Source organism: Cyprinodon tularosa, unplaced genomic scaffold, assembly GCF_016077235.1.
Source record: "Cyprinodon tularosa strain WSP-4 unplaced genomic scaffold, ASM1607723v1 ctg817, whole genome shotgun sequence".
Classification (NCBI taxonomy): domain Eukaryota; kingdom Metazoa; phylum Chordata; class Actinopteri; order Cyprinodontiformes; family Cyprinodontidae; genus Cyprinodon; species Cyprinodon tularosa.
The window spans coordinates 158,148-302,326 of NW_024039582.1; positions in this window are offsets into that span (position 1 = coordinate 158,148).

The following is a 144,179-nucleotide window of genomic DNA, read 5'->3' on the forward strand; positions in this document are numbered from 1 at the left end:
AAGACCAGTAATAAAGTAGAGGAGCTTAGATTTGCAAGGAAATAATATTTAAATGTGAAATCATTTTGGCTTAAAAATGTATATAAATGTACTCTTTATCAGACCATATTGTCCCAAAATTTAGCAAATTTCTATTTAAAAAAAAATCTGTCTTAAAATCTGTTTTTTTGTTCTTTATCTTCTGCAGGCCAGTTAGTTCTACGTCAGCCTAAAATTCGGCCAATCATATATCAACGGCCATCTGTCAATCAAATGTTTTCGGTCATAGCATCTTGATTCATGTGTCGCAGCTAATATACGCAACGGTTGAAATCAGAATCCTTTCCTTTCCCATTGAGTTGCGTCCCAGTGTTCACGGGGATGGACGTCTGTGTCTTCGGCAGGCGTAGAGCTAACAGAACTGGCAGCGTTGCGAGGCAAGGGCTCAAACATGTACGGCTGGAAGCCTTCTACACCAAACCAAGCTTCTGCCGCCCTGGCGTCCTCTTCCACAACATCTTCGTCCCCGCTTTCCTCCTCTAAATAAAAAATGGATGACGGAGGAGACTCATCCACGACCTCCGACACTAAACTCTCCTCCTCTTGCATGTTTCCGCTGTCCATAGCGTTCCTTGACAGCGTCGTTTCTAAGTCACCAATTTAGTGCTACTTGGTCCCAATGGAATTTCCCATTGGGAACCTGCTAGCACTAAGTTGCTAACTGGTTAGCAACATGCTTCCGACAAACCGGCCACAACCAAACTTGCTTTCAAATCTTCCGCCACAATAATACCGCCCCCTTGATAATCGACCAATCACATTCACTTTATTCACTGGTGTAAAATTGGGATCCACTCGGGAGAATTCGGAAGTGAAACGGTTGGAACAGCCACTTCACTACGACTTTAAATAATTTTTTTTCTCTATTTCAGTAAGTCCAGCTTTACTCCTTCCAGATGTCTCTATGACTGATCCGTTCCTTTTCTATCACTTTACGAGAAAAGTCATCCTGTTTTTCTTTTATCGATGGATTTGCATGCTGTACTTTATGAAAAGTAAACATTATTTTAGAAACAACCCCTCATCCTATGGAGTAAATATTGCTCCATTATTGTTACAAGCAAAAAAATGTTTTGTTATTTAAAATTTGAGGAAAATGTAATCCAGAAAAAAATCTTTTAATCAATAACAGGTTTTTAGAGTAACTTTGATGTTTTCTAAGATAATCCTCTCAGATCTTTGCTTCGGGTCGAAGACTGGCTGCTTCAAGTGGTTTCTACTTCTGTTTGTTTTCTTTAGATGAGTTTACAAAAACCTTGATTCTGTAAAAAAAAAAATCTCCCCCAGGATTCAGCCTCACCCTGAAGACACAGAAACATTTAGTCCTGTTTATGGTTTTTCAAAGAAAGGATCTCCCTCAAATCCTGCAATGTTCTGCAGGCGACCTGAGCAGGATGAACATGTCTTGCCTGGAGCAACGCTGCTGAGCATTTGAAAGCATTAGAGTCAATTTTCATCTTAACTGCATAAAAAAACCTCTTAAACATGGAGTGATTACAGCTACACAGGTGTTCTCTCGCAGCGTGATGAAAGCCCTTTTTAAGACCAAAGACATGTGCCGACTGGATTTGACTGACATCTTCATGGTTCTGGTGATTCACAATCACCAGACAGAAATCACTGCAGGCATTTTTGACAGGCTAAGAAAAAACAAAACAAAGGCAGAAATTTCTTTAGCTGCTTCGACTTATTTACAGCATCTAATACAGTACAGTATAGCTTGATGGCATCGTTCACTTGAGTTTTCTGTTCTTCTCATACTCCATCATCCTGACACTGGCAAGGCTCAGAGAATTCAACCCAGAATTCAGGAAAACATATCAGGCTAGGTCAAGGGAAAGTTGCTTTATTGAAAAGCTCTGGATGTGCAGTAGAGACTGACATTTTTTCGGGATTCCCGTGGGATGGGAGTCAGTATTAGTAACGATCACGTGATCGGGACGGTACAGGATTAAACATTAACGGGAGCAGACGGGAGCGGGAGCAAACCAATAGTAACTAAAAAAAACTAGGATCGATGCCAGAAAATAAGATAAAATAGAAAGAAAAAAATCCAGTACTGGCGCCGCCATTTTGTAGTTTTTTTCCTTGAAGCCTACACTATAATGCGAGTCAAAAAAAACTACACGACCCAAAACCAACAGTGAGAAGATGTTTCCCATCAAGACAGCTTTTTCAATTCAAAATGATTTGAAAACAACAACATTTTGTTCTTGTTGCGTCCTTAGGCAAGAAACTTCACCTGCATTGCGTACTGATTAGGGGTGTAAATCGCATACATCATGGCAATTCGATTCAGTATCAATTTCCTGACACAATGATTCGATTATTTTCGATACTCAAGAATACACCACCATACGATTCGATTGATTGCTTAATTTTTTTTTATTTTTTACCTTACAGGCCTGTCAATGTTTCAAATCTGAAATAAATCAATGAAAGCTGTCATATCATTATGCATTTTATTTGACAAACAAAGTTGTAATCCACCTATCTCTATGAAAACCTCATTTACTGAAAAATAATAATGCCTCTGCATTTTGGATTCTGAAAGGCCTTGCATCACAAAATACTGAAATGAACGCATGAGTGCACTAGAAGATTAAGTAACAAAAATAGGCCTATACTACATTCACTATAGAATAACAATACTCAACAAAATCAGCGCAATGAGTGCAAAAGTGCACTAATGGTAACAAGCGTGTGTGCAAGCGGAAAGAGGGCAGTGGCTAAAGGTAGCGAGGAAAGCGAGGGAAAAAAAACACGAATCGATACTCTTACTAGCGGTGTAAATAATAATGGTTTTGTATCGAAGCATCGATCCAACAGCTGATGATCCGATGCATCATGTTTTTTTTTTCCTCTGGTCTATTTTTATCCATTTGCTCCTGGGCGTAATTCTCCTCCCGTGCTGCGGTGGCGCTAAACCTATTTTGCCCTCCTACCTCGCTTCCTGGTTATACTCTTACATCAGTGTGTTGCAGTGAGCTTGACGCAGACATTTTTGATTTATGCTCAATATTGAAGCGTGGTCTGTGCTACACGCTGTGGGTCTAGATACGGCCGAGGCCGCGAGGAAGTGGGGGTGAGTTTAGTCTGACGACGGAGGGACATGAGGGCCAAAAAGAGCGGAGATCCAGGTGGAAAAAGGGTCCCAGCGTTCTCGCGCACCTCGCTCTTCTAGCGGGTCAAACTTCATGAGTTATTTTCCACAATTTCGGTCATGAAAACAAAACAAGCCGGCCTCATGTCTGCGGTCAGCTATAATTTGGGATTGGAGCAGCGGAGCGTCTGTGGAGGGGGCGGGACGTCTGGAGCCAAGGTATTGCATTGCACTCATCGCACTGATTTTCTGCAGGATTTTTTGATACAACTTTTCTACTTCTGTTATTTGCTGTTGTTTCTAAAAAAAAAATGCATAACGATATTACAGCTTTCATTGATTTATTTCAAACTTGAAACTTTGTAAGGTGTACAAAAAAAATTTAAAATTAACCGATTAATCGAATCGAATCGTGGTGTATTCTTGAGTATCGAAAATAATCGAATCGTTGGGTCAGGAAATCGATACTGAATCGAATCGCTATGATGGATGTGATTTACACCCCTAACTCTTACGCACGTATCAATACATCGGATCCTCGGCTGTTGGATCAATGCATCGATACAAAACAGTTACTATTAAGCCCCTGGTACTGATGGTGGTCAGAGGGCCCGGTGGCGCCAGTGTACGGCAGCCTGGCTTCTGTCATTGAGCCCCAGAGCAGCTGTGGCTGTAATGTAGTTCACCACCATCAGTGTGTGAGTGAATGGGTGAATAACTGAATGTAGTGTAAATCACTTTGGTCAAGTCTCCTGACTTGAAAAAGCATTATATAAGAGCAGGCCATCTTACCTTTACCATCTGTAGCAAGAAAGGCAGCGATGCATCACATCACACCCGTCCTTTCAGGTGTTTCTTTTCTTTTTAAAGAGGCTGTAGCTTTTAGAGTTTGCAAGCAAAACCTGCATAATCATTGTTCCACCAATGTCCAAAATTAATATCATGGCTTGTAGCATTACAGGTTACACAGTGTCTGCAACCTGTCATGCATCCTGTGCACAAATATATGATGAAGAGGGGTCAGTATCTGACACAACAGGCTGGTCCCCTTCAATTCCTTTTCAAACATCAATCTGTACTAAAATATTCTGTCATGATTTGTGGAAAATATGATCTAAAGAGAAGCTTCATCCCCTGGTCAGCCCTTGTAATTCAGTAAAACAGTGGAGTCAGGGTAAAAAAAAATATACAAGATGAGGTCACTGTCATGATCTTGGCACCATAGGCTGGGTTTTAGACAGACAGACAGACAGACAAACAGACAGACAGACAGACAGACAGACAGACAGACTGACTGTCATGATCTGGCCTGTTTGCTCTCCCTTAATTAGTCATTCCTTTCACCTGTCGTTTTCCCTCCCTGCCTCAATTATAATTTATTCCCCTCACCTGTTTCCTCTGGTTTATATTCAGTTCAGCCTGAGCATTCAGTTCCAGATCATTACTTGTCTTTCTGTCAGTCTGTCTGTTCAGTTTTTGTTCTCGGTTCATGTCCTGGATCCTAGCAGCCAGTGGAAAGAGGGTTTTGTGTTTGTCTCGTCTCCTGATCGTCCACTGTTCCTCCCCTGTTGAGTCCTCTGGGTTTTTGGCTCATTATGTGGGGAGGTTCAGTTTTTATCCAGTAAGCCTGGCTCCAGGGAGGAGACCAGTTTAAAGTCCTGCTCAAGTTCCGGTTCCACGTCCTGTCTCGGCTACCCTCTTCCACTGAGCCTGTCTGTCTGCACCTGATCCTGTCTTCTCCTGTGCGTGACCACCTGGTCATGCTTCTGGTCCCAGTCAGACTCTGAACCCTCCTGGGAGTCTGTGGATGCCTGGAAGTCTGGATCCTGCCTCCTGTTTCTGTTCCTGCCTGATCTGAGTCCCTGACCAGGATCGGCTTCCTGCAACTCCTCCGGAGCTGCAGCACTGGCGACACTCTGGGTGACGCGAGCCGCGTCAGCTGACAGCCCATCGGCTGGACCGCACCCCTCTGGGGGCATAAACTGAACTCCTAAACCAGTTAAGTGACCAACACAGATAATCTTCAGTCAGATGATCGTGGTCACTTACCTGTGTTTCTCCCACTACAGAGTGTCAGAGATTGGGCGGTGCCCCGCCTCCATGCTGCAGCGTCCGCGAGCCTCAGCTCCACTTCAGCTTTTATTTTATTTTAATTAAACCTTTTGAACTTTCCTACTGACTGTCTCTCCTTGAATACTGGGTCCATCTGTCCGCGTTTCATGACACAGACAGACAGACATTTTGTTTACACAAGTGTGAAACAAAAAGATGTTTCGTTTGGAAACGGCTCACTCTTTTTTAAAGTATAAATAATAATCAAAAAGACTGTTTGCAGATAAGAGTCAACAAAACAGCCAAATGAGTCGGAGCATTTTTAATTATTTGGAAAAGTTCAACTCGGCCAGTTCAACTCCTCCTAAAGCAGTGCGTCTTTTAGCAGTTTGTTATTCTGACTGTAGGGCTGCAACTAACGATTATTTTAAAAATCGATGAATCGGCCGATTATTTTTTCGATTAATCGATGAATCGGACAAAAAATATTTTTTATATTAACCTCTTTATTCCAAAATAAACATTTTAGACAGAACAAACAAGCACACAAGTACAGGTTGCTCATTAACTGTACTGGTGCAATATGAAAAATAAATGTTTGTGTTAAAACTACGCAAACTTACATGAGAAATGTAGATGTACATCCACAAAATATAGGGTACTTTGTTTCATAAAGCGCAAAAAAAGACATTTTTGTTTTTAAAGCTACAGTGTGTAATTTTCAGCGACATCTAGCGGTCAGACTGCAGACTGCAGCAACATGAACGTCTCCCCCCCACCGCTTCTCCCCCCCAACAGTACGGCGAGCGTTACGGGACAAAATGTCTTCCACGACGTCCGCATCACCTACCTTCTCAAGTGATGAGGTTTGTTTACATAGATAATTTTACAGATAGTATTTCATTAGTCTGTGTAGGGTATAGATTTCATGTAGACTTAAGATAATAAATATACCCGTTATTTTTTCTACGTCGTTGTGACGTTTTGGTGAGCTGCTTTGCATGGTGATATAAACAGACGAAGTAATTGTAGTCATTAGTTTAACAGCGAGATTGTGTTCGCTGGAAGAATATATATTCCCCGTTTACAGAGTCCAAGTCTTGTTTGTGGCACGGGGGTTACAAGGCAAGGAAGAGGGAAAGGAAGAGGGCAGAGAGGCCGGGGTGAGCGTGCAGCTAGGGCCAGGCGAGAGAGGGGAGCCAGCGGGGTGAGAGCAGAGGAGGAAAGGCTTGAAGATCTCCAAAGGAGCCGGAGAGAAGTAACCGAGGTATATATCCAGAAAATTATTTTACAGAAAATTACTGAATCATTACCTGTGAAACGTCAGGGACGTTGCTGAATAAGTATACTGGAGAGTAACAGCATCATCACGCAGCATGTTATTGTTTTAGACAGGTCTGAGCATCCTGTACTCCAAAAACTGCAGTGATATTAGACAATTGTGTGTGTAGGATTAATTACCTGTCCAAGAGAAAACTGGCAACTTGAGCGTCACTTTGAAAACCTTTTTCCTCCATCAGTGACTTCCATCGTGTAAATGCCGTGCCAATGTTGATCCGTGTTTTTTGTTGTTTCTTGTCACTCTTGCGTTTATTCTCGTCGTGTTTCCGCTTCTTAGATGACGGGGGTTCGGTGTCCGCCGCTTTTCGTTGTGATACAGAGTAGGCATGATCCTCCATTCGTCTGATGTTTGGCCACACAGTGCCAAACAGTTTGCAAAGTCACTCACGCCTGCCGCCTTGTTTACCTTTCTTGTTACCGAGGCGCAGTATACCTGCTTCTTCTTCTTCTTTGGTTTCAGGCAGACTAAACGCTTCTCAGGCATAATACTGCCATCTACTGTTCAGTACCGTCTCAGTTCATCTCTCTCAACTTGCCGTAGTTATTTTCGAGCGTCATGGGAGATCTCGCAATCGCTAGTTTGTTGCCTCTGCGCTGCCGTAGCGCAAAGATGTCAGCCTCCATGGCTGCGAGACCCGCTCCTATGTAATTATAAATAACGAATTCTAAGGCAACGCAAATGTTATGGTTAAAAGGCTGAGCTCATAGGTGATGATAAATAACATAGTTATGTATAATATATTAAATTTCTGAATTTATATGCCTGTAATTATTACACACTGTAGCTTTAAAAGCCCCTAAGGGGTTCAAACAATAGGCCCCCCCATTTCAACAAATGAGTTTATTTTTTAGACTAGAAGAGTTCTGCCTTTTAAGAGAGGAAAGTACAGCAGTTAAAGTTGCTACTTGAGAAAATACTGAACCATAGAGATAAAAATAGCCCTGTGATTCAAATTATAAATTGTATTTGGAATAAAAATGAGAGAACTAGGGGTGCTAAAAAACACATCCTCCAAAGACAGATATTTACATGGGAATGTGGCAGATAATTAATTGACACATTACTGATCTTGCTGGATTTTATTCTGCTTTACTTCCATAAATTGCAGGATCTTCTTTACTTTATCTTTGCCAGAAGATTTAAACTTTAAAAGCCTTGCCCTCATAATTTGCAAGTTAATTTATTTATAAAGTAAATGTAAAAACTGCTTAAGCTAATTCAAATGAAATTAAAAGTAAAATAAGTATCCAACCTTATCACTGTCTGTAACCTACTAACAAGGTAAGGAAAGCATCAGATGAGCTACCTGAGAAACTAACGTTACGTTTCCCCTTTAAAACCAAACAAACATGGTGCTCCCGTGCCATGTTCATTTGTTTTGACAAAAGTTGCATGTTATCACTTTTTTCACTTTACAAAGCGCAGGCTATTTTAATTATTGTGATCAATTTGCGCCGTCAATCCCGGCGCATGCGCGCTTCATTTGCAGTCTGGACGCTGAGGGTAAACATCCTGCAGCTCTGACTGCTGCACTGAGAGGGAGTCCTGCGGGAGCGGGGGGAGGCGCCCCACGGCAGAGTAGGAACGATCCATGCTTTCACGTAAGGGTCTCCAAAAGCCGCCAGTGACACCGTAAAAAGTCGCCAGATTTGTCGGTAGTCGCTTTTTTGAAAAATAGCCGCTGGAGGGGTCTGAAAAGTCGCTGAGTTGGCAACACTGCACCTGCGGCGCTGGCTCGCTCTGCCGTACCTGCGGATGACGCATTAATCGCGCGACACAACTAATCGATGATGAAATTCGTTGCCAACGTCAATTTTATCGATTCGTTGTTGCAGCCCTATCTGACTGCTTTCATTTCCAAAAGTAAAACATTAACTCCTCTAAGCATCACAGTGATCACAGAAAATAACCAAACGATGCCGACCTCCTGAGGCACCAAAGTGAGCTGAATCTCTGACATGAAGCATGGGGCCTGGGCGTCAGGCTGAGTCACTTTGGCTAATGCTGGGATAGATGGACACAGGCTTCTTCTTCTTGGCAGCGGGCCCTCAGAGCAGTCACAGATATGATATACAGCAGCTCTTAATACACTCACTGGCTCTCAAATATGTAATGGAGCAAATTAATGCAGTGGTTTCAGACAGAGACACCCAGAATTGAAAACCAATTTAATCAACCTTTGTCTAGCGTTATCATTTTTCTCCCTTCTCCTTCCATCAGCTGCCTCCTTTCTGCTCCCACGGCTCTTGGGGAAAAAAACGATGATGAGAGTAGGAGTCTGTGAGTGTGGACAGGACTCGCAGAGCCGGGAAGAAGACTCAATCCTCTGTGTTCGCTGCCTGGAATTCATTGCGGCTTCATTCGTTATATTCCTGCTGCATTATGGTAATGCGATGCAGCTCTCGTCTTTGGCACCAAATCGCAGCAAAAGCAGACCCGATTTTCCACAACTTGTCATGTATCATTATCGATTGGAAAGTGTTGAGTTCAAGGCTGAATCCGGATTGGATTTTCTGTTTTCACCCCACCCCAAAAAAAAAAGAAAAAAAAAAGCCTGATTTAGCTCTTAATATCCAACCCTTGGAACAGATTAATGTCAGTGAAGGATGAGGAGAAATCCTCCATGAAGCGAAGGGCTTCTTGTAATCAGGATCTTATGAGGGAGAAAGACTTGAGTGCTCAATCAGAGGATTAAAGGAAGCCCTTTTTCTCCCCTCCTAGTGACCCAATGCAGATCAGCTGAACGTCTGATAGAGGCAGGAACGACACACTGCTTCTCATTCAGCAAGTATTCATAAGAATGTCTTTCAGCTTGGTCACGTACATCCCACGCTCATCACATGCAGACCCCAGCTGCAGCGTTCACCCTTCATTCATTCCGCTTCCTCTTATTTCTAACCTTTCACACTCATAGGAAACACTTCACAGTCGACCTTCTCAATCTGGCTGTCGTTGCGTGGAGCAGGTTAACACCACGCTGCTCAGTGACCCCTGTTAATGTCGCTGCCTTTTTACTTTTTACCTCGTCTGTGCAACGCCTGAGTGACCCCCCCCCCCCCCCCCCCTTAAAATAATAAAAAAACTTTTTGTAGCAAAATAACAATTTTGTGTCGCCAACATTTTCTAGGTGATTAAAACTTTAGGGGTCGCCAGCCTAGCTAAAGATACGTCATAACACTTTAGATCGGTGGAGTTTTCTACAGGGGGGGCTATAAATTCAAAATGTACACAAAAAAAAATCAAAAGTATACTAAGATTTACACCAGTATATTTATAAGAATGCCAACAACAAAAAACATTATAAAACACTTTATAAAAACAAAACATTATTTCATGTCCAGGTTTCCTTTTTCTCCATAAATCTTGTCCTTCTGAGGCTGTGAAGGTAAATCTGTGTTTTGGTCCAATATTGTGTCACAAACCTAAAAAAAATAATGTATCATTTTAATAATGGAGAAGGTTTTAGTCAGCTTTATATTTTTTAAATATAGAAAAACTATTTATTTTCCGAGAATGTGTTTAGTTAAGAGCAACTATGCAAATAAAAAAACATCTAGAAAAAGTAGACTAGATTCTATTCGTCAGGGCTCCAGTCTGTGTGTTTGTTTTTTTTGTGTTTGTCTGCCTTCGACCAACAGGAGGCGCCTGGTTCTGGTTCGCCTCCTCACACACCTGCTGATGGTTTCCTCGTTAACGGAGCGTTCTTAAGCTGCTGACTGCCACTACCTCGACGCCAGAGTGTTTGCCAGTTTCGGGTACTTTAGCCAAGCTGAGTTTTTGCTAAGTAAGACTGAGTTCTTGTCAACCTGAGTTTAAACTTTGTTTTTTTGTCTTTGCCTCTCAGCAGGAAGTCATCCTGCAAACTGGATCTTTCGGACCTTCACTCCCTGGAAGGATCAACTGAGCCTCAAACTGAGCTGGGGATTCAACCTGGAGGTTTGGATCCATTTTCCCAGAGAGGACGTTGAGTTTACACACTGAGCAAGGGAGTCATCTCCACTATGACCTGTTCAAGTACCGCAGGAAATCTGAGTGGCAGTAAGTTTCTCAGTTCACCTACAACCGACCGTGTTCCGGCTAAACCCTGTTCCGCCCTCCACCGAATCCGACTAAACACTGGAATACATCACACAAAGTTTCTACAACTTTTCTGGAAACGTGAGTCAACAACCAGATCCTCTTCTCCAAATCAATGAAATTAAATCAATGAAATTTCCCACTGAGCCTGAACTAATCGCTGTGTCTTCCCCTCACCTTCCAGTTCCAGCTGATCAGAGTTCAGAGCAACACTGCACCCTGCTTTATCTCTTCAATAAAACCTGTTAAAACTTTTCCTCTGGTCTCACTGAATTGGTTTCTCTGCTTTAGATAAAACCTTGACACTATTATTTTCCATGTGAATCCCAGATTGTTCATTCTTCTTTGCCTTTTCTAAAAAGCGCTTTAAATCAGTGCTAGCTGTCTTTAACCATGCTGGCTCAGATCCTGACGTTTGAAGAAGGAGGCAGAGAAAGCAGGATAAAGCCTTAGCCTTGCCGCATGCAGTTAGCCGAGTGAGATTCAAACCCTTTCATCCGATTGTTCGAATCCTAACCAGGACGGGATCGCGAGAGCCTCATCGCCCCTCGTTACGCCTTTATACTCGGGATGCAGGAGGAGGCTGAAATTTGCCCCGATCCAAAACGTTCAAGCAAGAATGAAAAATCTGCACAAAAAGAGCAAAAACTTAAGTTTATGTCCAACCGAACCTGGAACCAAAGTGTAAAAAGATACTTTTAATGCAAGATAAAATGTGTTTTATAGTTAGATGTATTTATAGTTTGTTTTTTGACTTGTGGAAAATCAGAAGAGTTTGCCAAATGTTTTCTTCTTACTTTGAAGCCATAAGGCTGCAGATTTTTTGACAATGCATTTTTCATTCCCTGTCAAAGACAAATATCTGGGTGGATTTAAAATATATACATCTAAATCTCCAGAAGGTATGAATCTATTTTTTGTCTTTAATTTCACTTTAACTTGTGCCAATCTTTCCACTCTTTGAAGTTCCGTTTTTTTTCACCACATCTTGAAATAGAAAAGCATCAAAACACATTAGTGGAAGAACCAAAGTGCCTACATTAATCTGCGGTGACCTCCATCGTCATCATCAGCCTGCCGTCTTCACTTTAAAGCTTTTTCCTTCTTTCCAACAAAAGAAACCAATTATAAATCCAGAAAGAATGGGACTGAACGGAGGGGAACGAAATGACAAATGATCAGAGGGAGAGAAACAGAGGAAGGCAGACAGAAAACAAAGCGAAGGAAGCATTAAGGAGGAAAAGAGGAGGAAGAGAAAAAAAAGGGATTTCCCAAATGGAAACATGGAGGTTCAGCGGATGCAGGAGCTTCTCGTCCTGCTTTAAAACACAAACTGGTGCCGTCGGTAACGATGAATTATTAGGGCTTAGTCTGACATTTTAGGGCATTAAAAGGGATGAAACTCCTGCTATACCTCATATCCTGCTCACATTTACAATGGCATTTCCAAAGTAGTGAACTTCTAACGGCCGCAGATGCATCTTAAATATCCCATCCTAAATCTTTTTAATGAAGTCAACAGTTTAAATTATTATATAAAAGAACAGGAATGTTTTAATTATGTGTGAAAGTTGGAACTTTTTTTTCCATCAGGCAAAGGAACTACAGTCTATTAAAGCCTTTGTGACTTTTTACAGCCATTAAATCTCCTGTCCGACGGACTTCCTCCCTTTATAATCGTTTTATTAAGGTCTCTTTTTAGGGTAGTTTTGTTTTACGTAAAGATCATCAGAGATGTTTTCCTAATTTCTTTATTAAATCCATGTTTAATCCAGCATCAAAGCAAACAGCCTGTTTGAGTAAACCTCATAAAGATCCTGTCTGGCACTCGGCTGTTCCTGTACGAGTTTATTTTCCAACAGGAAAATCATTCTTATCCAAATAAATCACTCGTTACAGACTAGATTTTCCTAAAGCCCATGCGAATAGATATACACACATATTTAGACATCCATGCTGCCTAAATGAAAGCTTCATTGTAGCTCCACAGTTCTCAGTGTATACTTTGAAAATGGCTCAGAGTCAAGTCAATAGTTTATTTTTATTCACCAATTCAAAGCACATGTCATTCAGCCCCTTTGGTTAGACGTTTTCTACCATCCAGGTAAACCCTTTCATCTTCCCTCCACATTAAAATAACTTCTTGTTCCATTTGGTTGCAGCAGGAAACTTCCCTTACATCCTGCAACATTTAGATTTGTCCTTCATCCAACACACCTAAACCAAATGGCTCAAATAGTGTCATGTTTGGCTTAAGGTTCCTAACCCACATGCAGAACACACTGAGGCTGGAGAAAAGTTCAAAGGTTTATTGAAATAGTTCTGTACAAAGAATAAACAGATCCAGGGGTTAATCAGATCCAGGACTGGTCACTGCAGAGGGGGACAGAGGAGTTAGTGGATGTCCAGGTAATTTGCAGGATGTGAGTGAGCAGGACAGTACCTGTTCAGGAGTTTGAGCTGAGCGGCAGAGGGGGGGAACCTAGAGGGTCCAGAGGCTGTCGGCAGGCTGAGGGCTTGGCGGAGGCAGAGCTTGGTTTGAGTGCTGGCAGATCACAGATCTGAGTTTCCCTTCCAGATTCTTCAGAGAGCGGGCAGGCAGGTCTTTGACAGGAATAATTCTCCAGGGTTCTTCAGAGATCAGACAGGCAGGTAACCTACAGAGAAACTCTTCAAAGTTTCTGGTTTCAGGCAGGTTCAATCTAGGAAGCAGAGAGGAGAAAACAGGTCAGGTTCAGGTTTTCAGGGATTCAGAGATTCAGACAGGCAGGTTGGCTCAGGCTTGCTAACCGTAACTGGCAAAAACTCTGGCACTGGAGAGACGTCCTCTGCCTCCTTAAATACTGATCTCCTGATGAGCAGACGAGTGACAGGTGGTGCAATCAGCTCCGGCTCCAGGAGATCTAGTACGCCCTCTGGTGGAGAAAGTGTACAGACCTCCAGATCCCAACAAGTAGTATACAGTCTGTGTCTGAATGTCCGCCCTAACCCCTTATGCTGCATTCACACCGGATGCAGCAGGTGAGGCAGAAACAGCGAGTTTACATGCAAAGTCAATGGTTGACGCGCGTCAAGGCGCAGCAAAAGGTCCCGCTGCGCGTTTTGAGCAGCAGGCGCAGCGCGTCGGGAGCGTTAAAGCATCTGAGCACGTGACGCACCGCAAACGCCCTGCTACTCGAGACGGAAAAATTGAACTTTTGCTGCTCGATGCGCTGCGTCAACCAATCAGAGAAGCTGATCTGGGAGCTGGCAGCGAGACAGACACATCGCTGATGATACAGAGCGCTGTGATTGCTCCTCTGAAACAGTTTATTGACGCATAAATTAACTTAAAATGCAGAAATCTGCTGGCAGAATATGTTTGCTTTTATTATCCTGCTGCCTGCAGTTTGGATTATTTTGATGAAAAACACCTACTAGCCGCCGCGGTGAACCGCGAGGAGGCGACCCGGCCAGAGGCTGCTGTTGAATGGGATTCCTACTGACAGCGCACCGCCGGTATGTGGGGGTCTGAGCGGCTCCGACAGAAATAATACTGGAAGGCAGGATTGTAATGAACTGACTGCACTGATTACGTTTTCAGGTGTATTTTCTCACTTAAAAACATATTAAAACTACTTTATTCCCACTGATCACAGCAAATATAGCTGCAAGGCAAAGAAAGGATAGTGAAGCTCCGCCCAACGCGCGTCAGACACACTTTTGCACCGCGCAGCCAGAGCAGCAAAGCTGCTTCAGCCGCGCGTCAGAACTAACTGGTACAAGCAGCAAAAATGAAGCAGCAGACGCGATTTTGCTGCTCCTGCTGCGTCCGGTGTAACGTAGCATTAATCTCCATCACTATTTAGGGCGGGGACTATATAGTAGACTCTATAGTGAACTCAGTTAACTGAACGTTTGGAGAGATGATCACTACTTTTCACTCCCCGTTGGTCACGTAACTCCGACTCCCCGCACGGTGCCTGCGGCATCTTTGTTATTAATGATCGCTGCAATAAATCCCTTGATGCTTTGCGAGGAGAGTTCTTGCAAAGCATTCTGGGATATATCTGCTCATCTAGTGCAGGGTTTCTTAACCCTGGTCTTCAGGACTCGCTGTCCTTCATGTTGTAGATGTGTCTCTACTCAGCAAACCTGATTGAAATGACTGCATTTCCTCAGCAGCCATCAAATACTGCAAAAGCCTGGTAATCACCTTTCATACAGGTCAGCTGTGAGGAGGAACCTAAACCATGTAGGACAGTCGGCCCTGAAGACCAAACCATGATCTAGTCAGCCGTACATGTTTGAGGCCTTGCCTCGCAACGCTGCCAGTTCTGTTAGCTCTACGCCTGCCGAAGACACAGACGTCCATCCCCGTGAACACTGGGACGCAACTCAATGGGAAAGGAAAGGATTCTGGTTTCAACCGTTGCGTATATTAGCTGCGTCATTGACAGATGAGCGTTGATATATGATTGGCCGAATTTAGGTGTTCAGGCTGACGTAGAACTAACTGGCCATCAGAAGATAACGAGAATTTTAAGGATATTTCTAAAAATATTGATTTTCTAAATTTTGTGACGATATGATCTGATAAAGAGTAAATTTATATACATGTTTAAGCCAGAATGATTTGACATTTAAATATGATTTCCCTACGACTTAAAGGTTGGTTGTTCTTTCTTAACATAGATGGCTTCCTTCACGCCCCTCTCAAACCACCTGTCTTCTCAGCGTATTCTCATTATCAGTTGGTATGAAATCGTACAAAAAGTTATGCACCGTAATTTCGTACGTTTTAGACGTTTTTTTCGTGGTATTTTTACGTCTTGCCTCGAGACAAGATATCCTTGCGCATGCGCATCTTACGCACCATTCAATAACATAGAATTTAACATACAATTAACCCTAACCGTAAGATACAAAACAGCAAGCAACGTAGTTAGAGACATGAAGAGGTAATTATTGCGCTGTTTTTCCCAGTTTTACGTCCTTCCGCGGATCTGCTTTTTTCGTCTGTCTGGTTGCGCATGCGCACTGATCTGTTTTTTCGAGGAAAAACGTCCAAAACGTACGAAATACTGTGCATAACTTTTCGTACGATTTCATACGAACTGATAATGAGAATATGTTGGTCTTCTTTGTCCAAAATGTGAACATTCTGGTCCTCCAAAGAATATCCTTTGTCCATAAGATGTAGATGTACTGCTGAGTCTTGTCCAGAGGAGGGCGCTCTTCTGTGTTGGGCCATGCGTCTGAGGAGAGTTTGCCTGTTTTTTCCAATATAAAGATCAGAGCATTTCCTGCGATGATAGCGGGAAGGAATCGACTCAATCGCGGAATTGTAGGTTTTTAAAAGCTGAAAACTGATGGGAAGCAAAACGTTTTCAAACTTGGAAACAAAGTCCTGTGAGTTTTATTTGAATAACTGTGACCTGGATGACTCAGAATCTTCAACCATCAAAATGATTTTTTGAATGTTTAAAAGGTAATAAAGTCTTGTCCTGGATTCTAATAACACTATTGGCTTGAAATTTAGATTTCCAAAGTCTTTCAATCGGTGCCCTATAAAGGGTTAAGGCTACTAGAACATTGGACGCCTCTGAAAAGGGCAGCATCATCATCCAGATGCTGCAATAAGGGGTTATGATTTTCTCTTCAGGGGGTGTGAAGAGCAGCCACCTCCTGGGGTGAGAAGCGGAAGCAGCTATCAGGTTCCTCTTGCATGACTTTCCGTCATTTCTTCACCTCTCCGTCTCCCTGCATAAGCTCTGACTCATGTATCACATCGCTTCATATTAATTGGGGTCACTGACGAATTGAACAGAGCTCATACGGACTAATTTAGACGTCTATTCCGCCTGACAGGCAGGGGGATAGGGTTTTTTTGCTCTATTAATCCTCGTTAGGTTCTGCGTCTCGCCCGTCAGGATTAGGCCTTCCTTTTTAAAGACTACGAGAAAGAAAATTAGTGGTTTCTGACAGGCTAATGTTATTTTTCATTCAAACGGCACTTTAGCTTCTCCTGCTGCTCCTGTTCATGGGTTCCCTCCTTCTCTCTACCTCATTACCCATTAATGCACCCAACACCCCCCTTTTCTTTGAGCTCGCTCGCTCTCCGCCGAGTCGCCATGCTGTAAAAAAGGTTTGTTTGGTGGAGCATTGCAGGCCGTGTGCTCTGGTGGAGGCTAAAGTTTCTCTTATCCTGCCCGAGCAGCATAGCGAGCGGGGAGGTTGGACCCATCGTAGGCCGACCTTGGAAGAAGGAACAGGCTTGAACGGGGGAGCGGGGCGAACAAAAGGCAGAAGGGGAGACAGATAGATTCTAGCAGGGGGATTAATCTATTGTCGACATAATTACAGAAGCAAGCAAATCAATTCCATTGGTCTGATTGGGCACTTGCTTATTTGTTTGTTTTTATGCCTAATTTCCCAAATGGTTTATTTCCAGCCCTGGCACATGTTTTAATACGGTCAAAGTCCTGTTTCCTCTCAGCAAAGTCACCCTCCCAGATAAACAATTTTACATCATTACAGAAGCTCTGAGTAGTCTCTGTTTTTATAACAAAACATAGTTTTCTTAGACACTATATCAAAATGTCCTATATATTTCAAAGTATTGATGAAGTAAATAATATAATGGCGGATGAAGAACTCAGCAGTAGTACTTGACCAAAAGTATTGATACTCAAAGTCAAATCTTGCTCTCTTTCTGCTTTTTCTCATAGTAGCTTCATCTGGTCTGTTCCTGTTTGGCTGTGACTCCATCCTGGAGAGAAATATCAGCTGTGCTTCTGCCATCAACACCTTTGTTTCTAGATGTTGGAGCTTGGCCTGTTTTCCAGTGTAGTCCTGTTTCTCTGACTGTGACTAACTGGATGTGCTCTCTTCATCCTCTGACATGGGAGCTGGCTCGGAGCTCGTCTGCCTGGCTGTGTGTTTCCTGGACGGGGCCGCCTGTGGAGCTGGTTGACAGTTGCCTTTTGTATCTATGCTTCTTTTCCTATGTCTGCTTCTGTCTCCTTGAACCCCAGTGGGCCTCAGCAGATGGCCGCTCACACTGAGCCTGGTTCTGCTGGAGGTTTCTTCCTGTTCAAAGGGAGTTTTTCCTCTCCACTGTCGCTACAAGCATGCTTAGTGTGAGGGATTGCTGAAGAGTCAATGAGTCGATGCAATCACCTGGTTTTCCTTAGGTTGATGAAGGTTCTCAGTCATCCAGGTCATAGTCATTCCGTAAAAGTTCAAAAAAATATCCACTGGACTTGGTTTCCGAGATCTGAAGACGTTTCGCCACCTCTCCAGGAAGCTTTCTCAATTAATTTCCCTGTAATATCTTACAGGCTAACAATGGAACCAAACGACCCATTCATTGGTTACCATTTGCATGTTTCTAGGCGATACAAGGCCTTGTCTATATAAAGACTCAAACTCACTGCTGATCCAGACATTTGAATTGAGAAAGCTTCCTGGAGAGGTGGAGAAACGTCTTCAGATCTTGGAAACCAAGTCCAGTGGATTTTTTTTTTTTTACTTTTGCGGAATGGTTTTCCTTAGACACAAAAATAGACTAAAACTGTGATTTTTTTTCCCCCATTCTGACATTACCCAGCAGCCCTTGAAGCTACTCCAGCCTCCCAGGACATTACAATGACCGCCTGAGTGAACTGTGGAAAAAGGAGACGTATAGTTTGGACTGACTGACACGAAGCTGCTGACTATAAATGGTTAATCATGACCTATTATGTCGGCCTGCAGCTCAGAATTCATGTTTATCTGAATAAACACTTATTAAACAAAAATATATCATATTGAATATGATTTATTTTCATCACCAGTTATCTTAATGAAAAAGCTTTCTCAAGCAGTTTGTGATGAATTTTAGAAACAGGGGAAGACTACCTGGTCTAACGTAACACCTAGCCTCAGAAATCTGTTTATTTATTTACTTATTAAGTAGCACAGACATATCATTCTTATCTTATTTTATTCTTACCCTTATCTTTTTCCTTATCTTATTTTATTCTTACCCTTATCTTTTTCCTTATCTTATTTTATTCTTACCCTTATCTTTTTCCTTATCTTATTTTATTCTTACCCTTATCTTTTTCCTTATCTTATTTTATTCTTACCCTTATCTTTTTCCTTATCTTATTTTATTCTTACCCTTATCTTTTTCCTTATCTTATTTTATTCTTACCCTTATCTTTTTCCTTATCTTATTTTATTCTTACCCTTATCTTTTTCCTTATCTTATTTTATTCTTACCCTTATCTTTTTCCTTATCTTATTTTATTCTTACCCTTATCTTTTTACTTATCTTATTTTATTCTTACCCTTATCTTTTTCATTATCTTATTTTATTCTTACCCTTATCTTTTTCCTTATCTTATTTTATTCTTACCCTTATCTTTTCCTTATCTTATTTTATTCTTACCCTTATCTTTTTCCTTATCTTATTTTATTCTTACCCGTATCTTTTTCCTTATCTTATTTTATTCATACCCTTATCTTTTTCCTTATCTTATTTTATTCTTAGCCTTATGTTTTTCCTTATCTTATTTTATTCTTAGCCTTATGTTTTTCCTTATCTTATTTTATTCTTACCCTTATCTTTTTACTTATCTTATTTTATTCTTAGCCTTATCTTTTTCCTTATCTTATTTTATTCTTACCCTTATCTTTTTACTTATCTTATTTTATTCTTACCCTTATCTTTTTCCTTATCTTATTTTATTCTTACCCTTATCTTTTTACTTATCTTATTTTATTCTTACCCTTATCTTTTTACTTATCTTATTTTAGGTTACAATCTTATTTTTTTGTCTTCTGTAAAAGGTTGCGCTGCCAGATAAAAATTCCCGCAAGGGATTAATAAAGTAATTCTTATTTTGATTCAGGAAGCCCTTTGGCTGAATTCAATTGAGCCATTTTAATCTAGATTAATCTAGATTAACTCCAAGATTTTACTGAGATTAATCTATATTTAAAAAATGTATCTATGCCAGTTAGACCGATAGCGTCCCTACCGAAGGTGAAATCAAACCTTCCCTTGCTGAGAAATAAAAGTATTCAGCCGGCATTCTCCGTATAGCTGACCGTTAATACATGCATGTGTGTTTATGCTGCGGTAGAGAAACAGGCAACTGCTTCCTTCCTGTGTGTTTTGGACAGGCGGCGTTTCTAATTTGATGAGAAAAATATACCAGTCGACGTTGGCGGGTAATGAGCACATTTAATGTTCCTGCAGCACAACGCCGCCTTTGTTTGGAATCATTAACAACATTTATCATAGTCAATCTAATGTTTAGACAGTCTGGTGCAGGTTTGGACATAATCTAAATTCCTTTACCGTTCCATCATTATCGTCATCATCATCATCATCATCATCAGTGCTCTTTAGCTTTTTTCCTCCAGCTTCGTTTATGTTGCTGCAATGGAAGCACCTGCCAGCTATTCAACGAGCCTCTTAAGGCGGCAGGGAATCCAAGCGGAGAATGAGTCATGCTAGCCGAGCCGGCGGTGTGATCATGTGTCCGGATGAGACGGAGAAACAAGAGCTTGGTGATTTACGCCCGCGTTCACTGTCTCCCGGTCTCAGATCTATGTGGGCTGTTGTCAACTCTCTCAACATTTATGAGTGCACTTAAAATGTATATCTGCTGCCATATGTATCAGGGCGTGTTTGTGTGTGTGTGCAAAGCCCGGGTCCTACAGCTGCAGGCCAATGGCTTCCAGATGTCCATCTGTCTTAAGGTAGCCCCACGCTGACAGGTGAAATCTCCACTGTCTGCCATAGATGGCCGCCATTTTTCATCTTCACTGCCTGCCTGACAATTAGCTCTGACCACACACACACACACACACACACACACACACACGCACACACGCACACACACCCACAGTGGCTGCATGCAGGACTGTAAAACTGCTCACAAACATTCCCAGTCCCACATTTACAGACACTCATCCATCCTTTCTTCAAGCCAACCACCTGATGGAGTTTCACTTCACCATGTGGGACCCCCCCCATCCGCCTCCTCCAGCCGCCCCACCCACCACCTTTATGTGAGAATAAGTGAGCGCCTATGGAGACCAATTCATCAAACACATTTTAGTGCTTCTGCAAAGACTGAAAGAAGAAGGGAAGCCCTTCTTTTAGAGTGGAAATAAAGACCAAAGCCAAAGTGCTAAACTTGAGTGACGGCCTCTCTGCCCGGCATTGTTTGAAATTTTATCAGCCTCCTGGGCCGCTGGAATAAAGGGAACCTCACCGGCTTTTAAAAAGTCTAATTATTTCTTCTTTTTTAAATCAAGCTCGCTGCAGTTTGGATGTGATTCCCTTACTTTTTTTTTTTTTAAGGAAGCTAAAAATCATATGTTATTCCATTATTGTTGCAGGTAAAGAAATGGAAATTTAAAAAAACTTCTTGATTAAAAATATATATTTTTAAAGGTGTCAGATTTTTTTATGATTTTGTTATTCTATATGTTACTTTGTAAATTTCTCTGCTCATATCTTATGTTTTCATATTTCTCCTTTTAAAATTAAACATTACAAATTGCTCTTCACTTCTCGGGATATGGAGGAAATTTTGTTCCATTATTTAAACTTTGAAAAAAGGTTTTGAGAGTAACTTTGCTTTTTTCCCCAGATTTTGTTTTTATAACTTTGAAAGATTTCTTATTTGATTTTATGTTTTTTTCCCCCCAAAATGTTTCTTTTTCAGATTATTTCAGATTACAAAGTACATTGTTTTGAAGCTGCATTTTACTGATCACATTATTTTTCTCTTCAAGCCCAATCCACACACTCTGACCAATACAAATGTAGCTGCTAACGTCCAGCAGACCAATAGAAAATCTCACTCCAGAGGAAAACCCACATTTAGAAGTGAAAGGAATCTGTGAAACGCAAATTAAAAAGGAGGAATTTAAAAAAAATGTAATGTGAAAATAAAAATGGGAAAAATTGAAAATAGTTTTTAAAGCTCATTTCTGGTTTACACTTTTTTTCTTTCAAATGTTCACTTACAAAACATGCTCTGCTCCAAAAATAATGTAACAAATTGTTTGCAACAAATTGTTGGGCTTATGAAAAAAGACCATTTCTAATCAATTGTAAAAAAAAAAAAAAAAAATGAATTCTGAAAAAAAAAAAAAACATTTTGTAAAAGAATTGTTTAAAGTAAAAAAAAAAAAAAAATATATATATATATATATATATATATATATATATATATATATATATATATATATATATATATATATATATATATATATATATATATATATAATATGAAAAAAGAAAAACATCTTAGAGAATTTGGTAAAATGTCAACTTAATCACACCCCTTGATACAACAATAATGTATTCAAATGCACTGCATATGGAGCTGGCTTTATTTTAGAGTAATGACAAAACATAATATATGATGCAAAATAAGGAAAAACAAACATACAGTATCTGATAAAATAGCAACATTTTCTGGATTTTCGTTAATTTTATTTGGTAAAATTTCCATTTAAAAAAAAAACTCTAGATGCAACAATTATGTATCCAATTGCACTTCATGTGTCGGGCTGGAGTAGTGAGAAAAGACCATTTTTAATAAATCATAAAAAAATATATATATTTTTAAGTAAAATACAAAATCTATATAACATGAAAAAAAGAAAAACATCTGAGAAAAAAGAAAAATTTACATAATTTTTCTGGATTAAATTTCAATTTATAAAACACGCTCTTTGATAAAACAATAATGTATTCAAATGCACTTCATACAGGGTGGTCTTGCTTTTGATAAGACAAGTTTTAATCAGTTTTTAAGTACAATTCTAAAAAAATATATAATATGAAAAAAGAAAAACATCTTAGAGAATTTGGTAAAATGTCAATTTAATCACACCCCTTGATACAACAATAATGTATTCAAATGCACTCCATATGGAGCGGGCTTTATTTTAGAGTAATGAGAAAAGATAATATGAAAAATAAAGAAAAACAAACGTACAGTATCTGATAAACTAGCAAAATTCACTTTTTTTAATAGTTGTTTTGATTTTCGTTAATAGTGTTTGGTAAAATTTCCATAAAAATAAAAAAAAACACTAGATGCAACAATTATGTATCCAATTGCACTTCATATGTGTCGGGCTTTGTGTTGGAGTAGGGAGAAAAGACCCTTTTTAATAAATCATAAAAAATATATATTTTTTAAGTAAAATAAAAAATATTTATAACATGAAAAAAAAGAAAAACATCTGAGAAAAAAGAAAAATTTACTTAATTTTTCTGGATTTTCTCAAATTTTTCTGAATTAAATTTCAATTTAAAAAACACGCCCTTTGATACAACAATAATGTATTCAAATGCACTCCATACAGGGTGGGCTTGCTTTTGAAAAGACAAGTTTTAATCAGTCATAAAAAAAAAACCATCTGAGAAAACAGCAAAACTATATTTATTTTTTTAAAGAAATTTTCTAGATTTTCTTAAATTTTTTGGATCAAATTCTATTTATAAAACATCTTCTTTGCTCGGACCATTTATAGAAAAAATTCCCTCCATAGAACCAAAGCTGTGAAGCTGAGACTGTAAAGTGGCGTTTAATAGAAAGAAGCTGAGGCTGGCGGTGATGACAGATGGTTTTGGTGAGAGACAGAACAGCCCACAACTGGCATAAAGAGGAGGAGATCTGACCGCGTGGAGGAAAGGAAAGTAAGCGTGCGGTTGACAGGTTATATATTAGCCCCTCTCATATCTGACGCACACACAAACACAGGTGGCCCCAGATTCAGACCCAGGGAGACGGGGGCCGACTGTGTGTGCGCTGCACCGATGTGTGTCCCTCCGTGGCAGATGCTGCCCAGCCGTAGCCAAATGTTGGAGACAACAGCTAATTGCTCAATCAGCCGATCTAATCTGGCCAATCTCTTTTCCAGTTTTGTCTCTCGCTCGCCCACCCGCCTCTCTGCCCGCACACATTTCCTGACCTAACTGCTCTGCAGCTGCCAGCTACCAAACTGCAGGGAGAAAGGACAGAGCTGGGATTTAGATCCAGGAAAATCCAACTGTGCGAAAGAAAATAAAAATCTCCATTTCCAACAATTTGCAGTTTTTTATGCGTTATTATCTGCAGCGTTCTGGTGAATTTAAGAGGACTCATTTCTGGCTTCTAAAACACGCTGACACGTCCATCCATCAGGCTTTATTACTCATCCTAATGGTTTATGGTCTCAAAGGAGAGCTAGTTTGGAGGCTGTTTACTTTTTTCGTCTCCAAATACAATAAATTAGCAACAAACATCTAGAAATGAGTCCAATAGATCATTTACATCAGGATCACTAAGATGCAGTAAAACGACCTCCTGTGCTGCATGTTAGTGTTTTGATATTAAAGGAAAACTCCTCTTCTGTCCGTGTTTATTGAAAGCAAACAGAGATTCTTTCTGCAGCAATACACTGCTCTGACTTAAATAATTCTATTCAGTTTATTTCTATAGCTCCAATTCACATCATGTCATCTCAGGTCACTTTCCAGTTCAACCAGATCATCCAGTCAGATTGATTCAAAGTTTTCTATCTAAGGAAAACCAGCTGATTGCATCGACTCATTGACTCTTCAGCAATCCCTCACACTAAGCATGCTTGTAGCGACAGTGGAGAGGAAAAACTCCCTTTGAACAGGAAGAAACCTCCAGCAGAACCAGGCTCAGTGTGAGCGGCCATCTGCTGAGGCCCACTGGGGTTCAAGGAGACAGAAGCAGACATAGAAAAAGAAGCATAGATACTAAAGGCAACTGTCAACCAGCTCCACAGGCGGCCCCGTCCAGGAAACACACAGCCAGGCAGACGAGCTCCGAGCCAGCTCCCATGTCAGAGGATGAAGAGAGCACATCCAGTTAGTCACAGTCAGAGAAACAGGACTACACTGGAAAACAGGCCAAGCTCCAACATCTAGAAACAAAGGTGTTGATGGCAGCAGCACAGCTGATATTTCTCTCCAGGATGGAGTCACAGCCAAACAGGAACAGACCAGATGAAGCTACTATGAGAAAAAGCAGAGAGAGCAGAACGTTAGAGATTGAACTAACAGATTCTGCAGAGTGGGAGAATAGAGATAGAATGAAGCAGAATGATGAAAAAGGGGTCCCTATGTCCTCCAGCAGTCTAAGCCTATAGCAGCAGAACTATAGAGATAGCTCAGGATAACCTGAGCCACTCTAACTAGAAGCTTTATCAAAATGGAAAGTTTTAAGCCTAGCCTTAAAAGTAGACAGGGTGTCTGCCTCACGGACTAAAACTGGTAGTTGGTTCAAATAAAATTAAAACACAATCCTTTTAAAGTTTTCAGACGTTTTATTTATCAAAGTAGAAAGGCCTCAGAAAAGGTTGGAAATGGGGATCTTTGAATTTCGAGGAAAGATCTCTAACCACCAGCTTGACCTTCTACTCCTCCATTCTATAAATAATTTTCTATATTTTGACTCCTAGAGATAAATGTGTTGTAATATTATGAAAGAAAATTTTCCAAAAAAACAAAATTTGTAGAAAAAGCATTTCAAATGTGGAACTTTTGAAAACTAGACTCTGACAATATTTTTATAGTTGGCTATTTTTTTCTTTACGTTTTATTTTTCAAATTTTTATCCCACAGGTAACTTTTATAGATATTTTTTAAAAATGTTATTTAAATGAATGTAATGTAAATCCCTTTATTCAGGGGTAGATTTAGGAAATTTGGGGCCCTAGGCAGAGCCAGGCAGGGGCCCCTCTGAATGGAGAAGACAACACATCAAACAGCCCCATTCTACAGATAGAGAAATGTTAATAGAACAGACATCCGTTATCTGTTCTAGGTTTTGTCCCTCTCTTCTTATCCCTTTTCTTGCCATTTTCCTTCCATCCATCCTCTCTGGCATCAGGGTCCCTCTGGGGGCCAGTTTCTATCTCCATCAGCCTGTGGGCAGGAGGCGGGGTCCATCACAGGGAAACACAGAGACGTAGAACCCAACCAAACCTAAGGAGTTTTTCATTTCCCCCTCTCCCACCTCACATACACCACTAAGTCTGTCTGCTTGTGGAGGTTCGGGTTAACCTTCCCATTTCTGCGGCCAAACAAAAAGTCTTTGTATTATAAAACAGAATAAAATCGGGTTTTGACATCTAACACACCTGCTACGATAAAGCCTGTGAGAACCCTGGGGGTATCAGTGACGCGCAGGGTGGCTATTAATTACCCTGTTGCTGTTCGCGGGGGTTAACATCCATACCGAATGGAGGTTGTAGGTGACCCCTCACATGTCGCCGTATCACCCCCGCAGACCTCTCCTGTGTCCTGGGTTAGAAGCAGTCACGCGTATTAACCCAGAGGTCGGCAGATGGAAAGTCACGCAGAGACTGCGGAGAACAAATGAGTTTAAGATACACTTTCTACTGAAGCGGAGCTCAGTTTCAGTCCAGCAATGATGGCAGAAGATTGAAGTCCAGGAATGGAAGCAGAGAATGACTTCCTCCTCTGGGTGTTAATGATAGAACCGGCTGCTACCACTCTGGGCTACAATAAATATCAATGAAAACTTAAGCACAGGTGTCTAAATTTCAAAATATAAGTCAATAAAAGTGAATAACTTTAAAATTTATTTTTGTTCTCTGTTGTCAGCTCATACAAACATGTGATATGCAAGTAACAAATACTAGTTACAGCTCTGTAACGATACAATTCAAATGCAAATCACAAATTTATAAATAATGAAAAAAATTAAGAAACAAGAGAATCATACATTTATGAGTTAAAAGGGAAAATCTACAAGTAAAACATGTTTGAAAACTAGTTACAATTTGGTAGAATTATAGGTATATAGGTGAAGTATAAATCACAAATTTCCAAGTTGAAATCCAATAATTTATAGATATTAAGTACGAATTACAAATTCAGAAGTATAAATTTTCCAGAACGGATATACAACCCATGCGTTTGAAGTGTGTCCCGCGCGCTAGATGCTCAGACCCGCTGCGCTTGCTGCTCAAAACGCAATGCAGGACTATTTTCTTCGCCTTGATGCACATCAACCATTGATTGGTGTGAAGGTAGCACAATGTTAGCCCTGGCCGCTGCAGACGGGCTAACGTGAGCCCTGGCTGCTGCAGAGGGGCTAATGTTAACCGTGGCTGCTGCAGATGGGCTAACGTTAGCCCTGGCTGCTGCAGACGGGCTAACGTGAGCCCTGGCTGCTGCAGACGGGCTAACGTGAGCCCTGGCTGCTGCAGACGGGCTCACGTTAGCCCTGGTCGCTGCAGAGGGGCTAACGTTGGCCCTGGCTGCTGCAGACAGGCTAACGTTAGCCCTGGCCACTGCAGACAGGCTAACGTGAGCCCTGGCTGCTACAGACGGGCTAACGTTAGCCCCTCTGCAGCGACACGGGCTCACGTTAGCCCTGGTCGCTGCAGAGGGGCTAACGTTGGCCCTGGCTGCTGCAGACAGGCTAACGTTAGCCCTGGCCACTGCAGACAGGCTAACGTGAGCCCTGGCTGCTGCAGACAGGCTAACGTTAGCCCTGGCCACTGCAGACAGGCTAACGTGAGCCCTGGCTGCTACAGACGGGCTAACGTTAGCCCTGGTCGCTGCAGAGGGGCTAACGTTGGCCGTGGCCGCTGCAGACGGGCTAACGTGAGCCCTGGCTGCTGCAGACGGGCTAACGTTAGCCCTGGTCGCTGCAGATGGGCTAACGTTAGCCCTGGCTGCTGCAGACGGGCTAACGTGAGCCCTGGCTGCTGCAGACGGGCTAACGTTAGCCCTGGTCGCTGCAGATGGGCTAACGTTAGCCCTGGCTGCTGCAGACGGGCTAACGTTGGCCCTGGTCGCTGCAGAGGGGCTAACGTTGGCCGTGGCCGCTGCAGACGGGCTAACGTTGGCCGTGGTCGCTGCAGACGGGCTAACGTTGGCCGTGGCTGCTGCAGACGGGCTAACGTTGGCCCTGGCTGCTGCAGACGGGCTAACGTTGGCCCTGGCTGATGAAGACGGGCTAACGTTAGCCCTGGCTGCTGAAGACGAGCTAACGTTAGTTCTGGCTACTGCAGATGGGCTAACGTTAGCCGTGGCCGCTGCAGATTGACTAACGTTAGCCCTGGCTCCTGCAGACGGGCTAACGTTAGCCCTGGCTGCAGATAGCCTTGGCGCTCCGCTGGTTACCACAGTCCTCTTAATGTCTGAACTTTTTTAAAAATTCTGCACTAAATCAAATGATCAAATAAACCTCAAATGATCTTAAAATGTACTTTTATTGAACAACGGCAACATAAAAGGGAACTTTTAACTTAATACTCTGAGCTCTGTGAGCGCTAACCTGGAAGCTGCTGCTGACAAGTCTGCTCTGATGCATGCTGGGTAAAGAGGGAGGAGCCAGAACAACATCAGTCGGTCTCAGTCTGTGAGTTGGATCAGTGCTGGTGCTAGTGACGTTTCATGCGAAACGGCCTTAGAAACAACATTTCAGAAAAGGTATAGTTTTAGATTCAGGTTGATTACTGCCACCAGCTGGTACGGAGTGTAACAGCAAGACCTAGGTAGTAGATCCGTACTGGCAATCTGAAGTTGTGGTGTAGTTGTACTTGTAACTTCAAATTAATTCAAAAAAATTCAAACCATTCACACTTTCTGACATTTACAAATGTAGATACATATGCAGCCTATTTAATGACAGCTAGCTGTATCTATAGCAGAGCTGGTGTTTCTGGGAGACGTTTAGCTTGAAAATACAGTATTAACTGTGTGTGTGTGTGGTGGGGGGGGGGCTGTGATCAGCAGATGAGTGTTTCCAAATGTCGTTCTGTCAAAGAGGCGGAGGGGCGGCATACAAATGACACATGTTCAATGGTGGAGGACAACGAGTCTGTGGGGAAATCATCACAGCGGAGCGTCTTGGCGTCTGCCTGCTCTGCCAAGCAGCGGCCATGATAGCGGCTCTGCATCACAAATCATGTCTTCCAACCAGTGTTTTCCTTGCCTTCCACTAAGTCGTAGTCATGGCAGAAAACACTTCCTCTTACCTCACACCTCAATGACTATCTTCTTGTTTTTTACAGAAAACCTAACTCTCTCTGTCCCAGAGCTCAGAGCTTTGCAGTGAATGCTGACTTGTTTCAAATGCCACAATGCAAAGTGTTGCTCTGCGTTACATTATATGGGCCGCGCTGAATTGGTATCCAAACAAAAGAAACCCCTTAAGCACGGTGGGCCCGGTACACTGGAAAACATCTAAACCTAGATAAGTAATTTTTGGTGGATTGAGGAGGTAAAAGTGACATTTTGTATTTAAAATAAGAAAATGCAATTGCATTGTCTCATTTCAAGTGCATTTTATCTAATTATCTTATTTTAAGTGTAAAAATATTAATTCCATTGGCAAACCACCTCATTTACCTACTCAAATTAAGGGTAATTACACTTAATTTAAGAAATTTTACTTATTTCTAGATCATTTTTCCAGTGTTCAGGAACCAACTGTCACCTGCTCATGTTTATGTATTTATAAAAATGGCCGAAACAGTCACATGGTGCTTATTCCACACACATTTTTAAATGGGGCTTCAAAATTATTTTTTCACAAATACTTTTTGTTTTATAAGGGACACAAAAATATTAAAAATTCCACCTGACATTTGTGTCTCTGTGGGAGGAATGCAACAGCAGTTTTCATCCCAAAGATAAAAGTGAAACATCCCATTAAATCTAACAGCATTACTGGGAAAAAAAAACAAACCATCGAACAGAGCTGGTGGTTTGATGGTCTGGGACTGATTTGCTGATTCAGCACCTCAACAACTTAATAGGAGCCATTAATTCTGCCCTCTGCAAGAAAAACCTGAAGGAAAATGCCTGGTCATCAGTTCGGGACCTTAAGCTCCAACCCTCATGGGTTCTATTTACAGCTGCCATGCCCATTAATAAATCAAATCATCGTCGGCAAACTGCATTATGTGTTTACTCCGGTTATCTTTGTCTGATAATGGGATTTGTTTGACGGTCATGTAGAGCGAGGAGCTTGATAGAACTGACACCTATATTTATCTCCACTCGAGCCTCTGAGGGTTAACCTTCAATTTTTACCTTAAACAAATGATTCATGTTTAAGGAAAAAAGCTTGATTCATCCAACCTCCACCTAATGTCCCCACAAAAGCTTTAAATCCCATTAAACAAACGTCTCTCAGGTCAAAAGGTGGACGATTTAGAGGTACAAGCTTCTTCCCCGACAGCCGCAATTAGCACAGCTGCCCTCCATTTGAATTCCCGTTGCCCTCCATTAAAAGCGAACAACTCCGTGATACACTTGAGCTCAGTTTATTGCTGCAGCGCGGCGAGAAATCACCTGGTTTCATGTTGGATTTAATAGAAGTAATAAGAGGCTGGCAGACAGATGCGTCCTGAGTCGTTATCAGCCAGCAGCCTGTGTTTGGATTCGCTTCTCCACATGGAGCAGATTTACAGTCTGAGCGTCCAACCTCAGTAGATAAGGTTACTGTTAATGATGCGCATTGATTCACACTATATTTACTCCTGCCTGACGTGAGATGTGACATTTGATAAGCAGACACTCAGAGGTCATCTGAGATGTTTGTTGACTTTGTGTCTGCTTTTAAAACTCCTAAAACACGGACCTGATTTGGCTTCGGTGGGAGGATATGGAGGTAAATCTGTGTCGCTGGGATTTGAATTAAAAATGGCACTGAAATTTAAATGTTGTATGTTTGTACTTACTGTTTCAGTGTTAAAATATATTCAGAACACATTTTTAACCTAAAAAAAAAAAAAATCATTGTCATTATTTCTACACAGTTGAAATTTCATTTGTTATTTTCTCTAAAAGCTAAAAATTCCCATTACTATTTCAAAGTGATTACATTTTCAATACTTATTTTTCAGTTAAATTTTTCAATGTTAAAAAAATCTGCATATAAAAAAATTCAACCTTCTCATTACGTTTTCTTAGGCCCCGTCCACACGAAGTCAAAACGAACACGAAACCCTAATATTTTCCAGAACGTTTGTCGTAAAGACGGAGACGTAAAATAAATGTGAGCGTCCACACGAATGCATGAAAACGCTGCAAACTGAATGCCAGGCCTGTAAGTGGCGCTGTGGTGCCAAAGCAAAAATAGGCGACGAAATGTTGGGCATGCGCAGTAATATTTATACATGGTTGCCCTGCGGGTCCATTTTCGTGGTTCAGTCAAATTCAGGTGCTGAACTATGTGGTCGATTTTGCTCTGTTCTTCCTGGAGATATTCCAGAAGAAGAAGATTCTGTTGTAAGCCCGACAGCAGGGTGAGTAGCATGAGCAGCAACCATTCAACACAGTACGGCGCCATTGTTGTTGTGATACTGTGTCGCGCATGCGTGTTTAGAGGCGACACTATGACGCATGCGTGTAAGAAAAAAAATGCGGTTAGAGCTTAAAGATGGAAACGCGAAAACGGCGTTTCAAAATCTTCCCACTCTGAAGGCTTGATAAAAAAAAAGATTGTTTACAGACCCCCGAAACGCCGGCTTGGTATGGATGAGAGGCTGGTTTGGTGAAAAATTTGTGCGTTTAGGCCAGGGTTTGACTTCATGTGGACGGGGCCTTAGTCACGTGACGTGACACTTGTGGTGCTCATACGGAAGGAAAACCAGCATGACGGAGCCGGTCATGCAAGCTAACGCTAACGCTAACTCAACGGTGAGTTTATTACTTTCATTTTTCTGTAGTTGAGTTAGTGTTAGTTTGCATGACTGGCTCCGTGATGCTGGCTTTCCTTCCGTATGAGCGCCACAAGCGTCACGTCACGTGACTAAGAAAACGTAACAGGATTGGCTGGGTGTTGGACGCCTCAATCCATTGCTAACGTCTGTGACCTGAAGTAACCCTTCCCTTTTTACACTGAATTTTACGGAGCCCCTCTGATGACATGGTCAAAAAGAATTTTTAATTGTGGCCACGAAGTAGTATATCGTGTGCACGAAATACTACTTCGTGGCCACGCAACAAGTTTAACATGCTCACGAAATACTTATTAATAATATTAATATCATTCCTGGACAACTGGGTAAGCAAATCGAGCGCGCCTTCTCTAAGGTCTAAGGCTATTTCTGAGGCTACTTCGTGGCCACAATTAAAAATTCTTTTTGACCATGTCATCACAGGGGCTCCGTAGAATTTAAACCCCGAATTTAAGACGATGAAATAGAGCCAGTTGAATCTCAGGAGGCTGAAAATACTCGTACTCGTACTCGTCGTCTCCCGCTTTATCCGGAACCGGGTCGCGGGGGCAGAAGACTAAGCAGAGACTCCCAGACTTCCCTCTCCGCAGACACCTCCTCCAGCTCTGTTGGGGGAAGCCCTAGGCGCTCCCAGGCCAGCCGAGAGACATAGTCTCTCCAGCGTGTCCTGGGCCGTCCCCTGGGCCTCCCCCCGGTGGGACATGCCTGGAACACCTCCCGAGGGAGGCGTCCAGGGGGCATCCGAAGAAGATGTCCGAGCCACCTCAACTGACTCCTCTTGATGTGGAGGAGAACCGGCTCTACACTGAGCCTCTCCCGAATGACCGAGCTCCTCACCCTATCTCTAAGGGAGAGCCCAGCCACCCTGCGGAGAAAGCTCATTTCAGCCGCTTGTATCCGGGATCTCGTTCTTTCGGTCATGATCCAAATTTCATGACCATAGGTGAGGGTAGGAACGTAGACCGACCGGTAAATTGAGAGCTTTGCCTTTTCGCTCAGCTCTCTCTTCACCAGGACAGACCGGTGCAGCGTCCGCATTATTGCAGCAGCCGCACCGATCCGTCTATCGATCTCCCGCTCCATTCTTCCCTCACTCGTGAACAGGACCCCAAGATACTTTAACTCCTCCACTTGAGGCAAGGACTCCCCTCCAACCCGAAGGGGACATGCCACCTTTTTCCGGTCGAGAACCATGGCCTCGGATTTGGAGAAGCTGATTCTCATCCCAGCCGCTTCACACTCGGCTGCGAACCGCCCCAGCGCACGCGGTAGGTCTTGGCAGGAGGGAGCCAGCAGAACTACGTCATCCGCAAAAAGCAGGGACGAGATCCGCTGTTCCCCAAACCAGACCCCCTCCGGTCCTTGGCTGCACCTAGAAATCCTGTCCATAAAAGTTATGAACAGGACCGGTGACAGAGGGCAGCCCTGTCGGAGTCCAACATGCACCGGGAACAGGTCCGACTTAATGCCGGCAATGCGAACCAGACTCCTGCTCCGCTTGTACAGAGAATGGATGGCCCCTAATAAAGGGCCCCCGAGTCCATACTCCTGGAGCACCCCCCACAGGGCAGCACGAGGGACACAGTCGAATGCCTTCTCCAAGTCCACAAAACCCATGTGGACTGGTTGGGCAAACTCCCATGAACCCTCAAGCACCCTGCAGAGGGTGTAGAGCTGGTCCACCGTTCCACGGCCAGGACGAAAACCACACTGCTCCTCCTGCAGCCGAGGTTCGACAATCAGCCGGACTCTCCTCTCCAGCACCCTGGCATAGACCTTTCCGGGGAGGCTGAGAAGTGTGATTCCCCGATAGTTGGAACACACCCTCCGGTCCCCCTTCTTGTAGAGGGGAACCACCACCCCAGTCTGCCAATCCAGGGGAACTGTCCCCGACCTCCACGCAATGTTGAAGAGACGTGTCAACCATGACAGCCCGACAACATCCAGAGCTCTGAGATACTCAGGACGGATCTCATCCACCCCCGAAGCCTTGCCACCGTGGAGTTTTTTGACTACCTCGGTGACTTCAGCCCGGGTGATGGACGAACCCAGCCCCAAGCACCTCGTCTCTTCTTCCCCCACGGAAGGCATGTCTGTCGGGTTGAGGAGATCCTCAAAGTATTCCTTCCACCGCCCGACAATATCCTCCTTCAAGGTCAGCAGCTCCCCACACCCACTAAAAACAGTGTTAGGGAAGCACTGCTTTCCCCTCCGGAGGCGCCGGACGGTTTGCCAGAATCGCTTTGAGGCCAACCGATAGTCTTTTTCCATGGCCTCTCCGAACTCCTCCCAGGCCCGAGATTTTGCCTCTGCAACCGCCCGGGCCGCGACACGTTGGGCCTCACGGTACCTGCTTGCTGCTTCAGGAGTCCCACAAGCCAGCCAGGCTTGATAGGACTCCTTCTTCAGCTTGACGGCATCCCTTACTATCGGTGTCCACCACCGGGTTCGGGGATTGCCACCACGACAGGCACCGCAAACCTTACGGCCACAGCTACGGGCAGCCGCATCGACAATAGAGGCAGAGAACACAGCCCATTCGGACTCCATGTCTCCAACCTCCCTCGGAACCTGAGAGAAGCTCTCCCGGAGGTGGGAGTTGAACACGTCTCTGACCGAGGGCTCCACCAGACGTTCCCAGCAGACCCTCACTACACGTTTGGGCCTGCCGAGTCTTTCAGGCTTCCTCCTCTTCCAGCGTATCCAACTCACCAACAGGTGGTGGTCGGTGGACAGCTCCGCCCCTCTCTTCACCCGAGTGTCCAAGACATGCGGCCGAAGATCAGAAGATACGACTACAAAGTCGATCATCGACCTTCGGCCTAGGGTGTCCTGGTGCCAAGTGCACCGATGGACATCCTTATGCCTGAACATGGTGTTCATTATGGACAATCCGTGACTTGCACAGAAGTCCAATAATGAGACACCACTCGGGTTCAGAGCTGGGGGCCCGTTCCTCCCGATCACGCCCCTCCAGGTGTCACTGTCGTTTCCCACGTGGGGGTTGAAGTCTCCCAGCAGAATGATGGAATCCCCGGGAGGGGCGCTTTCTAACACCCTCCCCAGGGATGCTAAGAAGGCCTGATACTCCGTACTGCCGTTCGGCCCATAGGCCGAAACAACTGTCAGAGTCCTCCCTTCAACCCGAAGGCGAAGGGAGGCGACCCTCTCGTCTACCGGGGTGAACTCCAACACGAGACGGCTGAGCTGGGGGGAGACAAGCAGCCCCACCCCCGCCCTCCGCCTCTTCTCGCGGGTAACTCCAGAGTAGAAGAGAGTCCAGCCTCTCTCAAGGAGCTGGGTTCCAGAGCCCTGGCTGTGCGTAGAGGAGAGCCCAACTATTTCTAGCTGGTATCGCTCCACCTCACGCACAAGCTCGGGCTCCTTCCCCGCCAGTGAGGTGACATTCCACGTCCCCAGAGCCAGTTTAAGCGCCCGCGGATCAGGTCGCCGAGGTCTCCGCCTCTGGCTGCCGCCCAATCCTCTTTGCACCGGTCCCTCATGGTTCCCCCTGCAGGTGGTGGGCCCACTGGGGGATGGCCTCGCGTCGCTCCTTCGGGCTGGGCCCGGCCGGGTCCCGCGAGGAAGAACCTGACCACCAGGCGCTCGCCGACGAACCCCAACCCCAGGCCTGGCTCCAGGTTGGGGTCCCGGCTCCGCCGTACCGGGCGACGTCACGTGCCTCGTTTGAGTCCTCGTCATAAGGGTTTTTGAACCGCTCTTCGTCTGACCTGTCACCCAGAGCCTGTTTGCCTTGGGAGACCCTTCCAGGGGCATTTAGCCCCCGACAACATAGCCTCTGGGATCACCCAGGCACTGAAAATTCAGGCTGAAAATATTGCGTTTGAATTTTGAAAGGTTGAATTTTTTATATGCAGATTTTTTTTACACTGAAAAATTTAACTGAAAAATAAGCATTGAAAAATGTAATCACTTTGAAATAGTAATGTGAATTTTTAGCTTTTAGAGAAAATAACAAATGAAATTTCAACTGTGTAGAAATAATGACAATGATTTTTTTTTTTAGGTCAAAAAAGTGTTCTGAATATATTTTAACACTGAAACAGTAAGAACAAACATACAACATTTAAATTTCAGTGGCGTTTTTAATTCAAATCCCAGGGACACAGATTTACTTCCATAAGAGAAGCTCCCTCATGTTTGCTTCTCTTATTTCTTTTTTTTTATAAACTCTACAAAGACTTTCCTCTAATCTATCATGTGAAGTTTATTTAGTCAATTTGAATTAAATGTTTAATATGTTTTTCACTGCTAACATCAGAGGTAATCTCAGTTCGGGTTTGGCAGTCATTTGTTTGGCGTCATTAAACAGAAATTGTGTAATAATACGCGAGTTTATTGTGGTTATGGGCTGTTGAAAAATGTAATGTGCAAACTGTAAATGACCCCCTCTGATGGCAGGGAGCCCAATGCAGCGGTGGGAAATCCTCCGGAGAAGTCCAAACGCAAACCGCACACAGGAAAGAGAGGACTTTTCACACAGAATATGGAAGTAGAGATATGGTTCTTAGAAGTGCAGCCCTGATGTAAGCTAACGCTAGCCAGTTCCCAGGAAACTGACTAAACAGTCTGACTTTTATACTTGAAAGCATCAAAGGTCCCACACTGCAAAAAATCTAAATCTAGATAAGTCCTTTTTTGTTAAAATAAGTGCATTTGTTCTTGAATTGAGGAGGTAAAAGAGACATTTTGCCAATGGAACAAGACGATTTACACTTAAAATAAGAAAACTCTATTGCATTGTCTTATCTTAAGTGCATATTATCTAATTATCTTATTTTAAGAGTAAAATTACTCATTCCATTGGCAAACTATCTAATTCACCCACTCAAATTAAGGGTGAATACACTTAATTTAAGAAATTTTTACTTATTTCTAGATCATTCTTGCAGCGCACCTCACAGATGCCAATAAAGACTTTATAGAAATGAATTAGAGAAGTTCATTATGCATTTAATCAGGGTCAATCGAGAAATAAGTAAAAAAAAAGCGGCTGCCGAGGTTCCCAGGACCAGTAGGGGACCCCAAGAATAATTAATTGTTTGGTTTTTTGCATATATAACAACTTTTAGATAAATATATAAAATAAGGACTGGTGTTTGGGCATTGCTCTTGGAATCAGCAGCATTTTAAGTTCTGTCCATTGAATATAATATGATCCTCATCTTTTATAGAGATCTTATTTTACACTGTTTATATGGGAAGGTTGTAATTGTACTTATTTTAGTCTTATTAAACTATATTTTATTTTATTCTATTGTCTTTACAATCTTATTTTTCTATCGTCTGTAAACGGTTGCGCTGCAAGAAAATAATTTCACACCGGGGATAAATAAAGTAATTCACATTGTAATAAATCTTTTCTGTTCTATCATTTTGGATTCACTGAATCATCTAATTAAATAAATAAATTGAACATTATTGATCTCACATTGGAGAAATTTATCTCTGCATTGAACCCATCCCCTTGGCGAGCAGTGGGCTGCCCTTGTGCGGCGCCCGGGAAGCAGTGTGGGGTTGAGGGTCTTGCTCAGGGACCCAGAGTGGCAGTCTGGGGGAGTGGGGGATCGAACTCCCAATCTCAGGATTCAAAGCCCTATCCCTTAACCACCAGACCGCCACTCCCCCCGGCACTATCTAATTAAGCTAGACTATCAGTTACTTACTAGAGTTTTACATTTTAAACGATCCTTAATTGGTTTAGGGAAAGAAGAAGAAAAGTTTAAAAAAATGTTTAACTGAGTCAAGGAAAAATAATTAATTTTGTAATTTGTAAATATCACCTAAATGGAGCAAGAAAAAAAATATTTGCTTTAAGACTTGGCCCACAAATCAAGAATGAGTCACAAAGACGTTAAAATAATCTTCATTTGCTTTAATTAACTTGTTTCTGTCAGGTTGGTCGGAGGTTTGACTTGACCCAAATTCAGACACTGAAGCTAAAGTGGTTTCTAGAAGATTTAATAACAAAAAAAAAAAGTAACAGAAGCACAAATCCAAAAACATAAATCCACAAAATCCACAAAAACTGAGAACCAGGAATACTCACAACAAGGGGGCAAAGAAATGACAACAAACCAGCAACAGTGACTGAACAGGAAGTGCATATATGGAGAGAAACAAAGGCTACGTTCACACTGCAGGCCTTGATGCTCAATTACAATTTTTACTGAAATCCGATTTTTTTGCGTTGCCGTTCACATTTCCAAATATATGCAACTTGTATGTGATTTTCTGTATGAACTGCAGTCATAAAACGCAAGCGTCCCGCATGCGCAGTAGAGGACGCGATGACGTCGCAGGCCAGCGTGCTTCATGTTTACGGAAGTAAACATAGATGGTAGTTCCAGAGCGCATCTAGCGATCTTTCCCAACCATAAAAACTCAATCTTTTCTAGATGGTTAAATATAAATACTGCTCTCTGCATCATCATCTGCCATGGTTGTTGTTTTTCTTGCAGCTTCTTCATAGCAAGACCCAGAATAGTGACCTTAGCTGGTATTAATGGCGTTCACACACAGGTCGCATTTGAAACAATCAGATTCGTATCAGATTCACGACCACATAGGCTACGTTCACACTGCAGGCCTTAATGCTCAATTCCGATTTTTTTGTGAAATCGGATTTTTTTGCGTGTCCGTTCACACTTCCAAGTATATGCGACTTGTATGTGATCTACTGTGTGAACTGAATGCGTCCAACCGAAGTGTCCCGCATGCGCACTCGAGGACGCGATGACGTCACACGTAGCAAGCGTCCTCAGTGTTTGCGGAAGTAAACATGACTCGTAATACTGCAGCGTATATTGCGTTCTTTAAGTTCTTCTCCAACAGGAGCAGGCACATTACGAACGAAATCTTTTTAAGAAGATCAAAAAGAAAGACCCTCCCCCGGTTCCGGTAAGACCCTTCGAGTTTGGTCTGAATCGAGCTTTCTAAATATGAATTAAGTCAGCAACCTCACTTTCTCTCCATTGACTGCTCTCTGTGTTATCTTCCGCCATGGTTGTTAGTTTTTCCCGCCTCCGCTTAGTAGGACGCAGATTAGTAACGTTTAGTAATATTTGTCAAGTATCAATGACGTGTAGGTCGGATGAATGCGACCTGGCCGTACAGACACAGGTCGCATTTGAAAAGATCAGATACGTATCGGATTCAGGACCACATATCCAAGTGGCCTGGGTCGCATTTGAAAAAATCCGATCTGTGTCGTTCAGACTGTCATAAAAAGATCAGATACAGGTCACATATGGGCAAAAAAATCGGAATTGGGTCACTTCAGGCTGCGGTGTGAACGTAGCCATAGCCAACTGGCCTGGGTCACATTGAAAAAAATCTTATCTGTGTTGTTCAGACTGCCATGAAAAGATCAGGTCCAGGTCGCATGTGGGTCAAAAAAATCGGATTTGGGTGACTTCAGGCTGCGATGTGGACGTAGCTAAAGACCAGGCTAATCAGCAGATTGGGAGCAGGTGTGAACAGAGGAGTCTAGAAGGAAGCTAGGGAAAAGGAGACTGACACAAGAGGGCAAACAAGAAATACCTAAGAACTCAAATACAATCAAAAATAACCAGAATAACACAAATTGGAAGTAAAACCAATGAAAACTCAATGATCAAACTTAAACTGAACCAAAACTATGACAGTTTCAGTCGATCTGTGATGTGAAACAGCTGAAAGGATAAATTATGGCTTAGGAAGGGAGAGCAAATGGAGATCCGCTCTGCAGGAGGTGATTTATTGATAAATAGACAGAATCGACTAAATTACAAAGAATAAAATCTGTTTCTCCTTCTTTCAACCTCTTTATCTTCTGCGTTAAAAAAAGCAAACAATCAGACGTCACCTTTCCTTCCAAACAGTTCAGATAAAAAGCTCTGATTTTGGGCTCTATCCTTTCAGGCCTCCTCCGCTCCTTGTTTGTTAGGAGAGGTCAGGGTTGGGGATAAATTGGGGTGGGGGGGTGTAGAGGACATGTATCAGCAGAGCAGGAAATACCAAGCCTCCCTGGCGGCGCTGATCAGCTGATGTCTTATTTGCCTTCCTTGGCTGCGCTTTTCAGATTCACATACACGGGTTTCATTTCACCTATTGGTCTGCCGCTATAAGTGACACATTACTGTCAATGTTAAATCTAAAGTTACAATATTAACTTCTTCTCATAAAAAATAACCTATTCTTATCTTTTTGTTTAAAAAGATAATAATAAATGCTTTATGGATTCTAATCTTTACATTGAAGTGTTTTCTATCAATGCAAATATCCATTTCCAGGTTTTCCAATGTGTAGATTTGTAGATTCCAAACTTAAATTCCCATAAATTACTAAAGAGAGTTTTTTTTTTATTAAGCTTCCAATTATTCAGTTTTTCACTAATCAGTTAAGAAATATCTGATTTAGAGTCATTGAAGCGCCTAAAGTAATTTAGGTTTTACTCTAGAGTCGATCAAATGCAGCCCAGAGTAATTAAACAAGCTGTTAAGGAACATTTTAAAGCTTAAATGAAGCTTAAAAAACAAAAAAGCTCCAAGCAGATGGCCGCTCACACTGAGCCTGGTTCTGCTGGAGGTTTCTTCCTGTTCAAAGGGAGTTTTTCCTCTCCACTGTCGCTACAAGCATGCTTAGTGTGAGGGATTGCTGAAGAGTCATTGAGTCGATGCAATCAGCTGGTTTTCCTTAGATAGAAAACTTTGGATCAATCTGACTGGATGATCTGGTGAACTGGAAAGTGACCTGAGATGACATGATGTGAATTGGAGCTATAGAAATAAACTGAACTGAAACAGTATTTTTTCTTTATTCAAATTTTCTTACATTTTCTTCTCGTTATTCCTCCTTCTGTAAAATTTTAATTTTTTTATATGGTCAGTATAGTTTTGTCAACTGAGTTGACGTCCCTTAGCTCTGTACTGTGCAGATATTTTTATATCTAAGGGAAACACATTGCAGGAAATTAAACGTTTTTTTAATGCTCTTTGTAGTTTCTACACTCTTTTTATACTGTCTGTCATATTTTTATCTTAAGTGGTTGTTTTAACTGTTTGTCCTCTATATGAGCTCCTGGAACCAGAATTTCCCTGAAGGAGTAATCCCAAGGGATAAATAAAGTTGGAAGGTTAGAGAACAATGGCGATGTATTGACTCTATACCTCTGATAATAACAGATAATTTCAGCAAAGAAAAGGCTAAAAATGGCAAACATCTGGTCAGATTATCTCTTTAAACTCACCTTATTAGTTTTATTTGTAGGGCATCATGTAGGAAGCAGAACATCCACAGTGCAGCTCTGCATGTGAGTTTCCACAGGAACGGCTCTGGTGTCTGAATGTAAATGAAATTTACAGCCGGTCGTTACAGCAAAATGGAGCTCAGCTAATAGCTTGTCATGAAGACGCTGAAGAGTTTAAGACGCTCATTTTCCTTTGATTTACGGAAACCAAACGTAATGTTAGTTTCTTTAATCCACACAAATCATTTTTGTTTGATTTTATGGTAAAGAGCTTCTAGTTTTTTGTTTTTTTTTGTCAATTAATTTATTTTTCATTGTGGTTTTCGTACGTTTTGTTGATTGGAGAAAAAACACAATCACAGCATTAAAGGTCAGTTTAATCATTTTTTCTGAATTCTTTTGTCAAAGCTTTAAAAAGATGAGAGGAAATAGATGTAGAAAAATTTTTTTTTTCCTTTAACATAGTTCCTATTATGTTTTTAATAAAAATATTTAAAGCTATTTTTTTATATAAGATAATGTTTTTAATAAGATAATGGGGAAAAATGTAGCTTTTTTTTTATCTGTTCTTGTTTGAGATGCTGCTCAGACTCATAAAGTGGAGCTTTGCTTCACAGCTGTTCTTTATTTATTCATTTTAATAACTGTTACCATTAGTTATAAAACTAAGAAAATAAAGTCTAAGAAAGTTATCATCCAGAATTGTAGAAAAATGTTCCTTTAATAGCATAAAGCAGTAAAACTTCTGGCATTAACATTTTTTTCGTGCATTACTTTTACTTTTATACTTTAAGTAGTTTTTAAAATGATGCTTCAATTTGAAAAACACGAAGAGAAAAGACAATTAGGAGAAATTTACTGATACAATGACTTTAGTCTTTGGTGCTCAGACCTCAGCAGGAAACATAGAGCTTAATTTGATAGATATGCATGAACAGGAGTAAAGAATTAGGGCTGTTTCCCCTCCAGGCCTGAAACTGGTGGTGGAGTGGAGATAGATGGAGTTGGTCAGTCTGTAGACTGCTGGTTGGAGAGACGGTCTGCTGAGCTTTATGGGGAGATCCAGAGGACTGCGTGAGCTGATACTAGAGCTTCACTCTGTCACGATTTGACTATGGTTAGTTGATCCAAAAGCAGAGGCAGAGAGGCAGAAGTGAATCTGTTGTGGATTTAATTCCAAAAATCCAAAAGGAAAACAAGAAAACAAGTCTAACGTACCAGAAACCATGGGGACATCAGGGGAATCACAAACATAACGAGGAAGGCACAGAGAGAAGGAGTTGGAGCATGAAGACGGTGTTTGACGAGGACCCAGCAAAGGGGAACTGAACAGAGAGGGCTTTTTAAAGGAGACTGAGACAAAGAGGGGGCTAATGGGGAAACTGGGAGCAGGTGTGCACAGAACAAGAGAGGTAAAGAGCTAGGGAAGAAGGAGAACACAAGAGGGCAGCAGAGAGCAACAAAAAGAAACCTGGAAGACTGGAAATAACAAAATGATAATCAAATAACCAGGACTATAAAACATGGAGAAAAGAAAACTAAACACTAGAAAACAAGGAGTAAAGTAAGACTGAATACTCAAAAGAAAAACATAACAGAAACAGAAACCTAACACACTCAGGGACCTGGAAGACGGAAGTTCAGTTGGATAACACAGGTTGAGAGAACCGGTCCATGATGAGCAAGCATGGAGCGACAGTGGAGAGGAAAAACTCCCCTTTGGGAAGAAACCTCTGGCAGAACCACACTCGACATGGCGGTCTTCTGCCCGACTGGTTGAGATGAAACAGGGAACGCAGTAAGAGTCCGGGAGGAATGACGCTCAGATGAAGCTTTAGCTACGATGGTGGGGGAGGGGCTGCAGGTCATCTGAATGAAGTCACAGCGCATCCGCCGCCTGTGCAGGAGCAGACAGGTGCGTATCGGAGGCCTTTTAAGATGAGCTTTGGATGCTGATTGGCTATCGTGGAGGTGTGGTTCAAAGCTGATTGGCAGGTGGATGAAGGAAAAAAAGAAAGTTTTTTCAGTTGAATTTCCGCCTAGGCTCCATTTTTACACTTTTGCTGGAGTAAAAAGCTGAAGTCGATCCTCTAACTTCTACAGAAGTGTTTTTAAACAGCAGGATTTCTACTTCAACTGGAGCAATAAACATTAATACTTTTGACACCTCTGAAAAAGTCAGATTGGAGATTAAAAAGTCGAATTTAGCCAGTTTGACGCGGCCTCCATTCTTGGTCTTGGCTGATTATCAGTTTAAAGGTTAAAACAGTTTTAGTTAGAATTTGTTGGGATTTCTATCAAAGCGTTTTTACTTTACATTTGCACTGCAGACCAAATAAAGATATAAACATGTGGGAGTTTAAACTTTGGCCTTTTTAATGAGATTATATATTCATTAGAAATATAAATAAATAACTAACAACCAGTTGGTTATTGGTGGTTTTAATTATTTTTAATGTGATTCGTCTGATTTAATGGTAATTAAAATTAACTCTGGTTTTGGTTCTTTTACCAGAAATGTGTCAAACTTTTTTTTTACTGATAATTTAAAGAAAAGATCATTTTATCTTCCCATCTGGCTTTTCTTCAAGAGTGAAATGGAGCAGGTGGTCATTTTCATTTTATAAAAACAATTATATGGATTGTTATAAATCTGTTATCTGGTTTGCAATTTTCTAAGGTGCTTGAAAAGGGATTTGTAAAAAAAAAAAACTATATTAGGTGAAAACGATGTTGGAATTAAGAGGAAACAGATTTTCCTCATTTCCATTATTTCAGTTTAATCTTGTTTTTTGAGAGAAATTGCTGTGCAGGAAAAACTACCGAGCGATTAAATGAAGTTGAAGTGGAGGATCCAGGCTGGCAGCGAGGAGGAACCTGAAGGAAGGACGGTTCGATCATCTGTGGTGAGGAGGAGGAGGACGAGACAATTGTCTCACTGAAGCTGAGGTTGGACGCACAGGTCGGTGATGATCTTCAGGGAAACGATGATCTGGATGGAGAACTGTGGAGGCGTACAGGCGGGGGATCTGGGGAGCAGCCAGAGGAGATTTATGGATGGAATCTAAAGGGGAGTTCTGCAATAAACTACAATAAAGAATGAGGAGGAGGACTGGAATCTACAACAGACCAGGGACTGGAAACTGGTTTTCCTAAAAGGCGGAAAATAAGGAGTAAGCTGAGAAGAAAGAGCAACAAACTAGTAGAGGCCTGATTTCTGCTGAGAATAATCTGGTTTCTGCCTCCGGTAATCCACTAATCTCTAAACTCCTGACTGACTGGGCCTGCTTACCAACCGGCATAGAGCCCAGTGGTCAGTGGGTGAGGTGCCGTTCATAGGTGCTTGAAAGTTTTTTTTTAAACCAGCGGCTTTTTCACGGTTGTCCTCCATGTTTTGGATTTCCGTACACTGAAAAAACGATTTCATTGAAAAAACAATTTCCCAGAATCAATGATCTGATTAATGCTAAATTCATTAAATCACCACAAACATATTGTCATGAACCGAGGACAGATGGACCCAGTATTCAAGGAGAGACAGTATAAAACGTTTAAAGAAAAACAAAACAAGAACTAAAGTGGAGCTTCTAGGAACTGTAGCTGCAGGAGGGGGAGCGGGGCCCAATCGCAGACACTCTGCAGGAGAGACACAGGTAAGTGACCACGATCATCTGACAGAAGATTATCTGAGTTGGACACTTACCTGGTTTAACAGTCCAGTCCAAGAATGTCCCCAGTGCTGCAGTTCTAGAGGTCTTGCAGGAAGTCGATCCTGGTCAGGGATCCAAAACAGACAGGAACAGGATCCAGACTTCCAGGCATCCACAGGCTCCCAGGAGGGTTCAGAGTCTGACTGGGACCGGAAGCATGACCAGGTGGTCACGTACAGGTGCAGACAGGCAGGCTCAGTGGCAGAGGGTAGCCGAGACAGGACGTGGAACCAGAACTTGATGCAGGACTTTAAACTGGTCTCCTCCCTGGAGCCAGGCTTACTGGATAAAAACTGAACCTCCCCACATAATGAGCCAAAAACCCAGAGGACTCCGCAGGGGAGGAACAGTGGATGATTAGGAGACGAGACGAACACATAAACCCTCTTTCCACTGGCTGCCAGGATCCAGAACATGAACCATGGAGTAAAACTGGAACTGAAACGACAGACTGACAGAAAGACAAGTAATGTTCTGGCACTGAATGCTCAGGCTGAACTGATTATAAACCAAAGGAAACAGGTGAGAGGAATAAATTATAATTGAGGCAGGGAGGGAAAACGACAGGTGAAAGGAATGACTAATTAAGGAGCAAACAGGCCAGATCATGACACATATTAGTTTTATGTATAAATAATGATCCATTGATTATTCTTTGCTGACCGGACTTCTCCTTTAAAAACAATGACAAAAAGAAGAACTGTCGATGCTGTAGGCAGGAAGGATCCTCTATAGCTGCCTGTCTTGCAGCTGACCTGGAGAAGCCTCTGACTGAAGACACTCTGCTGTCCGAGGAAGACGATTCTGACGGTTTTCCATAAGGTTCTTTTTTAATTTTTTTGCAGAACTCTGGGAAGATCTGGGAATCCTTTAGAAGTCCAACCTGCTTCGCTCCTTCATGGAAATACTTCATTGGAAAGTTTAAAGGACTAATTTTAGATCATAAACCATTAACATTTGAAAAAAAAAGCTTGAATCAAACAAAATGCCGTTTGATACTAACCCCTCACCTTCAACAGGACTTTTCTCGGTTTATCCCATAACTTCCTGGAATTCCTTCCTTTCCTTTTATGTCCAGAAAGCATCATTTCTGTCGGCGTCACCGACCCTCATCCATCTCTCTTGTCTCCTTTCATCAGCCTTCCTCTCAGCCTGTTTGTCCTTCCTTCTCAGCGACAGCATCACTCTATAACTTCCTGACTGAACTCTGACCTCCCTCCGTTTCGCCGCTGATGGAAGCCAGACCCCGCTGTCATCTCCATCAGTCAGTGTTTGCATTAATGCAGCCTTACACATTTCTAAATGACGCTTACAGCCCTTCCCTGTCATTGTGCGGTCAGCGGATCATCACACAGGGTTATGATAATAATACGCGCCGTATTAAAGCGGCAGAAACCTCTTTTTGCTGTTCATTTAGACCGGGCAAAGGTTCAGGTTAAGCAAACTGGCTTTGTTGAGTTATTACACAATGAAAAGCTCAGGAGAGAGAGTAAGAGCAAAGCAAGAGCAAAGGAGCAAGTTGCTCCAGTGCAAGAAAAGCAAACTGGCCCCTTGCTCACTATGCAGCATGTCTTCCAGCGCTGACAGGTCTAATACAGTCGCCTTAACTGTGACTTTCCCCCAAAGGTTGCTGCTGAATCTCAGTTCCAAACGACTGATTCATGGTTTTACAACGAGGCCTTTATTTCTTCGCTGCACTAAGTTTTTATTTTCAGGATGATGGATTCTCAGACGCTGAATCCTTTTTAAATTTGCTCCCTGAAAACTTCCTGCCTGTCTGAGGGTCATTATTTGCATTTGATTAAGTCACATAAGCTGCTTCTATGTAGGTGGTCCAACATAAAACACGGCTGCTTCACACCAGTCTCCAACTTATTAATATGGTCCAGCCTTCCCAGAATAGCAGGATGGTGTACGGTGTCAGTGTCTGACTGGAGCTGCCTGCGCTGCTCTATTAAACACATGTAACGGCTTTATCAAAAACTTTTTTTTTTATATACTGTAGATGCATTAATTAATAGTACTTCTTCATCAAAGAATAAGGTAAAAGAATATTTGCAAAATTCTCCTGCATAAAATGGGAAAACTATATTGCTGAAAAAATGTTTCAAAATGGGACAGAGAGGATTATATCTCTACTCAAATGAAGGGCAAATTCAGTTATTTTGATAAAGCTGTATTTTTGTTTTTGATCAGTTTTTGCAGAGTGTGCATCTGTCGTCTGAAGAGGATGTATTTTAACCCACAATCTCTGCTGAAAAGCTGTCAGAAAAAAAAAAAGGAAATAGTTTCCAGATTTTTGGACCAAGAAATCAGCCTGGAAAATCTGACCTCTCCTCCTCAGTCTCATAAACAGTTTTACTCTTTGCTTTTCACTCCTAGTAGCTTTATCAAGTTGGTCTATGTATATATATATATATATATATATATATATATATATATATATACATACATATATACTTCACTTTATTTTGACCAGCCAGCTTTCTTAGACTTTGTGGTCGGAAAATTTGTCTTCTCTTATTCCATATATTCATTTATCCTATTTGCTCACTATAAAAGTTTTCACTCAGCCGGTTTCACCTGTAAGGCCACACAATTCCCCTGTGTGAGGGTGTTTTTAGAAAAGGCATAGCTTCTTCCCATAACAAGCCAGATTCTTTCTCAAGGTTTATTGATAGCATGTTACCGTTTAGCCAAAGCCACAGGGCTGATTACCGTGCAATAAGGACCGTATGATGAACTGTTCTCTCTTTGCAAAAAGGTCATACATGCAAACTGAGTGAAATCCATCGAGCTCCATTTATTTAACTGGAGTGAATAATAGAATCCTTTTTTCCCAGTACAGACTTAAACAACTTTTCTCATTTTGCATACACAGGGTGTATAAAAAACATAATTTCATTTTATACAGCACACAACATTTCCATTCCATAAAGTGCCGCAGTGATCAAATGTAAAAACGCATAGATATTAGGGGTGTAAATAATAATCGTTTTGTATCGATGCATCAATCCAACAGCCGACGATCCGATGCATCGATACGTCCGCAAGAGAATCGATTCATGTTTTTTTTTTTCCTCCGGTCTATTTTGATCCATTTGCTCCTGGGTGTAATTCTCCTCCCGTGCTGCGGTGGCGCTAAACCCATGTTGCCCTCCTACCTCGCTTCCTGGTTATCCTGCTGCAGCAGTGTGTTGCAGTGAGTTTGATGCAGACATTTTTGATTTATGCTCAATATTGAAGCGTGGTCTGTTCTACACGCTGTGGGTCTAGATACGGCCGAGGCGGCGAGGAAGTGGGGGCGAGTTTAGTCCGACGACGGAGGGACATGAGGGCCAAAAAGAGCGGAGATCCAGGTGGAAAAAGGGTCCCAGCGTTCTCGCGCACCTCGCTCTTCTAGCGGGTCAAAGTTCACGAGTTGTTTTCCGCAATTTCGGTCATAAAAACAAAACAAGCCGGCCTCCTGTCTGCGGCGCTGTCTGCGGTCAGCTACAATTTGGGAGTAGAGGGGGCGGGACATCTGTGGAGGGGGCGGGACGTCTGGAGCCGAGGTATTGCATTGCTTTCATTGCACTGATTTAATGCAGTATTTTTTGATGCAACTTTTCTACTTCTGTTATTTGCTGTTGTTTCTAAAAAAAAAAAATGCATAACAATATTACAGCTTTCATTGATTTATTTCAAACTTGAAACTTTGTTTAGCCTGTAAGGTGTAAAAAAAAAAAAAAAAAAAAAAAATCGATTAATTGAATCGAATCGTGGTGTATTCTTGAGTATCGAAAATAATCGAATCGTTGGGTCAGGAAATCGATACTGAAACGAATCGCTATGATGGATGTGACTTACACCCCTAATAGATATGTAAGTTCAAAACATTAAATACATATGGTGCAAAAACTGAATTTTAAATACTGGAAGCTACATTGAAAAAAACCTCAGGTGTGAAAAGTAAGTAGAAGTATAAAAAAAACTCCAAACAAATTCTATGCAAAACCGTTTTCAATTCAATTTCAATTCAGGTTATTTCTATAGCGCCAAATTCACAACACAAGTCATCTCAAGGCACTTTCCAGTTCAACAGATCATCCAGTCAGATTGATTCAAAGTTTTCTATCTAAGGAAAACCAGCTGATTGCATCGACTCATTGACTCTTCAGCAATCCCTCACACTAAGCATGCTTGTAGCGACAGTGGAGAGGAAAAACTCCCTTTGAACAGGAAGAAACCTCCAGCAGAACCAGGCTCAGTGTGAGCGGCCATCTGCTGAGGCCCACTGGGGTTCAAGGAGACAGAAGCAGACATAGAAAAAGAAGCATAGATACAAAAGGCAACTGTCAACCAGCCCCACAGGCGGCCCCGTCCAGGAAACACACAGCCAGGCAGACGTGCTCCGAGCCAGCTCCCATGTCAGAGGATGAAGAGAGCACATCCAGTTAGTCGCAGTCAGAGAAACAGGACTACACTGGAAAACAGGCCAAGCTCCAACATCTAGAAACAAAGGTGTTGATGGCAGCAGCACAGCTGATATTTCTCTCCAGGATGGAGTCACAGCCAAACAGGAACAGACCAGATGAAGCTACTATGAGAAAAAGCAGAGAGAGCAGAACGTTAGAGATTGAACTAACAGATTCTGCCTAATAATAATAATAGTAATAATAATAACCTTTAAACAATAATTAGTCAAGACCAAGAGTGAAGGCCGCGTCACACCAGCTGCATTCGACTTTTTAATCTCTAATCTGAGTTTTTCAAAGGTGTCAAAAGTATTAATTATATTTCATTACTCCAATAGAAATCCAAATGCGTTTGTAGAAGTTAGAGGATCATCTTGAGCTTTTTACTCCAAGTGTAAAAGTAGCATTTTTAAAACTAGTTAAAGTATAAAAGTAAAAGTAATACAGGAAATAAGGTTAAGGCCAGAAGCCTTACTGCCCTGTTAAAAGAACATTTTTCTAAAATTCTGGATGATAACTTCCTTAGACTTCATTCTCTTAGTTTTATAACTAATGGTAACAGTTTCAGATCTAACTTTGCATCATCTTGAAAAACTATTTATTTTGATAAAGAAATTAATTGTCTGGATGAAACTAATTGTTTTGATGTCTATTTTTTTTTTATACCATCAGGCCACAATGAAAATGAGCTTAAATAAAACAAAAAATACATTTTTAAAATGTAAGAAGTGGAAAGTAAAAAGTTGTCTAAAAAATAATTACTCCAGTAAAGTATAGATAGCCAACATTTCTACTGAAGTTAAAATACTTTACTTGACACCTCTAGAAAAAAACGATTTCAACTCAGTCATTGAAAAGGATAAATCAGACGATCTGAATGAGTAGTTTTTACCATTAAAGTAAGATAATATGGAATTATGATTAAAATACGATAAAGGAGTTGGTTTTCTTCATCTTTTAACATCATTAGACTACAGGCTATATATCATGGTTTCCCTATAAACATTTAATCTGAACATCATCAGAGCAACAGTCCTAACGTATCAGAAGGAGGGAAGAAAGCCAAAGATCAACTCTGCAGGCTTTACTTGCCAAATATACTTTTCAGCGCAGGCCTTGATTTAGCAACACGTTCTGCTGTTTGTCGACGATGCAGAAAGGTTTAAATTTGGTGGTGATAGATGGAGATGGACAGACGGTTCAATCATGCCCTTCCTCAAGCGGGGACCAGCATACTCCAGATAGCCATATGGCTCTTTGTAACAAACCATCTGGTGTAATCGGTTATTTTCTTCTGCTGTGAAGCAGCAACTTTAACGCAGAAACATTGAAATATTAGAATATAGAAAGCCTGAGCAGCACAGCATCCATCTACTGTTCACCCCGGACCGGAAGAACCATCTTCATCATCATCAGATGTTTACGAGCTGTTTGCCAAGACTCTGAATTTTATTTTTTCCATCTTAAATCTTTACTGTAAAATAGTTTTTTTTTAATTCTATATATATATTTTTATTTAATGTTTTTAAGATTAGATTTTAGGTCGTGATTCTTTTAGATCACATTCCCTTTACTTTGTCAAACTCAAAATTATAAATATAGTCACAGTTGGGTGGGTCCCAGAGGCAACGGCAGCAGAGTCCAAAAACAAACCAAAAATGCAGGAGACATCATGGAAAACACACATAGGAGCAAACAAACGATGAAGAACCAGCAATGAGGAACTGCAGAGGTGGTTTATACACCTCTCAAAAAAATTTAAGGAACACGTTTTAATCAGAGTATAGCATAAAGTTAAATAAACTGGGATATTGATTTGGTCAGGTAAGTAGCAGAGGGGGTTGTTAGTCAGGTTCAGCTGCTTTGGTGTTAATCAAATGAACAACAGGTGAACCAGAGGGGCAACAACGAGATGACCATCAAAACAGGAATGGTTTTACAGGTGGAGGCCACTGACATCTTTTTCCCCTCCTCATCTTTTCTGACTCTTTTTCACCAGTTTTGCATTTGGCTATGGACACTGTCACTACTGTTAGCATGTTAGCCATTGCCAAAAGGTTTGCTGTGTCTCCCAGCAAAATCTAAAGAGCATGGAGGAGATTCCAGGAGACAGGCAGTTACTCCAGGAGAGCTGGACAGGGCCGTAGAAGGTCTACAGAATGACCTCCAGCAGGTCACTGGTGGGAATGGCTCTGACCAAACAATCAGAAACAGACTCCACGAGGGTGGCCTGAGGGCCCGAGTCCTCTAGCGGGCTCTGTGCTCACTGCCCGGCACCGTGGAGCTCCATTGGCATTTGCCACAGATCCCGGATGAGAGCAGGTTCACCCTGAGCACATGTGACAGACGTGAAAGGGTCTGGAGAAGCCGTGGAGAACGTTATGCTGCCTGTAACATCGTTCAGAATGACCGGTTTGGTGGTGGGTCAGTGATGGTCTGGGGAGGCATATCCTGTTTCAACCTGTTTGATGCTCCTCTGGTCAGAACGGCAAGACTTTCTTTAAAAAATGCTAACTTTTTTGTGGCACTAGCAGCTTTTATTTACAGTAATGTTTATAGGAGAGAAGAAGGTGAAACATGTTGAGCAAAGGATGAGGAACCCAAAGCAGATGCGTGTAAGATGTCCAATCTAATCTAAACCACTTCCCTGCAAATTTAGATTTTTAACATTTATTTAATTCCAAAGAGGTTGCAATATAAACACTAAATATATCCTTTTATTCTTTGGCAGTTTTTGACAGAATTTTAACATAAGAGCAAAATTTTAAACTCTGAAAGCCCTTTGAACGCATAGCCGTCCTGCCTGCTTTATTCTTCATGTCAAGATTTCCGCCTACAGCCCTAAAGAACGAATCTCAGAGGTAGTTAATCTTTGCACCAGTTGTTTGGACAGGCCTCAGCCCCCAAACCGCATGCTGCTTTGTGCCTTTCTACTGGACACCAGACCGCATTAATGCAAGACCGGCATGACTTCAAAAGGCTAAGTAGGAAATGTCAAGATCTGGCCAGACAATGGTTCTGCAGGAAGCCTAGTGTGTGTGTTTTATAATGGACAAAAACACAATAATGAGCCGGAATGAAAAAACATTTTTACACCATTAGTTTGGAGAAAAAGAGGATGTAAATCCCAAAAGAAAACAGTTATTAATGCAAGTAAGTTCTGTTTTCTGGACTGGCGCAGGTACAGTATCTTCTCTTCAAATCAAGCCTTCCTGATTGAAAAGAGGAAGGACAATCAGACCCAGACTCCCCAAGTCACAGCAACCAGCAGCAGGCATTCTGCAGCACTCAGTCACATCCCAGTGAGAGCAGACAGGCAGAGAAAAATCACAAGTGCTCACTTTCCATCTCCAGTGGCATAGTAACATGAATTGGCAGTCGGGTGGCATAAGGAATAAGCCAATGCTTTGGAGTAAAGTGTTCCAGTTCAGAGGCGCCAAGTGACTCTTTCAGAGGATCCTTCGCTTTCCTTTTTACGCCATCTTCCTCCTTGCTCTGAAGTTGACATGTACGTTCGCTCATCGGCGCATGCATGACGCATGCAAACAGGAGATTCTGGCGTTTCTGATTTCAATACCTAATGATAGGGATGGAGAGTGGGTGAAAGGCGCGGGGACTGATCCGCCGCCATGTATCTGTGAGTACACCCGGAAACGGCTGAGGGCTCCAATTTGGAGGGACATAAAGTATAGACTCCTCCATACAAGACGCACAAATTCTTTCTCTTCTCTTCCATCACCATCTGCCTCATGAAGCAGGGATTCCTGCCCACGTAAAATCAACATGCTGACAGAGAAAACTGTTTAACCTTTCATGACAACAGTACAATTTTCAAAAGATTGTCGTGCCTGTGAACAGTGCCGCACAAATGTACCCATGCCTCTTAATTTTATTTTATTTTTTTGCATTTTATCAAGTTTATCTATATAGCAAATTTCAGTAACATGACATTCAAAGAGCTGCACATGAACAGAAAAAAAAATACACTTCATAAAGATAACACGTGATGGCGGAGAATAAGAATACATAAATGAAATGAAAGGTAAGTTGGAATAAGAACTTAACCAATAAGAGTAGATATAACAGACAAAGGCCACAAAGAAAACTTGTTTCACATCTTAAAATGATTTAAAGGAAAAGTCCGCTCATATTCAGAATTCAAACTTCTGAAAGTTCTTTAAATCTGAAATGATTCCATCCTGTTCAATAAATGATCAGTGTTTTTAGTTCAGAGTCATTTCCATGTGAATGTGCTTTACTGGAGGCATCCATGTTTGTCAAAGAACACTACTGCCACCTACTGGTTAGTGACGTCACGGTGCGGTATCGGCTGTTGATCGAGTCCCAGTGCTGTATCTGGTGTTTGTCACAACGCGCTATTATCCAAGTCATCTTGAAAACATTCTTCTTCCAAATGTTGGCTACATATTACGGGTTTTTTCTCTGGCCAGAAGTTCGATGGCAAATCCTCCCTCTTCAAGTTGGCGATCCAACGACCAACCCGTCCGTGGAGGATCAGGAATCAGAAAGGTGAAATAACTCTTTTTTTTCACTTTTACCCGATGTATTCCAGCATCCAGCTGCCATGCACAACAGGACAGTTCTGGAATCCAGGATCCAGGGTTCCAGGAATCCATAGAGCTTGCAGGCAGGTAGAGAGTTCCATGAGTCCAGCAGCGAGCTCAGATAGACACGCTCAGATGGTTGAGGGACAGAGACAAGACATGGTGCCAGAATTACAACAGAACTTTTAACTGGTCTCCACCGTGGAGCCAGGATTACGGGAATTAAAACCGACCTCCCCCGCGTTCTGAGCCAAATCGCTGAGGGCTCAGCGGAGAGGAACCGGGACACGATCAGGAGACACGAGACAAACACAAAACCCTCTCAATCCACTGGCCTCCGGGGTAGGAACGTGAACCAGGGACTTAACTTAAACTTATGAAACAAACATGAATAACTTACACAAAAACATAACACCAATAAACTAAGAATACACAAATAAACATAGATTTTGAGTGTTCCAGAACCTTCTGATTTTGCTATGAAATCACAGCAACAGTAGTTTTAGAGTTCATCTTTACATATCAACTCTTTCTTTTTTTCTTTTTCTTTAGATGTAAGTTTAGGAATAGCTTTCCTTTGAGCAGATTATTCCACCATGAGTGATGGACCTCTGCTGCTCCACTCGAGTTTCTACGAGTCCTCTTCTCCAATTCATTATGAAAACCTTCCTTTTCCTTCTACTTCTCAATTATGTGCTTATTTGCGTTTGTTTATCACATCAAAAGGAATTAGATATGAAAAAAACTCCATAATAAACCATTAATGCTTTTGTAAGGCAATATGTGCATGCGGATCGTAGTTATAAATTGCAATTGGCACACTGAGTCTGGTTCTGCTGCAGGTTTCTTCCTGTTAAAAGGGAGTTTTTCCTCTCCACTGTCGCTACAAGCATGCTTAGTATGAGGGATTGCTTTTCCTTAGATAGAAAACTTTGAATCAATTTGACTGGATGATCTGGTTGAATTATAAAGTGCCTTGAGATAACATGTTTTGTGAATTTGCTCTATATAAATAAACTGAATTGAATTTAATTAATAAAAGCCACCGTGATAAAACTTCTTTCATATAATGAAGCAGAATGATAAAAAAGGGGTCCCTATGTCCTCCAGCAGTCTAAGCCTATAGTAGCATAACTATAGAGATAGCTCAGAATAAAGTAGCTTTATCAAAAAGGAAAGTTTTAAGCCTAGCCTTAAAAGTACGTAGACAGGGTGTTCAGGGTGTTTCAGTGATGGATTGTTAAGAAAGACTGATTCTGAATCCAAATAGAGCGAGGAAGGAAAGAAACAGAGACCCAAAACAGGCTTGCTAATGTTGGGCTCAGGAATATCTCCTGTCTGTATGTCTGTCTGTTCTTCCATCTGTCAGCGTTGCATCCATTCAGCCTTGTGTCCCTCCAAATGGCTCCTCATCAAACCCGCCTGGAAGTCCAGTCATTACTCTAGGTGTAAAAAAAAAAAAAAAAAAACCTGTAAAAAGCCAGGCTGTAGCCATATGCAGTACGGGTTTCATAGTACGGGTGTGTGTGGAGTAAACACATGCTGCTACAGCCACACTTAAACTAGGGGCGTGAGGAAAGCCTCTGATTGCTCATCAGGAAACAGTCCTGTGGTGGAGTCCTAACAGTTCTTTCTTCTCCTTACTCCACAAAACCATTTAGGGGTTTTATATCCAAATTAGCTGCTTTTATTGTGAAGCTTTTGTTATGGGACCTTTTTTTTTACAGAGCTGTAACAAACAAGCAGAAAAGAATCTGTTTAATCTTTTCGGCGGCCTTCAAGTTGTTCTGTTGATGAAAAAGCTCCGTAAATATTTTATTTCTGCCATAATTCTTAGGAGTTCTTTTGAAAAGTTTCCCTTCAGCTTTGATCAAATTGAAACTTGGACATTATTCACATATTTTTGGATGCAGGTTTTATGAGCATTTATTATATAAAACTGGAACCATATGTCTGAAAAAAAAAACAAAAAAAAAAAAACAGCTTTATTTAACATCTACAATCAGAGTCTAGTTTCCTTTAAGGTATAGTGGAGGATGTTCTCTTTCCTGGTTGATCATCTAATAATTGGTCCTCTTAACTGTCATTCTGGTGACATGTTTACGTAAAGCCGTCCTACGTGCTTGTCCCCATTTTCACTTACCGTCTGTCAGTGGAAAAGTTGCAAATCTTCTTTTGGAAAGCAAGCTTGTATGAGCGATGCAAACAGCAACTTTTAAACAGAGTGTGCACAAGGCGAAAATTGCTCATCCACGCTCTCCTTCGTGTTTCCAGAGAGGGGGCAGGTACAGGGTTGTACATGTGCATTTTAGTTTTTTTAAGTGGAGAGCATGGGTCCATCCATCCATCCATCCATCCATTTGCTGGCACACTTAATCCCAAGTGGAGTCAGGAGGGGTGCTGGTGTCTACGGGCGGGAGGCGGGGGTCCACCCTGGACAGGTCGCTAGTCCATCCCAGGGCAACACAGAGACAAACAGGACAAACAACCATTCACACACACTCACATTTAAGGAGAATTTAGAAAAGCCAATCAGCCTTAAAGTCATGTTTTTGGATTGTGGGAGGCAGGGGTGGATCTAGAAAAATATTTATGGGGTGGCAAGAGGGGGGCAGGAATTTTTTAGGGGTGGCAACATATGGCATTTGTTTACACTAAATTTAATCACAGTTATCATAGTTTGGTGAGAATAGATTGTACAGTACTAGTGTTTCATGTGAAACAGTTCATATTAATAATACATCGTACAATGTGATCTCACTTAATAGGAGATAGAAGAATGATAACACTACTTCTAGAGGGGCCTTATGACAGGAAAGGTATTAAGGTAAGACACAGGTGCTGAGTCTCAGATGTGTGAGATTGACTGTCAGAGAGGCAGCTTTGCAGCATTTGCACAAGAAGAAACTATAGAAAGAAAAAGTTCCCCATCAGAGATCTATGGACTGAGCTGCACTAAAGTGAGCAGAACTACACAGTAGAAATAAATGGGTCAAGGCACCCGAACAAGGTACTGGACATCCGACAGCTCCACTGGCTCCCCATACAGTTCCGCATTCAATATAAAATTATCATGATGACTTTCAAGGCACTTCACCATCTTGCCCCCCATATCTGTCAGACATCCTGCATGTTCCCACCCCCTCCCGTGCTCTTAGATCCTCATCTGCTTTGCACCTGTCTGTCCCCTCCGCCCGTCTCACCACCATGGGGAGCAGAGCATTCAGCCGCTCTGCCAACCGCCTCTGGAACTCTCTACCACCCCAACTTCGAAATACGGACTCAATTCTCATTTTAAAATACAACTCAAAACCCATCTGTTCAAGATTGCTTATTCTCTTTAAAAATATCAATTTCACTGTCACAGCCTCTGTATTTTTTTAATGTTTTTAAATGTCTTTATAATTATAATTTTTATTTTTTCTGACACTTTTTATGTTTTTGTACGGTGACCTTGAGTGTCCAGAAAGGCGCCTTTTTAAATGAAATGTATTATTATTATTATTATTATCTATGTAATGTTTACTCTAAACACACATTTACCCCATTTTTTCCTCAGTAACTTGACATACAGCAGTTACGGCAACATGAAAGGGACATTTCATGCATGTAAATATGCTGTAGATAGAGCTGTATATGGAGGACTCTGCCATATTTAAAAATAAATACAGAAATAAATAAATGCTTAATTATAATGGCAGGCAGAAATGTTAAAAGGGCAGGCAGAAAGAAATAGCGGCGAAGAAATAACTAGGGTAAAAAAATACAAAGGAAGAATAAAACAGACAAAAATATTATAACATGCACATAAATAAATACTTAAAAATATAATTAAAAAAATTAAGTTGAAGATAATAAATGACAAAAAAATAAATAAGGTAAATATTAAAAAGGCAAATAAATAAAAACAGTTATATACCTTTATGACTGTTTATTTATTTTTAAATATGGCAGAGTTGGTCCTCCACACTGCTGTATCAACAAATCAACAAAAAGGCGGGTTCTGTATGTTACATCAAAATCTCCACAAATCTGAAAAGAAGCAAAATAAAAATACATTTTGCTTGTGAGTAGGTTCATACAGGTCATTTCTGGATAGTTTCATACTATGTATACAAAAAAGAAACAACAACACTGCTTCATATTAAGCAGGATTTACACCAGTATCACATTTTTAACTTTTAACACTTTTGGTTTTATTAAAGGAAATATCAGATTTTCTCAGGTGCCAAAGCAAAATGTAACAGCTCTGTAAAGGTTCACCAGAGAGCAGACATAAAGTTAACATGACTATAACAGCTGAATGCAGTGATTTCCACATTGCTCAGCAAAACACTTCACAAATGTATTTAGATCCAATGCCTTTTTGCGTTTTGATTTGAGTACAACCAAACTTGATAGTCTCTTTTCTGTCATAGTTGACCGCAAATATGTCTTTATGAGGCTGAGACGTCAGGCCTAACTAACATCATAGTTAGAGAAAAAACGTTCTCCAACCTGATTTTTATCATCTTAAAATCAACATTGCAGCTATGCTAGCAACATTGTGCTTTCATTATGATTTATTTTCTCGATAGAGAGTTAATTAGTTTTTACCTGTTTCATTCCGGTTTTCCTCTCCCCATGACCCCTGGCTCCCTCCCTTTGCCCCATTCTGTTTTCAAAACAATCAGTCTCAGTCGCTTTCTGTCATCTCGTGCTGCATTCACTGCAGTCCGACATTGGAAATTAGCGGTCATAATTCTCAAATGATCCATAATTTATAAGCCTCGCCACCCCTACCGCCAACTGGGGTGGCAGCTGGGGTGGCAAGGCTGTCATTTAGGGTGGCATTTGCCACCCCAGTAGATCCGCCTATGGTGGGAGGAAGCCGGAGTACCCGGAGAGAACCCAAGCATGCTCAGGGAGAACATGCAAACCCCATGCAGAAAGACCCGGGGCCGGGAAACGGACCTGCAACCTTCTTGTTGCAAGGCAGCAGTGCTACCCACTGCGTCACTGAGCAGCAAGAGAGGGTGGGTCTTTTCTAAAATCATCGAAAATCCTTCAACACCTCTAATGCTACGTTCAGACCAAATGCTGCAGAAGCAGCAGAAGAAGCTAGTTTACATGTAAAGTCAATCTTTGCCGTGCATCAAGGTGCAGCAAAAGGTCCCGCAGCACATCTGAGCAGCTGAAGCAGTGCGCCCCATTAGCTTCTACGCATCTGACGCGCGACATGCTGCAGAAGCAGCCGATGCTCGAGTTTGAAAAAATTTAACTTTTTTTGTTCGCGGTGCCACATCAACTAATCAGAGATGCTGATCTGGGAGCTGGCAGGGAGTCAGACACAGCGCTGCTGATGCAGAGCACTATGATCACTCCTCTGAAACAGTGTGGGAACTTGCTGACAGAATATAGTCAGTTTTATTACTCTGGTGCCTGCAGTTTGGATTAATATGTGAAAAAACGCCTTTCAGCCGCGAAAAGTAGCGGAAAACCCTGGAGAGGCGAGCGGGCCTGAGGCAGCCGCTGCTTGGGATTCCCAGTGACAGCGCAGCGCCGGTATGTGGGGGTCTGAGCGGCTCCCACAGAGAAATAATCTTTGAAGGCAGGATGGTAATCTGGATGAACTGACTGCACAGACCATGTTTTCAGGAGGACTTTCTCACTTCAACATGGATTCTAACTACTTTTTACCCGCTGATCACAGCTAATATAGCCGCCATTGTTCCAGGCAAAGAAAGGATTAATTAGCTCCGCCCACCGCGCATCATCAGACCAACTTAACTACCGCGCAGCTAGAGCAGCAAAGATGCTTCGGCCGCGCATCAGAACAAGCATAAAAAATGAAGCAGTGTTTTTGCTGCTCCTGCTGCGTGCGGTCTGAACGTAGCATAAGTTTAACACCATTAAGTTAATTTTAAATAAATATTCAATGTAATATAATTGACAATAATAATAAAGACAGATGTTTTTTGCCAATGGATGAATGACAGCTGTGATTGGGATGTCAGAATCCAGGGGCGGAGTTAGAGGAGGCATGATGGGTGGGCACTGGACTCCCTGAAATCTGATTGCACCCCAGATGATTGACATGTTACATCACCAGATCACTCCTGTACAACACTTGATGATATGCAGAGGTGGAAAGAACGCAAAGAATTTAAAATCACCTCAGTTGGAATACATTTAATTAGATAAAAGATGTTTTCTAAATATAAATAGCAGTCAGCAGTACAAAATGTTACTCAAGAAAGGAAAAAAAAGACCAAAGCAAAATAGAATTTTAAGTAAAAGTGAGTGAGAAATTTAAACCTTTAAAATAAAATTTAATAATTTTGCATCAACAGCGGCTAAGCTGGTAAGATTTGCATGGTTAACGTATAATCCAATAATGGTTTATATGATACCTCATTAAGGACTTTAAGTAGGGATGCACGATATTGGGATTTTGGCCGATATCCGATATGCCGATATTTTAAAACTCATGTAGCCGATAACCGATATCGATGTTAAAGCTGGACAAAAATAAGTAGTCATTGAAAATAGCAGTTTTGTTATCCATTTCTGACACTTTGAAAAATAATAAACTCAAATATATTTTCATATGCTGATATCAAATTGATAAAAAAAAAAAAATGTCCTCGTTCTGTTACAAACTCTCATGATATTTTGCAAATTCTTGTGAGATTTTGTTAGTAAAATAGATCGATACCGCGTCAATATATCAACATATAAAAATATGGCAGCATTTCGTGAATTTTCGGGGGATTTCGTAGCATAACGATGACATATAGCAATATTTCATTAGTAAAAGAGATTGATATGGTGTTTTTAAATGGCAATTTATCAGCATATGAAGATATTGGGATATTTTAATGGATCAATATTTTTTCCCTTGTCTTTAGAAGTTTTTAAGTCTTTAAAAAAGAAGTTTTTGAGGAAGAAGAAGTAGTATTTTTTTAGACTTTAGAAACTCAGAAGCTGATGAAATATCGGGTTAAATATCGGTGGGGTGGCCGATGTCCGATATTCAGTTTTAAGGCAGATACCGATAGGGGGCCGATTATATCGTTCATCCCTAATTTTAAGCCTTCCAAAGTACAGTTTTAATGAAATATTTCATAAAGAATTAATAATTTGATGTGCAAAAGACAATATTTCATCATATATATGTATTATTATTATTTTTTTTTCCTTTAGTGTCATTACAGTCCAGGATTAAGAGTTTTGCTCAGAGACCCAGACTGGCAGTCTGTAGGGGTGGGTTTCAAACTCACAACCTCATGATTCCAGGCTCTGCATTTAACCCATCCCCTTGGGGGAGCAGTGGGCTGCCATTGTGTGGCGCCTGGAGAGCAATCGGGGATTGAGGGTCTTGCTCAGGAACCCAAAGTGGAGGCAGTGGGATTTGAAACAGGTACTTGCAACCTTCTCTGAGTACTAACATTGCTCAAACTCACTATAGTATATGCATATATACAGTGTTGGGAAAGTTCTCTTTCTACGTGAACTAGTTCAAAGTTCAGTTCACACATTTTAAAATGAACTAGTTCAGTTCATAGTTCATAATTCAAAATTTTGAACTAAGTTCACAGTTCCAAAAAATGAACTAGTTCATAGTTCTTTTTTTTTCATATATTGCTCAATTACACCATAGCCTACTGTAGAACCACAGACAGCAATTATTTTATCAGTTGTAACACTGAAACTGTGCGTCAGATTTCATCTTCATATCCAGTTTTGAATCCTTATCCAACCAGGGTTTCCATTAGCATTGAGGGGACAGCATTTCCCCATTGTTGCTTTAACGCTTTGTTGCTGTCCATTCACTTCACACTAGTAGCAGCTGCAGCTTTCACCCCTACAGTATATTCTGAGAAACATCAGGAAAAATGTGCTGCTTGAATGGTCTTTTCTATGAGGAATTATTAAAAGAAAAACAGGAAAGTAGTCTTTAAGGTGCAATTTTTATTTTTATTTTAATAATTTTTTCCATTTGAAATTCCATTTCAATACATACTAAAAAGGAATCCTGGAATCCTGGAAAATTATACCACGCAGGTTTAACAAACAAGTTACATGGATAGTAAAACCCTCAAGAACAGGGGTCTTCTATGTTTTCCAGACCAAGGACCCCCAAACTGATGGCGAGATGGAGCGGGGACCCCCTAACTATATATATTGTATGAAATTGTGTCCTATAGTCACTCTATTACAGATGGAGTAATGTAAAGAAATTAATTTCTCCCTGGGATTATTAAAGTTTTTCTGATTCTGATTCCTGGTTGTTGTGAAGGAAACGGTGCCCAGCTTGAAAGAGCTCCTGTGTGTCGCTGAATGTGAGCATTGATGACTGAAAGACATCTTCTGCCTCCATTTATCTGTTTACTACAGTGTGTTGATTTCATGTTAATGAGTATTTAAAGACATTTCAATTAGTGGGGGAAAAATTGCAGGGGGGGAATATAAAAATATCAACTAACCATGCAGACCCTCATGCAGTACCTCCATGGACCCCCTAGGGGTCTCAGACCCCCTGTTGAAGACCTCCGCTCAAGAACATTTTACTAACACAAACTGAGGGACCAGGCTGAGGTAGGAATTTAAGGTTACTGAAGTGCGGATTTTTTTACTGAAAGCCGGCGGGCAAAGTTTGCAGAGAAATGTAAGATTGCTGCCATCATCCTCACCGACCACCTGGTCATAAAACTGTTTTAAGTGATCATGCTGCTGCTTTGTCGCCTCCACGGTCGCCTCCATGCTGCTGCGGCTTCCACGCTGCATTTTGTTTGGATGACGCACGCTGTAATAAAGACGCATGCTGTAGGCTACGACGCTGGTAGCTGGTGTTGCCAGATTGGGTGTTTTCCCCGCTACATATTAAGGCCTGTTTACGGTGTGATTTAGCCGGGGTTTCGCCTGGAGGGCTTTATAGAAATCTGGCAACCTGTTGAACGGAGTTGAACTGAGAGAGCGTGCCGTTCACAGACACCAGAATGAACGAGTTCACAATAACGTTCATCAGGCAGTAATGCAGTACGTTCAGTTCACGTTCGCCCAAAATATGAACGAGTTCATGAACTTTCGTTCAATGAACGCGTTCAGGCACAACACTGCATATAGATGACTTTAGAAGGCCTAAAATCCTGATATAAGATCATTAACTGTTGTCAAAACCATTCTGAACTGCTAGCATTTAGCTGCATAATTAGCCCTAGGTTAAGCATTACAGCTAACTGCAGCTAAGGAGAAAATATTTTGTTCAGTAATTAAACTAGTATTAATTTCACACAATAAAAATTATACAAAATTTTAACACAGTACCATTCAAATATTTGTGTCACACTCTTTTTTTGTACGTCACTGAAAATAAATTAAATACAAATCTTAAATTTAGAATCAAACAGCAATTTTAGTCAAAGTAAAACTGCAAACACACAAAAAAATCCTTTCTATTTCAGGCAGAATGAAAGTGTAAATGAGGAGAAAGGCGAAGGGGAGTGTAATAGATTAATAATGTGCTTCATAACCCTCAGGCTGAGAGAGAGTAAGAAGAAGGAGACGAACAGACGGATAGAGAAGCAGCGAGCGAGCTAATGACAAAAGGGAACCAAAGAATACAGAGAAAGGAAGAGAAGCGAGAAAGAGAAGACGTGAATAGAGTTTCCATCATTTCCCTCTCGGTCCCGCTCCAGCACAGACTCCGGCCTCCGTCTATGCTTCTCTGCCACGGCGGGGAAAATTCCCGCTTTCGCAATCAGCAGCAAAGTAAAACAGCGCTGCCAATTTGTTACCTGACGCGCCACAGCAGCTCGTTTTCTGCGCGCTGCAAACTCCCTTTTAACAAACCCCAGGGTGATGAAGTGAGAAGCGTGTGTGTGGCTGAATTGGAATACAGTTCTGATGCATGCATGTGCCTGAGGGTGCAGAGAAAGTGTGCATAAATCCTTTTTTTTTTTAAACCAAGGTTAAATGTAGCAGACATCCATCCGATAATTCATGTGCTTGCATGCTAGTACTTTAGAATATACTGTGTCTTGTTTCACTCTGACTGCCTGGGCTGGTCTAAAGGGAATTTGATAGATGACCCTGTTGGCCATTTAACTTCACTGATCTCTTTACACTTCCTGGAACCTCAACAATAGCCCAGTGAACTTCATCAAACGTAAGGATCTCAGTTGTAGAAAATGAAGCCCTAAAGTGCTCCTGAGACCTCTATCTGCACTTTGAATAAAGCCTGTTGTAGGGAAGGAATTTGAAGGATGAAGATATAAATAGGGGGAGCAACAAACAAGGGATGTGGAGCTGGAAATTAAGGAGGGTGCAAAACTTCTATCTTTCACATTACTCATGAGAAAAACATGCATCTGCTGTGGAGGGAGAGGAGTTAGGGGGGTATGAAGAAAACTTGCCTTCTGCCAAACATTTGTCTTTTATTGCTGATAAACCTAAATTACTGCCCTGCCCGTTTACTTTATCTCCAATCTGTCTCTTATGTCTGTAAGACAACTCATCTAGGCTGTGTTTAAACTTTAAATATGATCAAACTCTCTGTTTAAGCTTGAAATGATTTGTTTACACGTTTTATTTGACTTAAGGCACCTATCAGAACGGCTCTGGGAGTTTCACAAGGTTTTATCTTGCCTGCAACAGATTTCCTTTCTCAGGTATAGAATAAAAATGCTTAAAACTTAACATTAGATCAGTGTTGATGATTCGGCCGTAACTATTAGGATTAAGTGATTAAGAATGAGTCGTTCACATAAATAAAACATTCCTGTAAATGAATACTTGTAACGATCTTGGTTCTGTTGTTTTTCTCAGGTTTTTTCTTGTTTTCTAGCCTTAGTGGTGTGTTCTGGATTCATTTAAGTTTCTTAGGTTTTTCTTTGTCTGTCCTCTGTTGCCCCCTTGTGTTTTCTTTTCCCTCATCAGCTCCAGTCACACCTGCTCCTTATCAGCTCATCAGTCCTGCCATTGTTCAGTCAGCCATATAGACACTCCCTGTGCAGTCCCTCTTTGCTGGTTCCTTGTCTTACTTCATCTTACCCTGGCTCCTCATGATTGTTTCCCCTGATGTCTCCATGGTCCTGGTTTGTGTTTAATTCTTATGTTGGTTTTTTGGATTCCTGTTTTGATTTCCATTTTTAAGTTGGATTTTTTTGGATTACTGTTTGGCTGCCTGTCATCCTTTATTAAACCTTCAAAGATCTCACAAAAACCTTAAAACCAAACCGTGACAATACTTTGAACAACTGATTGGTTTATTTCTCCCTTACCCCCAGATTCCACATACTCCGTCAGTATGTCAAGCGCTCCGCACGACGTACGTCAGCGGGGCGGAGCGGAGCGGAGCGCTTGTCTTTCATGGAAATCAATGAGAGCTGTTCCACATCCACCGCTACTCCTCCGCACGTCTCCGTCCACGTACGTCTTCTCCGTCCGTCACCGACAAATTACAGAGCCGAGCTATTTTTTGCTCCGCTCCGGTCCGGCCAAGTCAAGATCCGCAATTGCAATCGCAACAAACAGGAAAAAGAACATCGACAAATTCCGGTTCGTCAAATTAAAATATAGCAGCAACAGATCGGTGACTAGAAATTATAGCACAATTCTTATAAATATCTAAAAAAAAAAAAAAAAAACTAACACCGTTTATTTAAATGATTGGATGCAAACTATTGGTTATTCACCAACCAGGAAGCAGATTTCTCATCTCCATTAAAATATTTATTTTATACCGAGGGACTTAAAGTTTAATCAAATCCATTCAAAAGAAACTTCTTATTACAGGAATGAAAAGAGATGCTGAGTTTGGGAGTAGAGAACAAGTTCATTAAAAAAAAAGCAGTTTTGAATTATCCTTATCTCTGTTACAAAAATCTACAAATATATATATATATATATATATATATATATATATATATATATATATTTGGGCAGAAACTGAACATGTGCTGGATGATGGTGGGATTTTTTAATATGTCATATTAAATTAAGCGCTCACAGGGTTCATACAGGAATGAGTGACTCTAATTTAATGCTATTTTAATGCTATTAGAAATGATTTTAATGCCATCAACAAGAACCATGTACACAAGTTATTAGTGTACATGAAATATGAAGGAGCTGTAAGCAGAGTTCCATGATTCTTGTATGTATGTAAACACACACACATATATACGTATATATATATTCTCTAGCTTTTTCTCTGCCTCGAGCTTCCTTTCCGAACATACGGCTTTATGATCAGTTCCACGCAAATTAATAGCGATATAATATATCTGACGAAATTGTTTTTATAAGCATTTTTATTAAAGAATCATAAATGCAACGATAAACATATTTAATTAATTTTAAGAATTATTAATTGTAAATATTTTTAATGATCCGCGGAAACCCTGGTTCATCTCGCGCATGCCCTCTACGATCTCCAAGGAACTGAGTGGAGGGGACGGAGCCACAGCGGCGGCTGTAGGCTTTGCTTTGTGCAGGCGGTCTGGAGCGCAGCGGAGCGCTGACGGAGTATGTGGGATTTCGGGGTTAAGATAAAGTTTGCTGGAGCTGATTGGGAGTAAAACTGCCCCTCTTTGTGACTCGCACAGTATCTGTTGCTCAAAGCTAAGTTAGCTTGTGTGACGCTGTGGTCCTGTAACTATGCTTCTTACTGATCATCTGCATGGCTACTCTACCAGTGGAATATCCCTTTTTCTGAGCCTGGGGGGTTGAATCCTTCCCAGGCTCCCAGTTTCATACCTTTCTACATTCTTGCGTTGCTGGCAGGGTCCAGGTTGGAATAACTCAAAACTAAAGACTGAAGACGACTGAAGCTAACGGCCGATGTTAGCTTGGAATACCTATAAACTAAGGACTAAAAACAACTAAACCTAATGGCCAAGGTTAGCTTGGAATCCCACTAAATGCTAAAGACGAATAAAGTTAACAGCCGAAGTAAACTTGGAATACCACTGATCTAAAGCTAATGGTTTAAGTTAGCTTGGAGTACCTCTAAGCTAAAGACGACTAAAGCTAACGGCCAAAGTTAGCTTTGAATACCTATAAACTAAGTACTAAAAGCAACTAAACTTAATGGCTGAAGTTAGCTTGGAATAATGACGAGACTGGTTGGAGCTGATAGAAGGGCAACAGTGACTCAAATAACCACCCGTTACAACCAAGGTGGGCAGAAGAGCATCTCTGAACGCACAGTACGTGGAACTTTGAGGCAGATGGGCTACAGCAGCAGAAGACCACACCGGGTGCCACTCCTTTCAGCTAAGAACAGGAAACTGAGGCTACAATTTGCACATCGAAATTGGACAATAGAAGAAAAACATTGCCTGGTCTGATGAGTCTCGATTTCTGCTGCAACATTCGGATGGTAGGGTCAGAATTTGGCGTCTACAACATGAAAGCATGGATCCATCCTGCCTTGTATCAACTGTTCAGGCTGGTGGTGGTGGTGTCATGGTGTGGGGAATATTTTCTTGGCACTCTTTGGGCCCCTTGGTACCAATTGAGCATCGTTGCAACGCCACAGCCTACCTGAGTATTGTTGCTGACCATGTCCATCCCTTTATGACCACAATGTACCCAACTTCTGATGGCTACTTTCAGCAGGATAATGCGCCATGTCATAAAGCTGGAATCATCTCAGACTGGTTTCTTGAACATGACAATGAGTTCACTGTACTCAAATGGCCTCCACAGTCACCAGATCTCAATCCAATAGAGCATCTTTGGGATGTGGTGGAACGGGAGATTCGCATCATGGATGTGCAGCCGACAAATCTGCGGCAACTGTGTGATGCCATCATGTCAATATGGACCAAACTCCCTGAGGAATGCTTCCAGCACCTTGTTGAATATATGCCACGAAGAATTGAGGCAGTTCAGAAGGCAAAAGGGGGTCCAACCCGTTACTAGCATGGGTACCTAATAAAGTGGCCGGTGAGTGTAAATGTCTGGTATACCTCAAGATGGGTAAAATACTAATGCCTCATATTTGTTCAACTGAGTTTGTTTCTCTATATGCATAGTTTATTTATACCCTGTCAATTCATAACAAACTACTTCAGCTCAGCTGAAAAGGTGAATAAAGGGTCAAATGAACGAACAAGCAGGCTCATAGACGACCACATGGGACGTTACTCTGCTTTGCCATTTCAGCTGTCTACTATTTCAGTAGGATGACCTTTTTTAAATATCAGCTTGAAAATCCCTCTTGTCAAATCCCCCAAAAAACTAAGTGGGGAGTGGACATCATCCATCATCAGCATTTTCAGTCACCGATCCGTGAAAAGACTCTTTAGCGTGATCCGTTTGAGCTCAGAGGAAACTTCCCGTCTCGGGTGCGTGCCTGAGCAGAATGATGCAGACTCGGACGGTTGGCCGGCACAGTTCCTGAAGCCCTTTGCTGTTGCTTTGCTTGTTACTCAGAGTTCCTGGTAAATAGTGATTAGAAACAGCTATACCCGAAGGAGAAGTGGCAACGTGGCCCTTGAGAGACCACATTTAATAGTGCCAGGAAACATCGCCCAGGTTCACCACCAGTGTAACCTCTAATGCACATGTGCGAACGCAGGCAACATTAAGACAGTAAAAGAGTGGAAAGCAGCTCCAAATAAGGCAGAGGGAGGAAACAGTGGGTTATGATTTTCTAGACATGTTTTCTACTCATACATGGCTCTTGGGTTTTGACGTACATGAGTATTGGATGTTCTAGTCACTCAGCAGATGTTCTTAAACTTTTCTTTCCTTTGCTGGAAAAAGAAAAAAAAAAACATTTATATAAAAGGGAAAATTAGAGTCATTCACTATTTATTTTAAATGCTATATATTAAAATAAAGCATGAATTTAATGCAGTCGCTGGGTTGTAAAAGGCCTTGAACCGAATGGTAAATTAGACTGTACAGCAGCTTGGGCTTACTTTGCTTAGTATAGATCACAGTAGCGGCAACAGCATGTGGTTAGAGGTTTATTTCCTTTAGCGCTTAACGGCGAAGCTAGTCTAAGTTAATACAGAAATGGCTTGACTGAGAAGACGTCCTAAAAGTAAACCTGCTGCAGGTGTCAAAACACTTGGAGCAAAGAATCACCGTCCATTAAAGGAGAAGTCCGGTCAGCAAAGATCAATCAAAGGACCATTATCTATACCTAAAACTATTACATTCGCCGTGATTTAATGAATTTAGTGTTAGTTGGTAGAAAAATAAAAATAATAAATTTCGCTATAATCAGGACTCCGGAAACGGCCATTTTTGCCCAAATATAGTAACACCTGGTCATATTCAGAATTCAAACTTCTTACAGTACTTTAAATATGAATTTATTCCATACTGTTCAATAAATCAAGTTTTAATTAAGAGTCATTTTCATGTGAATGTGCTTTACTGTAGGCATCCATGTTTGTCAAAGAACACTACTGCCACCTACTGGTTAGTGACGTCACGGTGCTGTATCGGCTGTTGATCAAGTCCCAGTGCTGTATCTGGTGTTTGTCACAGCGCGCTATTATCCAAGTCATCTTGAAAACATTCTTCTTCCAAATGTTGGCTACATATTACGGGTTTTTTCTCTGGCCAGAAGTTCGATGGCAAATCCTCCCTCTTCAAGTCGGCGATCCAACGACCAACCCGTCCGTGGAGGATCAGGAATCAGAAAGGTGGAATAACTCTTTTTTTCAATTTCAATGGTGAAGTCCTCTGGAAATCTTCAATAATTGTTGTTGATTGCAGATGTGTCTAGTAGTTCCCATTGATTTAGCTTGTAAAGCGGGGAGAATGGCGCTAGGCTTACCGCACCGTGACGTCACTGCGGGAAGATGGCAGGAGGGAGGGGTTACTATATTTGGACAAAAATAGCCGCTCCCAGACTCAGTGATCATGACGAAAATTATTATTTTTAGTTTTTTACTGAATAATGCTAAATTCATTAAGTCACTGCAAATATATCAGTTTTAGGTATAAATAATGATCCGTTGATTAGTGCTTCCTGACCAGACTTGTCCTTTAAAAGAGGTTTTGTAACCCTTTACAGACTAACAGATATCAGAGGCTTTGGGTTAGTACGTGTTAGATATGTTTCACTTACTTTATATCATCATACAGGTTCTATTTAAGTGATATCTTTATTCTAAAAGGTCAGACAGCATTCAGGTTGGAGGTGACTCATGAAAATAAACTGTTTATTTTGATGGAAATCATATTAGGCTAGCAAGTCTCCAAAAAAACAAAATTGTCAATGTCTATTTTAAAAAATGGCCTATGACAGAAAGCAGGTTATTTGTTTCTTTAATTACGCCACGCATACACGGCATGATTAATGCGTCCTGCGTTGTGTAGAGGGGGTAACGAGGGGCGATCAGCTTCTCACTGTTAAGAATCCAGTTTGTGTGGGTTGTGTTGTTTCTCCCTCCACCACCAGGTGGCGCCCTGTTCTCGTTGGTCCTCCCACACACCTGCGGCTGGCTGGCTCATCACTATTTGAGGACTATATGAGTCATGGACTGTCACTACCTTGGCGCCAACGTGTTTGCCAGTTTTGGTTGCTCTAGCCAAGCTAAGTTTAGCTGAGTCTAACTAAGACTTTGTTTTCACTGAGCCTAACCTTGTGTTTTTGTCTTTGCCTTTTTAGCAGGAAGCCATCCTGCATGCTGGATGTTTGGCCTTCTTCCCCTGGAAGGATTGTTTGAGTCTCACAGTGAGCAGGGGATAAACCTCCACAAGTTCCGTTCAAGTCCTCCAGGATTTCCACGTGACAGTCTGCTCAATAGCTCCTCAGGGTCCAACCCTTCAACGAGTCTCTTCCTCTGGATAAACCGACACCGATTAGATTCTTGGAAGAAAGTTTTCTTCACTATCGTTCCATTTTCTCTGTCTCTCCAAGTTCCCACGGATCCTGAACTAACCACTGATACTTCCCTTCTCTCTTCCAGTTCCGGTTCACCAGTACACTGAGTTTCCTGAATCCTACCCCGCTGATCTTATCAATAAACCTGTTCAAACCTTTACCCTGGTTCTCTGAGTGGGTTACTGCATGTGGGTCAGATGCTTTAAGAAAATCATGACACTCACGACCAACTCCCGATAAGGAATAATAAGGTCAGGATAAAAATTCAACATGTTGGAAATTCAGTCAGTCTTGAGGTGGTTGGACATATCCTGCTGTTGAAGCTGAGCTACGAGCCGCTTTACCAGAACCTCAAGTACTGCAAGGGAGTTCTTCTTCTTCTCTTTTCAGATAGATGAGTCCGACCAGCGCCATCTCTCGGCGCCGAGTCCGACCGGTGGTTTTTTAGACGTACAGTGTGAGCAGGCAGATTGCATCAGAGCATCGGGTCGCACAGTGTGAGAACAAACATCATAAGCTGCGAACTTTTAAACCCTGTGATTTTATTGTACAGTTTGAGCTGTAGCTGCGTGCAACAATTGAAAATATCGCACAGTGTTTGCCCGGCTTTAGAAACTTTGAATCAAACTAAATCTAAAGAGCAAAATAACTTTTAGCAGGTATTTTACAACCCAACTTTGGAATCTGTCAAAATGAACAACTGAAGAAAACACTTTTCAAACTTTTTATTGAAATAAACTGGAAACCAAATAAAGTTTTCTTTGTGTTGTTTAACTCATAAAACCAATATTAATTCAAGCTTTTAGTTCTAACGCTACAAGATATAAAAAATCTCACAACTTTTGCACTATTATCAGATTTGAAGCGACAACAGCTTAGTGTAGGTGATGCCCTTTGCAGCCATTTGCTCCGACAGCAGCGTGTATCAACCGTGCGCCATGAATTACTCTGCATGTCTGGATCTGTCATTTCCTCCTCAACAATTCGTTCCTTTAGACCTGCTTGGCTTTTTAATGAACGGAAAGAAATACTTAAAAAGCAATAGAAGCACGCAATTACCATTAGCAAAATAAAAACTTAATGGCTCCTCGCATCATTAAAGTTTTACAGGCAACTCTGACGTGTCCTAAATGTTTTATTGTTTCTATTTCTTAGAGGTATTATGTTTTTTTCTTTAAAACTCCCAAATATAGAGCTGTGTTGCTTCCACCATGTCTCATAGCCAAGGTTGTTTTGATGGTCCAAAGGGAGAGAAGAGGCTGGCTAAGCATTATCTGTTCTGCTTAGGCAGATGCGCTGCCAGCAAAAAGTCAAGAGCCAGCATGCATGAAGAGAATGAATGAGGTGGATGTAAAGTGCCTGCTTTCCCTATACCCCCCCTCCCTTGCTCTTGTCTCTCCTTGTCTCACAGCTTGTAGAGAAGCAGGCCTCCGGGTCTAAAGAACGCTGGGAGGAGGCGGAGGACTGTTTTCTTTTAGGGGAAGGAAAAGGGGATCGATACCTCTCGTAATCATCCTCCCTACGTTGACATTCCTATGCCTCTCCACAGAGGCCGTTTAAGCGTTGGATGAATAAAGCTGTCATGGCCCATTCCACCCCTCGTCCTCTAAAGTCCCTCCATGCCTGGCTAGCTTGGCTACATGCCCTAACGTCTCTCCGTCAAACAGCTACACCATTGGTGATGCAGCCTTAGAGGGTGACCGGTAGTGACGGCGACCAATGCGACTGGTTCTGGCGTGTGGGGGCCTTCGTTGATTGGCCCCAGCTAATTACAGACCTTTAGAGACAGGCTGATGGAGAGGTTAGTACCGCCCAGTTCTCTCCCTTTAACTTATGCTGTGAGGGATTTCTCTCAGGGTGCTTATTGGTTAGCACTAATTAAAAGGACCTAATCAGAGAAGAACAACAAGCCGTCTCTTTTTGGGACTTTGTATTATTTAATTAAATAACTCTCAGACTGCCATGTGTTTTCAGTAAACATACATCCAACTGGCTGGATGTTAAAGTCGTAGGGAAGCGGCTGTTCCAACCATCGCCGTATTCTCCCGAGTGGTGCCCGACTTTACACGAGTGAATAAAGTGAATGTGATTGGTCGTTTATCAAGGGGGCGGGATTGTTGTGGCGGAAGGTTGGCAAGCAAGTTTTTTAATTGTGGCCGGTTTGTCGGAAGCATCTTGCTAACCAGTTAGCATCTTAGTGCTAGCAGGTTCCCATGGGAAATTCCATTGGGACCAAGTAGCACTAAATTGGTGACTTAGAAACGACGCTGTCAAGGAACGTTATGGACAGCGGAAACATGCAAGAGGAGGAGAGTTTAGTGTTGGAGGTCGTGGATGAGTCTCCTCCGTCATCCATCTTTTATTTAGAGGAGGAAAGCGGGGACAAAGATGTTGTGGAAGAGGACGCCAGGGCGGCAGAAGCTTGGTTTGGTGTAGAAGGCTTCCAGCCGTACATGTTTTGGACAGTTTGCTGACAGAAAAGGGGGTATAATGCTACGTTCACACCGGACGCAGCGAGTTTACATGCAAAGTCCATGGTTTAAAAGTCCATAGCATTTGACGCGCCACAAACGCGCTGCTGCTCGAGATGGAAAAATTTAACTTTTGCTGCTCGACGCGCCGCGTCAACCAATCAGATAAGCTGATCTGGGAGCTGGCAGCGAGACAGACACATCGCTGATGACACAGAGCGCTGTGATCACTCCTCTGAAACAGTTGCCGGTGTGAACGTAGCATGAGAGAGGGGGAGGGACATGCAGCAAAGGACCATGGGTCAGATTTGAACCTGGGTCGGCCACATCAATGGGTTGTATGCGGTAACAACATCATAACCAAAATGAGTTTAAATTAAACAAAACGAGTCTATTTTAAAAATCATGATGCCATGAAATCCCAGGAAGACAGAGTTACAGTCAACCTATGTTAGTTAAGTGCTCCCATCTTGCTATTTAGTGTATTCAACCTTTTTTTCTTTATTTGGTTCATTCTTCTGGCGTTACCTGGTTTGAAATACAAACCTTCAAAGTGAGGTGAAGTGTGTGTGATCTGATTGAAACCAGTGTTTTTCTCCAACTTGGTTACTTAGCAGATCTTTGGGCTCTGATGACATAATGTGGTTTGCCTGGTCGTTTTCTGGCTTACCAAACTCATTTTTCTGTCTTTCTCCTTCTCTGTCTTTGTCATTTGTTTGAGCAGCTGGCGGTTGCATTCCTGAGCCGCCGGTTGCAATAACAGCCTGGCACTTTAAGCAAACTCTCCCAACCGCAAAGCTCCCTCCTTCCCCAGCTCTTCAGCCTTAAGCCTCTACACCTCCTCCTCCTTTCCTCCATAAACTAGCACCGGTCTTTATTTCATAACCACTAAAGTCCAATACTGTTTGTCTTTTACAATGGAAAAGGTTTTTTCTCTCTCCCTTCTAGTTCATTGTATTTCCATGCCATCTTCAACTAAAAGGTCTCAACTTGGCCCCTTGACAAAATGAAGGGAAATAAGAAAAAGTGGGTGATGCTTCATGCCCACAACATAAAGCAAGCCTGTTAAGTATTAAGGGGAAGTCCACTAATACACACAGGTGGGCAGCATTGGCGTGCATGAAATGAGAGGGGCCCTGCCTTGCAGACATGCTGGGTATCTCTTCAAAGACCCCTGCAGCTTTCCCAGAAGACATCATCCGCGTGTCTAACTTCCTCCAGATCCTCCAAACACTACAGTTCCTTCTGTCTGCACACATAAATACTATGATTAAGTACCCAGAATTGGGGACAAATTGCTCTCAGGTGCAGACGCTTTGGGATGAGATGTTTTTTTATTTTGCTAAATCTCTCCTTTCCCAGACATCTTGTTCCTCACCCCCCATATCTCTGTAATTTCCACTTCTTTTTCTCTCCTCATGTTCTTTTACATCCTCACCCCGTGCCCCTCATTTTATCCCATCACACTTTTCTCACCTCACACGTTTCTCAGAGACCCTTCAGATTACAATAAGAAACATTTCTCAGTCTCCTTATATCTTTTGCATTGATTTGTTTCCACCCTAAAACATCTCTTTACTGCTTTTAAAGCCTGTTTGCCTCTTTAGTCAGGAGATACTCTCTGTCTGTCTTGCTGAAATACAGTAAGAACACGGCTGTTTAATCAACAGGTTAATGGTTTCATGTCAATGAAAGCACATTTCTAGTGCTTGCTAATTTCAATCAGTTCATGATGCGATAATTCAATTCAGTTTATTTCTATAGCACCAATTCACACCACGTCATCTCAAGATCTCAGATTGATTCAAAGTTTTCTATCTAAGGAAAACCAGCTGATTGCATCAACTCATTGACTCGAATCCAATCCGTCACATTAAATCACAATAAAATAAAATGCTTACCACTGTTTAAAGGAATAGTACACCCAAAACATGATTAGCCTTCATTTTCTACTCACCCCCACGCTGAACAACACTCTGGAGTACTTTTTTGATATCTCAAATGCATCTGCAGATCTGGGAGGCTTCTTGCTGTCTGCTGACATTCAAACAATGGAGGTCTATGGCGCCCGAGGCAGAAAGGTCCATAAAAGTCCACAAAAAACGTGTCAGTATTCCTCCATACTGCTCGTCCAATGTATTCCAAGTGTCCTGAGTGGGTAGCGTCCAGAATTTACTCGAAACGAAGTCATTTAGAATGTTTTTAGAGCATAAACAGTAGTGTATAGGATTTCCCGTTCACGAGTCTACGGAAACCGCGGCAGACCAAACCAGACGAAAGTGAGCATTCAGAGTCTGCTCTGCCGATAATGCAAGCGTAGAAGAAGAAATGTGCTGTTTACCTGTGCAAAGAAAGAAACAACGAAAGAAAAATGTCTGAGGACTTCAGTGTTGAGGAAGAGCATGAGTTCTTTGCCGAGCTGAATGCGCACTTTCATCTGGTTTGGTCTGCCGCGGTTTCTGTAGACTCGTGAACGCGCTTTCAGGAAGTCCTATACACTACTGTTTATGCTCTAAAAACATTCTAAATGACTTCGTTTCGAGTAAATTACGTCTGCTGCTTCATATTATAAATATATATATATATCTTTTTTTTATCTTTAATGATGAGTAAAGGTGTTTCGTTTGTTGTTGGATTAGTAAGGTATTTCCAAAAATCTTCCTCCACAGACTCTCGTTAAAGTTGTCCAGCTCAGTAGCTCCTCTTCAGCGCTACAGATAGGAGCATCCTGGGGAGCAGCTCTCCTGCACCCAGAGCTGAAAGTAGCTTTATTTGCTCACCTCCTCCACTGATGTCACAGTCATCTGTTAGAAAGTTCAGCTGATTGACAGGTTTATAGGATTATTTAGCTACAATGCTAGGCTAACTGCATGCAGCGAGGCTAAGGCTTTATTCTACTTTCCCTGCCTCTTTTTTCAAATGTCAGGATCTGACCCAGCATGGATAAAGACAGCCAGGGTTGATTTAAAGCACTTTGCAGAACATTTCATAATGCTTTGTTTTTTGTGTTGGCATCCATATAAATATACTGGTGTGATACCTTATTATACATTAGACTGGCTTTTGGTAAACATCTATTTTGAAGTTATAACCTTATAGAAAACTCCACCAGTCACCACAGTATTTTAAGAGGATAATGGTTGAATTATCGAAGCTTTATAAAAAATAAAAAAAATAGAAACTGGCCACAAAATGTGTGGAACATCTGTGCATCCGTATTAAAAAGGATGTCAAACCATAAATCAGAAATTGAGAGAAAGCTGAGTCTCTGCCCGTTCCTTACCTCAGTCACACTCTCTTCCTGTTTGTTGTAGATTGACCTTTAACCCTTTTCATGCTGATACCCTGCCGGGGGGGGGGGGATGGCTATCAAATGACTGAGCTGTGTGGTCCGTGTTCAGGCAGGGTGGACGATCATTTTCAAAGGGACACCATGTGTCTGAACTTTATATCTCTGAACAGCAAAGACGTTCTTCAGTAGCAAACATTTGGAGCAGTTTCTATGTGAAACAAAAGGCGTTAGGCTCTAACACTTTCAGCTTGAATTGTTCTTTTATGGTAGGAGACTTTTTCACATGAAATTCAGGATGAAATTGTGACATTTTCCAAGATGTTTAGAGGACGGTTGGTTTTATTTGCACAGCATTAAACAAACACCTCTAATGTTATGGGTGTCTGCCTTCTTTGTATAAGGACTGCTGAACTGCAGCTTTCTCACTTATGGGTGTGTGTGTTTCACTGCAGGGCCAGGTGGGTGCTATGAGTCCCACACTTCAGAGGCCAAAGGTTCAAAGGTCAGATACTTTCGAGTGTCTCTGCGGGGCCAAACATCTTCTGAGAAGAAGCCGCCATCTGATCCTCAGCGCCACTCGGCGCCTGAGCTCCGGGCCGAGATGAAAGCGGCGCCGCTTGTTGAAAATGACTTTCTTGTCAGTACTTGAACTTTTAATTTCCTTAATTGATTTTCAATTCCCAGAGAGGGATGGGTTTGCAGAAACAAAACTGATTGATTTTAGATTTTAATTCCTCTAACCGCTGAGCAATGGCAGGACCTCCCCACCATCGATCTCCAATCCATCCAAACTCAATTAATGCGTTTGAGACGGATGGGAGGAGGCAGAGGACCCCCGTCTTCCTCAGTTTTGATTTTCTCCTGCTGTCTTCCTCGGCATCATGCAGCTGACTTTCATTCCTCTCAGGCTTTGGGTGATGCCTCAATTATTCAGCTGTAATGGATGACACTGTGTACAGACACTTGGAAGGAATGACGTTGCTCTGCATCGTTCTCTTTGGCAGCTATATGTGTTTTTAATGAAATTTGCTCACTAATTTCATTTGAAAAGAAGCCAGACTGACTGCCATGCTTGTTGCAAAGTTCCGGTGAATCATCTTTAGGTCGTCCTATCAGAGGATCAAAGGAAAAACAAATTCCTGTTCTTAAAAAACACAAACACGAAAATAACACCACAGTAAAGCCTGGTTTATGCTCAGAGACCAGGTCATCTGCATGGGTCTCGTAGTTAACGCAGATATGCAACCGCCTTCCGAAGATGCTCTGGTGCACCTCCCCAAAATTGTAGGTGACCGCAGACAGTGCCACAGATAGCCTCGTGCACAGACACCACGCAAGACACTAGTTTTTAGCTCTGTGCGACGGTCTGTTGGTTTACACCCGGAGCCAAAACACGCCGCGCCACGGCCAGCGTTTGAGGAACACTCACGGGTGAACTGTGTGTCGTCCGGCGTTCGATGAGGGGTTGTAGACGATGAACAAGCTTGTTAACCCAACACATGGACGCCCACAATCCTAGCTAGTTCCTGATTGTCCCTCTTGCATTGTGGTGTGGAATAACATAGCTCAGACCATGCTTCAAAATTGGGTATAAATCAAAAATATCTGCGTCATACCCGCAACTAGCTAACTGCGACACACTGCTGCTGGAGGATAACCAAAAACCTTAAAAAATATTTCATCCATGTATTTTCTCCAGCGTATCCTTTTAGGGTCTAGCCTTGTGAGACCATCCTGATCTCGCGAGCTTTCAAGGTTTCACTCGCAGATCAGTCTGGAGACTCTCCGTTGAAGAAAATTTGGAGCCGTTCACCAAACGAACGTCCAATCAGCGTTGGCTTTGAGGCGGGTTGAGGTGTGACGCAACGAGAAGCGCGACAGTTCAGTCTAAAGAACATGGCGGCTTTAGCCGATGAAACTAGCGTTAGCGTGGCTATCGAGCAAGTTTTATCGGAATTACAGAGTAGTTCTTCACTGAAAGAAGAGCAAAACACTGCTCTGGAGGCTTTTCTCAGAGGAAAATATGTTTTTGCTCTTCTCCCGACTGGTTTCGGCAAGAGTAGCCTGGCTTGTGGTTGTGTTTTCGTCGTTGCTCTGTTAGTACGTTATATGCTTCGTTGATCTGATTGGTTTATTTGGCCCGTCTATCACCAACATAGGCCAATCAGCTAACCCGTATTTTCGCCCCTTCCCCAAATTACTTCAACGTAAGGTTTCCAGATGGATATATGGGGCAAATCCATCTGGCGGAGTCAGGTTAGTGAGGGTCACGGTGTGGCCGGTGCCGATCTCCGGGTGTCTACGGACCAGTCGTGGGCTGTCAGTGCCTTCAAGGCCTTCCCTGCTGGCCTAAAATAAATCAGAAACGCTAACCTACATTTATAACCTAAACCTTACTTTTCTTGTTTCTGGCTGTATTAATTTATTCCAAACAATCCATGCTCTTATTTTTGTAGCTTTTCTGTTGGATTTTGTCCAATCAGATGTTAGCCTCAGGGCGTTGCTATGTCAATCCAGTCTGCCCAGGGCCTTTAGAATCAACAGAGTTGTCACGCAACGCAAAACATTATGTTGCGTGACGTTATTATCATTGTCTGGGTAACCACAATGTTTTACATCATGTGCCTGCATACAACCAATCATGTAGCGTGACATCACTGGCAGGAAACGGGACCTGAGCAGATCTGGTAGCTACAACGACAAAGTGCGTTCGATGAATCTGCAAACACTTTGCTTGTGGTGCAACAAGGTGTCAAAAATACTTTGGATGACCACAGGGGTCCAACACCTCTTCTTGCTCAATCTATTTTAGCTTCACCACATAATACTTTTGAAAATTAAAGCCTATAAGATCATGTTAAATGTAGCATAGTCTGCCATGACACTGGAAAGTATTGCTTGTTTTTCAAATTGCATCATACTGTGAGTGTAATGCTGGCCAAAACTAATTTACAAAAGAAAGTCGACCTTTCCAAGCACAGTCTGCTCAGCAACTGTTAATAATCCTCCTGGATTGGAGCTTTCCATTCCCCCAGTGTATTATTTTTCACTATGCCTCCACCAGCGCTCTACTTCTGACTTTCACTCTGCAGCTTTACACCGTGAAGGAGTCTATTCCTGAATGTGGTTTTTGTGTTGTTTTTTTTTGGTCTCCATTACTTTTCTAAGTTATTTGTGTCGCCTGCCAAGACAAAGGCCGTCCATTCTCTTGAGTTTCTTTTGGAGACGGTAGTGATGGTTGGGATTAGGAATGACGGGACCATTTTACCTCTACTTAAACCCTGTCTGCAGACATATCTCCAGCCGACAGGTTGTGATTCTTCCAATCATATAGCATAAAGAAAGACAGCGAGACCAGAAGGAGCGTCGTCTCTGTATTCATTCATAGATTTTCTGCTTCGGTCTGTTTTATGGCAGGACGTCAACCACTGCTTACATGCTGATCCTGATTGCAGCTCCCATTATAGCAAAAGAGGATACCTATTCGCATGTAAGCCATCTAATCATTGCCAGGCAGAACAGTTGGCTCAAACTATCAGGCTGACACTGATGGATCTATTATGGTCCAAACTTGGAGAGTGTGGAGAAAAAGAATGAGCTCAGAGTTCCAAGCGTTAAAAAAAGGATGTCATTTGTTTTTCCTGGCTCTATTTTGAAGAGCGGAGAAAAAAAAAAAACTGAAGCTACGATTGTGGCAAAGAAAAAAACATGGTGGATAAATGTTCTCTCCTACAGTCTGACATGTAGTTGACAGAACTCCTGAGAACTCTGAAAACGAGACGGACCAAGCAGGGGCATGAGTGATGATGGCTCTCAGCTTTACAGCGAACAAAACAAAGAGGTTCTCCATTGATCAACCCGCTCGCTGTTTAACAAAGACGGTTTAAAAAGCATCAACAGTTTGACTTTTACATTTTGTTTTAGTGTTCGTGGAAACGACCGTGCACAAAGTTTACATGACATGATTTCACATTTAAAAGCCAAATGATACACTATAAATCACTCTGAGTGCTTGTTGTAGATGTTTGTGTAAAGTTAGGATATCTCATGATTGGACTGGATGGTTGACCTGTTGCTATGTGTCGATTATATGTCAAATATGTGCCCTTATTTTTCTTAGTCTAGGAGCGAGGCAGGGTGTGTCAGAAACATTACAACCGAAAAAACTAGACAAACTACGGAGCCCCTAAAGGGACATGAAGGGGAAAAAAAATAAACTTTTGCGAGATCCCGCAATAGTTTTGCGAGATCTCGCAATACTTTTGCGAGGTCCCTGAGAGGTGAGCGATACCGGGAATTTTTAAAACGATACGATACCAAGTTAATACAAGTTCAGTATTGCTGATCTCGATACGATACAGATAATTTTTTAATTCATAGGGAAATCATTTAAATGTCAAATCATTCTTGCTTAAACATGTATATAAATTTATTCTTTTTGGGATGATATTGTCCCAAAATATAGAAAATTTCTATAAAAAAAAAAATCCTGTCTCAAAATCTGCGGTTTTTTTGCGTTATCTTATCCAAGCCAGTTAGCCAATTATATATCAACGGTCATCTGTCAATCAAATTTTTTCGGTGGTAGCATCTTGATTCATATGTCGCAGCTAATATACGCAACGGTTAAAATAAAAAAAAACGTTCACGGGGATGGACGTCTGTGTCTTCGGCAGGCGTAGAGCTAACAGAACTGGCAGCGTTGCGAGGCAAGGGCTCAAACATGTACGGCTGGAAGCCTTCTACACCAAACCAAGCTTCTGCCGCCCTGGCGTCCTCTTCCACAACATCTTCGTCCCCGCTTTCCTCCTCTAAATAAAAAATGGATGACGGAGGAGACTCATCCACGACCTCCGACACTAAACTCTCCTCCTCTTGCATGTTTCCGCTGTCCATAGCGTTCCTTGACAGCGTCGTTTCTAAGTCACCAATTTAGTGCTACTTGGTCCCAATGGAATTTCCCATTGGGAACCTGCTAGCACTAAGTTACTAACTGGTTAGCAAGATGCTTCCGACAAACCGGCCACAACCAAACTTGCTTTCGAACCTTCCACCAAAACAATCCCGCCCCCTTGATAAATGACAAATCTAATTCACTTTATTCAGTCGTGTAAAGTCTTGCACCACTCGGGAGAATCTAGAAATGCAACGGTTGGAACGGCCCCTTCCCTAGGACTTTAACGTTTAAGCTTTATATACCATGGAACTATTAACCAGTGTTTCTGTGATTTTTATTATTATGATGATAATAATACTCTGCTCATAGTGTAGATCAAATTATAAGTTTCAATCCTTATGCAATTTATTTTGTATTGTGTGCATTTGTCTGTTGCGTTAATTCAATAAATTTCCACATTATGGGATAAATAAAGGATTAGCCCACTTAGATAACACGCTTTAATGGGATTAATGTACCGAGTTCTTTCAAGGCCTTAATTCCACTTTCTAAATGTGTTTCGGTAACAGATGACATATAATACCTACTTTGAAAGTTAAAATGAAGATGATCACTCTTATCTACCTGGATATTCTCTGGAGGTCTGAAACGCCTCCATCAGTGACGTCTGACTGGGGTCGGTTCTCAAGGGGGGCAATGAGTGAAGTTTCGTCTCCTCTCTCTGTTTCTGTAGCTCAACGTTTTCTTGCTCATGTTGGTTTTTCCTGTGCTTATATGAACTTGTGTTTCCACTGCATTTAATCTGCTTTTTACTAACCATACAGCTTGCCGGTGTTTCATTTACTGTATTACAATATATTCAAACAGTGCTTCTTTCCCTCTTCTCCATGTTTTTCTGCTCCGCTGTGGAGCAGCAGCACAGTTGTATGATAGAGCTGAGTGGGCGGGGCCAGGCTGAGCCCCGCATGCTCAAACGGTGACGAGAGGGGAGGGGGGAGCAGCAAAGCGCTGTAACACAGACGGGGAGACTGGTGAATCTGCTGCAGTTAGTGAGTGCGGGAGAGAATTAAAAGTATCGATCTTGTGAAAACAAATATTGTTTAATATCAATAACAAAGTTGGTATCGATAGTATCGATCCGCCCACTTCTACTATGAAGCCTCAACATTGAACATCTGACAAAAGAACATGACTAACCCCCAGATTCCATATCCTCCGTCAGCGCTCCGCTCCGCCCAGCTCACCTACGTCATGCGGAGTACTTGTCTCTCATATTAACCAATGAGGACTGTTCCACATATATCACTACTCCTCCGCACCTCACCGTCCACAAATGTCTTCATCCGCCACTGTGAAAATATGGAGCCAAGCTATTTTTTGGTCAATATCCGCAATTGCAATCGCAATATACAGGAAAAAGAACGGCCAGAAGATCCGGTTTGTCAAATTAAAATATTGTAACGATGGATTACAACTAATATTATAGCATGATTCTTATACATTCCCCAAAACTAACCGTTTAATTCAATGCAAACTATTGGTACTTCAACAGACCAGGAAGCAGATTTCTTATCTCGATCAAAATATTTCTTTTATTTCATCAAATCCAGTCAAAAGAAACTTCTTATTGTGGTAATGGATGAAGAGTTTGAAAGTAGAGAACAAACATTGTTCATAAAAAAAAAAAAAAATATATATATATATATATATATATATATATATATATATATATATATATATATATATATACATACAGGTGCTGGTCATAAAATTAGAATATCATGAAAAAGTAGATTGATTTCAGTAATTCCATTTAAAAAGTGAAACTTGTATATTATATTCATACATTACATACAAACTCATATATTTCAGATGTTTATTTTGTTTAATTTTGATGATTACAAATGACAACAAATGAAAATCTCAAATTCATCATATCAGAAAATTAGAATATTGTGAAAAGGTTCAAAATTGATGGCCCCTGGTGCCACACTCTAATCAGCTAATTAACTCAAACCACCTGCAAAAGCCTTTAAATGGTCTTTCAGTCTAGTTCTATAGGCTACACAATCATGGGGAAGACTGCCGACTTGACAGTTGTCCAAAAGACGACCATCGACACCTTGCACAAGGAGGGCAAGACACAAAAGGTCATCGCTAAAGAGGCTGGCTGTTCACAGAGCTCAGTGTCCAAGCACATTAATAGAGAGGCGAAGGGAAGGAAAAGATGTGGTCGAAAAAAGTGTACAAGCAAGAGAGATAACCGCACCCTGGAGAGGATTGTGAAACAAAACCCATTCAAAAATGTGGGGGAGATTCACAAAGAGTGGACTGCAGCTGGAGTGAGTGCTTCAAGAACCACCACACACAGACGTATGAAAGACATGGGTTTCTGCTGTCGCATTCCTTGTGTCAAGCCACTCTTGAACCACAGACAGCGTCAGAAGCGTCTTGCCTGGGCTAAAGAGAAACAGGACTGGAGTGCTGGTGAGTGGTCCAAAGTCATGTTCTCTGATGAAAGTAAATTTTGCATTTCCTTTGGAAATCAAGGTCCCAGAGTCTGGAGGAAAAGAAGAGAGGCACTTCATCCACGTTGCTTGAAGTCCAGTGTAAAGTTTCCACAGTCAGTGATGGTTTGGGGTGCCATGTCATCTGCTGGTGTTGGTCCATTGTGTTTTCTGAGGTCCAGGGTCAACGCAGCCACATACCAGGAAGTTTTAGAGCACTTCATGCTTCCTGCAGCTGACCAACTTTTTGGAGATGCAGATTTCATTTTCCAACAGGACTACCAGTACCTGGTTGAAGGACCATGGTATCCCTGTTCTTAATTGGCCAGCAAACTCTCCTGACCTTAACCCCATAGAAAATCTATGGGGTATTGTGAAGAAGAAGATGCAATACACCAGACCCAACAATTCAGAAGAGCTAAAAGCCACTATTAGAGCAACCTGGGCTATCATAACACCTGAGCAGTGCCACAGACTGATCGACTCCATGCCACGCCGCATTGCTGCAGTAATACAGGCCAAAGGAGGCCCAACTAAATACTGAGTGCTGTACATGCTCATACTTTTCATGTTCATACTTTTCAGTTGGCCAACATTTCTATAAATCCTTTGTTTTTATTGGTCTTCAGTAATATTCTAATTTTCTGATATGATGAATTTGAGATTTTCATTTGTTGTCATTTGTAATCATCAAAATTAAACAAAATAAACATCTGAAATATATGAGTTTGTATGTAATGTATGAATATAATATACAAGTTTCACTTTTTAAATGGAATTACTGAAATCAATCTACTTTTTCATGATATTCTAATTTTATGACCAGCACCTGTATATATATATTTTGTAGGATTCCAGTTATCCCCGTTACCAAAATCCACAACAACAAAAAAATATCTGGGCAGAAACCGCATATGCTGGATGCTGATGGGGATTTTTTTAATGTGTCATATTAAATGAAGCGTTAATTTTCACGTTTTGCTCTTATGAATTTAATAATATCGCGCATGCTCTCCTCGAGCTCCAAGGAAGTCGGAGTGGAGCAGGACAGGAGGACAAAGGGAGGCTGTAGACTGTTAACCTGACTCTGCCAGATGGATTTGCTCCGCATATCCATCTGGAAACCTTCCGTTGAAGTAATTTTGGGAAGGGGCGAAAATACTGGTTAGCTGATTGGCCTATGTTGGTGATAGATGGGCCAAATAAACCATATGACGTACTAACAGAGCGACGACGAAAACACAACCTCAAGCCAGGCTACTCTTGCCGAAACCAGTCGGGAGAAGAGCAAAAACCTCTTTTCCTCTGAGAAAAGCCTCCAGAGCAGTGTTTTGCTCTTCTTTCAGTGAAGAAATACTCTGTAATTCCGATAAAACTTGCTCGATAGCCACGCTAACGCTAGTTTCATCGACCGAAGCCGCCATGTTCTTTAGGCTGAACTGTCGCGCTTCTTGTTGCGTCACACCTCAACCTGCCTCAAAGCCAACGCTGATTGGACGTTCGTTTGGTGAACGGCTCCATATTTTCTTTAACGGAGAGTCTCCAGACTGATTAGCGAGTGAAATCTTGAAAGCTCGCGAGATCAGGATGGTCTCACAAGGCTAGTAGAGTGTTTTACGCAGGCGGTCTGGAGCGAAGCGGGGCGGTGACAGAGGATGTGGGATTCCGGGGGTTAATGTTATCCTGCAAATATAGGCTTCCATAGCAAAATAAACAGGAAATGATGCATTTAGGTAAATTAGCTTCTTTTTATCTCACTTAATTTAACACATAAATTCTGTAGTCGCTTCCCTCATCTCTTTCCTTTACAGCCAACACATTTCCTGCTCCAGCTCTCACCTGTCCATAGCAGACAGACAGCTAAAAACTTAAGTCATCAGTATTTTTTCCCTGATCAATAAAACTTATATACAGTGGTGAAACAGTTGGCAATCCTTTTGGGGAAAGCCTGGTCTGATTCGGAGAGACGGCATCCATCCCACTTTGGATGGTGCAGCTCTTCTTTCTAGGAATCTGGCCACATTTATTAGTCCTCCAAAACCCTGACCACCCAGGGTGCAGACCAGGAAGCAGAGTTGTAGTTTAACACACATCTCTGCAGCTTCTCTACTGTTACCCACTCTTTACTCCATCCAGACAGTGTCTTGCCCACGACCAAAATCTAATAAATTAGCAAAGATTCCCAAAGGAGTAAATCATGATAATCTAATTAAAATCAAAATAACTCCAATTGGGGAAAAAGTTAAAACAATTAAATGCGGTCTGTTTAACATAAGATCGCTTTCCTCTAAAAGTCTGCTAGTTAATGACTTGATTTGTGATAATCACATTGACTTGTTTTGCCTTACAGAAACCTGGCTGCAGCAAGAGGATTATGTGAGCATAAATGAGGCAACTCCTTCAAGCTATTTAAATTTTCACATCCCCAGAAGTTCTGGGCGAGGAGGAGGAGTAGCAACAATCTTCCAGTCTGACTTACTGATTACTCCCAAAACAATTAATACCTACAACTCTTTTGAACTTTTAACCCTTAATTTCCCTGATCCAAATTTCAAGGCAAGAAAACCTCTTCTTTTTGTAACTTTGTATCGTCCACCAGGTCCTTACTCTGAATTTTTAGATGAGTTTTCAGAGTTCCTTTCTGATTTGGTATTAAATACTGACAGGGTCATCATAGTGGGAGATTTTAACATCCATGCTGACATTGAAGGCGATAGCTTAAGAGCAGCCTTTAATGCTATCTTAGACACTATTGGCTTTGTTCAAAATGTGAATAGTCCCACGCATTCTCATCTTCATACTTTGGATCTTGTGCTGACATACGGCATAGAATGTGAAGAAATAACAGGATTTCCTCACAACCCTGTCCTCTCTGACCACTTTCCAATAACCTTCAGGATTACTTTAACAGAGTTCTCCTCCCCCAAAAGAAGGTTCAATTTTAGTAGATCTTTATCAGATAGTGCAGTTATAAATTTTAAAGAATCTGCTTCACTTTCTCTCTCCTCTGTGTCACTGAGCAGTGCTGCAGAGTGCAAAAGCTTAGCTTATTCCCCTTCACAGGTTGATGATTTTGTTGAGGGGGTCGCTAGTTCTCTGCGTATTGCCTTAGACAACGCAGCTCCTTTGAAAATGAAAACCGTTAAAAATAGAAAGCTTGCTCCTTGGTTTAATGCAGAGCTGCGTACTTTGAAGCAAAATGCTAGGAAACTGGAGAGAAAATATCGCTCCACAGGCCTGCGGGAGTCCTTCCTAGTCTGGAAAAATGGTTTACTGCTGTATAAGTGGACTCTTTGTAAAGCAAGAGCAGCATACTTCTCCTCATTAATAGAGGAGAATAAGAATAATCCTAGATTTCTTTTTAATACAGTTGCCAAACTCACCCAGAGCCATAGCTCTGTTGAACCGTCCATTCCACCTGCTCTGAGCAGCAATGATTTTATGGGATTCTTTATAAATAAGATTGATCTTATTAAAAATAAGATCATAAGCACTCCTCTATCCGCGATTGTACCTGAGGTAGTCATGGAAGCTGAACCGGGTTTAGACTGCTTTGATCCAGTTGAACTTTCTGAATTAGCAAAATTATTGTCTTCATCTAAGCCTTCAACTTGTATGTTAGATCCAGTTCCAACCAGGTTATTTAAGGAGGTATTCCCTTTGATCTCCTCCTCCATTTTAGATGTGATTAATCTATCTCTGTTACAGGGATATGTACCTAAAGATTTTAAGGTTGCTGTAATTAAACCTCTGCTTAAGAAACCGTCTCTTGACCCAGATGACTTGGTCAATAATAGACCTATATCCAATCTTCCTTTCTTATCCAAAATTCTTGAGAAAGTAGTTGCCAAACAAGTTTGCGATCACTTCCACCATAATGAACTTTTTGAAGAGTTTCAGTCTGGCTTTAGAGCTCATCATAGCACTGAAACAGCTCTGGTGAAAGTCACTAATGATATTCTCATGGCCTCAGATAATGGACTTGTATCTGCGCTTGTCCTGTTGGATCTTAGTGCTGCATTTGATACAGTTGACCATAATATTCTTTTAGAAAGACTTGAATATTTTGTTGGAATTAAAGGAACAGCACTAGACTGGTTTAAATCTTATCTATCTGATCGAATTCAGTTTGTTCATGTTAATGATAGATCTTCAACACACTCAAAGGTTACCTGTGGAGTACCACAGGGATCAGTGCTAGGACCAATTCTCTTTACTTTATACATGCTCCCAATTGGTAGAATTATTAGACAGCATGGGATTAATTTCCACTGTTACGCTGATGATACCCAGCTATATCTGTCTATAAATCCAGATGAAGCTAACCCATTACATAGATTACAGGCATGTCTTGAAGACATAAAAACCTGGATGACTCTTAACTTTCTGCTCCTGAATGCAGACAAAACAGAAGTTATAGTCTTTGGACCAGAGTCTCTTAAAAAGAAACTGCTTAGCCAGTCACTTCATTTGGATGGGATTAAACTGATTTCAGATAATAAAGTAATAAATCTTGGTGTTATTTTTGATCAGGACCTGTCATTTAAATCCCATATCAAAGAGGTTTCTAGAATTTCCTTCTTTCATCTGAGGAACATTACAAAAATTAGAAATATCCTGTCCAGGGGTGATGCTGAGAAACTAGTCCATGCATCTGTTACTTCAAGGCTGGACTATTGTAATTCTTTACTATCAGGAAGTCCACAAACTGTAGTTAAAAGCCTTCAGCTGATCCAAAATGCTGCAGCCAGAGTTCTAATGAAAATTAAAAAGAGATATCATATCTCGCCTATCCTGGCTTCTCTTCATTGGCTTCCTGTTAAATCAAGAATAGAATTTAAAATCCTCCTTCTCACATATAAAGCCTTAAATGGCCAAGCTCCATCTGATATCAGAGATCTGATTGTTCCTTATGTTCCTAACAGAGCACTTCGCTCTCAATCTGCAGGTTTACTAGTGGTTCCTAGAATTTCTAAAAGTAGAATGGGAGGCAGATCTTTTAGTTATCAGGCTCCTCTCCTGTGGAACCAACTACCAGTTTTAGTCCGTGAGGCAGACACCCTGTCTACTTTTAAGGCTAGGCTTAAAACTTTCCTTTTTGATAAAGCTTATAGTTAGGGTGGCTCAGGTTATCCTGAGCTATCTCTATAGTTATGCTGCTATAGGCTTAGAGTTTTGGAGGACATAGGGACCCCCATTTCATCATTCTGCTTCATTCTCTCTCTGTTCTCCTATTCTGCAGAATCTGTTAGTTCAATCTCTAACTTTCTGCTCTTTCTGCTTTTCCTCAGAGTAGCTTTGCCTCGTCTGTTGCTGTTTGGCTGTGACGTCATCCTGGAAAGAAACATCAGCTGTGCTGCTTCTATCAACACCCTTGTTTATAGATGTTGGAGATCGGCCTGTTTTCCAGTGTGGTCCTGTTTCTCTGACCGTGACTGAGTGGATGTGCTCTCTTCGTCCTCTGGCATGGGAGCTGCCTTGGAGCTCGTCTGCCTGGCTGTGTGTTTCCTGGACAGGGCCGCCTTTTACAGCTGCTTTTTGTATCTCTGCTTCTGTCTCCTTGAACCCCAGTCGGCCTCGGCAGATGGCCGCTCACACTGAGCCTGGTTCTGCTGGAGGTTTCTTCCTGTTAAAAGGGAGTTTTTCCTCTCCACTGTCGCTACAAGCATGCTTAGTGTGGGGGATTGTATTTGAGTCAATGAGTCAATGCAATCAACTGGTTTTCCTTAGATAGAAAACTTTGTATCAATTTGACTGGATGATCTGGTTGAACTGTAAAGTGCCTTGAGATGACATGTGTTGTGAATTTGGCGCTATATAAATAAACTGAATTGAATTGAATTGAAAAAAGTACTCAGTGTGACAGGAAACTGGGCAGGCAGGACTCAAATTAAAACTCAGTTACCAAAATTCTATAGCTTAATATCATTCCAGAGGGCAGAGGCAGGGTTAGATCATAAGGGTCAAAATATCTACAAGGCTAGAAAGCTTTGTGGGGAAAATAAATGAAACATTTGCTGGAAGAAGCAATGTGGAACTGGCATGGGAGAACCGAAACAGACTGCTTAAATACACAGGAGGAGATGATTGAGTGCAGGTGTGTTCAATCAGGCTGGATTGGTGAGCAGAGGTGGTGCAAAAAAGCTGCCTAAGCAGTTCTTAAGTATTGATACTCATAGTCAAATCTTACTCAACTACAAGTAAAGTTATTCAGTCAAACATCTACTCAAGTTTAGGTATTGAAGTACTCACATTTGAAAATACTTAAGTATTAAAAAATTAAAATGTTATTTTTTCCAACAAATACATTTATGTATAATTTTCAGAGTGATTTTAAAGAACCTGTAACTTTCAGAAACCTCCTTATGTACTGATGCGTAGAACCGCCTGCTATAGATTCTACACCACCTGGAAAGAACTTCAAAATATAAATGCCCAAAAAAATGGACAGCTATTTTGATTATTATTTCTTATTTAAAAACAAACCAAAAAGAAAACAGGAGAGACTTGATTCTCGCACTCCCACTTTGGAATAGAGGTTGACGGTTGAATCTATTACCTCAAAGAAACTATAACTCTGATTTAGAGAACTCATCCTACTGAACAACTTGGCCACATGGCAACAAATGACGCCTTAATGAAATTATAAACTACAAATAATATCTGCTTTGAGTTTCTCACATTTCTGGAACGTCATTAAATCTCTATATCAGTGGAGTCCAGATTCAGTCCTAAATTATAGATGTTGGAGCTTGGCCTGTTTTCCAGTGTAGTCCTGTTTCTCTGACTGTGACTAACTGGATGTGCTCTCTTCATCCTCTGACATGGGAGCTGGCTCGGAGCTCGTCTGCCTGGCTGTGTGTTTCCTGGACGGGGCCGCCTGTGGAGCTGGTTGACAGTTGCCTTTTGTATCTATGCTTCTTTTTCTATGTCTGCTTCTGTCTCCTTGAACCCCAGTGGGCCTCAGCAGATGGCCGCTCACACTGAGCCTGGTTCTGATGGAGGTTTCTTCCTGTTCAAAGGGAGTTTTTCCTCTCCACTGTCGCTACAAGCATGCTTAGTGTGAGGGATTGCTGAAGAGTCAATGAGTCGATGCAATCAGCTGGTTTTCCTTAGATAGAAAACTTTGAATCAAACTGACTGGATGATCTGGTGAACTGGAAAGTGACCTGAGATGACATGATGTGAATTGGAGCTATAGAAATAAACTGAATTGAATTGAATTGAAATGCTGTTATCTGCCATGATGAAAATGCAGCTAAAGAAAGAAAAACAGCAACAGTGGATTAAAAAGCTAAGCTGAGCCAAAAGGAGCAAGGAAATAGAAGCTTCCTAAAAACGCAGTAGAGTAGAAAGTTAGAAGTACCCTCAAAAAATGACTCAAGTAAAGATACTCAAAAAAAGTAAGTAATCAATTAAATGTACTTTGTTACTTTCCACCACTGCTCATATATAGATTTATTACACAAAGAGGGAAATATTACATTTATGCTGTAATTTTCATGTCGCCTGGTCAGCCAGACTGAATTATAACTTTTGTAATTAATACACAGCTTGTCAGTCTGGTAAAGCCCGGGATGCTCTGTGTGATATTTTCAATTGTTGCTTGCAGCCCCAACTCAAATCACAGAGGTCAAAAGGTCACAGTTGTGATGTATGTGCTAAGAACCGAAGCTCGGATACTAATAACTGATAACGAATGCTCTGATGAAGATTCCCAGTCATCCAGGTTATAGTCATTCCATAAAAGTAAAAAAAAAAAAAACGAAAAACAATCCACTGGACGTGGTTTCCAAGATTTGGAGACGCTTCCTTGAGAGGTGGCGAAACGTCTTCAAAGTGGATTGTTTTGTTTTATTTTTTTAAATTTTACGAAATTTCCAGTTTATTCAACATTCATCAGTCTAATGGCGGTGGGGAAGAAGCTGCTGCAGAACCTGCTGGTCCTGCATTGAATGCTGTGAAGCCTCTTCCCAGAGGGCAGCAGGGAGAACAGTCCATGGTGAGGGGTCATTGATGATGTCACGGGCTCGGGACACACAGCGCTGGGATGAAATGTCTTTAATGGAGGGAAGAGGAGCCCCCATGATCCTCTCTGCTGTTCTCACCTTCTTCCAGTCTGAGGCGCTGCAGCCTCCACACCACACAGTGAGACAGCTGCTCAGAACGCTCTCTATGGTGCTTCTATAGAAGGCATCAAAGCATCCGTAGCTGTTAGCTATTAGCATTAGCTTGGTACTAAATACATGGGGGATATACTTATTGGTATCTTATTAGTTAGAAGTTATTAGTATCAATAAAATACATTATTTAATTAATCATTAATTGTTCTGTAGCTCATCCCCTATTGGGACACTTGAACAGCATGATTTTGACATTATATATATATATATATATATACACTCACCGGCCACTTTATTAGGTACCCCATGCTAGTAATGGGTTGGACCCCCTTTTGCCTTCTGAACTGCCTCAATTCTTCGTGGCATATATTCAACAAGGTGCTGGAAGCATTCCTCAGGGAGTTTGGTCCATATTGACATGATGGCATCACACAGTTGCCGCAGATTTGTCGGCTGCACATCCATGATGCGAATCTCTCGTTCCACCACATCCCAAAGATGCTCTATTGGATTGAGATCTGGTGACTGTGGAGGCCATTTGAGTACAGTGAACTCATTGCCATGTTCAAGAAACCAGTCTGAGATGATTCCAGCTTTATGACATGGCGCATTATCCTGCTGAAAGTAGCCATCAGAAGTTGGGTACATTGTGGTCATAAAGGGATGGACATGGTCAGCAACAATACTCAGGTAGGCTGTGGCGTTGCAACGATGCTCAATTGGTACCAAGGGGCCCAAAGAGTGCCAAGAAAATATTCCCCACACCATGACACCACCACCACCAGCCTGAACCGTTGATACAAGGCAGGATGGATCCATGCTTTCATTTTGTAGACGCCAAATTCTGACCCTACCATCCGAATGTCGCAGCAGAAATCGAGACTCATCAGACCAGGCAACGTTTTTCCAATCTTCTATTGTCCAATTTCCATGAGCTTGTGCAAATTGCAGCCTCAGTTTCCTGTTCTTAGCTGAAAGGAGTGGCACTCGGTGTGGTCTTCTGCTGCTGTAGCCCATCTGCCTCAAAGTTCGACGTATGTGCGTTCAGAGATGCTCTTCTGCCCACCTTGGTTGTAACGGGTGGTTATTTGAGTCACTGTTGCCCTTCTATCAGCTCCAACCAGTCTGGCCATTCTCCTCTGACCTCTGGCATCAACAAGGCATTTTTGCCCACAGAACTGCCGCTCACTGGATGTTTTTTCTTTTTCGGACCATTCTCTGTAAACCCTAGAGATGGTTGTGCGTGAAAATCCCAGTAGATCAGCAGTTTCTGAAATACTCAGACCAGCCCTTCTGGCACCAACAATCATGCCACATTCAAAGTCACTCAAATCACCTTTCTTCCCCATACTGATGCTCGGCTTGAACTGCAGGAGATTGTCTTGACCATGTCTACATGCCTAAATGCACTGAGTTGCCGCCATGTGATTGGCTGCTTAGAAATTAAGTGTTAACGAGCAGTTGGACAGGTGTACCTAATAAAGTGGCCGGTGAGTGTATATATATATATATATATATATATATATATATATATATATATATATATATATATAAGGTGAGGCACCAGAGCACACCTCTCGGTTGTTTATTATTATTTCAGTACAAGTCTAGACATCAGTTAATTTTACATTCTGGCTCCTTAAGTTTGTAGCTCAAAAATGTATGTCTGTTTCACAGACTTTTTTAAAGAGAAACCTGATATGAACCTCTTTGTGTAATTATATACATCGCTGCTTGCCGTACATTCCATTAACACCAATAGTACGCTTTAATTTCAGGCTGGTTCCCTATATTTTTTGGGGAATATATCCTTATTTTCCAACCTTGTTTGCTTTTGTAAAGTCATGATATCATCAGAGTTGGCATGAAAATGTCTCTCTAATGACAGAAAGATGGTGGACTAAAAGGAAAATAAATTGTCATTGTGCAAACCACTTTTTGGTTACAGTGTGCTGTCTGAGACGCAGGTAAAGTAACATGGCATGAAAAGATGTGTGTTAGGGAGGATGAGAAAAGGGGCCAGTAGAAGGGTAAAAATGCTGAGTGAAAATATGGGAGCCATCAACACTCCAGCGAAAAAATAAGAAAAAAAACAACAGGGCCTTGCTGAAAGATGGAAAAAAGGGTAGCAGAGGGCAAGAATGAAAGGCACACACAGACGGAGAGTGGAGGTTAAAATGACAGAGACAAGTAGGAGGGAGAATGAGAGGCTGCAAAGTGGACAACTGTGATGAAAGAGGACTGAAGGAAAGGACATTCAGACAAACAGACATCTCCAGCTATCAAACCCATGTGGATATCCTGCCTGCGGGGGCCACTGGCCAACATGGAAACACAAAACAGAGGGAGGATGGCAGCGGCGCCAGGTACGAACAGGAAAGCTCAAGGAATATAAGGTCACAGCCCCGTGGAGTTCTGTGCTTTAGATTTAAAGGAAAAGTCCGCTCATATTCAGAATTCAAACTTCTGAAAGTACTTTAAACAAGAAATAATTTTTACTACTGTTTAATAAATAACAAGTGTTTTTAATTAAGAGTAATTTTCATGTGAATGTGCTTTACTGGAGGCATCCATGTTTGTCAAAGAACACTACTGCCACCTACTGGTTTGTGACGTCACGGTGCGGTATCGGCTGTTGATCAAGTCCCAGTGCTGTATCTGGTGTTTGTCACAACGCGCTATTATCCAAGTCATCTTGAAAACATTCTTCTTCCAAATCTAAGTCTGCTTCTGGGTCCTTGAACCCCAGTGGGCCTCAGCAGATGGCCGCTCACACTGAGCCTGGTTCTGCTGGAGGTTTCTTCCTGTTCAAAGGGAGTTTTTCCTCTCCACTGTCGCTACAAGCATGCTAAGTGTGAGGGATCGCCTTTGCGTCAATGAGTCGATGCAATCAACCGGTTTTCCTTAGATAGAAAACTTATGATGTAACTGTATGATCTTTTGAACTGTAAAGAGCCTTGGGATGACATGTGTTGTGAATTGGAGCTATTTAAGTTAAATTATTTGAATTAAAAATGCAATCCAACGATGAACCCGTCCGTGGAGGATCAGGAATTGGAAAGATGAATTAACTCTTTTTTTTTTTTCACTTTTACCCGATGTATTCCAACATCCAACTGCCATGCACATTGGCTAGGCTTACCGCACTGTGACGTCACTGCTGGAAGATGCCGGAAGGGAGGGGTTACTATATTTGAGCAAAAATGGCTGCTCCCAGACTCAGTTATTGCGTCGAAAATTATTATTTTCGAGTTTTTTTTACTCATTACGATAAATTCATTACATCACCGCGAACATATTTGTTTTTGGTATAAATGATGATCCATATATTATTCCTTGCTGACCGGACTTCCACTTTTAATTTACTTGATTCTGGGTCATTTTATTAACGGATTTGAATCAAATCACGGCTTCCAACAGATATGGTTTGACTTAAAATACATTTAGCAATATAAAGATTAGATTAAAGGGTGAATTTGTTGAAATAGTCGTCTTTACATGTGTTAGCATTCATTGGTTGTCAGAAAAACAAAAAAATTATAGCGATATATGGGTGGATATGGATGATATGGCAAGCATGATGTACATAATTACCTCAGAGTTTTCTCTAAGTCTTTACAGCAGCAGTCCCTGTCCCAGTCCCATGTGGATCTTTTTTTTTCTTACTGTGCGGTCGACCTGAATGATTATAATGGTTTAACTCTCATTTCATGAACAGAGTCATTACCCTGAATTCTTCCAAATATTTTGGCAAATGAAGGGAAAACATTTTTCCATACGTCACTTTTTGCTGAGACAAGACAACACAGAGTCAATCAAATTAGCTCTGCGTCGTCTTTCCTGCAGCGCAGTGTTTGAAGTCATTCCTGTCTATGGATAATGAATCATCATAAAGAAGCGCACAGCCAAACAAACCTGCCGTCAGATTCCGGCTGTCGATCAGGGCGTCCTTCATTTACTGACTATCAGTCATAAGGAGCCTTTAGGGATATTTTCCTGGACAATGTCAAGAACAAATTTGGGATTTCCTAAAGTCACTGAAGCCATCCATATAATCGGGGTAACCTTTGACCCCTGAGATGAAGGCCATGTTATTGCAGGATAGTTGAAAGACATTGATCTAACAGAGCTACACAGTTAATAAAAAAGGTTGGGAATACTGAGGTCAAAGGGCGCGGCAGGGACATGTCAAGGCTTGACCTTCCCTGGGCTCTTTGCTGTCCCTTGTTTTTGGAATTAGAACGTTAGGAACACAGAAGTTATTCCTGTTTCAATGCCAGTATAATAAGAACTTTTTTTTAATAACCAAGTTTCCCATTTTTAAAGTTCAAAGTTACATATAGGCTACTAAGATTATTATCAATTTAGACAATTTTGGAAAGAAAAGGATGATGAAGATTTAAAGGCTTCATCAGCTTTGAGGGCAATATAGAGAGCTAGAATAAGACCCTCATCAAAAACACTGATTCCTTTTGCAAAACCCAAATAAATTAGAGGACTGTTAGCCTCCAAATATCTCTGGCTGATAGAACCATGATGGGAATGTTTGCTACCCATTTACAAACACACAGGAATCCATCTTATCCCACAGTGATGGGAACAGCAGTTCTTTTGAGTGAATTCAATCAATAGAATCAGTACAAGAAAATGATTCATTTAACAGATTTGTATCATTTGTCACTCATTTCATGCAGTTTTGTTTTAACAGTTAAAATGAGCTGCTTTGGTCACACAGCCTTGATTTATTATAGGCAATAATTATGGCTTTAGTGATATAAAATGTTATTCTCATTGACCTTAAATTCCAGGCTAACTTTAGCCATTAGCTTGGATGTGTTCCAGGTTAAATATAGCTATTAGCTTGGAAGCATTCCGTGCTAACTTTACCATTACCTTGCAGCCATTCCAGGTTAATTTTAGCCATTAGCTTGGAAGTATTTCATGCCATCTTTAGCCATTATCTTGGAGGTATTTCATGCCATCTTTAGCCATTATCTTGGAGGTATTCCAGGCTTATTTCAGTTATTAGCTTGTAGGTATTCCAGGTTAACTTTAGCTATTAGCTCAGAGGTTTTCCATGCTAACTTTAGCCATTAACTTGGAGGTATTCCAAGTTAATTTTAGCCATTAGCTTGGAGGTATTTCATGCTGTTTTTAACAATTAACCTGGAGGCAGTCCCGGTTAACTTTAGCCAATAGGTTGGAGGTGTTCAAGGCTAACTCTAGCCATTAGCTTGGAGATATTCCAGGTTAACTTTACAGTAGCTATTAGCTTGGAGGTAATCCAGGCTAAATTTAGCCATTAGGTTGGAGGTATTTCATGCTATTTTTAGCCATGATCCTTGAGGTATCAATGAGCTTTGAGGCATTCCAGGTTAACTTTAGCCAATAGGTTGGAGGTGTTCAAGGCTAACTTTAGCCATTATCTTGGAGATATTCCAGGTTAACTTTAGCTAAAAGCTTGGAGGTATTCCATGCTAACTTTAGCCATTAACTTGGAGGTATTCCAAGTTAATTTTAGCCATTAGCTTGAAGGTATTTCATGCTGTTTTTAACAATTAACCTGACAGAATGAAGTGCCTGGTTGAAGGTTTTTTTTTTTTTTTTTTTTTTTTTTTTTTTTTTTCGGGGGGGGGGGGGGGCGGTTCTGGTTGGGTGGCCGGCGCGGGATGGGTGGGCCCCGGTCCCGGGGGGGGCTCTTGCGGGGGGTGGTCCGGTCCGTGTGCGGGGTGGGGGGCCGGGCTTGAAGCAGGAAAGAGATGGGTTGGTGTGGCGGTGTCGCCGCTCCCCTCCCCTCACATCCGGATTTTAGGTTCACTTATGGGGTCATCCGATAGTCCCGGGACCGACCACCGGTGCCACCGGGTTTTTGGTCCTGGTATTATTGGATGTGAGTGTTATGTGTGAATGTGTGTCTGCGTTGTTATTTTCTTTATTTATTATTATTATTATTTTATTCAATTTTTTTTTTTTTTTTTTCCTGTGGTACGAGTGGGGGCACTAGGGAGGGAAGGCATGATTGAGATGGTGTGTTTTTTTTTTTTTTTTTTTTTTTTTTTTTTTTTTCTTTCCCAGGTTGGGGTCTCAACCGCACCCTCTCCCAAATACATCTCAAGTCTCCGCTAAGTGCGGAGCCCATTCCCCCCGTCCTGCTCTCCCTCCGCTGGCTGGCGTCGGGGCTCACCGGTGCACCGGTGGAGCTGGGGGAGGATGCCCGGGGGACTGCTGGCTCATTCCTGGCGGCCTCTCCGCTGGCCCCGGCCGGCCGGGGCTTTGCTGGGGCTCCTGTCTGGGGGTGGGGTGCCCTTGGGGCCTCGGATCCCTGGGGCCTGGGACTGGATCCGCTTCGGGGTGGGGCTGGGTGTTGTTCGGGGATTTTCGGGGTCGGTGCCGGTGCCTTCGCTACGATGCCGGTTCCTGGGCGGTGTTTCTTTCCTATGCCGGTTCTGTGGTATCGGTTCGGGGAGGGGGGGAGCTGCGCGGCATGGTGGGGTGCGGGTCTTGGGTCCTGTTTTGGGCTCCGGTTTTTCCGCTAGCACTTCTCCTCTTGCCTATTTATTTTAATTGTAATTATTAATTAATTTATTTATTTACCTATTTATTTGTTATTTTTTTTTTTTTTTTTCTCTTCCTCGGTGGGGGGGAGCGGTTGCGGGCGGGTCGGTGTCTGGTGTCCGCTGTCGCATTGTGGGGGCCCCTTTTTTTTCTTTTTTTTTTTTTTTTTTTTTTTCTCTTTTTTTCTTTGGGGGGTTTGGCATGTCTGTTTTCTCGGGGGGCAGGCGGGCCTGCTGGGTGGGGGTCCTGCTGGCGGCGCGCCGCTGGTGTGTGGGGGTCCGGGCGGCTCCGGCGGGGGTAGTGTTGGGGGGCCGGTCTGGGCGGGCTGGCTGCGCTGGCTGGGTATTCGGGTGGGTTTTCCCTCCTGGAGGCATGGCGGGGCTGCTCTGTTCCCACTGATCGTGGCGGGTGGGGCTGCGGGGCGGGTGTGGGCCTGGGGTGGCTATGACCGGCGCGTGGTGGGGGGCCGGGGCGGCGGAGCTGCTCTGGCCGCGTGCGGGCTGCGGGGGGGGTGGCGGACGTGGCTGGGCTGCTTTGGCATCGTCCGGTGGGGGGGCGGCGCGGTTCGCTCCGCTCTGGCTTTGTGCTGCCCCCGGGCTGCTGGGGGGGGTGGTTGCGCCGGCTGCGGTCTGCTCCTCTTGCGGTTTTGCGCCGGGCGGCTTTTCTGCTCTCGGGCTGATTCTGTGCGCGGTGTGTTTCGTTGCGCGCTGTTGGCATCGGTCTTGGTGGGGTGGGGCTGCGCTTTTGGCCGGGGGGGGCGTTTTGGGGGGGGTCCCGCGGCGCTCGTGGCCGGTTCGCGGCGGATGCGCATGGGCCCCGGCCGGGGGCGGGGGCTTGGTGCGGGGGGGCGGGGCGTGTTTCGGTGCTCTGTGGGGCTGGGGCGTTTCGGTCGGCGCCGTGGGGGGGCTGGTGTTCGGCGCCCGGCCCTACTTCGGGGTGGCCGGCTGCCGGCGGGGCCCGCGGACTCGTCCCCGCGGCTCCCCGGGGCGCCGGCATGGCGGTGGCTGGGGGGCTTCCTCGTGGCTGTCTCTCCTCCTGCCTTGGTGGGGTCTGATTTCCGGGGCCAGCCCCGCCTTGGTGCCTTCGCTTCTGGGGTCCCCTTGGGCGCCTGGGGCTTTGGGTCTCCCGGCGCTGGACTCAGTGCTCTGGGGGGTGTGCCTCTCCGGCTCTCCACAACCACTATTGAGCATTTTTTTTCTATGGTTAAAACTTTACATGCACAAGTTCACCCTCACAAACAACTACAGGTGCTAGGCTTCAGGTACTTAGAGATTCACTTCCAAACAGAAACCCCACATTCATATCTTCAGGTAACACAGAGTACATGTCAGACTTAATAATATTACTTTAGTGATAGTTTCAAGGTGTTTGCTTTATTGTATATCTCGTACCATGTTTTTTGGTTGTGCTGTTCTTTTTTCTTTTTTTTTTTTTTTTTTTTTTCTCCATCTCATTACAGGTGTTGAAGCAGACTGAAAATGTTTTGTCATTGTCTCCTTCCTATCTCCTCTTTCTTTCATCTTTTGTCCTGTTTTTTTCTTTTTCTTTTTCCTTCTTCTTCTTCTGTTTTTCTGCTCTACTTACATTGCAGTGTCCATATGAACTGTAAAACTCCCTGCATAATTATAATAAAGCAATTTATATACATGAAACAAGTGGAGCGGTATGGCAATTGCGATACCGCTACACTTGTGAAAGTAAAATCTGTTGGGCTCCTTTTGGCATCAAGACAATTATTCTTATTGCCACCTTGCCAGACTTTAGCCATTATCTTGGAGATATTCCAGGTTAACTTTAGCTAAAAGCTTGGAGGTATTCCATGCTAACTTTACATTAGCCTAAAGCCGTTCCGGGCCTAATTTTTCGCCATTAGCTTGGAGGTATTTCATGCTATCTTTAGCCATGATCCTTGAGGTATTTCAGGCTACCTTTAGCCATTAGCTTGGATGTGTTCCGGGTTAAATATAGCTATTAGCTTGGAGTCATTCCATGCTAACTTTACCATTAGCTTGCAGCCATTCCAGGTCAATTTTAGCCATTAGCTTGGAGGTATTTCATGCCATCTTTAGCCATTATCTTGGAGGTATTCCGGGTTTACTTCAGTTATTATCTTGGGGGTATCCCAGGTTAACTTTAGCTATTAGCTTTGAGGTATTCCATGCTAACTTTACCATTTGCTTGAGGCCATTCCAGGTTAATTTTAGCCATTAGCTTGAAGGTATTTCATGCTATTTTTAACCATAAGCTTGGAGGCATTCCTGGTTAACTTTAGCCAATAGGTTGGAGGTGTTGAAGGCTAACTTTAGCCATTAGCTTGGAGGAATTGCAATTAACTTGGAGGTATTCCATGTTAATTAGGCCTATTTCAGGCAAAATTTAGCTCTCATAAGGGGGTCAAGACGTCTTTTTGTGAGCCAAGATTAGGGTGGTTCCTGTCATATTCGCTGGCGCTACTAAACTGATAAAGTAACGACTCTTTAATGATTAGGAATCGAGTCAGTTTGTAAATACAATTTTTTTGTTCGGTTGAACAACATGTTAATGATTGACGCAACACTAACATCCCTCTGCGGCATCAAACAGCCAAGACCAAACCAAAACGGATTGTCCAATCACATTGCAGTATCATGATGTAAGGTGGGACATTTAGATGTGACAAAAAAGAGCTGCAAAACCTAAAGCCGAAACAAAACTAAGATGGAAGCAGAGGAGGACGCAGGTGTAGCAGCTGCTGTCACATCTGATATGTCCGACTCCATGATTTCATCTCAATTGTCAAAAAATATATTTTTTGGGGGGGGATGGGGCCAACAACACCAGAACAACAAGTGAGCACCTTATCACTGAAAAAAATGAATTATAATCTTTGATCAAACCAAACGATCATTTTGTTTTTGTTTAGAGATTGGCATACTATGCAAAAGCAGATTATGTTAAATTATTAATCTTCTTTAGAGAAGATTTTACTGAAAATAAGTACAATAATCTGACAATGCAGTAAGACAATGTATTTTCAAAACAAGATGGAAGTGCATTTCAAGTCATTAGAGATTCGTCTCATTTGATAAAAACCAGACATTATTCTGACTTGGGCTGAAAGGCCACAGAAAAAAGAAAAAAAGTTATTAATGCTACATGTAGAAAAACAGCTGAGTTTAAGTTTCATTTTAGTTTTTTTTTTACCTCCCCTTACAATAATGTGCCCCAGAAAGGTCTTTTCATCTTTTCTTTTAATATTTCTGATGGCTTAAATCTGTTCTGATGCTCAGAGATTCTCTGAATCATCTGATATCAGAGATCTGATTGTTCCTTATGTTCCTAAAAGAGCAATTTGCTCTCAATCTGCATGTTTACTAGTGGTTCCTTGAATTTCTAAAAGTAGAATGGGAGGCAGATCTTTTAGTTATCAGGATCCTCTCCTGTGGAACCAACTACCAGTTTTAAGGCTGATTTATACTTCGAAACTAGATCTTTATTCATATTCCATTTTTCTCCAGTAACAAGGAAACATTCTTAAAAAAACGTCGACTCAACTGATTGAATTTTATAAAAGAAGAAATGATATAAGTTTAATTTTTTCAATGGGTAACCATGGGTTAACACGCTTAACTACCAACATCAGACATATGGGACACAGTTCAAGAGAAAAAGATATTGTAGCCCGCTGCTTCTGAGACTCATTCAGTGCGGTATGTGGTTGTGTGAAAGAAAAACCAAGCAGCCTCTTGAGGAAAACATCAGAGACCTGAGCCAGATGTGACTCAACACCAGTAAATTACACCAACACTGAGGACTGGGATTTTTTCCTCCGTTTTTTTCCTGATCTGTGGCTCCTGCTCCCATTGTGGGATGTAACATCAACATCCACCAACATGGTGTCAAATAGCACCCAAACAAATCAGGGCTGCATAATAATGATCATAGAAACTCATAAAAACAAAAAATAGACAAAGTCAAGGACAAAAAATGTTTACATTTGCTTCCCTCCTTTATTAATTGTCAAGTTTTCCCTTTGAAAGTTTGAAACTAATAAAAGGAAAATTGAAGTGTTTTTTATTTAACAGCTCCAATCTTTACCTCCTCCCAGCCTGTAGGTGGGGCACTTGGGTTTCCCCTCCTTCTGTACTGCTTGTTAACCAGCTGCCACACTAATGCTAATGCCAGTCAAACCAAGCATTTAACTTAACAGTACAGAAGAAAGGCGGATGTTCACCCTCGCTGGAGACGCCATTCATTAGCTGCTAGCATCGGGCCTGAGCTCACACTCACCCGACTTTAAAATCGTAAGGAAACAGACGCTCCAACCGTTTCTCCTGAATTCTTCAGAATGATGCACGACTTTGCACGACTGAATAAAGTGAATGTGATTGGTCATTTATCAAGGGGGCGGGATTGTTTAGGTGAAAGGTTAGCAAACCCTTTTGATTGTGGTCGGTTTCTCAGAAGCATCGTAGATAACCAGTAAGCAACTTTCTAAAGCCTGTCTCGCTGTTACATTTTTTTCTGAAAGCCATTTTTTCGTATTAGCCAGAGTTCTAGGTCGAATGTTGGTTGCTAGGCAACGGTACCAAACGTCAATTGACTGCGGGAAGAATTTACAATTCAACTAATAGGGAGATTGAGGTAAAATTAACCATATATTTTTTTGTTTTTATTTTTCATTTTATCAACATTCATCTGTCTAATTTTTTTCGGTCATAGCATCTTGATTCATGTTTCGCAGCTAATATACGCAACGGTTGAAATCAGAATCCTTTCCTTTCCCATTGAGTTGCGTCCCAGTGTTCACGGGGATGGACGTCTGTGTCTTCGGCAGGCGTAGAGCTAACAGAACTGGCAGCGTTGCGAGGCAAGGGCTCAAACATGTACGGCTGGAAGCCTTCTACACCAAACCAAGCTTCTGCCGCCCTGGCGTCCTCTTCCACAACATCTTCGTCCCCGCTTTCCTCCTCTAAATAAAAAATGGATGACGGAGGAGACTCATCCACGACCTCCGACACTAAACTCTCCTCCTCTTGCATGTTTCCTCTGTCCATAGCGTTCCTTGACAGCGTCGTTTCTAAGTCACCAATTTAGTGCTAATTGGTCCCAATGGAATTTCCCATTGGGAACCTGCTAGCACTAAGTTGCTAACTGGTTAGCAAGATGCTTCCAACAAACCGGCCACAATTAAACTTGCTTGTGAACCTTCCGCCACAACAATCCCGCCCCCTTGATAATCAACCAATCACATTTACTTTATTCACTTGTGTAAAGTCGTGCACCACTCGGGAGAATTTAAAAATGCAACGGTTGGAACAGCCGCTTCCCTACGACTTTAACATTCACCTCCTATTGGTACAGAATATATTTGTGTCAACGTTGGCATGGTAACCAGAAGTAAATATTTATGTGTTGGATCCGTCAAAGATGTATAAAACAGCTGTTTATATGCAGTATTTTTTTTCTTCCGCAAGGTTAATTCTTTTATTCTGCACTACTGTAAATATTCTACAGATTCTACTTTTTTAAATTATAATAAAATTCTCCAATAGGAATGAGAAGAAGAAAAAAAGGTGTGGACCAAACCGTCAAGTCAAATTTGGGAAATTGTTGAAATTTTTTTGTATAGTACAGAGGTGGAACTGAAAAAAGAATCAGCGCAGATCTGCTCACCCTGCCTAGTCAGAGCCTCTCTATCGATGTGACATGGAAAAAAATCGGATCAGAGATTAAAAAGTTGTACGCAGCCGCTGTGTTCAGACCTTGATGGTCATCCCTTTTCCAAAACAGTCTCACTGATCCGAGGCTGCGCTGACAGAGGCAGAGACAGCGCTGAGCACGAGCCTGACCTTTCACCTTTAACCCAGCTCTGACCCCCCCAAAACATGGAAACACAGGAAGAAAGCAAGGTCACCCAGATGAGATTATCTGTCAACACACAGAGAATTGAAAGCAGGTTCCCATTTAGGAGGAGACGATTTGAGGACAGAAGAAATGAGGAAAAGGAGGACCGGTGAAGGTGCTGACATTTCTGCGGCGATACTGAAGGAAAAGCTTCTCGATTGAGACCATGTTGAGCCAATCAGGCCCATCCAGCAGCTGGACTGCAACTTAAACAACCTCCACCTGTAGTTTCTGACAAACCGCCCCGATTTACGTTGGAGATTTAACAGAAAAACAGTCATAATGGAGACGGCCGGTCGACTTCATTCACATTGATCTGGCTATTACACAGACGGGTGGAAAAAAAACGAAGCAAGAAACAGAAGATCTGGGATTCATGTTGGAGCCGCCAGACTCCCGCTCTGCTTCCTGTCAAGCCTGAAACAGTAATGAAGAAAGCAACACTTTCTGTTTTCTTTTAGGTGGTTCTGTCCATCTGGTACTCGGCTACCGGTCCCCCCCCCCCGCCCCTGTCCTCTCTGCTCTGACCGTACTGATGTTTTTATTTCCTTGCAGAAATGGGGAGAAAGAAGAAAGTAGTGCCGTCACATGACTTTTACCCTGAATCAGCTGCAGCTGGGGCATGGAATGCGTTCGGCTCCCCAACATGCGGTGATCTTGCATCGTCTGATTGCCTTTGTTTGATGTTCTGCACTGTGAAGGATCCAGTGTTGGATAATCTGGAATGGTGCTAAGTCTTACCTCAGTTTTCCCCTTTCCTTTATCTTTGTTTATTCATACATTCCTTAATTAATTGACCCAAACACATGCTTTGATTTAGTGCACCATACACAGCTTCAGGGTTCCAGCGGATCCTTAAAAAGTCTTAAAAGCAGTTGTCTAGTTGTAAAAAAAAAAAAAAAAAAAGAAGGGGCATAGTGGCTTTTTATTTATTTATTTTTTGGAAGCATACATAGCCTAATTAATAAAGCAATATGCATGGTGTGGTTGTTCCATGTCAGGTACATCGGTCACTGACCCTGACCAAGGCACCTTACAGTAGAACTGCAGTCAGTCTCTGGACTGGCACGGCTATCACTGCCCCTACATAGTTAGCAAGGCTATCACTGCCCCTACATAGTTAGCAAGGCTATCACTGCCCCTATATAGTTAGCATGGCTATCACTGCCCCTACATAGTTAGCAAGGCTATCACTGCCCCTACATAGTTAGCAAGGCTATCACTGCCCCTATATAGTTAGCATGGCTATCAGTGCCCCTACATAGTTAGCAAGGCTATCACTGCCCCTACATAGTTAGCAAGGCTATCACTGCCCCTATATAGTTAGCATGAATATCAGTGCCCCTACATAGTTAGCGTGGCTATCCCTGCCCCTACATAGTTAGCAAGGCTATCACTGCCCCTACATAGTTAGCATGGCTATCACTCCCCCTACATAATTAGCGTGGCTATCACTCCCCCTACATAGTTAGCATGGCTATCACTCCCCCTACATAGTTAGCGTGGCTATCACTGCCCCTACATAGTTAGCATGGCTATCACTGCCCCTACATAGTTAGCAAGGCTATCACTGCCCCTACATAGTTAGCATGGCTATCACTCCCCCTAAATAGTTAGCAAGGCTATCACTGCCCCTACATAGTTAGCATGGCTATCACTCCCCCTACATAGTTAGCGTGGCTATCACTCCCCCTACATAGTTAGCGTGGCTATCACTGCCCCTACATAGTTAGCATGGCTATCACTGCCGCTACATAGTTAGCATGGCTATCACTCCCCCTACATAGTTAGCATGGCTATCACTGCCCCTACAGAGTTAGCATGGTTATCACTGCCCCTACAGAGTTAGCATGGCTATCACTCCCCCTACATATTTAGCATGGCTATCACTGCCCCTACAGAGTTAGCATGGCTATCACTCCCCCTACATATTTAGCATGGCTATCACTGCCCCTACAGAGTTAGCATGGCTATCACTGCCCCTACATAGTTAGCATGGCTATCACTGCCCCTACAGAGTTAGCATGGTTATCACTGCCCCTACAGAGTTAGCATGGCTATCACTCCCCCTACATATTTAGCATGGCTATCACTCCCCCTACATAGTTAGCATGGCTATCACTGCCCCTACAGAGTTAGCATGGCTATCACTGCCCCTACATAGTTAGCATGGCTATCACTCCCCCTACATAGTTAGCATGGCTATCATTGCCCCAACATAGTTAGCATGGCTATCGCTGCCCCTACATAGTTAGCATGGCTATTTGTTGATATTCGCCGATACCGATACCACCATTTTAGTGCTGGATTGGGGACCCGCCAGATACTGGTATCGGTGCAACACTAATAATGACCCATTGATTATTCCTTGCTGACCGGACTTTTCCTTTAAAATAAATATTTGGGTAAATTTGTCAAAACCAGGTTTTTCTGTGTGTTTATTGTGAAGTTTGTCTGAATTTTTTAACATTAAACTTGATCTCAAATTGAACTTTTCTTTTTCAGTAGGAACGCTGAGCTAACAGCATGGTCCTAACGGCAACAACTGGTCATTGTTTTCAATAGACAAAACCTTGAATGTTGCTTTCGAATAAGGATCTGTTGAGTCCATCTGTTTCTACTAGCCCAAATGATGCTGTCCAGATGCCTGTGGGGAGAATTACTCAAATGTCTTCAGAAGGCCAGTCTATAGTGGCTACTCTCCCTTGATCCCTATGTGTATATACCCCCGCAGAACAAATACTGTAGGTTACATGTTATTACAGTTTGAGCGTCTGCATTTTTGTGGCGTTGTGATTAGATTTCCTGTTTACGCTGTGTGTTATGGGAAGAAAGCTTTAATTTCATGTCCTCGGGTGTCGGGGGTGCTGCTTAGAAGGGAAAACAAACACGTTGAGGATGACTTGAATGCACATCCTTGAGTCCCTGGAAGGCCGCCGCTCAGAAACGGCCCTAATCTGTTGACCTGTTTGTTTTTCACAATCTAATATTTCTTCACCATCGTTTTTTTTTTTTTTGGAAGAACATGATCATAAATTTATGACCTCGTTTAAATGCCTGACCTCTTTTTCTTCTTTTTTTACTCGGCTCACAGCTATGTGCATTCCAAGACATCCTCGCTGCCACAGCTTTCCCAGATAATGGCGCAATATAGCATCGTGGTTTCAACCCTCCACCTCCTTTCCAGCAGTAAAGCATAAAATGATCAGCATGTCGCAGGGTGGAAGCGGGACGAGGTAAATCACCTCACTGACAGCTCCTCTCTACTGTAGGTGAGGATGTAGCCTCGTTGACCTTGTGGGAGGCTGCCGTGGTCCAGGGAAGGGCTAATTGTCCTGTTCGTTTCTAGTCCCTTTGTTTTTCTATCAGGTCTACTGAGGAAGAAAACGACAGGCGCTGTGACCCCTAACCCTGCATAGGTGAGGTCCCAGTGGGGATGGAGGCCGAGCGGAGGGCTGCAACATGTGGTCGGCTGGTTTGGGGCGAGAGCCAAACGGTTTTTCTTTAATTGACCGTGCAATCTGCCACAGCTGGGAAGGATTACAGGGAGAATTCCTCCCTTGAAGGGGAGCAGGGAGGCTGGCATGCAGCGGGGGGCGGACCTGGAGGATGATTAGAGGAAGGGGCAGCAGAGCTAGCCAATCAGCACCAGAAATGGTCTTCAGTTTTAACCGTGCATGACTGCCTTTGAACCCTGATATTAAAAACAGAAACAATCACAAACAGCAGGACAGTAGTGAGGTATGTAGATGATGCTTTTAGTCAAAACATTCATTCGAGATTAAATCTATTACTGTGCCAAGCTGCACAGATATTTTTTGGAACATATTTCTGTCATTTCCTTGGAATAAAAACATTAAAACAGACAACTACATTAGGGGTAAACATACGGAAGAGGATTACGGCCACTGGAAAAAAAAAAGTTAACTGATTTTTAAAGTTTATTTCAGTTTAGTATGGGAAAAAAGTCAGAATTCTGACTTTAATCTCAGAATTCTGACTGAATTCTGACAATAAAAAAGTCTGAATACTTAGATTAAAATCAGCATTTTGAGATTAAAGTCAGAACTCTGAGAAAAAAGTCAGAATTCTGAGATTAAAGTCAGAATTCTGAGAAAAAAGTCAGAATTCTGAGATTAAAGTCAGAATTCTGACTTTTTTCCCATGTTAAACTGAAATAAACTTTAAAAATCAGTTAACTTTTTTTTTTTTTCAGTGGCCCTAATCCTCTTCTGTATAACCAATTAAAAATCAGCGGGGTCAAAATAAAGAAAATCATCAACCAGTAAACGTCCGGAGACATTTTTATTTATAATCTTTTACTTTAAACACAATTTAACAGTGAAATAAAATGAGGTGTTTATGCATCCATGTTATACATTGACTTTTTAAATAATTTTTTTTTTTACCATTTTAAAATCTAAAGTTTAGTTATCGTTCAGTTTGGTATCAAAGCCCTGAACTAATCGTTTGTTATTTTCTTTCTTTTTTCTGTCTTAATGTTGGCAGTGGGCTTTAGGCTGCCCTGCAAGGCTTTAAACCTGGGTTTAACCAGAGACTAAGCCATTCTCAAGCACATATCAAGGAGCTCATTTTGAGCCTGGATCCAGATTTATTGTTGATTCTGTTCATGGTGGAGAATCCTGCTTCACAGCAGCAGGTTGAGCCAAACATCCTCTAAATGTGCAGGGTCATCTTTGAGCACGCCATTTCACTTTTCTTTCACCAGTTCACCGCAGTTCTTCCAGCAGTCCACACTTTCTCTGCTCTCTTTTTCTCATGGTCTTCTCCTTCTTTCCCATCGCCCGGCTTGCCACAGGTTTGCCTGCTGTGTCTAAAAGTAGCAGCAGCAGCAACCCAGACTGACAGCTCATTGGCTCATTTGGATCACGTGCAGCCTGGACCCGGACGCTTGCATGATTTTTCTAAGGCTTGGACCCACATGCAGCAAAGCCAGACAGAGAGACACAAAGTAAAAGTTCAACGGGTTTTATTGAAGAGTATATGGGTTCGGGTTCTGCTCAGCCGGAAACTTAAAGACGAGGGGAAGAGAGATTGTTAGCTTCAGGCTCAGTGGGAAATTGGAGTTGTTGATCTTGAAGGAGAGGATTTGACGCCATTCACGTTTCCAGAGAAGAAGAGACACATAGACTCCAGTCTGTGTGTTGGTCTTCCAGGGAATGTTGGATTTGGTGGAGGGCGGAACAGGGTTTACCCAGAACTTGGACAGAGTGGAATGATGCAGCCGCTGGTTGCAACTCAGTTTTCCTGTGGTACTTGAACGGGTCGTGGTGAAGATGACTTCCTTACTCAGAGAGTGATCTCAGCGTGCTCAAAGGTGGCTGGATCCAAACCTCCTGTTTGGAATCCGTCGCTCAGTGTAAGACTCAGTTGATCCCACTTGGGAGGAGGCGGTCCGGAAAGGTCCAGTTTGCAGGAAGGCTTCCCCAAACTGGCAAACACTCTGGCGTCGAAGTAGTGGCAACCAGCAGCTTAAGAGCTGTGATGAGGCAACAGCTTGCAGGTCTGTGAGGAGGCGAACCGGAGCCAGGCGCCTCCTGGTGGTGGAAGGGAGAAACACAAAAGACAAGACAAACAGACGAACACAAAAACTGGGATCCTGACAGACGCTCTGGAGGGCTTTACCGTATTAACAGGAGAAGAGGCGCAAGTGAACTTAGATACTGTCGTCGGGCAAGATGCGGTAATTTATAAATGTTTTAAATCAGGTTGGGTCCGGATTAGCCAGCAGGTGGGTTTAGCCCGTTTTAGCCCGACCGCGGTCCGCTAATGCGTGACCTCTGGTTTACATCATTGTAATTGGAAATTATTTAAATAAGGTCGCCTCTTCGCGGATTTTCCGCTGCTGTTCGTTGTTGGAAGCCGTTTTTTACGTACATAATCCAAACTGCAGGTACTAGAATAATAAAATGTAACATATTTTACTGACAGGTACTTTAATGAACGTTAAACTCTTGGCATTAATAAACTGTTTCAGAGGAGTGATCATAGCGCTCTGCATCAGCTGTGCTGCGTCTGACTCCCTGCCAGCTCCCAGATCAGCTTCTCTCATTGGTTGATGAGGCGCATCCAGCAGCTAAAGTTCAGTTTTTCAAACTCCAGCTGTTTCTTAAAGGAATAGTACACCCAAAACATGATTAGCCTTCATTTTCTACTCACCCCCATGCTGAACAACACTCTGGAGTACTTTTTTGATATCTCAAATGCATCTGGAGATCTGGGAGGCTTCTTGCTGTCTGCTGACATTCAAATAATGGAGGTCTATGGCGCCCGAGGCAGAAAGGTCCATAAAAGTCCACAAAAAACGTGTCAATATTCCTCCATACTGCTCGTCCAATGTAATCCAAGAAGCCTCCCAGATCTCCAGATGCATTTGAGATATCAAAAAAGTACTCCAGAGTGTTGTTCAGCATGGGGGTGAGTAGAAAATGAAGGCTAATCATGTTTTGGGTGTACTATTCCTTTAAGCTCGTGACGTGCCGCTTCTGCACTTTTGCTTGTGAACTAGCTGCTTCTGCTGCTCTAGGTGTGAACATACCATGACACATACACAGATGACCTGGTTTCTAAGAATAAACCAGGATTAACCCAGCATGATGGTGTCACCAGGTACACAGGAGTGGGGGACGGAGGCCTCACAGCTTGTGTTAAACTTAGGAGTATTTTAAAAAGAGGTTTCTAGTTAAAATGGATTTTGTTCAAGTGCAGCAAGAAAAAACCTTAAAAAATATTTTACAAAAAATGTAAGTAAGGACAATGTGGACGGACAGACAGCTCTTTGGCTGGCTTATTTCAGAGAGATGGGATCAATCACAATGAAGCTTGAAAATTAGTTTGGTTTATAATAACTTATCTAAACCAGCTGCTCTCTTTTTGGTGACTTATTAAATTATGAAAGACGGACCCTGAAAACATTACGGACCTCTATAGCTTAATAAAGCATTGCTAAACTCACTTTGATGCCAAAATCCGCTCCAAGTCGGACATTAAAAATAAAGTCAGTTTTCGGTCAGCCAACTCCTTTGGACTCATATGCAGAAATATGGTCGGTATTACTAAGACTAAGACTAAGGTTTTCTTGGTCGACGTGTTTACTTGAGACCTAACCGAATGCAAATGAGTGGCAGCAACATCTTGAGGCCATTTGGAGAGGGTCAGCGGGTGAGATGAGAGATGGAGATGAAACAATAGAGAAGAAAAAAAACCTGGAAATGGTACGAGTTGGCTGATGTGAGCAGACTGACAGGCAGACCAAGAAGGAGATGTATGTTGAGAAAACTGGGCAGATGGACAGATTGATGTCCGGGTCGGATGGTGGCGATCGGCCTGGTCTGGGTAGCGTCTTCATTTGACGCATCAGGAATGGCACCGTGTAGGTTTTCATTAATCAATCATTAAAACCTTCTATAGGGCAACTTACTGTTTTTAATAACTTGCATACCCCTTACAAATGGATCTCTCCCATCCCTCAGTGAGCACAAGATCTATATCCAACCATTCAGAAAAGATCCTGCCACATGGGTCTACATCTTATTTTGGCATTTGACCAATCAGATGAGCCTTTCAATGATAGATTACCTACTGGGAATTAAGTCAGTTAACTAATTGAAAAGCTAAAAAGTTAATTTAAAAAGTTAATAAGCCTAGTTAACAATTTCATTTAGGTTTATACAGGGGGGGATTTACCATTAGGCAATACTAGGCAGCTGCCTAGGGCCCCAAGTTCCTGGGGGCCCCATAAAACTCTGTTTCCATGTATGGTTAATACAACTATTCCTTATTTCTGCACATTAATTATGTTTTTGATAAAAATCCTTTTGCTAAAACACCATCAGAACGCTGATAATATTAAGTGTGTCTCAGCCCCCCCCTTCAGTGTCCACCATATTGGATCAGTCCATTTGCTGCACATGTTCAGAAAGGTCCAAACAGACAGCAGCAAACCATTTGAAAACAAACCATGCAAAGAGCAGTGTTGCCAACTTAGCGCTTTAGTCACTATATTTAGCCACTTTTCAGACCCCTCTAGCACTTTGATTTCTAAAAAGCTCCTAGCGTCAAATCTAGAGACTTTTTTCTGCTACTGGAGACTTTGGAGACAACATCTAAAAGCAGCGAACTCTGCTCTCCAGAGCGAGTAGATTGGTAACCCCGCCTCCTGCTCTCCTCTATCTTGTCTGCTGTCATGATTCATGCAGCTATTATTTCATCCAAATGAAAAATGGAGAACAGATAAGCAGATCATGGCTTGTCTACAGTGAAAAGAAGGACTGGGTTATTTACTTTGGCCTTTTTGGAAACACAGGAAGGAGCAATCAGCTAAGTGAGCTTAGTGCTTGGAAAAAATCTTTCATTCCTTTAGAGACAGCATGAAAAGTCAGCTGAGTACAAAACATAGAGAGGAAAACAAGAAGAAAAGGGACAAGAAGAGAGGGACACAACCTAGAACAGATAATGGATGTCTATTCTATTAACATTTATCTATCTGGAGAATTGGGCTGTTTGATGTGATGTCTTCTCCATTCAGAGGGCCTCCTGCCTGTCTTTGACTAGGGCCCCATATTTTCTAAATACCGCCCTGGGTTTATAAACTAAAAAATATCAGTTCCAGTATCAGCATTAATGCCTCTAAGGTTTTGTTGTACCAGAAAAAAAATTGTTTCTGTCACTCTCAGAGTTTTTTTCATGAATTTATTCTAGAAGCACTTTTCGTATATTTCTTAATATATTCGGGCAAGTAGGAGTTTCCTGTTATTATTTTGCCATCAAAATATCAATATTTTACAAATATGTTACAAATTGGATTCCAATAGCACTATTGGCTTGAAATTTTTATTTTCAAAGTATTTGACTCAGGCCCTCTAAAGCATAGGTCTTCAACAGGGGGTCCGCGACCCCTAGGGGGTCCCCAGAGGTACTGCATGGGGGTCGCCAAAGTTTTGGTTGATTAGACTTTTTTTTATATATATATATCCCCCCCCCCCACCACCACCACCACCTGCAATTTTTTCCCCACTAATTGAAATGTGTTTAAATCCACATTAACATGAGTCCAACAGACTGTAGTAAACAGATAAATGGAGGCAGAAGATGTCTTTCAGTCATCAATGCCAGTGGCGGTTCTAGACCAAATGTACCAGGGGGCCAGCTTGGTTTTCCTGGGGGCACACAAAAGCATAAAAATAAAAAAACAGGGCAAGGGATTCAAATATATTAAGGTTTAATATATTATAATATATAATAATATATTAGGTTTAATCAAAATAAGATTTCTTATTAGGTCAATATACATTCATAATTTAATAATTATATATTTTTGACTTAATTTAAGTTAAAATTACAGTTTTCTATAAAATCTGAAATAGAACAAAAAAACTGATGCATTCAGCTTTAAACATTAGAGCAATTTCTTTTGAAAAAAAGAAAACTGGGATCCAATCTCAATATGGATCTTTCAAGCTGGGCACCGTTTCATTCACAACACCAGGAATCAGAATCAGAAATACTTTAATAATCCCACGGAGAAATTACTTTTATTACATTACTCCATCTGTAATAGAGTGACTATAGGACCAGTTTGATAGAACACTATTTCCTACTATATATATTTAGGGGGTCCCCGCTCCATCTCACCATCAGTTTGGGGGTCCTTGGCCTGGAAAACATTGAAAACCCCTGCTCTAAAGGGTTAATAGTCGCTTCTAACTGACAGACATGTTTGAAAATGCAGAGTCTCAAAGGACTACATAGTTTAGGCGGAGCTTATCGAGGTATTCACCCTCATCTTCCTCTTTCTGGGTTCCCTGGTGGAGAGTTCATGTGTGACATTCCCAGCTGTCTGCTTATATCTCCCTGGGAGAGCGACGTGTTTCCAGGCTGCAAGCGATTCATCAGTTTCTGTGTGTTTGCAGATCCACGCACTGCTGTTCTAATCTGTTCTTGATGTGCTTTTTTTCTGCCAGTGCATGTCGATCCTCATAGAGGTGTTAAATTTGTTTACCTCCTTGTCGGCTGCGTGTGAGAGACAGCTCAAGGCCTCCATGAACTAAGAGAATAACTCAGAATGAGAGCTGGCAGGTCTGTGAGTGGTGTGTGCGGCTGCTGAGACCCACTCTATTATCCAGATTGATTAAGGAAGTGCTCAAGCTCCCACTTAGCCATCACGGCCGACACTGAGGTGACCGCCTCATAACGGAGGGAGGCGGGATGAGAGCGGCGGCGGGAGCGGCGGGTGGAATAGGTGATGGCGTGCCTAATCAGTATGCCTGATACGATGCCAGTCTTCTGTCCAAGAGCCATTGCATAGCAAGAGGAAAGAAATCTGTGTTTTAAAGGAAAAGTGCGCTCATATTCAGAATAAAAACTTCTAAAAGTACTTTAAATCTGAAATTATTACATACTATTCAATAAATAAGAAGTATTTTTAATTCAGAGTAATTTTCATTTGAATGTTCTTCCATGTTTGTCAAAGAACACTACTGCCAACTACTGGTTTGTGACGTAACAGTGCGGTATCGGCTAACGTTAGCCCTGGCTGCCGTTAGCCTCGGAGCTCCAAAGGTTGCCACGGGCCGTTTCTCAATATGCGTTCTTGAGCGTTCTCGTGTACTCGTGGCACGTCATCAGCCTCAGCCCGAGTACCGTTCCAATTCTCAAGAACACCAGATTGAGAACACATAAAATCCCCGGATGTTGTTCTCACCCCGCCCTCTTTATCGAGCATGCATCAGAGCAGACTTGTGCATTCTTCAGACTGACCGCTTCCCCAGAATGCCCCGCGGCCGCAGCTTGATTCCAGACAGCGCTCACAGTGTTAAGTTAAACATTCCCTTTTCTGCTGCTGTTGTTCTTCAAAAGTACGTTTTGAAATCGTTTGAGGCGATAACATTATACATTGAAGCCTCCCTGTGTGGCCTGTTTACAGAGTTAGTGCGAAATAAAAAAAAAGTCCGACGTTGAGCGGACCAGAGTGACCAGCAGACCTCCGAGGGTAACCGCAGCCAGGGCTAAATTTACCCCGTCTGTAGTGCACTTCTCTCGGTCTAGTTATGTGTGAACTACCGCTCGTTCTGATGGCGGTTTTTTGCGGTTCGGTAATTTTTTTTAATGTTTTTTAAACTTTAGAAATTAAAAGTATTGTTTTCAACATGTTTTGTGTAGGGAATAAATAGTTTTGACTGTTAAAGAAATGCTAAACAACGTTGCATGTGATGACGTCACGAGTACGCTTCTGCTCCAATACACATACGTGCTTGCGTGCTCGCGTTCTCGTCAAGTCCGCTCTTCCTGCGTTCTCGCCAAGAACGGACTTGACGAGAACGCGAGTACGTACTCGCGTTCTCGTGAATTGAGTAACGCCCACGGTCCTCTCAACATTGGAACTTTTTTAAATTACGCATTAAATTGGTAAATGTTGCATATATTGAAGCTAATATAATATTGAATATTGAATAATATTGAAGCTAGTATAATATTCTCGCCTCAAATGATCTTAAAACGTACTTTTATTGAACAATGGCAACAGAAAAGAGAACTTTTAACTTGATAATCTGAGCTCTGTCAGCGCTAACCTGGAAGCTGCTGCAGTGCATGCTGGGACAGCTGTCAGTCTGGAGAACGGACAAGTCTGCTGTGATGCATGCTGGGTAAAGAAAGAGGGGCCAGAACAACATCTGGGAACTTTGTCCGTTCTCGCGATATTGCCAACTCAGCGACTTTGTCGCTATATTTAGCGACTTTTCCAATCCCCCCAGCGACTATTTTTCAAGAAAGCGACTAGCGACAAATCTGGCAACTTTTTACGGTGTCACTGGCAGCTTTTATAGACTCTTACGTGAAAGCATGTATCGTTCCTACTCTGCCGTGGGGCGCCTCCCCCATCCCAACCCCGTTCTCAGGAGTCCCTCTCAGCGCTGCAGTCAGAGCCACATGATGTTTACCCTCAGCGTCCAGACTGCAAATGAAGCGCGCATGCGCCGGGATTGATGGCGCAAATTGATCACGCGGTGCCGCTCCGCCTTGACTTACATTCATGGCGGGAGCGAGCGGGATGTAAATGTAAAATGTTATTTGGTCTAAATATATATTGTTTAGTAAAGCGAGTAAAAACACTATATAATAGTGTTTTTACTCACTTTTTGTCTTCCTGTAACGACATTATTTTTCCCACAGCCTCAATAACATGCACATCCCTTCCTGTAGCAGATTATGCAAATTAGGCGATGACGTTATTTAGCGACTTTTAGCGACTTTTAGCACAGCCAATAGCTACTTTCCTTACTGAGGAGTTGGTAACACTGCGTTCTCGGTTTGCTGTTCTTGTGAACTGGAACAGTACTAGGGCTGAGGCTGATGACGTTTCACAAGGACACGAGAACCCACAAGTACATATAGTGAGAAACGACCATAGATCCCTTTACGATAAAAAAAGAAACAAAAATAAAATGAAAAAGTTTTGAAAAGTTCAGTATTCATTCTTTTCCTGCTTTGTGTGCCTTCTGTCACGGTTGCTAAGCAACGGCTGGACCTGTTTGACTCCACAGCAAAAACTTTTCCGGTCTCCTTATTTTCACTTTGAAGGATCCAGTCCAGGTAAAACCTGTCTTTACCTGGTTTTATACTCTAAAGACGGAGCATAAATTCGAACACAGACTGCTCACACAGATGCCGACACAAAATCCAAAGTTATTTCCAAAAAAGCTTTTTAAAGCCTTTATCATATCATATTCTTTATCATATTCTTCTGATTTTATTTTTATTTTAACGATACATCCGACATCTTAAGTGGAAAAAAACCTCTGCAGGGTGCCCCTTTTCTGTCACATAAACCTGACATTTTTTACAGTGTTTGGTTCGGTTTTTTTCCCCACTGTGGACGGACTTTTTCATCAGGAAGTCTTTATTGTATCTCTTCATCGACGACTCATCCATCTTGTAATCTGTTCATCTCAAACCACATCAAAGCTCCTGTTTCTGAGCCTCTGTACCAAAACCCTTATCTCCAATTAGAAAATCTAGTTTAATAGTTTCCATGTTTCCTCTCCCTCTCTCTGCCCCCCCGGGGCTCTGTCCCCGTCTTTACTCCGGCGCAGGCTTTGCAGGATTCCAGCATTCCCTAATCCTGACAACTTTCATTAAAACTACTGGGATAATCCACAGATTTCCAAGGGGAAATTCCCAAGGACATGATCTTTATTTCAGCTTCTCCTACTTTCTTCTCTTTCCTCTAGACTCCCGGTTTCTCTTCTTTAGGGACTAACGTTTTGCCTGACTCTGCAGGAGTTGTGTCATTTGCATAGCTTTCCTTAATCTTCCCTAAAATCCCTGCATAGCGGGAAAGTCAGGGCGGGCAGAGTGAAAACGGTCTGCAGAGAGGTACAGGCGGCAAAGTCAAATTTTCAGTTAGGATTTGATTACAGCTGGGCACTTATAGGAAAAAATAATCAGAGATCCCACTGTGAAGCTATCCAAATAAAGAACGGGGAGCGTTGGTGTTTTCAGAGAACACAGATCGTTAAGGTTCCCGCCTCTGCGCTCTATGCTTGTGTATATTTTGATGACTCGATGGCAGCTCTCCGAAGCTTGTTGGAGAATATTACGCTCAGCCGATTCAAGCCTGTCGCATCACAATAAGCCTTAGTCAATATCATGCGGTTAGACTCATGTGTTGGATATCACAAGTGTCTCAGTATGGGGTCAAAGGTCATAGCCTTGAAGAGAGCAGCTGATGGTCTTTGTTTCTCACAGAAGCTGCAAGCAAAGTGGAAGTCAAAACTCTTGAGGATCCCTTTTGGATTTAAGGCAATAAATCCTCAAAAACAGCTAAAAGTAGCTTAACTGGGCAGTAAAATTAGACATGAAGTTTGTAATGTACAGGTACATTGGAATATTTAAATATATTTACTTCTTTGCAGATTCTTAAAGGTTGACTCACCCCTAAATATATACAGATATTTTCTAAAAACTGTATAAATGAAACCAGGATTGATAGAGTACACAGAACTTAAAATAAGACAGCGAGAACGTTGTATTCTGTAGCAGAAAATAAAAGGAGTAATGAGAGAAAAAGATGAGTCTGTTATAACGTGAATGTTCGGTATAACACTTCTACACCACTCATAATAAATGACTGCTCCAACAAAATGGCGGATTAGAATTCCTACTAGCACTCAGCAGTTGTTCCGACGCAGCTAGAAAAAGATAAATTAGTATATAACAATTTGAAAAAGAGAAATTGAAGGAAAAAAAGAGAATTTAAAATCTATTAAAAGATTTTTGGGAAAAAACAAAAATGAAATTTGAGAAAACAGCAAAGTAACTTAAAAACCGTTTGAAAACATGCTCTAAAGTTTAATTTCTAGATTACATTTTTTTCAAAACTCTTTTGAAAAAGTAACATATCTTCTTAATTTGCAGCAATAATGGAACAAAACGATCTATGAGGTCGTCGTCTTCAGAAAGTTATGAAGCAAAGATCGTTGAGTTTTGGCGAGATAGAGCGAAGCCAGAGTCAGTCCTTTATGAGCAGAAACGCAGAAACATCTGGTGAGATGGCGACCGATGCTGCGTTGCTAATGCTACGTTCAGACCGCATTCAGCAGAAGCAGCAAAAACGTGTGTGCTGATTCATTGATGCTTGTACAACTTTAGTTCTGACACACAGCTAAAGTATCTTTACTGCTCTAGCTGTACGGTCTAAAAGTGGGTCTGATGCGCGCTGGGCCGAGCTACGCTATCCTTTCTTTGCCTGGAACAATGGCTGCCATATTTGCTGTGATGAGTGGGTAAAAAGTAGTTTTAATATTTTTAAGTGAAGAAGCCCAACTGAGACTTTGTCTGTGCAGTCAGTTCATCCAGATTACCATCCTGCCTTCAAAGATTATTTCTCTGTCTGAGCCGCTAAGACCTCCACATACCGGCGGTGCGCTGTCACTGGGAATCCCCAGGAGTAGCGGGCGCCTCTTTGTGGTTTTCTGCTACTGTTCATGATGGAAAGGCGTTTTTCACATTCTTAATCCAAACTGCAGGCACCAGAATAATAAAATCGAACATATTCTGCCGGTTTCTACATTCTAACGTCGTAGGGAAGTGGCTGTTCCAACCGTTGCATTTCCGAATTCTCCCGAGGTGCCCGACTTTACATGAGTGAATAAAGTGAATGTAATTGGTCGATTATCAAGGGGGCGGGATTGTTGTGGTGGAAGGTTCACAAGCAACTTGCTAACCAGTTAGCAACTTAGTGCTAGTAGGTTCCCAATGGGAAATTCCATTGGGCTGTGACTGAACTAGTTCCAGTTTATTTAGTAAATGAATGTTTGATCATAATATATACCGTATTTTCCGTACTATAGAGGCACCTCATTATAAGATGCACTGGGCTATAACTTTCTCCCACCAAACCTGTAGAGGGAGCTCTAAATATAGCCCCTGGAGGAGGGACAAAGAAAAATGCTAGCTCCAGTTAGCTTGTTAGCTAGCAGCAGTGAGAGCTACTACTAGAAGATGGGGCTTCATTAGATCTTTATTTCAGCTCTGCAGGAGTTGAGCTCAGTCTCTTCATTGATCCGCAGCTTTAAATTCGTCGGGAAGCGGCCGTTCCAATCGTTGCATTTCCGAATTCTCCCGAGTGGTGCACGATTTTACATGAGTGAATAAAGTGAATGTGATTGGTCATTCATCAAGATTGTTATGGCGGAAGGTTCGCAAGCAAGTTTGGTTGTGGCTGGTTTGTCGGAAGCATCTTGCTAACCAGTTAGCAACTTAGTGCTAGCAGGTTCCCAATGGGAAATTCCATTGGGACCAAGTAGCACTAAACTGGTGACTTAGAAACGACGCTGTCAAGGAACGCTATGGACAGCTGAAACATGCAAGAGGAGGAGAGTTTAGTGTCGGAGGTCGTGGATGAGTCTCCTCCGTCATCCATTTTTTATTTAGAGGAGGAAAGCGGGGACGAAGATGTTGTGGAAGAGGAGGCCAGGGCGGCAGAAGCTTGGTTTGGTGTAGAAGGCTTCCAGCCGTACATGTTTGAGCCCTTGCCTCGCAACGCTGCCAGTTCTGTTAGCTCTACGCCTGCCGAAGACACAGACGTCCATCCCCGTGAACACTGGGACGCAACTCAATGGGAAAGGAAAGGATTCTGATTTCAACCGTTGCGTATATTAGCTGCGAAACATGAATCAAGATGCTATGACCGAAAACATTTGATTGACAGATGAGCTTTGATATATGATTGGCTGAATTTAGGTGTTCAGGCTGACGAATAACTAACTGGCCTGCAGAAGATAACGGTTTTTAAGACAGAAAGATAAAAAAAAATTCTAAATTTCTGGACAATATCGGATAAAGAGTACATTTATATAGTTTAAAGGAGAATTCCGGTTTTTAACACTTTTAGCCCATTTTCTGTAGTGTCCAGGATGAAATCGAATGATCGACACCAAAATTTTGACGATTGGTCCTGTCTCTGCTTTTTGGCTCATGCAGAATCCCCCCCTGGCTGCTTCAGAATGGCTTCCATAGTGCATGTCCGATAATGTCCTTAAAACAACCTTAAACGTTCTTTTTTAAAAATATGCTACTCACCGGGTCGTCAGCGCTGTTCGCTTCACTCTGTGTACTCCGACGTCGAGAATCAAGAATCCACCTTTCGTATTCCATTTTCAGAGTTTTTTAAAGTGTTTAACAGAGACGTTAGCACCTCGACGTCGGAGTACACAGAGTGAAGCGAAAAGACTACAACTGTGTAAACAGGCCCCATTTCCGTTTCCGGTGGCAGGGGAATATTGACTATTCCAACAGAACTCAATGGGATTTACAAAATGCTAAATAAAACACTACAGGAACGTTTTTTCTTTACGAAACTTTTTTTGGAACGTCATTGAACAGCGCTGACGACCCAGTGAGTAGCATATTTAAAAAAAAGAACGTTTAAGGTTGTTTTAAGGACATTATCGGACATGCACTATGGAAGCCATTCTGAAGCAGCCAGGGGGGGATTCTGCATGAGCCAAAAAGCAGAGACAGGACCAATCGTCAAAATTTTGGTGTCGATCATTCGATTTCATCCTGGACACTACAGAAAATGGGCTAAAAGTGTTAAAAACCGGAATTCTCCTTTAAGCGACAATGATTTTACATTTAAATATGTTTTCCCTATGACTTTAAGTTAATTTAGGCGTTAATGAACGGTTTCAGAGGAGTGATCAGAGCGCTCTGCATAAGCAGTGCTGTGTCTGACTCCCTGCCAGCTCCCAGATCAGCTTCTCTGATTGGTTGATGTGGCGTGTCCTGCAGCAAAAGTTAAATTTTTTAAAGCAACTGCTGCTTCTAAAGCGCATCACGATACTCAGATACTCAGGAGCTCATGACGCGCTGCTCCTGAAGCTCAAAATGCGCTGCAGGACCTTTTGCTGCACCTTGATGCATGTCAACCATTGACTTTGCATGAAAACCAGCTCCTTCTGCTGCTTACAGTCTGAACGTAGATTCTCTCCTGAACATGTCAGAGATCATTTAATGGGCTGAGGAACCTTCTATTAAAATAAAAGTAAGTTTAGTATTTCATTTGAAAATCAACGTCTCTTACTTTGAAGGAAGAGTAGAGAGAAAATGAATCCAAGCTGTTAGAGAATAAAAAAATAAGGAAAACAGAAGAAGGAAATCTATTAGTGACGGCAAAGGATTTTAGCCTGAGGTGGAGGTTCACCCTCCTACAACCCCAAACATTCAGTCAGAGCAGATTCCTGTGTGGGGAAAAAAAAAAAATCACACAATGAGGTTAAAACAGCAAGAGGTTTATTAACAGCAGAAGCAACGCAAATCTGTGAAACGAATGTTGTTTTTGGTAAATTCTTCTATGACAGAATGTCAATTTAGCCTGTCAACCTGGCAACCCAGAAAAATACCTGTAAAATATTTCATTTTCATTTATTTATGCCATAAATGCAGCGATGTAATTATTTTCATTTTAATTTTAAAACCTTTTTAATAATTAAATGGTTCATTTCACAATCTAAATAAATGAATAATACAAGCAATTATTTTAATGGTTGAATCTAAAAAAAAAGTTATAGATGGTATGATTTTAAATAGAAACTTTGAAAATATGAAATCTGAAAAAAGTTGTTTTGAAAATTTTAATTTGAGAAAAAAACAAAAAACTAAAAGAAAAAAACTTTTTCTAAATCCCAAAAAAATAAATCTAACAATAAAACTGTAAAAATAAATCAGACAAAATAAATGTAAAGACATTTCTGTAGTCGATTTCTGAATCACAGTTCAAATCCAGACGTCAATCCATTAAAAAAGTTAAGAAACAGCCTCCAGGCTGATGTTTGTAGACTCCATCCAGTCACAGAAGGTTGGAGCTGTTTGGAGAAGCCTAGTTTTACATGTAAAAAACATATAAATGAATAAATACTTTAAAATGTGAAGATCTTTTCCCTTTGTTATGGTCAACAAGGGTCGGAAATGGACAGATGTGCAGCAAATACAAATAATATTACGGCAACAATACAAAGACCAACACTCAAAGCATATGATAAAGGAAATAATAAACAGCCTGTTTATCCTCTACAGCCTATTTCGTTTATGCTTTGTGAGTTAATCTTTGTATTGTTGCTGTAATATTATTTGCACTGCACTACAGTGCAGCATGTAGCGAAAACACACATGCTACTATAGGGGGGAAGCACAGGGCCACCGGTGTCACGGCTACCGTCACCGGGTCGGCCCTGCTGGCTCCATGCCCCTGTCTGCCATGGTTCCCAGAGCTGTTGTATCGGTTCGAATGCCCGGTGTGTTTCCACTACATGCTGCACTGTAGTCGACCATTTTGAAATTCCCCCCAAGTCTGGTCCCCCTTAACCTGACTCCTCCAGATGGATTTGCCCCGCATATCCAGATGGATTTGCTCCGCATATCCATCTGGAAACCTTCCGTTGAAGTAATTTTGGGAAGGGGCGAAAATACTGGTTAGTTGATTGGCCTATGTTGGTGATAGACAGGCCAAATAAACCAATCAGATCAACGAAGCATGTGACGTAAAAACAGAGCGACGACGAAAACACAACCACAAGCCAGGCTACTCTTGCTGAAACCAGTCGGGAGAAGAGCAAAAACATCTTTTCCTCTGAGAAAAGCCTCCAGAGCAGTGTTTTGCTCTTCTTTCAGTGAAGAAATACTCTGTAATTCCGATAAAACTTGCTCGATAGCCACGCTAACGCTAGTTTCATCGGCTGAAGCCGCCATGTTCTTTAGACTGAACTGTCGCGCTTCTCGTTGCGTCACACCTCAACCCGCCTCAAAGCCAATGCTGATTGGACGTTCGTTTGGTGAACGGCTCCAAATTTTCTTCAACGGAGAGTCTCCAGACTGATTAGCGAGTGAAACCTTGAAAGCTCGCGGGATCAGGATGGTCTCACGAGGCTAGGTCCCCCTACCATATCAACAATCTGATGTTTCAGTGAGTGAGTGCTTGTTGCTATGATGCGTCTTTGCTCAGCAGATTTGCTCGCTTTAAACCAACCAATCAGGAAGAAAATCTGTCGTTTCCTTCTAGGGCTTTTAGGTCCCTAAAAAATCTGTTTTATTTTTTCCCAAATTCTGTTTTTTTTTTTTTCCCAAATTCAGTTTTTTCCGTTTTAATTTTCGAAAATTCTGTTTTTTCTGTTTTATGTATGTATTTTTTTGCTTCCAATCAATTGAATGTTAACAAAACTTGCAAAACAACAGTTGACCTGACACGTAAAAGCCACAAGGGAACTGCTCGGCTCTGTACTCGGGGCTTAGCGTCGTGTTTCTAAACTTTTTCGCTGAAAGCGGAGCTGGGGAGAGCCGCTTTGCCATTTTTTCAATGTTTTGTTGGGGGAGGGTGAGTGGAAATGACGGAGCGGGAGGGGTTGCGTCGCCCAGATTTGCGTCCCCCGTGGTGCATTTCCCCCCCGACGTACGTTCTTCTCCCACACAAAAACAGAATTTCATTTCAAATGTAGAAATTCCGCGTTTACACTAGATTCTGCGTTAATGCCAATTCCGCGATTCCATCCGCAATTCCGTGATCGCGGAAATTATAGGGCCCTAGGCTTTTAACCAGGCTGCATTAGGGCTCATATAACAGCTAATATGCCATTTTCAGCCCAACCAATGTTACACACCCTATTAGAGGCCTTAAGGACCAGATAGCCTATAGAATCATTCTATCACCCCTTTAAGTTTCCCTCATGTGTTTGATAGGTCAGTTTGAGCTAGAGTTCTTTGTGTTAGTACCTGAATTGAAGTCTGTTTTGTTGACCTCTGTTTTTGGGAACAGTTTATCATTTTTGAACACTTTTTTGTCAGGACTCCTGTCTTTGTGTTTCTGTGTTTGTCTCCCTTCATCCACCAGGAGGCGCTTGGTTCTGGTCCGCCTCCTCACACACCTGCTGATGGTTTCCCAATTAAACGGAGTGTTCTTAAGCTGCTGACTGCCACTACCTCGACGCCAGTTTTGGGTACTCTAGCCAAGCTGAGTTTTGCTGAGTCAAACTGAGTTTAACTTTGTTTAAGTCTTTGCCTCTCGGCAGGAAGTCATCCTGCAAACTGGATTTTTCGGACCTTCTGTCCCTGGAAGGATCAACTGAGCTACAAACTAAGCTGGGGTTCAAACAGGAGGTTTGGATCAACTTTCCCCGAGAGATCGTTTGAGCTTCTCACTGAGAAAGGGATTATTCTCCACTTAGACCCGTTCAAGTACCGCAGGAAATCTGAGTGGCAGTCAGTTTCTCCGTTCACCAACTAACAATCACATTCTGGGTAAACCCTGTTCCGCCCTCCACCAAATCAGACAAACACTGGAACCACGGCACAAAGGCAGGAGTCAAGGATACAACAACTTCTCTGGAAACGGCAACGAAAACCTCTTCTCCAAGTTCACGAGTCAAATTCCCCACAGAGCCTGAACTAACCGCTGTGTCTTCCCCTCACTTTACAGTTCCGGTTGCTCTGAACACTGCTCCCTCTGTTTATCTTCTTCAATAAAACCCGTTAAACATTTTCCATGGTCTCTCTGTTCAGTTTTCTGCATTCGGGTCTGAACTTTGTAACACCATGACATTTTTTTTTTTTATATAAATTAATTTAATACATTTTCAGTTGTTTTCTGGCTGGTTTGTGCAAATCCCTCACTGGTCTATAGCAGTTCTCTTTGTGTTTTTTTTTAAGGCTTTTCTTGTATTTTCTGCACATCATGCATTTGCGGTTCGTTTGCACCTTTCGTCCATGCTAACTTAGTGCCTATGTTTTTCTTCACCGTGTTCTTTTACTTCCCTTCCCACTGATAGAGTAGAGCAGTAGAAAAAGATAGCATTTGTTACAGCGAGAACAGAGGCAAGTTTTCAGGACTATATTTCAGATTTCCAATGAAAATTGCCTCCAAATGTACCGAGGCGTCATCTGGAACGTGGAGCTGCTTTTTTTCCCCCCAGCTGATGACCTTACTACAAAAGCACAGGTCACTAATGGATGTGCACAGGCCTCAAATGCTCCGCGTGTTCTCCTCCTACCAGACGCTAACGTGAGGAGAGGGCGGCGGCCTGTTGGGGAAAAGATTCTGTAGCGTTTCAGAGAGACTGATCAGCAGTCGGATAAGGAAGACTGTGAGATATCAGTGAATGAGAGATGAGTAAAAATTGGACGAGATTCTTGTTACCAGGAGGCCGTCTTATGCTCCTGTTTGAACCGTCGGATTCAGTCCAAAAAAGAGGCAACAATTTTTTCAGTTTTAGATGTTTTAGATATAACAAGCAACACATCTCCATGTCTCACACTGTTTTGTTTCTGGGCTCATCCGTCTTCTCCGTGTTTCCACTCGTGTATTCCGCAGATATGATAAGGTGGACATGTGTTTCATGTTTGGTTTGGCAACATGGGGAGGAAAAGAAAAAAATCTTCCCTGGCTCAGCAGCAGCGATGTCAAACATATTTGAGATTTGAAGCTCTGCACATGGCCCAAGTGTCCACTTCCCTGTCTGCTCCTTTTATCTGCACCTCATTTCAACACCATCCATCCCCTTTCACCTCCCTGCTTCTGTCAGAGCACTTCCCTCCATCTTTCTAGGGAAGCTGTCTATCTTCTTCTCCTTTAAAAAAAAATAAATTTAACATTCGGTAAACATGACTCACATCTCCCAGCTGAGCTGGACAGATTCAATTAATGATCTGTTAGGAAAATAAAAACATGTACAAAGTTTTCATAAAACTTGTTTTATTGCATGTTTTATTCTATACTTCACAATCTTTGATGTTTCCCATCATGTTTGCTGAACTGGAGGTGGTCGGAAACACTGGTCTCGATTTATTCACTGGATTGCTGATTGCTCGTTGGTAGTACGGGGTCGAAATGACGCCATATTGGTACTCCCTATTTTGACCGGTCGCAATGTAAACAATCTGTGCGCCGTAGCATCGAACAACGATGATATTCTTATTTTGAGGTGGACTTAAGACTTTTAAAATAAAGATAAATTCATCACTTTGATTATTTTAGCTTAGAATAAAAAAAATAGGCCTATCACATTTTATATATATATATATATATAAATATATCTATAAATCATGTAATATTACATATTATACAAATCCATCACAAAAAATGGACGTGTTAAAAGAAAACTAATACAGATGTGCCAAAAGTGCTAAATTGACGATGTACATGTATTTATTACATTGTTATGGTGATTACTTCTTACATGTAATTTCAATATTTTACATAAAGACTGAATTACAAATACATGTCTGATAATGCTGTAGTATTTATAGGGGTTAAATGTTTGAGTTCCCCCCCCCCTCAATATAACATGCAATAGGGAAATTATATTTAAATGTTAAATCATTCTGGCTTAAACATGTATATAAATTTACTCTTTATCAGATTATATTATCTCAAAATTTAGAACATTAAAAAAAAAAAAAAAAAAGCTGTCCTAATATCTGTGTTTTTTTTTTCCCTTTATCTTATGTATTATGTATAAATTCGGCCAATCATATATCAAAGGTCATCTGTCAATCAAATGTTTTCGGTCATAGCATCTTGATTCATGTGTCGCAGCTAATATACGCAACGGTTGAAATCAGAATCCTTTCCTTTCCCATTGAGTTGCGTCCCAGTGTTCACGGGGATGGACGTCTGTGTCTTCGGCAGGCGTAGAGCTAACAGAACTGGCAGCGTTGCGAGGCAAGGGCTCAAACATGTACGGCTGGAAGCCTTCTACACCAAACCAAGCTTCTGCCGCCCTGGCGTCCTCTTCCACAACATCTTCGTCCCCGCTTTCCTCCTCTAAATAAAAAATGGATGACGGAGGAGATTCATCCACGACCTCCGACACTAAACTCTCCTCCTCTTGCATGTTTCCGCTGTCCATAGCGTTCCTTGACAGCGTCGTTTCTAAGTCACCAATTTAGTGCTACTTGGTCCCAATGGAATTTCCCATTGGGAACCTGCTAGCACTAAGTTACTAACTGGTTAGCAACATGCTTCCGACAAACCGGCCACAACCAAACTTTCTTGCCAACCTTCCACCACAAAAATCCCACCTCCGTGATAAATGACAAATCACATTCACTTTATTCACTCGTGAAAAGTTGGGCACTACTTGGGAGAATTCGGAAATGCAACGGTTGGAACAGCCGCTTATCCACGACTTTAAGTCTATAAAGTGAAGTTGAGCATTAATCAGATCATAGCTGGACTTTGAGACGGAGCGTTTGGCTCTAACCGGCTGCTTCGTTTACAGAGTGCAGCCGTCATCCTAACAGAGGTCCATAAAACGAGGCATCTGTGAAATCCCTGCTTGCTGTCGAACCACAGCTGAGCAGAATTGATTTGCTCCCTGTTGTTAAGATGTAGGCTGATGTTTCAGAGTCACTGCAATGATTACAGTCTTAAAGATTTCCACAGATCTCACATTTTTACTCTACACAGATATTTTGACTAGATTTCATGTAGTCGGTGAAATATGGAGTATTCCGAAGAAAACCCAGACGACAGCAGCTTGCTGTGGTCATTCCTCTCCCTCCACGTTTTTCTTCTGGTTCTCACGTTCTTCTCCTGACAGCAGGACAGTGTTTTGCTGACAGAACTGATTTCCGGGGTTTTGCAGAGATAAGGTTAATGGGAGACAGACTTTTTGCTCCTCGTGGATCCAGCAGCAACAAACTGATGCACCATGCATGAAGTTATTACTGCCTGTTTCACCGGTGCCTGGTACCTCTGCAAAAATGACCCCAGAAACGAGACATTTCTGATTAAGTCTACAAACCTTAACCTTCCAGAACATTCTGCTCTAAAGGTCCTTAATTACACTGTACTGAAACAGTATTTAAAAGAAATACTGCAAAAGATTTCCTTGTTTTCCTTCTTAATAGACTAAATGTAATGGTTGAAAAAAGATTGATAGCCTGATATTGAATGTAATAGTTTGGAAAGAGAAATAAAACAGAAAGAATAATCAACATTTCATATCAGGTTAAAGGAGAAGTCCGATCAGCAAGGAATAATCAATGGATCGTTATTTATGCCTAAAACTAATATGTTTGCAGTGATTTAATGAATTTAGCATTAATCACTTACAAAAAAATAAAATAAAATAAATAATTTCGCTGCAATCACAGAGTCTGAGAGCGGCCATTTTTGCCCAAATATAGTAGCCCCTCCCTCCTGCCATCTTCCAGCAGTGACGTCACGGTGCGGTAAGCCTAGCGCCATTCTCCCCGCTTTCCAAGCTAAATCAATGGGAACTACTAGACACATCTGCAATCAACAACAATTATTGAAGATTTCCAGAGGACTTCACCATTGAAATTCACCAGAGCTATAGTGAAACTGACAATGCCCACGTGCATGGCAGCTGGATGCTGGAATACATCGGGTAAAAGTGAAAAAAAAGAGTTATTCCACCTTTCTGATTCCTGATCCTCCACGGACGGGTTGGTCGTTGGATCGCCAACTTGAAGAGGGAGGATTTGCCATCGAACTTCTGGCCAGAGAAAAAACCCGTAATATGTAGCCAACATTTGGAAGAAAGAGGATTCCTGTCTCTGTGTTTCTGTGTTTGTCTCCCTTCCTCCACCAGGAGGCGCCTGGAGCGCTCTTAAGCTGCTGACTGTCACTACCTCGACGCCAGAGTGTTTGCCAGTTTCGGGTACTCTAGCCAAGCTGAGTTTTGCTGAGTCAAGCTGAGTTCTTGTCAACCTGAGTCTTAATCTTGTTTTTTGTCTTTGCCTCTTGGCAGGAGGTCATCCTGCAAACTGGATGTTTTCAGACCTTCTCTCCCTGGAAGGATCATCTGAGCTTTAAACTGAGCTGAGGATTTAAACAGGAGGTTTGAATCCACTTCCCCTCAAGAAATCGTTTGAGCTTCACACTGAGAAAGGGATTCATCTCCATTACGACCCGTTCAAGTACCGCAGGAAATCTGAGTGGCAGTCAGCTTCTCCGTTCACCTACAAACAACCACATTCTGGGTAAACCCTGTTCTGCTCTCCACCGAATCAGACAAACACTGGAACTACCGCACACAGACTAGAGTCAAAGAGTCAACAACTTCTCTGGAAACGTGAGTCAGCTACCAAATTCTCCTCTTTAAGTTCACAAATCAAATTTCCTACTTAGCCTGAACTAACCCCTGTTTCTTCCCCTCACTTTTCAGTTCCGGTTGAGCAGTGTTCAGAGCAACACTTGATTCAATTCAATTCAATTCAGTTTATTTATATAGCGCCAAATTCACAACACATGTCATCTCAAGGCACTTTACAGTTCAACCAGATCATCCAGTCAAATTAATACAAAGTTTTCTATCTAAGGAAAACCAGTTGATTGCATCGACTCACTGACTCAAATACAATCCCTCACACTAAGCATGCTTGTAGCGACAGTGGAGAGGAAAAACTCCCTTTTAACAGGAAGAAACCTCCAGCAGAAACAGCATTCAGCATTATCTCTTCAATGAATCTGTTAAACATTTCCCCTGGTATCTCTGAATTGGTTTCTCTGCATGTGGGTCCGAGCTCTTTATTAAACCATGACAACCAGATGCAGCACTGGGACTTGATCAACAGCCGATACCGCACCGTGACATCACAAACCAGTAGGTGGCAGTAGTGTTCTTTGACAAACATGGATGCCTCCAGTAAAGCACAGTCACATGAAAATTACTCTGAATTAAAAACACTGATAATTTATTGTAATAATTTTATATTATATTTATATAAGTACTTTCAGAAGTTTTAATTCTTAATATGAGCGGACTTTTACTTTAATAACACCAAGCTGTCGCTTTACCATGAGGTATTGCAAAACAGATTTTATTAACAGGCTTTATTAAGTACCTGCATCAACTGTAACCGTCTGAATTTCTGATATTTCCTTCTAAAACCAATAGATGGCGCTATGTCTATCATTGTGCCCCGTGCTGGGATTCTATTTAGGCGCAAAATATTTATCTCAACACAATCAACACAACCTTTTACATTAGGATTACATGGGTTTTGGTCTTTTTTGTGGATTTATATTATATGACAGTAAACGTTTAAAGTGCTGATGACTTGATCTCAATAGAGATGCCAAGAAGTTCTCCATCTTCTCCTGATGTCGCCGGACAGTTTTCAGCCTCTTTGAAAGCAACTCCGGATCCTTAGAAACCTTAAATACAACCATGCCATCCTTATAGGGGTTGAAGTACGACAGGTTTATTCTTTATACATCATGTGCATTGTTACTTTGTTAGCCAGATTAGAGAGAATAGATGGCCTTCCTTCACATTGTGGATGTCACTGTCTGTACGGAGGTCCTCTAATCAGGACAGCCTTCTTGTCTTTTAAAGATACACAGGATATGGGAACATCTTGCAGCCGGACTGATAGAGGAGCAGAGATGGGAAGTAACGAAGTAAAAATACTTCGTTACTGTACTCAAGTAGATTTTTCTGATATTTTTACTTTACTTTACTACTTATTTTTATGGTGACTTTTTACTTCTACTCCTTACATTTTTACACAAATATCTGTACTTTCTACTCCTTACATTTTAAAAAATTGGCTCGTTACTTTAGTTTTGAATCATTTCAATGGAGTTACCGTTATTATTTTTCACGTCATCAATACCAAATTCAATCTAATTGGATGGGAATCTACGTTGCATTTGACGCACGGCTACAAGATGAATCGACAGATTCGGCGGTATTCATTGGCGGCAAATCATTGCAGCTTGGCGGCGGTGGCGTTAGCATAGTAGCATGGACGACGAGATGATTGAAAATGAACACAACGGAGATCTAGTCCTATTGGCAGACATCCATTTAAAATGTAGGCGACGGCATGAAAAAAGTGGTTTTTACTTTTACTTTTATACTTTAAGTACATTTACAAGCCTGTACTTTGTTACTTTTACTTGGTTAAAGAAGTTTAATCAGTACTTCAACTTTTACCAGAGTATTTTTTAACACAAGTATTTGTACTTTTACTCAAGTACGGAGAGTGAGTACTTTTACCATCTCTGTAGAGGAGACATATCTGTAATCCTGAGGCATAGAGGCAAGACGCATACAGGTCAGGGCATTGATGGCGCGTCAGTTTCTGATACGGACAGCTAAACATCCACTTGGTCCAACACATAGACTAATGAGCTATAAGAAGCAGGAGATGACGTTGTTCGGGGCTCAATCTTTGCCGGACGCTCGCGGACGTGATTTTTGAGCCCACAGCTGTGCAAGCTCCAAGCATTTTCTCTGTCCTGTAACGACCTGATCTGGAATAAACTCTGTTACTTTTTTACTCCTGTTTTATAGTCCTTTTTATATGGTTTTACCCAGTTTGAGTTAAGAGTAGTAAAAGAACCAGAAGGGAAGTCCCGAGGCGCAACTGCCTTCAAGGGGACATAACTTCCTCATTTAACAAGTAAAACTCTACTGTCCAACACAAAGGCATAGCTGTATCTGAATCCATGAAACCTTCAGCAGCTGTCCATAACTAAACCACTGTTCCATCGATCAGTCACACTCCTGTATACGCTGGAGAAAATATCAACAGACTGAAGCTTGGAAAGCTTTTCTTCCACTTCAGAAAAAAATATAAACTGAAAAGGGAAATGTGGTCAAGGACCAGGCAAGAGAAAATGCTGATCCTCACCTTAATATGAAAAACATTGTTTTTTAAGCATTTGGTATTATTTAATAAAATCTTTCCATTATAATTTTTATTGGCAATCTAATGTCCTGCTGAGTTCATGTGAACACAAGGCCAATCAGAAGAAGCAGCTCTCATAGTTTATTCTAGTTTAGTGAGTAGATGTCCCACAGATCCGCGTTTCTTTATGAAAACACTCAAAGATGTAAAGAACTGCTGACCTGGATGACAGGTAAGCCGAAGGGAAAAAGCAGTGACTGACACGGAGCGGCAATAGGAGCAGAAAAGATCTGTGTTGTTCTCTAAGTTGGCTGACCAGCAGCTATTGCAGCAAATAAATTAGTTTACAGCCATTTTATTAAGTCCTTTTATAAGAAACATTGAAGGACAATAATAAGTCAAAGCCCATTCTGTCAGGTTTGCATTAGTAAAGGACAGGATTTCAATACAAGGAGTTGTCATGATTGGTTTAATTTCAAACCCACATGCAGAACACAACGGAGGCTGGGTAAAAGTTTAACAGAGTTTATTTAAGATATTGACACACAAAAACATGAACAGGATCTGGAACAGGTCCGGGTTGGGTTCACTGAAGTCTACAGAGATGATAGTTTGATTAGCTGGGCAGGCAGATGATTAAAGAGTCCTTTAGATAATTCAGATTCTACCTTGACTGAGTCCGGGTTTCTCTTTGTGAGAGAGGGAACCATTGGGTCCAGAGACTGTTGGTTCAGCAGAGTACACAAGCAGCTGCAGCGTCTAGCTTCTGACTTAGAACGGCAGACCTTGATCAGAGTTTCCAGCTCTTCACAGAGAGCAGCAGGGGAATCCACATAGGAATCTTCAGGTTTGGCTCACCAGGGCAGATTGGCAGGTTAAGCTCACCCAGAGCTTCAGGCTAGAGACAGGTTTCCTGTGAGGCAAAAAACAGAGGAAGGTTAGAACCAGTTTTCTCACTTAGAGACAACTTAGATTCTTTCAGGTAACAGAGGCTCAGGTTGCTAACCAAACTAAGGTCAACACTGCGGCGTTGAAGGAAGGTCTGGCAGCTGCTTATAAAGGGAAGGTCTCCTCATGAGTAGATGCGTCTCAGGTGTGCTGGAGGGCTCCAGCCCAGGAGACCCACGGCGCACTCTGCTGGAGGAAGGTGGTACATCCACAGATCCCAACAGGAGTGACTCATCAAGGCGATTACATTAGCGTTTGTCTGTGAAAATAATCAATTGAAATTAAATATTTATTTGTCTCTAAAATAAAAACATTACAGAAATTAATTTCTCTCCTTAAAATCACCAAAACACTCATTCTACGCCGAGGCCACGGATTAGCGGACTGCGGTCTGGCTAATCTGGACCCAACCTGATTTAAAACATTTATAATTTACCGCATGATGTCTGATGACAGTGTCTAATTTCACTTGCACCTCTTCTCCTGTTAATACGGTAAAGCCCTGGGGAGCGTCCGGCTCCAGGCTGCGCGTGATCCAAATGAGCCAATGAGCTGTCAGTCTGGGTTGCTGCTGCTGCTACTTTTAGACACAGCAGGCAAACCTGTGGCAAGCCGGGCGATGGGAAAGAAGGAGAAGACCATGAGAAAAAGAGAGCAGAGAAAGTGTGGACTGCTGGAAGAACTGCGGTGAACTGGTGAAAGAAAAGTGAAATGGCATGCTCAAAGATGACCCTGCACATTTAGAGGCTGTTTGGTTCAACCTCAAAGTTAGCACCTTGATATGTGCTTGAGAATGGCTTAGTCTTAAAATAAGCAGACATCCCAAGTCTCCCAGACGTTCAGGGAGTCTCCCTGGTATCAATAGTTGTTTTCTATGTAAGGAAAACCAGCTGATTGCATCAACTCATTGACTCTTCAGCAATCCCTCACACTAAGCATGCTTGTAGCGACAGTGGAGAGGAAAAACTCCCTTTGAACAGGAAGAAACCTCCAGCAGAACCAGGCTCAGTGTGAGCGGCCATCTGCTGAGGCCGACTGGGGTTCAAGGAGACAGAAGCAGACATAGAAAAAGAAGCATAGATACAAAAGGCAACTGTCAACCAGCTCCACAGGCGGCCCCGTCCAGGAAACACACAGCCAGGCAGACGAGCTCCGAGCCAGCTCCCATGTCAGAGGATGAAGAGAGCACATCCAGTTAGTCACGGTCAGAGAATTTTGAATTTTTAGATCTAAACAGTATTGAGGAAATAAACCTTTTCTGTCTTGCAGGTGATGTCCTTTAAAGACCAAGCAGGATAAAAGTACATTATATTTCCTATGCTGGCTCGTTTGCTCAAACAATGGCAAAAACACTTAAAGAGCAAGGCTGTTTTTCTTCCAGCTTGTAAAACAGGCTTAATTTAGTTGATTTATTGCTTTTTTTCCTGCGGACTTAGAGACTAATTTGTCTGAGAACAAAAAGCCCAAACAGCCAGAAAAAAAAAAAAAGATCCCTGCTCTTCTACAGCAACATCTTCAAAGGCAAACTGGCTGTCCCTCCCTCTGAATTATAGTCGCTGCTTCACCACTCCCAGATTCTTCAAAAGCGTTTCCACAGAGGAGTTGGAAATTCCAATAAAAGCTGTCACAGCGGGGGGGGGGTCGGGCCTTTCCAGCATCAGGATGCGTGTCTGTGTGCGTAAATAAATAATAACAAATCAAAACAAACTTCAGACGAGCTCATTTCCACAGTCTCTGAACACATTCTCCACTGAAAGCGCTCGTAAAAGTGATTTAAACAGACATCGCGACAAACAAAACCATAACTGCTGAATGCTGGAGCAACAATATTCACAACTTGACTGGAACAAGCAGATGTTTGAGCAGGAGAAATAGAATAAATGCTTAAAAAAACCCTAACACTTATTTTCAGGGCCTGGTTTTTCCTTCTACCGAAGCTCTGTACGCCTGCGGTGTTTTATAACTCAGCAGCTGCCAGCAGTTCTTGGCCTACTTCACAGTGAACCCGAACAGAACCGAGCTAAACAGGCACCCTGGGAGCAGAACAACACATCAGGTCTAATTAAGATCAGTAGGTGGAACCTATCGCAACCTGCAACACAGTCACACCTCAAAGTGCAACGGGCAGAAAGGAGGGCTGTGGAGCACAGAAAGTGCAACCGATCGGGGGGGGGGATTTACTATTAGGCAACACTAGGCAGGTGCCTAGGGCCCCAAGTTCCTGGGGGCCCCCATAGAACTCTGTCAACATGTATGGTTAATACAACTATTCCTTATTTGTGCACATTCAGTGTCCACCATATTGGAATGTTCAGAAAGGTCCAACCAGACAGCAGCAAACCATTTGAAAACAAACCATGCAAAGAGCAGTGTTGCCAACTTAGCGCTTTAGTCGCTATATTTAGCCACTTTTCAGACCCCTCTAGCACTTTGATTTCTAAAAAACTCCTAGCGCCAAATCTAGAGACTTTTTTCTGCTACTGGAGACTTTGGAGACAACATCTAAAAGCAGCGAACTCTGCTCTCCAGAGCGAGTAGATTGGTAACCCCGCCTCCTGCCCTTTTCTCATTTCTATATCTCTATAATGAGTCTGTTTTATATGTTGTCTTCACCATTCAGAGCCCCCCCTGCCTGTCTTTGCCTAGGGCCCCAAATTTCCTAACTCCGCCCCTGCAACCGATGAAAGCTGAAATCAAGAAAACAAAGGATTCAATCTATTGGGAATCTACGGTAGAACCAATGATGATCCAGTTCATAATTAAAAAGAATAAGTTCACACAGATGAAAATGATCTAGATCACGTTCATGGTTCACTTATTTTAAAAAGTGAAAAAATTAAAAGTTCACATAGCTATAACTGAACTAGTTCCAGTTTATTTAGTAAATGAATGTGTGATTATAATATATACCGTATTGTCTGTACTATAGAGGCACCTCATTATAAGACGCACTGGGCTATAACTTTCTCCCACCAAACCTGTAGGGGGAGCTCTAAATATATTAACACCAGCTTTAAACTCACAATATACTGCACCACTGTGCCTTCTTCCTAAGAACACTGAGGAAGAATCAGCTCTACCGGACTATCCTGGTGAACTTCTATCGCTGTGCAAAAGAAAGCATCCTGACCAACTGTGCAACAGTGTAACATGGGAGCAGTTCTGTTGCAGAGTGCAAGGCACTGCGGTGGCGCATCATTGGGACTCAACTACCCGCCATCGAGCACATCCAGAGGAAACGCTGCCTACATCGATCTCACAGCATCTTTAAAGACGTAGGGAAGCGGCTGTTCCAATCGTTTCCCCCGAATTCTCCTAAGTGGTGCAAAACTTTACACGAGTAAATAAAGTGAATGTGATTGGTTGTTTATCAAGGGGGCGGGATTATTGTGGCAGAAGGTTTGTAAGCCAGTTTGGTTGTGGCCGGTTTGTCGGAAGCATCTTGCTAACCAGTTAGCAACTTAGCGCTAGCAGGGTCCCAATGGGAAATTCCATTGGGACCAAGTAGCACTAAATTGGTGACTTAGAAACGACGCTGTCAAGGAACGCTATGGACAGCGGAAACATTATAAGACGCACTGGGCTATAATAAGTTCATATCTACTGAACATTCTCCAACCAAACCTGTAGGGGGAGTTCTAAATATAGCCTCTGGAGGAGGGACAAAGAAGAATGCTAGCTCTAGTTAGCTTGTTAGCTAGCAGCAGTGAGAGCTACTACTAGAAGATGGGGCTTCATTAGATCTTTATTTCAGTTCTGCAGGAGTTGAGCTCAGTGTCTTCATTGATCCGCAGCTTTAAATTCGTCGGGAAGCGGCCGTTCCAATCGTTGCATTTCCGAATTCTCCCGAGTGGTGCACGATTTTACACGAGTGAATAAAGTGAATGTGATTGGTCGTTCATCAAGATTATTGTGGCGGAAGGTTCGCAAGCAAGTATGATTGTGGCCGGTTTGTCGGAAGCATCTTGCTAACCAGTTAGCATCTTAGTGCTAGCAGGTTCCCAATGGGAAATTCCATTGGGACCAAGTAGCACTAAACTGGTGACTTAGAAACGACGCTGTCAAGGAACGCTATGGACAGCGGAAACATGCAAGAGGAGGAGAGTTTAGTGTCGGAGGTCGTGGATGAGTCTCCTCCGTCATCCATTTTTTATTTAGAGGAGGAAAGCGGGGACGAAGATGTTGTGGAAGAGGACGCCAGGGCGGCAGAAGCTTGGTTTGGTGTAGAAGGCTTCCAGCCGTACATGTTTGAGCCCTTGCCTCGCAACGCTGCCAGTTCTGTTAGCTCTACGCCTGCCGAAGACACAGACGTCCATCCCCGTGAACACTGGGACGCAACTCAATGGGAAAGGAAAGGATTCTGATTTCAACCGTTGCGTATATTAGCTGCGACACATGAATCAAGATGCTATGACCAAAAACATTTGATTGACAGATGAGCTTTGATATATGATTGGCCGAATTTAGGTGTTCAGGCTGACGTAGAACTAACTGGCCTGCAGAAGATAATGGAAACACAGATTTTAAAACAGGATTTTTAATTTTTTTTTACAGAAATTTTATAAAACGTCTGATAAAGAGTACATTTCATATACGTGTTTAAGCCAGAATTACATTTATATACGACTTCCCTACGACTTTAAGCCAACATGGATCCATTTGCACAGAATATTAATGAATTTTTTTTTTTTTGCTGGTTAAAAAGATTTAACTGTCAGTTATTTTAATCATGTTTTTAAATCAAACATGATCCAGAATTTAGCAGGAAACCCAGGAAGCTTAGCTACAGAACTCCAAAGGTAACATCTTCCCTTCATATTCCACATGACTAACGGCTCATGTCATGCTTTACTGCATAAGAGTTTCGCCAAACAGCTAAAAGCAATTTAAGCTGAACAAACCCAAATTTAATGCAAGGTTGCTAAGATGTATTCACAGAAACAGCATAAAAGGTGACATTTGAAAGGTAGCACATTAGTGAAATGCACCAGATACATTAATTCGATGTGGCTAAAAGCCTTGTTAGCATTCACAATTTGATTCTGAAAGTACAATAATGAGGGAGAGACGAACCGACGGGGGGTGGGGGGGGGGACAGATGCAACAAAAGGACGTACGGTGAGGCAGGATGAGAAGGGAGAAAGAGGGAGTCTTTCATGTCTCTCCTGAGTTTGAAAAAAGGGCCTCCCTTTCATGTGAGCATTGTCATATTTTATCTGTTCTCCGTCCATTTGCTCCACCTCCCTCTCCATGATAAAAACACCACTCTTTCTCTGCAATCGAACCAAAAGTGCTGCATGTCAAAGAGCAGAGCAGATGCATCCAGATGAAAGTGCAGGGAGCCCTGCATAAGAAAAACTAAATATGCTTTTAAAAAATCATAAGAATTTATCCTACTGCAGAGCTGAGCTGTATCAGATATAGCAGCGCTCCTGTTAAAATAAAACATGACGGCTTATTTATCAGCTTATATCACATTTGTTTAGAAATCAACATGAGATCGTTGGTTAATCAGATCCCTGCAGGGGTCAAAATGGCCCCTAAGGTTCCCTCTCTGAGTTGAATCGGTTTGACTCTTTGAGTCAAAATAATTTTGGCTAATAATTGCTCACCATCACCAAATATATCACTATTCATTGCTTTCAAAGCAACACACAAATGAGCAAAAAAATACAATAAAATATCTTTGAGATAACTTTTTTTTTTTATCACAAAGGCATCAGTAAAGTCATCTGAAATTAGCTTAAAAAATAAACTGTAGAGAAACCCTAAAGAGCAGACTGATGCGTCTTTCCTGATCTATCTCTATAGTTCTGCTGCTATAGGCTTAGACTGCTGGAGGACATAGGGACCCCTTTTTCATCATTCTGCTTCATTCTATCTCTATTCTCCCACTCTGCAGAATCTGTTAGTTCAATCTCTAACGTTCTGCTCTCTCTGCTTTTTCTCATAGTAGCTTCATCTGGTCTGTTCCTGTTTGGCTGTGACTCCATCCTGGAGAGAAATATCAGCTGTGCTGCTGCCATCAACACCTTTGTTTCTAGATGTTGGAGCTTGGCCTGTTTTCCAGTGTAGTCCTGTTTCTCTGACTGTGACTAACTGGATGTGCTCTCTTCATCCTCTGACATGGGAGCTGGCTCGGAGCTCGTCTGCCTGGCTGTGTGTTTCCTGGACGGGGCCGCCTGTGGAGCTGGTTGACAGTTGCCTTTTGTATCTATGCTTCTTTTTCTATGTCTGCTTCTGTCTCCTTGAACCCCAGTGGGCCTCAGCAGATGGCCGCTCACACTGAGCCTGGTTCTGCTGGAGGTTTCTTCCTGTTCAAAGGGAGTTTTTCCTCTCCACTGTCGCTACAAGCATGCTTAGTGCAGACATGGGCAATGTGGAGTCAACAAGTCATCTCCATGTCATGTATTTAATCTACCCAGCCAATTAACCAGGTGAGTCCAATCTGCACAGGTTAATTCACGGTGAAGATTGGACTCACCTGCTTCAGTGGCTGGGTAGAACAAATACATGACATGGAGATGACTTGTTGACTCCACATTGCCCATGTCTGGCTTAGTGTGAGGGATTGCTGAAGAGTCAATGAATCAATGCAATCAACTGGTTTTCCTTAGATAGAAAACTTTGAATCAATCTGACTGGATGATCTGGTGAACTGGAAAGTGACCTGAGATGACATGATGTGAATTGGAGCTATAGAAATAAACTGAATAGAAGTGGATTTAATAGTAATTCTTCTGTCACTACATTTAATATCAACCCAAAAGTATGGTGTCAGGATAAAAACGAAAGAACAAACCTTCCTTTAAAGTTGCTGGTTTTGCTGCCAGTCACGCTGTGCAGCCATTATTTTACCTGATTTATAAAAATGATGGAAATCAAACACACACTTGATGAATGATTTCCAGATTTCATCCCCTCTGAGCTGCATCAGAATCTCCTCCAAACGCCTTCATTTCTGATATTTTACCTCTCTGTGAAACATCCTCTGATGGTCGATTATGAACGCCCAGAGGCTCCTTAAAGAAAGCTTTTAGAGCCGCCATTAAAAAAACGCTTCTGTTAAACCAATCAGGCTGTTCAGCAGATGCTGAAACCATAAACCGTCTATAAATTCTATAATTTGATCAGTTTTTACTGAGCAGGTTTTCCTGGTTAAATGTTGGACTTGATGAAGGCGTGGGAGTTTCCTCCGACTGACCACTGAGGAACGTTTCACAGTAGGAACTATTATTCTATGGATGATGAAATGTTCATCGCTTTAAACTATTATTTAAAGAACATAAATTATTATTATGGAGGAAACTAGTTTGTTTGAATTTTCAGTAATTAATTCTTCCTTTTCATTTATGAAGGTAAAAACAGCAAGAGAGGCAGAGAAACGGCCAGATTCTCTTTAATGATGACTGAGGGGAGGAGTTATGCTGGTACGGGGGGCCAGGGCTGCTGCTGACTCACTTTTTATGTATAGAAAGGGACGGGGACAAAGTGTAAAATAAGGATATGTTGCCACAGTGGTGACGGCTGGCAGGAACCAGCTCTATAACTAAGGAAGGAGGACGAATGATGAATGATTTAACAGTCCTTCTAAGGACTAAACTAAAACTGCTCTTCTAAAAGCCTCCTCTATAGAGCAAACCTTTCCTTTTCCTATGTTAACATTTATTTTTCCATCTGCCATTTTGATTTTAAGAATAAAGTCTTAATATTAAGAGAATAAATTCCTAAAATTACGAGAAAAAACATGTATTTTATAACAACTCTTCCAAGAAGCTCTTTCTTCCCTAAAATGAGGAATGTGGAGCATCGTGTGAAGTTTTACTTTAGCATCGGTTTGACAAATCAGGAAATCTTTTAGCAGCAGCATCAAACTGGGCAGGATGTCAAAGTGGACTCTGGTTGCTGATTGGTGGAGCTGGTCGGACGTCATCTGCTGGGCGGAGCTCCAAGCTTTCTTTCTGAAACGGGTTGATATAAGATGACTTCATTCTCATAATTTAATTACTTTATTCTCGTAATATTACAACTTTTTCCTCAAAAAAAAAAATAATTTAATTCTCTAACCTGGCCCTAATAGTCCTTTGTATTTGTCTGATAGAGTCTACAAAAATAACACTTAAAAAAATGAAATATGAAATATAAAACTAAAATCCCACTTTTTTTGATTAAAAAGTTATTTGTGGATCGCATTTTTCCCCAAATTTCCATTTAGAAACCTTTTCTTTGCAACAATATTGTAAGAAATGTGTGAATATTTGCGTCCAGTTTGCCGTACGTATGTGAGGAAGCATTTAATGGTTGCTGTCAGTCTACGTGTCAACATGAAAGAGCAACCTGCGGTTCTGTTGTCACACCTGTCCGTCACCTGAATCCTGAAACACGAACCCTCTTTAGGCTTCCAGTCATGAGTTCAAAGGTCAGAATGAACAAATGAAACGCTGAAAGGTCAAGGGTCAGGAAACAGCAAAGCCCCGTCAGGAAGGAACCTTCCATGTGTTTCTGCATCAAACCTCCTGTTACCTAAGTTATGAAAATACAATCATATCAGCATTTTATTCCATTTCTAGCATAGAGGAGCTGGAAAAGATCAAGGGAAGCTGAAAAAAAAGGCTGTTTTTAATCTTTTAGTCTTTCTCACCTCCCATCAGCTCCTGTATCAAACAAATTACCCAGAACGCACCCCTGCACACATCAATCTCATTACCCTTCTCCCTGGACTCAGAGACACTGGGTAAATAGCTCTGTCTGTCGGGAGATGAAGAACCAACAACATAATGAGAGCGCTGCTGATGAGGCGCTGTGTGTGTATGCGGATGGGAACATCGACACCGGAGGCTCTGCTCCGAGTTTCCTCGCTCCGAACAGGGTCTGAATTAACTCCATGACTCAACAACACCAATGAGAATGCAGACCGCCGCACAAAAAAAAAGCCGCGCAGTAAATACAATAAAAGAAGCAAAGCCTTTAATTTATTCTGAACTTGTTTATCCGCTGAAATAAATAGAAGCCATGTGGAAGGGATGGAAATCATGCATCTGATGGAGGCCGGGATCCCTGCAGCCTAAGCCTGGATTAAACTGCTGGATTTTTCTTTAACAGTTTGCCATATTTCCCTTAGAATGACTGTTAGACTGTTTTCATGTGAATTAAAACTTTTAAAGCAGCGGTAACCAATTAAAAATCAGCGGAGTCCAAAAAAAAGAAAATCATCAACCAGTAAAGGAGACATTTTTAATTAAAATCTGTTACTTTAAACAGAATTTAACACTGAAATAAAATGCTGGTTTTTATGCATCCATGTTATACACTTAATTTAAATATTTTTTTTATTCAGATAAAAAAAATAATAAATAAAAAAAATAGAACATTTTTCCATTTTAAACTTTCAGTTTGGTTTATTGACAATTTCCTGATTCCCACATTTTATAAAACACCTGAACTGACCTTTCTTTCTTTTTTCTGTCTTAATGAGGACAGTAGTGAGGTGATGCTTTTAGTCATAACATTCATTAGAAATTAAATCTATTACTGTGCCAAGCTGCACAGATATTTTTGGGGGTTTTTTTGGAACATATTTCTGTCATTTCCTTGGAATAAAAACATTAAACTACATTAGGGGTAACCAATGAAAAATCATCAACCAGTAAACGTCCGGAGACATTTTTATTTATAATCTTTTACTTTAAACACAGTTTAACAGTGAAATAAAATGAGGTGTTTATGCATCAATGTTATACATTGATTTTTTAAATTAAAAAAAATAAAACATTTTACCATTTTAAAATCTAAAGTTCAGTTATCGTTCAGTTTGGTTTATAGATAATTTCCTGATTCCCATATTTTCTCAAACACCTGAACTAAGCGTTTTTCTTTCTTTTTTCTGTCTTAACGTTGGCAGTGGGCTTTAGGCTGCCCTGCTAGGCTTTAAACCTGGGTTTAACCGGAGACTAAGCCATTCTCAAGCACATATCAAGGAGCTCATTTTGAGCCTGGATCCAGATTTATTGTTGATTCTGTTCATGGTGGAGAATCCTGCTTCACAGCAGCAGGTTGAGCCAAACATCCTCTAAATGTGCAGGGTCATCTTTGAGCACGCCATTTCACTTTTCTTTCACCAGTTCACCGCAGTTCTTCCAGCAGTCCACACTTTCTCTGCTCTCTTTTTCTCATGGTCTTCTCCTTCTTTCCCATCGCCCGGCTTGCCACAGGTTTGCCTGCTGTGTCTAAAAGTAGCAGCAGCAGCAACCCAGACTGACAGCTCATTGGCTCATTTGGATCACGCGCAGCCTGGAGCCGGACGCTCCCCTGGGCTTTACCGTATGGACCGAGCCAAGCATGAGGACACAGTGGTGATTATCAAGACAAATTGGTTCACTACAAAAACAATCAAGAAATAAGTAAAAATGACTGAAATTAAGTGTATTTAGCTGTAATTTGAGTAGGTAAATTAGATAATTTGCCAATGGAATGAGTAATTTTTACTCTTAAAATAAGATAATTAAATAATATGCACTTGAAATAAGACAATGCAAATGTTTCTTATTTTAAATGTAAATTGTCTTGTTTGATTGGCCTTTACCTCCTCAATTCAAGAGAAAAAGCACTTACTTTAAGAAAAAATGAGTTATTGAGATTTACATTTTTTGCAGTGTTTTAGTTCCCCAAAGTAACAATAATCCAAAAAACAATTACATGACCCTTAAATGAGACTAACTTAGGGCAGAAAATATGAAGGTTACACATCAAAACCTCAAACTAACTGCACAAACAAAACTGAGCTGACACACAGCAAACAAAGGGGACTTAAATACTGGCTGATCAGACCAGACCGACGCACTGAGGAAGAGGTAGGGAGAACATCTGCACAAATTTAACAACAAAATAACAGTTAGCTTAAGGATAACACTTAAATTACTATTACTTAACAAAATTAACAAAATGAGCAAATCACACAAGCAAAAGAAGAGATTATGCAGCATATTAAAAATCTGGGGTCCATGGTCTTACCCCGTAGTGGAACTCCAGATGGTACGACCCAATCAGTCGATGGCTCTGTTCGAAAACCTGGGCTGCATCCTCCAAGGACGCGGTCTACCTAGACTGGATCCTTCCAAGTCCTTGAAAATAAGGAGACCGGCAGAGTTTTG